At 37.7% G+C, this 144,179-nt stretch overlaps 1 long non-coding RNA gene across 2 annotated transcripts; it reads left to right on the forward strand.

Annotated features, from left to right (window-relative positions):
* The first annotated feature begins 19,573 nt into the window (after positions 1 to 19,573).
* On the forward strand, positions 19,574 to 96,582 carry LOC119157601. 2 transcript variants are annotated; one of them, XR_005107595.1, is made up of 5 exons: positions 19,574 to 19,823; positions 25,397 to 25,507; positions 85,589 to 85,712; positions 87,047 to 87,151; positions 91,805 to 96,582. It is a non-coding gene; the product is annotated as an uncharacterized LOC119157601 (long non-coding RNA). The 2 variants fall into 2 exon arrangements; XR_005107594.1 differs by lacking the exon at positions 91,805 to 96,582 and having other exon boundaries at positions 87,047 to 87,753.
* Positions 96,583 to 144,179: the final 47,597 nt, after the last annotated feature.

Consider the following 144,179-nt stretch of genomic DNA (forward strand, 5'->3'; position numbering starts at 1 on the left):
TGTTGTTAATTCTGTGCTAGGTCTGAAAAGAGATTGCACCGTTTGATTTCCTAATCCACATACACCATAATTATCGCTCATCTTCAATGATTGAAGATGCAATGTTGTAGTATCTCTGAAAAAGAATCCATTTTAATATGCGACGAGAGTGTACTTGAAGCAAAGACTGGGCTTTATTTTATTTTATTTCTATTGAAACAGAAGTCAGAAGCAATTGATCATTTTTGTTCAGGTAGGTTTTAATGTACTCCTTTAAAGGATGTTGCTGGTAATTTGTCTTAAATTACGGACATGAATGTCATAATTCTTTTAGTTTTTTTTTCTTTATTTTAGATTGTATAAATGACAGTCAACAGGCCTCAGATAGGATGCTCAAGTACCAAGCAAAGTAGCTAGATTGGCTATAATGCCCTGTGGACAATCATCCTTGTGTCTGAACTGCAGCAAGGAACTAGCATTTTCTTTACACAACCACCACTGACTTAGAGTAAGGTTGTTTTTTGTTGTTAAATTGTCCTTGATATACAACCTGCTTTTTTGAAGAGCACAGGAGTTCCACTGTTATCACAATCAGTAGTGTATTATTACCTAGGAGGGTCAACACTTTTCTGACACACTTTGTTCTTCATTCACATGGAAATGGCATTATGGAAATGGCAGCCGTAATCGAAGATGATAACATCTATGCAATACCCATTCAAATCATAATTACTTACACAATGCAAACCTGCTGACAGGTGCTGTGAGAAACTGTGCTGCTCTATTTCATGCTTTATTCTGAATGGTCTGCCTTGCTCTGTGAAGTTAATAATTTCCCTTAAAAGGGAAAAGAGTGTTTAAAGCAGGTGTGATTATGCCAGCTGATTAGCATTCATTTCTCATTGTCACATTCTGAGAGAGGGGAATTTTTACACTTCCTTTTCTCCAAACTTTTGCTTGCTTCATGTGGCGACGCTAGCAACACCCTTTCAGCATCATCTCTCTTTCTGTCTCTTTTTTGAACGAATGTTTGTCCATTATATCTACCTACGTGTATCATATCAGATTTCTTTTTTGTTTTGTTACATTTATATAGCTGTGTATATGCCTACAGCCAAATACTTGCATGCATGTATAAACACCTGGACAAGTAAGAAGTGTGAATGCCCTAAGAAGTATTGCAAGGAGACTCTGGAGTGGCACCTAACCCATTTGAAATACATGCAATGACTGTTGACAATTCTAGGGAAAGGCTGATGGGGAACATTCAAAGTTAATCAGAAGCAAAAGCAGAAACAAACAACTTGGAAGTGTGATCTTTGTGTGATAGATGCAGGAGATCTGGGGAAGAGGATCCTTACTGGCCATACTGCATCTTACTGCACTTTATATTGTCTTCTGTGACTATAAAAGACACACTGATGGTTACTAACATTTCTATATTCATTCATCAGTAAGTGTTTTAATAATTCTCCCCTAATTATGAAACTGCAGACCACTGTATTCCTAGTGATACTTTGCAAAGAGTGCCATTTTTATTCTGATTAAATTTTAATCTATGCAGTATGTACAGAAGGACCTTTTCCCCTTACAAGTAAACAAATATGTTATTTAGAGAGATCCTAAACCCTCAGTGCGTGAGTCAGATTTGGAAGCGGATTTATAGCATTATGATTGCCATTGTTTGTTTGCATTATAGCATCTTTTACCCATAGTGTCCTACAAAATAAAGTGTTCACTTGATAACAATAAAACTTCTGACAAATTAATTGCTGGAATCCTTTGAAGGATAAAGAACATACAAATGATGGCAGATGACTCTTTATCCCTCTCTTTAATTTGTTTTGGGCATTGATTATAGTGTTTGTAATCAGTGGAAGCACTGTTGAGAGTTGAATGGGCTGTGGGCAGGCGCTGTGGAAGAGTGATTTAACTGAATTCTATTGTGCAGGAGCCCAAATAGCCTGGTGTGGAGATTTTATGAGAATAATTGAAAGCTTGCAACAGATGACTTCATAATGTGGTTTTGAAATTAATTCACCTCAGTATTGGGTTTACCCTGAGCCCCACTCCCTCTTTTCTGGATGTAGTTCATGCTACATTTAAACTTGGATCTTTCCAAGTGAAATTGCTGTGCTGCAGTAAATGCCACTATAAACTATACAATTTTCCATATTGAACCATTGGTGAAGTGTATATAATAGCTTGACAATTGAATAGGAATTCTGAAGTTTATGACTAGCTAACAAGATTGAAGAAAATGAACAGGGCTCTAGAGCTTGAATGTATTTGCACGTCACAGATGTTTATTTTGAAATTGTTTTGATTTGCTCTGGGTGTTCATTGTTTATGAATGGAGGATGCCCTTTACATGCTCCTCATCAAAATGATGAAACCACTGGAGTCAAGGATGACAAATGGAATTGGAGGTGTATGAGTGAAGCTTTACGAGTGTAATGATAAAGGCCAGGCTGTGTGTGATATGAACCTTTCTTTTGCATGATTCACAGCACCACTCAGCACATGAGCTAGCCTGTTACTTCTCCTATTGACTTCATGATAGGGCATGACCTTATTCACGACCATAGCTTCCAAGCTTTCTATAACAAGTGAAGTTACAGGAAAAAAAAATCTTAACAGCCTGGACCCTGTAGCTCTTTGTAAATGTGATAATTATGATCAGAGGGAGCACACTGAAATATTACACCTGTACTAGGATTTAATTACCTGGAGTTTCAAATCAAAGGACAGCTAAAAATATTCCATGTGTGTTTTAGCTATACAGGAAAAAATAATTCTAGGTTCACTCATTTAGTTTTAGTGATGGGGGTTAAAGCTGCAATAATACATACAAGACTTGAGTGTAGCTTGCTGTGTGCTACAGCACGCGAAGTGTAACCACTGGTGTAGCTTCAGGCAGTTCCCCGGGCCTTCTGACTGAGCCATTGCACCAGCTGGCTTACCTTTATATATATGCACCCGTGTTCTGCTCTGTCTCATTCCTGTCATAAGTTCCTGAAATGCCTACCTCAACACACAGGCTCCCCAGGTAAAAAAACAGTCACAGACCTGATTTAAAATATATGTGAACAGCTACAGTTCAGATGGGAGCTATTTCTGGAGGCAGGACTCTGTTGAGTTACTACAGAGTTAACATGGAACTTTCCAAATGGATTTAAACTGTCTAGTAAGGCAGTTGCATCTGGGGAGTTGCTACTAATTCAAGTCTTCCTGGAGCCTTGAAAGTATAGATCCTGGCTTCTACTTTTGAAAATGCATAAAATTTGTAGTGAAAAAGTTTGGACATGTTGAAAAAGATGAGTGAATAAGATGGGCATATTTCCAAACAACCCAGGTCGCTTGGCAAAGTAGGTGAAAATGTTTTTCACTTCTGACCAGATGCATTTCAATATGCTTTCAGTATGAGAGACTTGCAGCTTAGAAAAAGTGGCTCTGAAAGTCTTGAAGATCAATGCTACAAAATCAGTGCAACACACGGGCATACAATGACCAGGGGATTCTTGATCAGGATAAATGATGCTGTAATGATGTTAGTTCTGTAAGACAGCACAGAAATACAAAACATAATGTAACTTAACTTCTTAGTGCCTCATTTTCTGGTAGAATCTTTTGTTCTAAGCTTGATACTTATTCCCCACAGTGTGCAGGTAGGTTGCTTTTCCAGAAAGAGATTCACTATTCAGACACTAAGTGGAGAGCTGTCTAATCTAGTCACTAGGAAATCATAAGGCTGAAGTAGGATTTATGTCTTTTTTTCCTTGCTGGTAAGATTTAAGTTTAATATTGGTGTATATATTTTGTAGAAGGTGGAAATGTGGTCTTGAAATCACTTAGGCTGACAAAGGGAACCTACATTTGCTGCTTCTCATGTATGTTCAGACAAATGAAGAGGGAACAGGAGCGTGTGCGCACACAGCCCCCACCCCCCACCCCAATCTCTGCTCCACATGTTATTTTAAAAGAATGGCAGCTGTCACTGCTTTCTCTGTGGGATTTCTCTTGGTTTTTTGGTAAGGAATGATTTACAAACTTTTCCAGAGCAAGACCCACTGGCAATCTAGGTGGAGTGCCTCGGTTTTGTGTCCAGATGGGGCTAATGAGTTAGCTAGGAATCAAATTCTTTAATTCTAGAAATACAGAGGTACACTCTGGGCATCAGTGAAAAGTAAATAGTTAAGGTTTCTGCAGAGTAAGGGATTTCTGTATTACTAGTAAGGTGCTTCCAGTATTTAGATGCCTAAATTTTATTTCATTCTGACTTCAGCAACTAAATATGAAATTTTCGCCCTATGTTACAATTTCTATCGTTGTACATTACTAGAATCCGTTGCTCTTCTCTGAGGTCTGAATTATTTTAATTTAATTAAATCAAGATATTAAGGGACTTGGTCATAGTCTATAAGTTAGCTAGAAAGGATAAGTTGGCTCCTTAGTCTAGGACACAAAAGGCACTAGATACAATGGATGTATGTTGAAGCTCAGTAAGTTTAGTTGAAAAACCAGGTGATTTTTTTCTTTCTTTTTTTTTTTTTTTTTATAAAGGTAACAAACGTTGGAGCAATGTGCCAATGGTTTCTTTTACTGTCTTTTTTTTTTTTTAATAGCTAAGATTGAGCTTTTTTAAGGATTTTGAAAATCCAAATTAAAACAGGGATTAATTGAAGGAATCCTATGGTCTGTCAATTGAATCTTACCACATCATGTCTGCGCTTTGTCATTCCTGAATTTATAAGTGCTGATCATTCTAATGGCTGAAGAACTGAGTTTTAAGGTCCCAGCCTTTGAAAGTATGTAGGTACATGGATTGAGAGGGACTTCAAAGCCTGGAATTAAGCTGTTTAGCTGTATGTATTTTTGTCAGTTAATAGTGTAGAGATGACAGTATTGATGAGGTATTGTTGTGTGTTGAGTGTGTCAGTATCAAGTTGGTGTAAATTAACTTGCAGTTGTTTATTAAAATGTTCTCCCTGAAGCATTATGTTGGTTGCTGTTGAGGGTGGAAGTCTGGACCTGATGGATTTTGGTTTGAGTATGATGGTACAGCATTCAGTTCAGCTTTGCAACATTCTGTCCAACACAACTGGCAGCGAACAGTGTCAAAAGAGGGCTTGCAGTATATGATTTATCTTTTGTTTTTCTGTCTATCCGCTTTGCTTTGGTAGTAACCCTTTTCCTTGTTAGGAAAAAGATCTTGTGTAAGAAATTGTCAGGTTAAAACAATATTTGTAAACAGCAATGCAGTAGTCTTGTTGCACACTCTTGGGAATGACTGGAATAATCGAAATCTTAATTTTGATTTAGGGCATAACGGGGCAAATACTGTTCCTGTAAGTTGTCACAGGTGTACCTGAATAGATACTGGTGCATTCTGGAATGACCAGCCTCTCTTTCTGGAGAATAGCTGTTGAACATTCTGTACCAGTGCTGTCTTCTAATATGGAAACCTGTTTTTTTCTTAATATCATTTCTTCTAACCCCATTTTATGATACTCAAAAATCTGCATTCAAATCAAACAATTTCCAGTGATGGCAGATCTCTTTTGTGTGTTATCTCCTGCACTAGACAGAAACGTTGGCAATAATAATTCTGGATCTCTTCTACAATCACCTGTGATTAGGCTTAACAGTGTGTCAAAAGTATAGGGTCAGTTTTGGTTTTTAGTATAAATCAAGCAGTTTTGTCTCTGCAACATTTTAGTAGTTCTAAAACAGTTTACAAGTTAGCTCCTACCTAGCTGAAGTGTGTTACTGGGCATCCCCCTTTACCCTAGGCAGTCGTGTCTGCCACGAGAGTAGCCACCACAGGAAAACCAGCTTCATATTAACGTTGCCACCACAGATTCCCAAGTGACCATTCAGCTGAATGGAGGTTGATAACTTAAGCTGGCAACAAGCTCAGTGGTTGGAATAAAACCAGCGTCAGCTTTTCAGATCTTACCCTTCACTAATGTAATTAAATTCTGAGTCAGACCTGGAGTGAGGCATGCTTCCAACTGATGCTGCATTTCCTGAAGGTCAGCTGAAGAGCAGTGTATTTCAGCAAGTGCAGTCTATGGAGTTGCAAGTTTCCTGATTAGGTTTGGAATTGAAGAGCTTCCCAAGGCCTAACTTACTTGAGAAATTGCCCATTTAAGCAATCAGACATAATAACATATGACACTGCTGCTTAATGCTATCACATATGGGAGTCTGCATGTGAGATAGATGCTGCTTAATGCTATCACATATGGGAGTGTGCATGTGAGATAGAAAGACAGACTGATTCAGATTCTCCTTTTGCCAAGTTCTGTGAAGTAGTAGCATTAGTTCTCTCGATTGTTGTATTGCTCTTCTAAGATAATAAGTTTGATGAATTGCGTTCAAAATATGTTTGATTCATCTCCCCATACTTGTAGTGTGGATTTACTGTTAGATCACACCAGGTTTTTTTTTTTTTTTCTTAGACTTCCTGAACATCACATTCCTACTTTTGTTACGTTTTATCATTCGTTCTTGTCTGATGCAGATGAGGTAATTCCCATCTCCACTACTGGGTGAGTTAACACAACTGTTCATCAGAAGATGAAGAAAGCAGAAGTCTGCTAGTCGTTCAAAGGAAACACTGTCTGATGTCCTCATTTGCTGTCCCATGATTATACATTGTATGACATGTTAGTTTGGAAAAGGCTGACAGGAAAGGAAAATTACATAAATTTGTGGTTAACTTAGCTGACCTTCCTGACTAACCAGTTTAAATTTCTTCCCTTTACTGAATATTTCAGGCATTTCCCTTCTAAGAGGGACTTTTATGATTTGATGAAGGAATGTCAACCTTGTCATCCTTATTTATGCTTGAGTACCATAGACAAAACCCCCATACTTAACCTTACCTGGTATCTCAATATTAATCATAGAAATAGTGTGCTATGTCTGATGGGAGGGCAGGGAAGTCTAATGCTGTCTGCAGGTGGAAAACTGAGATGTTCTGAATCGTGAAGTGTACCCCTCTCTTCTCTTTGTGGTCATGTGGAAAAGGTCCCCACCTCTATAGAAGGTCCTTCTTCTAAGTAATACTTACAATTGGCTACTTGCCCCCTTTTTTTTTTTTTTTTTTTTTTTTTAAGTCAGTGACTCAGCCTTTAATTTCTGTTCCTGAAATGAAGTTAGAATTTTCTTTCTCTCTTTTAAGAGAAAAAACTCCCAAAAATTCTCCGTCCAACTGGATGGAGAATTTTGTCATTAATATTATGAAGACAGAAACCTTGAAATATAGTGGATTGTCAGTGGGAAAACTCTTGTATCAGTCATGATCCATCATATCTTCATACAGTATCTTATTCTTTTCCATAAATGTCAGGTCCTTCAAAATAGGCTTATCCCTGCAGGCTATTTCCCATTTCTGATGTGTTCAAAATAATGAGAGTACAACCTGCCTCAAATTATGTGTCTCTGCATTTAGTATCCCTAGGAAAAAAAAAAATGGTGTCTTTTGGCGGTAATTAACTATTTGCAGATTTAAGACTTACAGTTCTCTGTGCCAAGACAAACAGTTGGTTAATTTCTATAGATACATATTTTGCACAGGGAGAAGCTTATGAGTTGTGACAACAGTCTCTTTCTGGATAGTGAGTAGCTAATAATAATAAAAAAACCCCACCAAAACTCCATCAAAACATTTGGTTTTGCCCTGAAACTGAAAGAAAAATGTTTATTTTCTGAGGTAGAAATATTCTGAAAGACGCAGTAGTAAATGTTATTTTGACACTTTAAAATCAAACATTTTGGGATCACTGAACTAGAAATCATTTCTTCACACTGAAATACTATGATTTTTAAAAATCAGTTCAATAGTATACTGATGTCCTGAAGTAGAAAAAATGGAGTTAATCTAAATAGCTGATTTCAGTGAGTCTTTAATATCTTCTCGAGTTTCCAGTGAATTGAAAGGTTTTCAAACCTAAAAACCAAAAGAAAAATATTTCTTAGAATTCTGGAGTGCTGTTGAAGTTGAAAGGACAGTTGTATCAGAGAAGGGGAGGCAGAGATAGAAGGAAAACATTGAGACTCAGGATGTAAAGGAGTTGGGTACACAGAGACACATACTCTGTGCTTAGAGATAAAATACCTATGGAAAAATAGGCAAAATGGTTTGATTCTTCAGTATTAGAATCAACAATGATGTTTCTTAAAAATTAGTAGATATTTTGGAGAGGAGACCTGACCTGAAATCTACTTAAAACTAAGCTGACAGATTTTCTATTCTGAAGACAGTAAATACTCTGAAACACCTCCAAGAATGTAAAGTGTCTACTCATCAATACCCATGGGCACATGGGTTTGGTCTGCCTGGGAAGTTCAAATGGAGGTAAACCTCAGAGTAAGATACCTGTTAATAAAGATTTCCTTTTTTAATAATTTAAGTACATTATCACTTTGAAGCAGGAAAGTTTTATGGAAGTAGTGCTTTAACTTGGGAGATCAGTGTGCACTGGTCAGAAAAAGAAAACTAAATTTTCTGAAGTTCTGTTTGTGGTACTCCCACACCACCACTCCATCCCTTTAAAAACAATGAGAACAACTAGGAAAGTGTGTTGGGAATTCAGTCAGATGCAAGGAGACATGTCAAATGATGCACTTTTTGAGATAATTATCTAATATACACCAAGAATAATCACATACAAAATCCACATAGTGCTAAAACTAAGCATATTATTAAGCATATATTAAGCTAAGCATATTTTTTTCCAGGGGAGGAGTAATTTTCCTTTGCCCCAAGTATAGAAATGTTTATTGTCTTACTATATCTTTAAACCCAATGTGATTATCTTAAAAGCCAATATGAGGAGTTTTAGAAGTTTCATTCAACTTCACAGACTCATTTACTTTAGTCAAGGGAAGAATAACTAGATTGGAGGAAAGAGAATTTTTCAGTAGCAGGCAGTGAATCTGCTGTCTTATTTGGGAAATATGGTGGCTAGGAGATACTTCCTTACTGATATTAAATACTTTAAAGACTCAGAATGTTAAGGACAATCTCCATCACTTTAAGGAAAGAAGTAGTTAACATAATGTTTTTCAAAATACTTAGTTTTACACCTACAAAATATTTCAATAATGAAGAGATACAGACTTGGTCACTTGAAGTACAAGGCACTTAGGTGTATCTGTTTTCAAGTTAGTATGCAAAGCCAATTAGAAAACATAAGAAATGAGATTTACACTCTCTGTAACACTTGTCAGGAAGACTTGATGTAGAAAGCAAGCTGGGAAGGCTGTGAACTCTCCTGGCCTGTACAGTCATTCAGTGATCACCGTGAGTAGCAGCTGTCCTTCCTTGAAGGTTTCCAGTAAAAGTGCAAGTGGCTTAAAAAAAATTCTAAGGGTAAGGATGTCAAAGGCATACAAATAAATGGAGATATTTTCAACAGTATTATTGAAGCTATTTTAGATGTCTGGGCCCTACTGAACTGTAACAAAATTTAGGAATCATTTGACATTTATAAAAATCTTATTTGGTTTCTAAATAAATGTGCTGATTTTTTCCTAAGTGTTGAGTAGTTGATAGCTCTTTGGGTAAGGCCTTAACAATGTGTGTCATAACTCAGCTATCATAAAAGTAGTAACTTCAGTATATGTATCATGGGGATTTCTGTAAAGTTAGATGGTCTGGGGGAATGTTCATGAACAACCTTAACAAAGATGTCTTGGATGTGACTGTCTTTGGGTAAAGATAAGACTGATACTTGTGTCACTTGCAGGCTGTTATTTATAGTTCAAAGAGAAAAAAAATTGTAATGTCTGAGGAAGTTTCAGTCAGTCATTAAGAGATAATTTCAAAACCTGATGGTGAAGACTTACTGTAATTTTTCAGAACTGTTTAACTCCCATATAAATAATCTGTTTACTTCTGACAATTGCCTGTTGTATCCTCAGACATTTTAAATTAAATTAGGCCTAGATCCTGATACTGTTATCAATTTTGCAAAGTTCACGTCAGCTTCCATTGATGTTGGGCCTTTATAGATGTAGCAGGCCATGAAAATACAAATTTTCATGCATAGCTCCAGTATGAACCTTTGGAAATCTCTACCAAAAGTTCCAATGTTTCCAGTGTGCTTACAGTCATTCTGTAGTACCTATACTCATGGTAACGTGGTGGTTCTTTTTCCCAGTTAACATCTCTAAGGAAGAGTTCACCAACTAACTTGTTCAGCATAGACTAACCAGCATGGTAGAAGTCTGCTGAGTACTTTAATTAATGTCCGTTAAAAGTGCAAAGCTGTTCTGCTATGATCAGACACCCTGCGATACACCTATAGAGGATCTTGATCCCATTAATTCACTTACCAAAATCCACTATGGATGCTGCTTCATAGGTAATGAAAAATTAAGCAAGCTTTGACCAAACCTTGGGAACATAACTCAGCAGTTAGCAAAGGAAACCCAATTAAAATACTTTCCATGTACTTGTTTTTAAATATTCATGCTATTGAACCATTCCCGCTTAATGCATAAATGACAACATAATATCCAACTGTAACAGTTGGTGGAAGCCATTTTAAGTAGCAGTTTAACAAACAGAGATGGATTTTAATTTGCAATGCCAGTTGAGCTGTAATAAAAACTAGTATTCCAGCTGTGAAAAAAAAATAAAGCACAGCTTGGTTTAGAGTTACTTACAGATGTGTAGGGATTTTTTTTTTTCTTAAGCCATACAATGGGACCATTTGGTCATTATTTCTTCCCAGAAACATTTGTATCTGATGTCCTTCCTACCCCTAATTTCTGGAGTCAAACTCCTAAGAAAATGCACACTAAAATATTATGGCAATTCTTCAGTGTTCATTGATTACAGAATTCAATTTCCTGTTGCAAATGTTAATATAGCTGTTTAGTTGTTCTTACAGACTATGATGAACTTATGTTGACTTTGAGATAAATCCTACACTGCTGTCTTTAAATGATTTCCACATGTTGGCGTAGTTGCTGTCTCCTGGAGTGTTACTAGGGTTCTTGCAATTTTGATTTCTGTTTGTTTGTCCTTCTCAAAATATCAACTGCTGGAATCATGACATTTGCTGAAATCATGGTATTTTGTGGAAGTTTTAGCACTTCTTTAATAATGAAATTCCCAGTTGCATGACAGAAAAGCCTGCAAATAAGGGCCAAGCACACCCTTAAAAACTCTTCAGAAAACCAAACACCCCCCCCAAATGCCAGCTTTTCCTGGCATTAGGATAGGGCAAGGAGAAGATAGGATCACATATTCAAAAGCAAGCCTGGAAGAATGGTTCTTGGTGCATTCCACTGAGTGGGAGACATTGTCACTAACTACCCCAATGACCTTTCTGTCCTGCTTTATGGCTTTATTTAATACATACGGTATTATGATCACTGAAGATTCACCTGTAACTAAACATAAGCTCCCTTAAACAAAATGTTTACTGCCCTGGGAAGGGTTAGATAAAATACGTTGATTTTTTGGATTAAGGAATTTGGCCAGTGAAAGTTTTCTTGCTTTTTCAGTTATTTTCGGGATGTTTTTTCTTTTTCTTCTTTGTTTGTATCAGCACGGTCTTAATAGAGACCAAAAAATGGTAAAATGGACTGTGTTGTAAGATGAGCTCTCAGGGACCTGAAAATCTGCAAGCAATAAGCATAACAGCAAAGTTCCCAGAGAAGACAATTTGTGGAACTCCTAAGCCTGAAGTGCTTTAGCTGAAGCAGTAAAGTTCAGAAAAGAATAGGACAACTTAAAAGACATTTAAGAAGTTGTGATTAGAAATTTGCAATAAACAAGGGGGAGGAAAAAACAGATATGGTGCCCTCATGCAGCAGAACTGGAAATAAACCTTTATTAGAGGATAGGAGAATGATGCATGTTAAGAAGAGGAAGCAGCAATTCTGACCTTATGTAGGAAATCACATTAATTGTGTCTACCTGAGATTCAGGCTTTCTTATTTTAGCTACAATTTATAGAACCGTCACAGGTTTCACTCTAAATAGCTCAAGTGACATGCAGGACTGTGGAAAATATTTCAGTGACAAATGGAGAAGCTGCAAGTAAATGTCTGAATTATAGCCTCCTTAATTGGTAATGACATCAGGAGAGTTTAACATGAGCTGCTGTCATCTGAACTGTGTGTGCATTAAACAGATGAAGAGCACAACAGTAACTTGGCACACTCATAATTTTTGGGGGAGGAATGAGAATTACGGGGAGAGGTTGAATTACAGTACAGTGTATGTAAAAACCAGAAATATTCTTGAACGCTTCAGCCTATTGCAGTAAAATTTACAGTGTATCTTGTGGTGGACAAAAAGATTTAAAAAAATCCCCTGAGAAAATAGTTTTGAAGAATGCAACTTTTATAAAGTGTGAAAGGATTTCAGTTCTACCTCACAAGTGACTGTAAAAAAGTATTTTGTTTTCTTAGGGGTATTTCCTGTATTTTAATTTCATTGCCTTTCAAAAAAAAAAAGGGGGGGGGGAAGGGTAACAAAGCATTTTGCATTAGTGCACATCAGGAAAGCAGACCCTTCAAATACACCAAAAGGTGTCAGAGAGTGTGCCCTAGTATACTGTGCAAGCCTGAAGCCATGTGGCTTTACCTGACCCCTTCAGTTCCCCAGCCCTGAACTGGTGGGAGCTGGAGGCTGGCACTGCATCTGAGGACTGATCGGAAGGTTCCTCATGTGTAAGCTGAACAGTCTGCTGTCCTGACGCTCTCTATTTGAAGTGCGTCTAAAGAGCACTTCGGCAGAAAGGCTAAAGAGTAATGGCTACTGTCTGCAACCAGAATGAGAACTTACTTGCCTCAGTTTCCTTTGCTTTCAAAGTAACACATGTCAGTGATGAGTGACCCTGTTGGGGAGAGACTAAGTGCAGTAGGAAGAACAGATCGGAGAGTACAACATGAAACCTTGACTTGCATGCCAAGAGAGATAGGAAAGATTAAGAAAACACGAGGCCTAATACCATTCCATCTTTCTGCTAGACTACAAAACTAAATAGCCATCTTCTGGGAAAGTACTTGCTGGTGTACATTCACTGAAAATACTAACCTACCATCCATCACTATCACCCCTCTCATTCCTGGCTTAAGCCTTTTGAGATTCCAGGAGAAACTTTGTAGGATTTAAAGCTGTTCGCTTTGCTGCCTTCAGGGCTGGATTTCTGTCATTCTTAGTTAGAAGCTGGTGGCGTGGCATTTTTGCAGAGGGCAACAGTGTTACTGCTATGCAGATCACTTAATTAATCCAGGTGTTATGACTGCAAGTCTCTGAAGATGACAGTGTAATGTAGGGAAAGCTGAAATGAGAGGTAATGAAAGGTAATGAAAAAGTCAGAGGTTGGCAAGATGATCCTGTGATGCGAGGTCAAACAAAACAAAACACTTAATAAAGGACTGTGGAGCTGGAATTAGCCAGTATTGCTGAATGGGCCACCAGTGTCGCAAAAGCAATATACTCACTGTGGGAGTGTGGGAATGTAGAATGTCAGTGCAGTACAGACCTGTCTCCTCGCACTCCCCAGAGGCTGCTTAGAAGCTAACATTGCACCTACTGAAAAAGATTTATCTTGTATTCAGCTGCTATGTGTAAAAGAAAAGATGAAGCTACTTGAGGGAAGTGGCAAAGCAAGCAAACACAGAAAGAGTTGCCTCAAAATTACAGGCTTCCCTGAATGAAGGATGCAGCCAGAGGCATGGTCCATGACGTCTTTTGCTCCAAGTGAAAATGTTACTAAAATTAAAAAAAAAAAACCAAAAAAACCAAACAACCCAAACCAACAATATTTTACAGAAAATAAGTAAAATTTACCTGATCGTTCAGAGCCAGGACCAAACTATTCATTATCAAAACTTCACTTAATGCCTGGGATTAGAATATTCAGTTTACACAGAAGAGACCGTAGGAAGCCCTACTACACTGCTTTCATTCTGCACCTCCTTGCCAGGGAACTTGTTATTGTAGATTATTGTATTTATTGGTTGAATTACAGTAGCTTTCTGGCTTGGACCACGACCCTCCTATGCTAGGTATTTTGCAAACAAAAACTAGCAAGACTTCCTGTCCTAAATCACTTTTAATCTTAAAACAAATAACAGATGGATACAGGCAGATGGCAGAGGAAAAAAAAAAAAGTGACAAGGTCTGATCAAGTATGTTTTGTCATCAAAACCATGGTGATTCATAAGCTCTCCTTTAGAAAATTTGGATTTGATTGTCTTGACAAAACTTTTGATGAAAAGGACAGAATTTCCAGTCAAGGTAAAGCGACCAACAGAGAATAATGAGGAGGTTGTCACTCCACTGGGCTATAGTGGATCGATGTTCAGGTGTTTTGTTAGAATTTGGTATGATTTAAATCAGACTTTCATACTTGCTGTGTGCATGCTGCCCCTTAATGTCATCAGGAAGAAAGCCCTACTTACTATGAATACACACACACAGAGATATACATGTGTATATGTACACAGGCACACACATACACTAATGAAAAAGTCGCAGATTTGTCTCAGTGTAGAAAAAGGCTCAAGTTTTCTTGAGGAAAGAACATTCATTTTACAAGTAACCAAAGCTAGTACAAGGAGAAGAAAGAAACAGAAAGGGAAAGTACAGAAATAAATTACCTGGAAGGGAAATATTTAAGTTTTAATCACTGGTTTAGCTTCAGCGTCTCAAAGTGGTATAGATTGTTGTAGCTTGTCCAGCTACAAAGGAGGTGTTCCAATTTAAATGCTCAGGTATATGGTCTTGGGTTCCACACTTAAATTTCTTTTAAAACATTGGACAAGAAGGTAGACTTGTAGTGAACCCTTAGAGAGGACTGAGTGGTGGACTGTGCCTGGGACTTTCTTATGGATCACTGTTATTAGAAGAGCCAAACTCTTCCTTCTGAGTTCTCTTTCTTCAATTGTTCATCTTAAAAGAACATTAAATTTCCTCTTCTGTAGAGGGGTTTTCAACAGTACCTCCTGAGTGTCCTCCATTCACACCATTACAGTGGAAATCTACTGAGAGTTTAAACCCAGATGGTGAGAGGATGGCTTCAAAATGAGAAAAACGTTGCACGCCATAGAATAAATTATCTTTCTATTTAAAATTGTGTAAGAAAGCTGTGCCTGTAACCTTCAGAGGGTGAAATCTCTGACCAACCAATATCAGACAGCCAGTAAAAATGTTTAGCTTAGTATGAAATTACATCAATAATAAATAAATAATAATAATGATAACAGTAGTGGTAGTTTACTTTTAGGATGTGTGCTGTACACTGCTAAACATGAGAAAAACAAACAGGGATCTCCCTTTCTCATCCCCTACAATTACCCCAAAAGTAATGTTATTTTAAGGCAAATTTTAAGAAGAGAATTTCATTTACATATAAATGTACATCTTATTCAGCACTAAACTGGCAATATCAAAGCTAATTGAGGGTAGGTACTAATTGGAAGTCTGATTTGCATAGTTTAACAGTGGAATAATGTAAATATACATTAAGATGCAATTGTCATGTGAGTCTTAATTCAGTACCAGTATCCCTTTCATTGACATAGGGATACAATCAATGGACATATCAGTGTCCATTCTCTTTTGACATATTGCAATATTTTGTGTAAAATTAGTTCATTGCAGCTCCCATAAAATAGTTTGATTCCTACTGATTGTGATGTTTTTTTGAATGAAATCAAACATTTCATGGCTTACATTGGCTATATTTCTTTATGTATTTACCATGTTCAATATTTTATTGCTTAAATTTATTTTGTGACCTAATGGGCCATTTCACCATGAACATTTATGCCCAAGCTTGTGGAAGTTTAATCCAAGCTTGGAATGATGGGCATTGTTTTGAACAGCAGTGTTTTCTTGCAAACCACATGTACTTCTATAAGGTAGAATAGAAATAAAATAGAAACAAGACTGAATCTCTTTGCTTTGGTTTATTATTTTTTTTTTACTCTTAACTGTAAGTAAACAATCAATAGTAGACATTGAAGCCTTCTCCCCTATCAGAGTACAAATTATTCATGAAGATGTTATGGTTGTGGTGTTTTGTTTTTTTTTTTGAGAAATCCATTTTTCCTGTTTTACAGGCTAAACATAGGTCAGAAAATGAGATTTACCTCATTCTACCTCCGCTTTTATTCAGTTTTTAAAGGGTTGTGTTTGATAAGAAACTTTTTTTAGTTCTTAAAATTCATGATACTGTTTTAAAGGTTATAAAAAAAAAAAAGTTGCAACTAAAAAAGAGCCCTTTCAGTCTTCAGCTGTATTTAATGATCCCAGTAAGAAAAGCTTTAATTTTAACATTTCCTTTTAAGGATGGGTGTTTGTTTCTGTAATTTAGAAGTGTATCTTGCAAAGTATATTAAAAACACTGTCAGTATACAGAAAGAGGCATGTAATGGGGAATTTAGATATTTTTTGTATAAATTTATTTTCTGAATTTTGAATTGCTACTGATTCCCTCCCTAAAAGATTGGAAACAGAATTAATATAGTATAATATTTTCTTCAGTGCAGTGATTTAAGTGTTTTTAGCAGGCTATGTCATGTTGAATTACTTAACAGAAAGTAGAAAGAAAACACTATGCTGACAAGAAGCAAAGATATTTAGTGATAGCATGAGAAAACACTTTAAAAGAGAAGTTTAACTCCTGAAAAATGTAGGGTTTGGATTTTTGTAAGGCTCTAATCATGGGAACTTCTCAAAAAAGCAACCTCAGTTTTTGAAGGAGGTCTTAATTGATCTGCTCCCTCTCTACATCGTGGAGTCTGTCTTTGTCCGTTCAGTTTCCATCTGGCCCTAAAGCATGCCTCTTCATTTATCCTGTCTGTATTTTTTTTTTTCGGTTGAGATCTCTATAAGTTATCCCAGGTAACATCTAACTTACAGAAAATGGTCAAAATCAGACAAAATTAATAAAACTAATTCTTAGTGTATAATATTTATTCTGCTTCTGGAGAAATTTCTTCACAAATTGTTCTTGGGCTGGACAGGTTTGCTTAGTGTTCAGCTGATTTTTTTCTCCTAATATCACCATCACAGATTGAGAGCCATGAAGTTTAATTACCCTCCATTGTCTTTGGTGTGGGACTTACATATAGCTAGTCCTACATACAGTGGCACATTTTTCTGGTACAAAATTTATGACTTGTACATAAAATTCCCTGAACTTTCACAGAAGCAATCCCTTTTCTATAGCAGTTAAAAAGAAAAAATAATAAAAATGCTTTTCTATTAAAGCTGAAGTCTTAGCTAGTATATTTGGAATAAAAACAAAATTGCTACGATAGTTTTCTTTTGACTTTATGGCGGTATAAGAAGGATTAATAATACACTGTATAAGCATACTGGATGATAGTAAAATAGAAGAATTAAAATCACTTCAGCACATTGTAGATAAACCTTTGAAAATAAGTAAAAATTCAGTCTTAGTATCAGAATAATTGGAAAATATGAGTAACTTTTCCGAAGAAGAACTGCATTTTAAAATGCTCATTATCAGGGTGTAACAGGAGTCAGCATTGCATTGCTAGAGATAACACGTACAGAGGGACAAGAAATTGAAAAGGTGGAGAAAGTCTACAGAAGGTTAAGGAGGAGGGGTGGAGAAGATGATCCGTCTATCATTTCTGCCACAATAAATCTTCCTCTTTTGAGAGAATAGTGTGACCCCAGAACAATGAGAACAAAATTGCTCTGATTTGCTATTTCCAGTGTCTTAGTATCACTTTGGAAGTCTTACTGATCAGGAGCAGACCATGGTTTTTTAAGTGTTTATTGGCACGAGAAACATGTTTCTTTTTTTTTTTTTACAGGGTGCTGAGCATTGCTATTTTGGGCAAATTCTAAATATTTAAAAAAAGGATTGTATTTAATAGAAAATTAAATACTAAAATAAAATAATAAAATTAAAGGTGCAGGATCATTGTTTCAGCCAGTAGGTCTCTGTTGTTCATCAAATCAGAAGTTAAGTCTTCTGTCATTTTTTCAAATCACAACAACAGAAGCTAACAGTAGAGAAACATACATGCACTTTAGTTGATGTAACCATGAAGATGGCAGTGCACTATGAAAAACAGTGTCCCATCTCAGTCTGGAAGTGACAGACTCTGAACGTGGAATGTATGAAAGAAAACGTGTTGTGGTGATAGTACTGATGTGGATAAATGGCATGTAAGGGGTTGTGTTTCTCTGAAGAACAGTTCAGAATAAAACACAATTTCTTTTAAAAAAAATATAGAAAACCTAAGAAACTGAGTGGCATCTTAGTTTGATAGAGAAAATATGTATACATGGCACATAGTGTATTAGAGGTCATAAATACCATCGCTGCTGATCATAATTCCTATCAAAAGACACAAACAGGTCTAAGAACTTGCATTAATCTCCTTTTCTATATGCTGGAAGTTGATCTGTGTTTAATTAAGGGTTAGGATAATCTTGTCTTTATGGCTAGGCTGAAAATGAGTAGGTGTTCGAGTCCTGATTCTGCCACACGCTTCCTTTCAGAATGCTTTATCTCTGTTTTTTTTATTTGAAAATTGGATGTAACCGTTCTTTTCCTTACAAGAGCAAATACTGTACTTTACGCTAATTTTATAGTGAACATTTATGGAGTAAAGCAATTTTATTTCCACTGTATGTTGAACTGGGGAGGCAAAGATTTTTGAATATTGGCCAATCTTAAAAAGAAAAAAAAGAGTTTGGAAAAGTTAAATAAAAAAGTGTAAGAGCTCAGCAAACAGTTGAAAGAGAAGCCTGTTCAGAAAACTCATAAAAAAAGATCATAGCAGAGAAGGCGAGAAAAGGCCAAATTGTTTCAACTTCTGAAAAAAGGAGACTTAGCTTTACCTTGTCTTGATGTCCAAGATATTTCTGATTGCCCTTTAATTTCTAAAAAAGAGATAAGCAGATACAGTGAGTGAAAGCCAAAAATGGACCTATTCGGAGTGGAAATAAAGGGAATGTTTTTAAAAGGCCAGAAAGGTAATCATTACAGACAGATTAGAATTTCTATCAACTGTAATCTTTTCGTGAAGGCTAAAGAATTTTCTGAAAGGTATTTTATAGCACAGCAGAAGCGACAGTCTTGATGCAAAAATTGTTGGTCTGCATCATGAACAAGGTCAGTCTAGACTGTCCCAATAGTTCGTTCTGGCCTTACAATCCATAGATCTATGAATTAATGTTTGTAAGTCATGCTGATACCATAATGATAGAGGCCATAGAAGCATGTTAGTCATGCTAACTTACTACAGGTCTTGGAAACAGAAAGGAAGAGAGACTGCTTCCAGAAAGCTCTCTATGAACAGATAATTGCAATATTTTTCACAAGTTAATTCTGTGAAGGGCATCTTATGTTCTGTAATGACAAGTTCTTGTGCATGACTGTGAATCCATCTGCTTTGTTCTGTGGGTTAGCTGATGAGAGAAAATTGGATTTGTTGATAGAGAGGGTTATGTCTTAGATGAGTGGTACAAAAATAGGTCACAAAACAGAACTAAGCTTGCTTTTTTTTTTAATTGCCCCAGATTATTTATTTGCAAAAAAATATACTAAGCTACGTAGGTTGTCTCCTCACAGATTTAGTCATATTTACTAAATAATTTCAAAGACAAGGAAAAATTGTCAGCGCTAGATGTCCTGGATGGAGACATGGGAAAATGGCCTTTTTTCCTAGTGTCCAGGAGCTCAACTGTTACAGAATTCATCTGGAACGTGGCAAGTCTGAGATCCTCCTGCCTGGAAGAATTTCATTTTAAGTTTCTAACCTTCCTAACCAGCAGGTACCGTGATATTATGGTAGTGCAGAGGCAGAATCGGCTCCAGGTGAGCTTTTGGGTTATTTGGTTCTCACTGTCTTGTTTTAGGTGGTAATGGATATTTAGGAAGAAGAACTGAAAATCTTTGCTGGGTATAGCTTTTGTGTAGGGACATTAGGAGGTTGGAGTAATGAATACCATTTTCTTCTAGTGGTAGGGATAAGTATGGTTTCCTGTGCTCCTGTGTGCTTTAGCCATGCAGTATTTTATATATATATATGTGTGTGTGTGTGTGTATATATATAGAGTTCTGTTGTTTTCTGGGTGTGATGAAGATGGAAATATTAAAATAGTTGCAGTTAAAATTCAAGAATGTGAACAGTCCTCTTGTCTGTACAGACAGTGACTACCAAAATCGATACCTTTTTCTGAGTTTGTCTCTGTTTCAAGCCCTTGAACAATGAAGGTCACATGCACCTTCATTCATCCCTTATCTTCTGACATTTTTCAAGTCATACCTTGTGTTCAGTGTTCATGCCTGGAGCATTGTATGTCCTTAGCACATCCTTCAGGACAATATATGACTCTCTTATCTTCCTCAATTCAGGGACACGCACTGCAGTTTGAGAGGATACTGGAAGCTCAGGAAAACAAATGGCCATACAATGTCAGATACCTTTCACATTGGTCTTTCCTCTTGACCTGGGCTGCACATTTTCTTTTCTTGTTTCTCATCTGTGCATTACACACCTGGAATTACTTTAAATCTTACTGTTTCTAGTATGCATAAAGCATATGCAGACATGTAAGCTAGAATGTGCTTTGCAAAAAGTTTGGGTGACTAATACTCATCTGTAGAGTAATACAAGTAACTGAGTGTTTGCATTCTAAAAAGGAAAAAAAATAATCAGGTCAAACAGAATGTGTTTGATTCACTCAGAGTACTTAGTAACATTAACATTAATAATTGAAGTCTAGTTGTAAAAACAACCTGATTTAAAACAAAATGGTGAAATAAGTAAATTTATTGAAAAGATGTAAAGTATTTTCAGAGAAGGACATATTTTCTTAAACATAAGTAAGTTCAAAAAAGTTAGTGTGAATCTGTATTTGCTTGGAAGGAAGATCGTGTTGCAGCAGGTCAAATCGATAACAAAAGTCACTTAAATTAATTTAAACAATATATCTCAAACTATGGAAACTGGAGACCCTACTATTTTTAGGAAATAAATTTTCCCTGCAACTCTTATGTGTTCTTTTATTTTCTAACATTCCGTCACTAACACATGCACAGAGATTGTTCATGTCCTTCTGTACTTCAGAATACGTTACTTTAAGGAGCCTGTAACAGATGTAAAATCTAGGCAAGACACTGCATTATTCATTCAAGTCAGTTCAAGTTATTGATTATGGCATTTTGAGGTATTCTTGCAGCTGCTTTTTTTTTATCTCTCTCCTAGACTGATAATCTAGAAAATGAAAATGAACAGGGGAAAAAAAAAGATTGTGGTATTGGTTCTGTTTTCATTTCTTTGTTAAATTCAGTAGCATGTTAATGAGGCCTTTGTTTTTCTTCCCAGCATCACCATTTCCATATCTTGTACATAGTCATCCCTCAGAGAAGCCTGGCTGCATGCATCGTGTCAGCCCTTGGCTTGATACAAAAGTGCAGAATTTTCATTCATAGAGGCACAGCATTTTTTTCCTTTATAAATGCCGAACTGAATGAAAAATACTCCTTAGGGAATTAGAAAATAATGAATGATTGGCATTTGGTGTACAATTTCTTATTCTAGTGAGATTTTGGCATGCCATTCACTAGGAAATTCAGAGTATTGAATGACATCCACATTTACCAGATGGGCTGTCAAGGCGTACTGTGTGTCAACACCTTTGCAGAATATTTGAAGTCTAATTCCTCTTATTTGTGCATATCCAATTTGGTGTTTCTGAATAAGATATTGTATTTATTTTTTCCAATTCTGAAGTTGTTGATGTTAGTACAGCTGTGGCGTGGTCTGTTCACCCACAAGGGTATCAGTATGTGGGGACAGGGGTTAGGGGAAATACTTGGGAGCACACATACCCTGAGTAAGTGGTAGAGTGTCCTAAAATCAATGTAGTTCTCTTGCGCTCTTTCATGTTGGTACCTTAAAGGCAGTTTGGATCCTATTGGCATCCAGTAACTAAGAGGAACTGGTTCAAAGACCAGCTGGTGGCCAGTTAACGGTTATGTTCCTTAGCAGTTGGTAATAATAAGAGGCTGCTGTTTAAGTATTCAGTAATGACCTTTGTTGGCATGAAATCCTTGGCAAGTCGGTGGATGATACCAAATGGGGTAGAATGGTTGATCTGCATAGCAGATCGTAGCTTCCACTCAAAAAGATACGAACAAGATGAATAAACAGGCTGAGAAAAACTTCCATGAGTTTCAGTGACGACAAAAGCGCTGGTCTGGGCCTGGGATGTAACAACTCTGAGATATGGTGGTACAGGAGGGGGGTGGTGTAGCTAGAGGACAGCTCTGCTTGGATTCTTTGACAACATAGTCCTGTGTGTGCACGTGGGTGTGTGTGTGTGTGAGAGAGTGAGTGAGAGAGAGAGATATGGGTACCGAGTTTCTACTACCTCTTACTTCGTGAGTATCAGTGATCACTGAGAGGTGATATTAAGTACAGGCTGGTGTTTGAAATACATAAATGGTGATTAAGGTTTCCTAATACCATTGCAGTTCTGGAAAGAACCACAAAATCAGGTGCAGCTATGTTATTCCAGGTATGCAGTGTCTTCTGTGTGTTCATTACAGCAGGATAGATCATAAATGAACCAGTTTGAACCCTCCACTGCTGTGCTTTCTGTTAAGTTTTCTTTGCTGTCTAGGCAATACTTTATTTGCTGCAATGTAATGCCTCTGCTTGTTGGCCTATTCACCACAGCCTGAAGAGCAGATTGAATTCTCCATTTGATTTTGTTTCACCCTTCTTGTCAGCTCTGTTTCTCTGTCTCTGATCTTGCTTTTTTTTTTTTTTTTCCCTCCTCACTTCTGGATTCTCTCAAATTTGTTCATGTCTTTCCAAGTGTGTTGCCCAAAAGTGGACTTAAATTAGCTGAGGACTTGTGAGTGCTGAGCTGAGCTGGGAGATTTCTTCCTGAATCCTGCAGGTCATAGTTTTTCTTACAATGCCAGTATGATGTTTCCCTCTGTGCAACACCTAAATAATGATTCATGTTCAGCTTGCAATGTGCTATAACTCCCAAATCTTTTTAGCTGCTATCCAACCACTTCATTATGTGGTGATTTATCTAGATTTGTGAATAATAGAGTAGTGGAGTGGTCAACAAGGTTGCCTGAAACTGGTTTCATTCTTGGCCACTGACCATCTAAATAAATATCTTCAGAAGATTGTACCAGCTGCTTGATAGAGCAAATAGCCAAGAGCCAGGAAAATTCTGAGATCAAATCCTAATTAAACTGCTGACTTGCTGCATGACCTTGGGTGGCTACATTCTTTGTGTGGCCATGAGCCCCAAATCAAAACCTCTCAGCTGAACTTTTCTCTGAAGACAAATTAAAAATAAATGTACAAAACAGAACCTGTGTACATCACCGACAGTAACATTCTGTTTGTATTGAACTTCTAACCTGACCCCTGACACTTAATGCAAAATATATCTGTATCTTCCTATATTCTTGTTCTTATTTGTTTATATGGGTTTGTGGTTGCATTGTGATTAACATAGATGCACACAGGATTATTGAAAAAAGGTTTTTGCAGATCTGATCACCTATTTTATCATACAGAAATGTGCAAGATTTTTTTCTGCAGATTGTGTAAGATGATGCATTTTTGTGAGAAAGTGTATTGGCTTTAGTGCTCTGCGTATGAGCTTCAATACGGAAGTTTACTGCCAGGCATTACACGAATAAAACTGAGTTATTAACTCATGCTGGATTTAGGCTATATGCAGAAGGCTAATGAGTTCAGGGACAACAGGGAAGAAAATGGGGTTGAATGACCAATGTACTAACTGCTTGTGAAACTTGAGCAGTAGTAGAAAAACAAGGGGAAGGATATGCAGTTAGACGTGAAAAATCAAAGTACACATCTCTGCATATAGTTTGCCAGGGGCCTTAGCTGGACTGTGTTTTAAATGCTAACCATTCAACCAAACAAAACTGTAATGTGCCAGTTTGTACAAGCAGCAGTTGATACATTTGGCAGCTGAATGGGTCTGAAAACTGTGAAGTTTGCAGGATTCCTGACCACAAGGGAGTACCAAATGGAGGCACACCTGCCTTACTGTAACTGTGGCCAACGGAAGCCCTGCAGTGTGACCCCGCTGATGAATGTATCTGGCGTGGTAGCACTGAACTTCCCAAGCTTGAAGGGAATATTTAATGTCATATGGGTTGAGAGCTCACAGAGTTGCCCCAGATGGTAACCAGATAATACAGTGTTACAGGGCAGACCATTCTCAAGAGCCAAATCCTACCATGCTGTCTTCACAGCATCGTTGCATGAATGGTACCCTCTCGTTGAGTGTAATGCAGGTAACTATGGAAGTAGGTGTGCACCACAGAAAAGGCACAAATTCAAGTTATTGTATACCACTCTAAGGATTAAGAGGTAAATGAACACATACAATGTGACACCTTAACAGGATTTCTCTAATAGTATAGAAACACAGAGAAGGACAATGAGAAGAAGAGAGGAAGGTCGGAGAAGGTAGATGGGTAGGAAGGCATGCACTGTTCTTTTCTTAGGTTTGCAGTTGCCTAGTGTTGGTGGGTTGGCTGGCTAGTTTTTCGCAGAAAGAACATTTTTCTTTTCATGTGTTGAATGGTACCTAATGTTTATTGTCATAATGCTGATTCAAGTAATGCTTGGTATGTCTTTACTACATACTGTGAGGAAGACTGGAAATACACAAGTTAGCTGTAAACAATCTATTTTTTTAATGATGACCAAGAGTCCACTAGGTTAATTTATTCTCCAATTTCAATATATTTAGACCTACCTGGGGAAATCTGTATACTGGGAGATTCTGTGCTATATAGATATTTTCCAGACTAGGTGGTTCAACAACAGAGTCATACAGGGGTTTTTTGACTGTTAAATATAGAAAGGAATGTCTGCTTGGTAATTCTGCCGTGGATAAAATGTTGTGCAAGTTTTTGTTCTAAGGTAGAAAGGAAGAATTAAATAATGAACTACAGTTGTGTATCCTGCTGATCACAAGCTGGAAAAGCATAAGCAAGATTTGTGTGAGAGCAGGACATCTGCTCAGGTGCTGATAGGAACGCTGTTATCCTGGAACTTCACAATTGAAATATAGTTTAGTTAAAAACATGAACTCAAGTTGCATACTACCTAGAGTGTTGCATAGTGTTGTTAAGTATTTGGAGATTAGTTTTTCAAAAACAGAAGAAATAAAAATAAAGTGCTTATATTGTTTAACACTAGGTGTGGCAGGTTTTGATCTGATTTCTCAGCTTGTGGATCCTTAGTAACTGCAGATGAGTTTCTCATTATCTCTGCAGGACCTTCAGTATCTTTTTTGTCCTCTTGTACCTGAAACTCTGCTACTTCCACAAGTCACAATCATGATCTTACAATTTCTCTTCATATTTCCCTACAGTTGTAAGAAGTTCTCTGTGTGCTGGAGAAAGGTGCCCCAGTTTGAGGATGCTCAGCCAATCTTCTATATAGGAGGTTACTAAGAGGTGGACGTGGCTCTTTGAACAGCAAGGTTTGTATAATGCTAAATGTTGCTTTCTACACTTGTTGTGTAACGTGGTTCATCAATAGCACTAGAAAATTATTAATTGCCCCTTATTCGAACAGTGGCATTTTGCTAGTGTTTCTGTGATTGTTCTCTCAAGTGATAAGGGTGTGGTCTAAAGAGAGCATATTCATACCTGGTTTGCTGATCAACTCAGAAATGTGGAACACAGCTTAGCTTTAATGTGGAAGAATAGCTCTTGCTCACAGAGCTTATTTTTTTACTTGCACTCCCTCTCTCTTTCAAAATCACATCTCTCTCTTTCAACTTACTATATACATGCATATCTACATGTATGTGTGGAGATGCTGGGGAGGGATTATGCATAGAATAGATATTCTTGGTGTTGAACAAAATCTTTCTTTGACTGATTCAGTGACCATTTTCATTAGCAAGCAAAAATCACAGTGACCCTAGATATTTTTGGACAGAGTTGCAACAAGCAAAAAATAACTGAGCATGAGCACCTAATAAAGGAGTTACTGAATGAGGAAAGGTCCCTAAACAATTTACAAAGCTCACTAATTCGAAAATAAGCTAATTTATCCATCAAGTAAGAAGGCCTTACAGAAGTCTACAGAAGCATGTGCTGTAGCTGATTTCAGCATAATTTTTATGACAGCAATTAAAGCTTGATGTTAAACTATATTTTTAATGCTTATAACACCAAATTCTACAACCGTGCTAATGAAAATTGAAGTTTTTCCTTTGTGTTGTATGAAATTTGTGAAAAATGAAAATTTCTCCTGAAAACCTTTTTCACCATCTCACAATGCTGATACTGTCATTCAGTTCAAGAATCAAGTGCTGAATTGCCCATGCTACTTAGCTGAAAACACGTACTTATCAAAATGTTGCTGTCATTGAATTCAATACTCAATTTATGGCAGTAAAATCTGAGACAGTTGCGAAGACTTCTACCATTCTTGGAGAATTTTATCCTGTCTCTTAAGAAAAGTATGGCAAGTCTCATGAATAGCTACTGGCATTGTTTATAACTATCATTTTCTTCAGTATGCACCATTTTACAGTTTTCACTAGTAGAGTCAGTTCCCTTACAAAGGCAGGACAAAGGCATCAAGGAACCATTCTGGTAAAAACACAACTCCTAAGGATAAATATAATATGAATCAAGATAAGAGCACATGATAATATATCTCAATGCAAAGGTATCACGCAAAATACTTTAATGACAGGTGAAGAGTTTAGAGATACCATGTAAATAATGCTGAGATTCTAGATGGGTAACAGCTAGGCATGCATGGGTATGAAATTATCTATGCCAAACTCTCAAAGACAGCCTGTCTGCAAATAATAGACCATTTCTGGGCAAAATGTGAACAAGACAATGTTTTCCCTCAGTACTTCATGCAGTATAAACAAGAATAGAGAAATACTGAGGCCTTCCCTGTCTCATCAGGAAAGCTGACTCTCCAAGAAAAGTTGCTAATGCACACTCTTGTAAAGAGTCCACTCTTTCAACGTAGTTTTCACATAGTTTGCTTGCTGCTCTTTTCAACTATTTACAAGTCAATCAGAACAAAAAGCATAGACTCCAGAGTCAGCAAACATCTAAACTCATTGAAGGATATGAAATGTGAAGGAAGTTGGAGTTTAGTATTTCATGCTTTCTGAATCCCAGGTTTCATGAATTACAGGCCATTCTACAATCTCATAGTTAATCTGAATCCAGGAACAACTGTAGGTCCTGGTTTTTGGCTCTTAGTAATTCACTTAGTAATTTTTAGAACAGAAGTCCTAGGTTTTCATCCCTGTCTGAAAAAATCGTAACATCCTCAAGTCTGTTTTCTGTGCTAGATATATGAGACTTAGTAGGTAAAAAATATGTTGACTATAGACAAATTCTTTTGCAGATTGAAGGAAGCAGAATGCTTTCCAATTTACGTACACAGTAGGAAATAGTATGTTATTTAAGGCAATTGCTTTTGCCTTGTTTCACGAAACTGGCAAAGAGGTTGATGTAAACAATGTAAAAGCAACTGAATCTTAAACGGAGGCAGGTTTTCTGAAACACCTGTTCAAGCCAGTATACATAGCAATCACTCTTCTCTCAGGATTTGATCCCCTATATGAACACTAAACCTATAAAATGCACAATATACATGCACAGAAAAGAGAAAACAGTAGGCCTCTTACAATGTAGAAAAAGATCTGCATTTTGCCAATGCAGATGAAAAGAAGAATGTGCTTTTACTCCAGCTTATCTGTCTGAAATAGCAGTACACCCAATGTTTTCACTGATTCATCTGAATAATATTAAATTCTGAACTCCAGTAAATGCTCATTGCTCATTGTTTTCCCAAATAGCCACATATTGTTCTCTTTCATCCAGCCCAAATGATCACAGATGTATTTTAGTTGAGATTTTCAAAACTGTTTCTGTTAGCAGCAGCTGATAACTGAATAAAATGTGTCAAATTGCTTTCAGGACCAACCACTTCACTCAAACACAAAGGCAAACATTTGAGTCTATTTACAGCTTCAAAATTTCCCCATAGAGCACAGCTGTCTCAAGTGCAATTATTTATATGTAGATTTAGTGGCACTGAGGAGTACCCCTCTTTCCCTACCCTCAAAAGGCATGAAAGCTGATGACCTAATTTTCTAATCTTTTCCCAGATATTTTATGTGCATCTGACCAAAGTCTGGCCCATTAAAGTAAAAAGGGCATTGCCCTTTAGTGGAATCAAGATTACTTGAAAATCATCTTCAAAACCATTGAGAGTAGCAGTTACTAACTATCTCTCAGCTTTTTGACTGAGTAAAAATTGGAAGAATATCAAATGGGTCTGTTTAGAGAATAAGTAGAGACTAAAGCCACACTTAGATGCCATAGGATCTCTAATCTGGGATACATAAATAGGACTTTTGTCCCTTTAATTCAGAATTCCTTCTTCAGGGCATCTTTTGAAGTAGGGTTCATGCTGCTTTGAGAGTTTAGTCCAGTGATATTAAATTAGGAATGGAGCTAAGAAGGAAACTTCTCTTTAAACAAGGTCAAAAGTATAGATAGACATTTAATTTCATTCTCCTGAAGTGCATGGCTCAGCTCCAAAGACAGAGATGCTTAGAGCCAAGCAGATGGGGCAGCTGCTTGGGTTTGGGTTTTTTTGGTTTTCGTATTACTAGAGGAAGTCAGTTTTGGGGTTTTTTTTAAGAATTAAACTTGTAATAAGTTTTGTATCAATACAATTATTAAAGCCTCTTTTCTTCCTTAGAAAATTATAAAGAATGTACTTTCTTGGACCTTTTGAATACAGATAGTCTCAGCCTGAATAGCAAGAGCAGCACATCAAGAGAGAAGATATATGTACAATAACTTTTGCTTACATTCAGCCATGGCGACACTCTGGAACTACATAGGACAGGCACTAATCATGACTGGTGAATTCAGAATTATTCTCATCTGAAGGATAGCCAACAAAAAGCAAACATACACGTCAAAGACTGGCTTTGGATTATAATATTTCAGAGGTGTCTTGTGTGCTGCTATAGCTGAAGTTAAAAAGGATTTAGTAATATGAACTCAGTTTTTTGTGGGGTTTATGAGTGAGATGACTTGAGTTGTTCTGGGTGGAAAAGTAGCCTGCCAGTTCTAGTCCTAGTCCAGAGTATGCTGTATATATTTCCTGTTTTAAAAACAAGAAGAATTGGTATGTATCATTGTCCTGGCTTCGGCTGAGATAGAATTAATTTTCAGCTTGGTGGCTAGTGCAGTGCTGTGTGTTGGATTTGGCATGGGAGCGGTGTGGTCAGGGACTTTTTTGTTTCTCAGGCCCTGCCAGTGGGAGGGCTGGAGGGACACAGGAAACTGGGAAGGGACACAGGAAACTGGGAAGGGACACGGCGGGGACAGCTTGACCCCAACTAGCCAGAGAGGTATTCCATACCATGGGACATCACGCTTGGTATATAATCAGGGGGTGGGGGGAGTTGCCTGGGGCTTCCTGATCGTTGCTTGGGGGCTGGCTGGGCCAGCGGGTGGTTGAGCAGCTGTGTTGTGTGTCACTAGTTTTCTAGCCTCCCATCCATTTGGATTTCATTCCTCTCCCCTTCTCCCTCCTTTTCATTATAACTGTTACTGTTATCATTACTATTGTTCTTTTGGTTTTATTCTGTTTCAGTTAGTAAATTGTTCTTATCTCAATCCTTGAGTTTTACATTCCTTTCTGATTCTCTTCCCCACCCCTCTGGGTGACGGAGGAGTGAGCAAGTGGCTGTGTGGCACCAGTTATCAGCTGGGGTTAAACCACGGCAATCATGCATATGCAGTTGCGTAAATATGAAGGATCAAACCTGCCGCTGCTTACTAAAAGCACAGGTATATGTTAGAAAGTGCCATTTGCCCTTATGGTTTCATGTGTGCAATGGCAAAGCCAACTGGAAGTGGGCATTAGGTTACTTCTGTGAGGGACTGTGTACACTTAATAGCCATTATCCTGACTCCCCTTTTTACTACAGTCCAAAAATTCCACATACAGCCTTTTCATCTGCTAACAGAGCTGCACATACCTACAGGTTCCCATCCTTAAGTAAGAGTATTTTACACGACCTATCTTTTTGACCCCTTATAGTCTTTTTCTACCCTGCTGTTCTAATGGGTGCCAAGTATTGGTGGCAAATGTTGAGTGTTTTCAAATCAAAGTGAATGGAAAGTAGTAAGTTTGGGCAAAGATCGGTGCATTGCAGACTGAGTCCAGGGCATGTTACTTGTCTTCTCCCAAAAGTTGGGGGCTTTGTGTTCATGCCTGTTTAATAGAAATGGTATACACTTTAAATATGTATCTGCACCAGAGCCTAGAGCTATTACACGTTGATGGTCTACAGTGTGTATTTTTAAAGCATTTATAATTAGGTATTTAGCTATCAGACTAAAATAGTTCCTTCAGAGACAGTCTACGTATAGTACACATTTGTAGAACTCTCATATTTAAATACATTATTTACCACAGGGAGACAGGAAATTGTTTCTTCATACAAATTCCAGTCTCTCAGGCAGGTATTGCACACTCTGAGAAATGTACAAACATATCATTTACCTTAAAAGGACCCCTAAAATATTACTCAGTTCTGCCTGAGCCATTTTACTCTTGTGATTAAACCACAGTCAGAAGCTAATCTGCATAAGCTCCTGTGTTGAAATATAAGTTTGGTGTCAACATTATCAGTGCATTTTCTTTGAAGCTGAATGAGCATATGTCAAAGATACAATAATAAAAAAAAATTATTAACTGAATGCTTACAAATGACTGATTTTAAGTTACCCATGACACTGGTTTTCTTAGATGTAAAATTCTAGCCAAACAGGAAAGCAGATTCATCCATGATACTGATATGCCTCAGTATTTTACAATCAACACTTTAAAATGTTTTGCACACTTTGTTGTGATTGCTGGTGTATCCACATTGTCTTTTTACAAATTGCTGAATCCAGCCCTTCTGTTGTTGCCATTTTGGCAAACACCAAGCAAGAAATTTGGTGTTCTTTTTCATACAGTTAAGACTCTCTCTTTCAAAACCACTGAGGGTTACTTTTTTAGGAGATAGAAAGTTTAACCTTTCCTATAATACTATATATGGTCTGTGAGTTACTGTTTTTCTGAATATATCATGTATGTGGAGATACTGTATATCAGAAATTTTTGACAAATGTTTTTCCTTCAGAAGATACCTGCTTGTCAAAAACAGAGCTTTGCTGGACAGTCATGATTTGAAAGAAGCTTTTTTGGATTGGAAAAGCATTTTCTGAATTTGTGTGCAAATCAGAGCAGGGATTTGAACCTCTCTCTTCCACGTTCCAGAGCAGTGCTGTGATAAGTAGACTACAAGTGGACAGTTTTCATGAGGTTTCCCATTTTTGTCCCTTTTTAATGTTTGTTGTGTTTTTTTTTTTTTCTCTTGGTTTCCTAAGATCATTGTTTCAGTGCAGAATGGGAGGATTTTGAAATCTCAGTGCTCTGTGGGACACTAAAATATATTTTCCCTTCAAATCTGATTTTAGTAATATTTCTTCACTTGAGTCACCCTCTGAGGTGCCTCAGATGTAAAACATTACAGTTCAGTTGAACTGAGGATGTGGCTCAGATCTGTGGGGTTTTTTAAATGCCCGCCATGGTTGGTGAGAGATAAACACTCTGGGAATGTGGAAAAAAGAAAGCGAGCTTTTTGACTTACGGAATTATCAGTATCTCATAGTAAAAGCCTAGCAAATTACTTTCAGCCAATTTGTGCTAATTAGCCCTTAATTATTTTCCGTGTGCAGCACCTCTTACTTCAGTTTGCATCTGTTCTGCATTCATAGTAAAACTTAGAAGTGTCCCATCTTGAGTATCACATTATCTTGCAAACTACTGAATTTTCCTTCTCCTTTGCCTGGTGGCATTTCTGCAGCCAAGCTGCTGAATTAGATGATTTGTTCACTAAAAATAACCAGCTTTTTAGTTATTGCATGAGGTACCCACAGTGGTTTCCTTTAGGTAGCTCCCTTTTATCCTGACATAAGAATTCTGGGATGGTGGCTGCAACCCTAAGGGTGTGAAGTGCTTGTCTTCAAAGGCAAGAGCTGGTGGTTTCACTGTAAAACACTGCCTCCCAGTAAAATCACTGCTAAATGTACATACTCTGCATACAAGTTGTACATAACATTTAGTTTCTGCATATTATTTTTCCCACTTCCAGTATTTACTGTCAAACTACTTTCCAGCCCTGACATATTTCAGCCCTCCCACCTTCCCTTTTTCTAGTTTTTTTTTTGTTTGTTTGTTTTTTGTTTTTTTTTTTTTTAATGGACCACAGCAATTGTACTCAGTTTAATGGGACTCTTAACCTGCTCTCAACTTTTTCCAGCCTTCTCCCCCCATCCTCCTCTGCCTGGCCTTTGTTCCTTTCTTACCTGCTCTATTTATCTGTTATTCCCATCTGCATCTTTGTCTCTTTTTTTCACTTCAGCTGTTGCTGTATGTCTGTCTGTTCTTGAACTAGTTCTCCTTCTCCTCTGTATTTGGACACTATACAGCAATTCCGGGAAAGATAACTCTTGCTGTAGTTGCTATCTAGGAGAAGAAATGCATCTACTTCTAAATGCAGGTGGACAGTTTGTTTTGACACCAGTAATTATCTGTAGTATTAATGTATAATAATTATTTGGTATTACTGAAATTAGGAATAAAACCAGTTCATTGCGGTTCAGACATGACTGTCATGTAAAAGTACTGCTATTAAATAGGTTTTCTGTATATTCCAGGAAAAAGGGGAAGCTTGGGGTTTTATTTTATACCAGCTGTTCCCCTTTTTCAATGACTGATTATCTGAAGATTCTGTTTTATTCCTGGAATATTTGGGATTAAAAAGACCTCAAAAAATGCCAAGAACCTTTAGCTTCTCACATAACTGAATTGAGTGTGTTTCAGCAGAGGGTTATACTATGTGGTCAATAATTGTATATAACCCATTTGCTGCTAAATAAAATACCCCATCAAGAGATAGAAGAGTAACTAAGACATTGGGATGTTTGAAAGCATATAAAGCAAGATAATATCTTATTCATCCAGTTGAGACAGATTTCACTCTATTCATCAGATTTATCTTTGCAAAAATCTCCTTTATTTGCAATTTAAATTTTGTGTCTTACATTCACAAAGATTCATGTTTCATGAGCATCTAGAGTAGTATTCCCAATATGAAAAAGTGTTTCATTCATTAATAAAGGATTGTTTTACAACTCATTTCTACAGTACAGGTATTACATGTAGTGTGAGTGTATCATCAAGAAAGTTTTTAATGTATTCCTATTAATATGTCTTTTTTTTCCACCTAACATTCTATCAAAAAGAGAAAATCCTATCAGCATCACTAAATCCTTCTTTAAGGTTTCATTGATCTTAGCCTTAGAACAAGATTATAAAAAGAGTCCTACACACAGATAATGTCTAGAGGATTTTGGCTAATCTTAGCACTCATTTTAGATTAGATCTAGTCATATTCAGACATGTAACTATTCTCGTAGATAACATATGCCTACCAGTGTTTACCCTTAATTAAGATGCAATAATTGCTTCTGTTACCTTCGGTCCTAAAAGAGTAATGCCAAATATATTCATAGACCTTTGATGATAAATGTCTTGTAGTCAATGTATAGCATTCCAGGCTCAGGATCAATTCTCCCTGATGAGGAATTCTTTCTAACGGTGAAAACTTGTGCAGGGAATAACGTAATCTTCATGCATCCTAATGTTTCAGACTGTACTTAGGTATTCAGCTCATTTCTTTATGCTTTAGTTTCCATTCTGCAGAAACTTGTATATATATATATATATATATATAAAAAGATTATTCAAATAGCTTTTTGTCAGTGAGTGAATTATTTTTGAAAGGACAGCACATAAGAAAAATGTGGAAATTACCATAAAAGTTGAAGAAAAGATTTCATTTTCACTGTACCAGTTTTCAGATGTCAGGCTGTAAATAGAGTCTTACAAAGACTAAGGTAGCAATATAAGGAAACAAGAATTTAGACTCCAGTTTTAAAATAATATGGGTAATACTCTGTACCTCAAATTTGTCATTTGGTTGCATAACTCTTCATGGACTTTCAGGATATCATCAGTTTTCAGGGTGTCTTTTTTTATCTCACATGTATGCGTATTTATCAGAACGTCTACATTTTCTCTTCCTTCTAAATAAAGTTGTATGCAGTGATATTTTGGGGTATCTTTTATTATAAATATATAATGTTATCTAATGCATTGCTTTTCATAAGGGAAAACATAAGTCTCCAAGGGTGTAACATTTGTTTACCGCTGGCTCTTTTTCTCTGTGAGAACATTTTGCTTTGCATTATTAGTTAATAGCAAGGAAAAATGGAGAGAAAAATTACTGCTGCATAAACAAGCCTGTTACACAGATACTAGAGATTGTATGATTTTTTTTTTTTTTCTTTTTCAGGGTAGTTTTTGAATATCACAAGGGTTGAGCTTACACAGTTTACCAGCCATAGTGATGGCAGAACTATTCAGGGCTGAGTTCTTAAACACATTAAAGTTGGTGATTAAAATCCCCTTGGCTTAAGCATTGGCACAATAAGTCTTAGACTGTCAAAGGGATTTGTGTTGTGTAGCTAAAATGCTACTTTTTTTTTTTTCCCCAGCAGCTAAAGAAGTGGTGTCTTCCAGTAGCAATTTTTGGTAGGAGACTGACAAAATATCCTTCTGAAAATGCTTTCAAGTATATGTTCCTTCTATGTCCTGACTGACAATAGGGCTCGATAACGTTATACACCTCCTTCTTACATGGATAACATGATATAAATAACATGACATAAATGAAAGCTGCAATAGCAACTGAAGCAGCTGCTGTCTTTTCATGTAAATGTTACAATTAAGTGTTGTTCTGATGAACGAGGTAAGGTCATGTCTTTATGTATTTCTGTTCAAATTACACAAGTTTCAATATAGTGTTTGTTATTTTGTATAATTACTTTATGTCTCAAAAGTCATTAATGCTTTGTTTTAAAGCACCTGTTCTAACTAACGGTGTGTGATGTTAGAAGACAGACAGGATGGGTTTTACTCTGTTTATGTTAAACAATTAATATACTGGAAATAGCACAGAGCCTAATACAGTTGTATTGTGCTATACTTAAATCTCAAATCACCGGGATTTTCTCACCTTTGCTTGATACCTTAGCTACTCTTCCCTTTTATTCTTACTCAGTGAAGCACATCGATCTGTGCAACTTTTTGTATCTACTTCAGACTCAGTGCCCAAGGATATCATTATAATTAAGCCTGTACTACATTCCTGTTTTGCATAAGCATGGCTGTGCATCAGTAGTTTTTCTTTTTTTTTTTTTGTTTGTTTGTTTGTGGTTTTTGTTTTGAGTCTAATACTGTGTTTGGTATTGTCTCCAAGAAAGTTATCTGTTTGTTTCTTACGAAAGATGGCTTATGTTCAGACTAAGTTGAGATGGTGGGCCTTACTGCATTGCTGTAATAATTAACAGTAAAACTTGTCACGGTCCACTCAGTGGACTCGTGATGGTTCGTTTACTATGATCTCAAAGTGCAAAAGTCAAGGTGACCACACCAAGGGGTTATGCTTCAATAAAACAGCACAATTTTATTGTCTGCCTGTAAAGTAGCATGCGATAGGTAGAATGACAGAAAGTGAAGAAAAGATAAAGCAAAAAGAAAAGAAAAGAGGATTATAGCCACCACCACGGGTCCAAGGTGTCCCTATGGTCCCAGATCCAGACAGCATCCCGCCAGTCCTTCCAATCGTCATGATCCTTGGTGGGGAAGATCTCCAAAGTTTGGTTGCTAAGGAGCCATCTTTTAAGTCAAACAATACACCTCGCTCCTCCTCTGGCCCATGGATTGTTGCCAGTCTCCACCTTCTCGAGCAAGGCTACCACGCACGTCCAAAGAGGAGTGCCCGAGGTGTGTAGCTTGAGACCAGGAGGTGTGTTTTTGTATTATAATGATATTATAATGAAGAAAGTTCACTTGAAGTTCATGTTTTCTGGTTTGTTTTTATGACAACGGTTGTGATCCATCTTCTGGACAACTGTTGTGTGGCCTTCTTGTAGTTGTTCCTTCCAGTGCCAGCTATCAGGGAGCGGCATAGTACTCCTCGTACCATGCAGTTCTCCTTCCCAGGGTCTCTGTGTCTCGGTGTCCATGAGGACCACATTCCATCTCCAGGTCTCTGTTAGCAATGTTGAGACAATATCGTTCTCTTTAAACCGACTCTTACAAAACTCCTAGTGACTTCACACAGGTTTCTACCACAATATCTGTTTTTTTCCGTTTCACATCCCTATCCATTTTTTTTACATTTTTGGAGTAACTTAATCACATTATCCTTTGGTAGGAATGGCTATCCTTTATTCATTTTAATACAGTTCATTTGAGGAATATAAAGATATTAATATTAAACAATCTACTGTGTTTTAAGCAGATCATAAATTTTATAGTCAACATATTGCTTATTTAGCCATGAAATATCCAATGTGTATTCTCCTAATCAGGCTTGTTATACTCCCTGAATTGTAGGGCAGTTTGCGATGTACTTATGACATCGGGGTTATCAGTTTTAGAAAGTCTGAGCCAATAGACCTTTCCAGTTTCTAAACCCTGTTCTGTCATGTATATGCTGTATAAGCTTGCACAAGTCCTTTAACCAGTGCTAAAACTGAGTAGCTGAAGTTAGGAACCTGGGTAAGTGGTCTTGGTATTGTGGAGCGTCTAAGAACCTAGCAGCCACAGCTAGCTAAGCCATCAAGTCTTTTGTCTCTATCTCCCCATCAATTAATTCCATTTAATAGTCAATGGTTAAGCCTGAATGTATTAGCACAAACTTGCTTCCCCTTTGCCATCTCTGGAATGGGGACAGTATCTGCACCTAACACTTGCCTGTAAAATGAGAAAACCAAAAGTAATTACATGATTAATATCTGGGTTGTTTTTTTGTGTTTGGTTGGTTTTGTTTTCAGGTTTTCTAAAAAGATCCTTTTAAATACATTTTTAAAAACTGATATCTACAAGGCACTGATGATGTTTTCCTACTCTGAAAGATGTGTTGTATATTACACATGCAGTAAGACAAAAGCTTTTGAGAAGCATGTGTCTGTGTATATACTGTGCAGCTGCTTTCTACCTGCACTGACTGATGCTTTTGGGACACACTGGATTCATTATACACTGCATGAAGTATAGTTCATATGTCTGTTTCTGCTTCTTGGAATTAGTGGCATAACTGTTCATACAGAAACCAGCCAGAAGCACTGGACTTGCTTCACAACCATGCATCAGCTATGTAAGATACGCACAATTTGTTCCTGAAGGTGAAGGGGATTGAGACTGAAATACTTTACATTCATTTTTTTTCGCTTTGTTTCTGGCATTTCTGGATATAGCACAGCAGGTTGAAGACATTAATCTTTTAATAAATTTGGAAATACCATTAATGTTTTCAAAATGCTACCAGTCCATATTTCTAAGCAAATATATGAATGCATAGGAGCACTCTTCAGAGTGCAGATGTAGCAAGTGCCTTGTAGTTTCTGTTGTAGCATGTAAAATACAAAAAAAAAATTGGACATAGGAGTGGTTAGAAAATAACATTACAGTTGTGAAGGCAACTAAAACTCCAGGATTTTCTGTGTTCCTAAATTGCAAAGTCAAGTTTAGATGCAGAAACCTTTCAATTAAATAATTAAGAAGTACTAAATGCTGAGCTGGCTAGCATATTTGATTTTTTTTTATCCTAGGATTTCTATGCATGCCCATTTGTGCATGCATTTGGATGCAATTGCACAAGGCTACACACTATTGGCACACAACTCCTCCTTTCCAGTGGTTTTTCATTTGATGATCCACTCTCTATATAGTTGTGAGCTGGTATATTCATGCCAGACATCATGCAAAGGAGATGAAAATTGGGATAGAAGTGTTAGCCTTATTTCCGGCAATACAGCCCAGCTACCAAAATAACCATCTGGAGTGGCACTTCAGGAAAAGGTATCCAGGGCCTGTCAGTGCTTATTGTGTTTGGAAAAGTTCAGAGTCTTTAGTAGCACATTGCTTAGTGATGTGTGCTACAATCTAAACATGTTATGTTTTTAGCACAAACTTAATTTATTGTTGACAGTGACAATCTCTTCATTAATTTCACTGTGTAATCTTTGTCTGATTTCAAGTGTGTCTGTAAATCCTTATGCTATTTTGGCAAACAAGTTACTAGCTTTTTCAAAGGTAAAGACATGAGAGCTCTTTGAAAGAGGTTAAGTCTTCTGGAGAGCAAAGTGCTTCGTGAAGGCAGGGGCCACTTTTTCTTTCCTTTGAAGATAATAAAAATATGGAGAGTAGCTGGTCATGAACAAAATGATCAGGGTGGCATAACTAAAGCTTATTGAATTTGTGTTGAGGATCCCAAAAATGGCAGTTCCATTTGTTCCACACAGCTTTATCCTCTAATTCCTAATCACAATGCTGTCTTATTGTGCACAATGAAAAGACTAATTTGACTAAATCCATTCATAAATGACAAAATCAATAGTTCTCCTTTTGAAAGTCACTCAGCATATAGAATATGAGAATTTATGGTTAGTTTACTGTTGTCATGGATGGGTGTCTCTCTCTGGTAGTAACTGATAAAGCAGCTTTTGAAGCCAGGCTGTCTCAATAAAGTACTTAAATCCATCTTAATGTACCCCGGGGAAGCAAGTCTGAATTAACCTAGTACCTTAGTTTTGCAACAATAATAAGGTGAAAGGGAGTATGCAGCAGAAACTGATTATAATAAGTGATACAAAAGGAGACAGCAACAATGAGGCAGCAGTAGAATAGGAACTGGGATTAAGGGATCTCTCACCCAGCCATGTGCAAAAATGTTGAAAATTAATGTTGTATTGTTTAGCTAACAGCTGTCAAGTCATTCAAGTCATTGTAATGTGTAGTATGCTTGCTTTCCTCTTCGTCTCACCAAGAGCATATTAGAAATCATATTCTCTTTCTTCTGAAGAGTGACAAAGTTAATCCTTCCTTGCATTGCTGTTAAGGCAAACTCATAGTAAAGGCTGTCTCTTAGATTTGTCAGTTAGGATATTTACGTAGCGTGAAACTTTGATGTTAAACTGGCATTTGATGAATAGGGGTAAAAATCACTTAGGGCGATATTCCTCCTAGCTGTTTTGTTTGTGTATAGCAGAAGACGCGAAGGATGCAAATACGCCCTAATGCATTTGTGGTGCTACTGTAATCAGAGAGAATGCTGCATTCCTGACATCAGCTAAATACTAAGATATGTTCTTCTGAGAACATATGACACCTAAAAGAGACCAAGGAGGAATCCAAGGTTCTTTCTGTTTCATTAAAATAATGTGTTCCCTATAATCATAATACAAGAGAAAATAGTAAGAAAAATGTCCTTATTAAACAGACTTGAAAACCAGTATTACCAGACGTTCTTAAAATCTGCTGTCAGGTAATGTCCATATAACTCTACTCTGACATCTGTTGTAGTTTCTCTTCTAGTTATCCTGGTTTGTTGGTCTCTTTTTACACACAGGTTATAGTATTAATAAGTTACGCTTGGAGTTGAAAGGATTTAGTACATTTATTTTCTAAAAAGCAATGTTTAATATTACAAATTAAAGCTAATCTTTTTTGTGGTAACTCGGCATTTCTAAAATTTTGCCCATGGTAAAAGAGAATCAGAAATCAGAATAGGTTGGTTGGGACATTTTTATTTGTGTTAGATTCAAACTTTGTCCTCGATAAGCAGAAGTTAGACATGATGTCTTTTAGCCCTTAGTGTTCTGTTACAGGTGGTGATAACAATAGATGTTTGGAGTGTTTGCTTAATGCTAGGGAGCAGTTGGCTTCATTCTTACGTATTCCTTTTGCTCTGATCATCGTGTTTCTGAGACAGGGCATCTGACCCAAATACTGTGTGAATAATAGGCAGATTTTATGGACATAAAACAGAACAAAGCTTTGCATAAGTTTCTTTGATTTTTACCATCTCTTAGACAGTGCTAAGGCTTTTTTACTTTTTTAGATGCCGCTTGACTCTTATGAGAAAGCAGATTGAAGGTATTCTCTCAACTGTTGTGGTGTTCTGGTGCTGATCAGCCAGGAAAACCACTGTGTTTGAACCACGCAGGTGGAAGGGGGTTTCTCTTTTAAAAAACCCCAAAATACATCCAGTATCAGTTGTGGTAGTTTTAATGTAGATGGAAAAAGAATAATAATTATTTGCATTAGAGTAATCTTAATTTGTAGCTTATAAGTGACTTATGCCAGAAGTAAGAAGCACGTGGAGCTTGCAACAAGTGAGGATGCACTCGTGCATAACAGTGTTGACATTTGTTAGCAAATACACTTCTGAGTCACTGCAAATAGATGCACTGTTGTCCCGGAGAAACTTGTATTCTCTGAGAACACTGTGCAGCAATGCATGCATAATGAAATACTCCCCTGCATTGGCACTTGATTTTAGAAGCATGCTTCCTCCATTTTGAGTGACTCCACTGAAAAAATGCTGCAAATACATTAACTGTTTGAAGGCTTCACCATTCCAGACTTCCAGCAATTAAGGAGAACTCACAACTGTGTAGCAACCATTTTTTAAAATAATGATCAAGTATTTCAGAAATAATTTTCTTAGTAATTTGTTGTTACTCTGGACAAAAGTAGGATTCAAGATGGTTATTACTTATAAAAGCAAATTGCATATTTTGTTTCTGAAGAGAAGGACATAGCATCCCTTTACAACTTTGAGCAGCCTGTGAATCATGTGGTAGCTCAGCCCCAGCGTTTGCTTCTTGGTGACCTAAGGATGTTTCCATGGTGATTTGCATTTGCTGTTTACCCCAATGCTCACCTTGGTATGACTAGCAATACTTGAGTGCTCTGAAATTAACCTCTTCAAAACTGATAGTCACACCTTGTAATCTCTTAACATTCTCGCCGCTACTACTCTTCTCCGCACTCTCATTTCAAATCCTCTGTGCTCTGTGCAGTATTCTAAAAATTTCTTTGTATGATTCAGTCTACAAATGAGCACTACTTTGTTACACATCATTTAGTTACGTTTTTCCTGTAATCATTATGTCACCCCTTGTGGATAGCGTTGCAAAATATCCAAGATACTTGATACAACACACTGGGGAATATAAAAATTAAGTGAAAAAAGTAAAATGAAGTGAAAGAAAATGTTTTCATACCCAAATATGATTGACATTTTACTGATTCTTTTTCCATTAAAGAAAATTATTTTTTAAACCCTCTGTTTATGATCATTTATCAATTCAGTTAAAAAAACCTACCAAGAGGAATGATACCACATAAAGAGTTGCTGCTGTGAATATATTGCATCTGAAGAGCAGGAACCATTTTGTCACTTCATGCTGTCAGCTGTGCCGTGAGCCTCTGCAGTACTGCTCCTGGAGGCTCACTAGGAGCGGTACTCCTGCTTTTCTTGGAGTCTTGTTACTATACGATGGATTTACAGTGAATCACTTCTCAATCCTAGTGGAAAGAACACAGGACTGTTCAGTTATTCCTTTTACTTTCATACTTACCTGAATTAAGAAAGTTCCTAGACCTTAATACTCCAGAAAACAAAGCGCCCAGTACATGATGAGGTTGAACAAGCTATCATTGCTAAGCCATATTCACCTGCACTGATACTGGTCACAGTCTTCATGTCAGCTGCCAGCTGGTCAGAGGCTAATCCACTGCAGTCTACCTATGATCCATTAAAATATTCTTTCCTCATCCAAACTGCCTTAACACTAGAACAGCCTATGATAGGCTGTTTCCATTAGTTTATAAACTGAAACCATCCTTGACTCAGGCTTTCCACTCACTCCACAGACCTTTTTTTCCCCATGCTTTTGGTCTACTAAAAAGTATTTTTCTAATATTTACAAGGGAAAGATCAACTACAAGAAACAGTACATGAGGTGCAGATTCTGTAAACAAATACTATTTTTCTCTAACAAGTGGTTTTCTCATCAATCTGTATTTTGTTCTTTCTTTTGGCTGAACCAGGGTCACTCACTCCCGTTGTATTGGTAGCTGTGATTTTTCAAGATTGTCATCTTTATGTAGCAGTAATCTGTGCAATTTTTATTTTTTTTTTTTCCTACGTGGCACTTTCATCTTTATCAGACACCATTTTCTTTCCTTAGCAATTTCTCACAAATAATATGCTTGCAGCTGTATTTTGGTGCAACTGTAGACATTTGGTGTGAAGTTGGTAGTTAAAGAGCCATATACTGAAGTCTGCACACTCCATTCATTTTAACAGGAGCAAATGTGCGAGTTTTCATTTTGTAGATAGAAATTCTGAGCTTTTTTTTTGTGTGTGGTTAAAATTTGTGACCCTTTTGGTTTTGTTTTTTTATTATTTATTTTTTTATTTTTTTCCTAAAAGCTTCCTCAGCTGAACACTTCAGCTGGTAGTTTAGGTTGACAGATTTGTTAGCAGACGGCAGAACAGGAGAAAGCCAGGCTGATGATGGGCCTGGAAGGTACACACAAAAAGCCTAAAATGCTGGTACAGTCAGTGAATGAGAAACGAATGCCAGTGATAGTAAGATAAGTATTGTTGCCAGAAAGGCATTTTTTTTAGCAACTGTTCAGTAGAAAGACTGAAAATGATCAGTGTTGGCTACTGAAGGCATTTTAAAGGTATCATAATACACTGAAAGTCCACATCGATTCTTTTAACATTGAAGACAAAGGTGCAGAACGGAGCTATTTAGACAATGACCTGGATACCAAAAGAAAATCTGAGAAGGAAGGTAAATAGCAGAGAACACAAATGTAAGCACTGAATATATGCAGGATTTTTCAGTGATGATAAGAGGGAGAAAGCTTTCAACAGTGTAGGTGCAAGAGCCCAGTTTATTCATTATCCAAGATTTTTAAAAATGAATAAACTTTTTCTCATGCCTCAGATTTAAAATCCACAGGTTGCAAGACGAATAGATGTTGGAGGGTGGCTATGCATTGATTTCTGAACTAGCTTTTTTATTTGAAAGCCTGTTAAAGAAATGCATTTCAAAATGTAGATGCTCTTTCTAAAAACTTTCAGCAAATGCTGGTTTTATGCCATCATCTCTATGAGATGTGAATTTTTACAGTAGTGCATATTGGTTGCACAGTCTGGACCTGTTGAATAGGATTGTTTACAACCACAGAAACAACAAAACCGCTTACTATTTAAAAGCATAGAAAAACTATGAGAGATATGAAGGCTAACTGGGCCAGCTTAGATAAGGTAGCCGAAAGGGGGGTTATGTTCTCAGAATAGAAAATGGTACATATTTGTATATAATCTGTGGGGGTTTGTAGTCTGAAATAGAGGTATGTGCCAAGTCTGATCTTCACTTTACGGACATTCAACAGGGCATCAACCTCCACCTACAATACATTAGATGTAAATGTTCTATTTCTAAGGCCAAATTCATTCAACTTACAGATTTCCACTTGTGTTGAAAATTGAATTTTACATGCATATCCTTTTGTGAAAAATAGCATCAATATAAAAGCTAGCTCAACCAAAAAGTAAATAATACATATTTTCCTTACTGTTTTCACTATGAATCAATGTTTAAATAGTGGAGAAAGTAATTTTAAAAGCTTCCTGGGATTATTTTTTGAAAGATGCAGTGTTTTAATTTATCATTTTAAATGTGCTGACAATAAGCATATTTTAAAACCTTATGGCACAATGCATCAGGTTACCTAATATTAATTTACTTTTTATAGTTTATTTAATATAGTATTGATTGCATTAGCATTTGGATTAATGACCTTTTAAATGCTCAAAGACTAAAGCAGTTGTCTAGTAAGATGAGAAGACAGTCATGAGACTGAAATAGTTGGCCAATCAGCTTTTTAAAAATAAATTAAAGATTGTGTAAACCAAAGCAATGTTGAAAATTAGGGCTTTCTAATGAGATCATCAGTTCTAAATCAATACCAACAGGGTACACACTTCTGTTTGATGTTCACTATGTACTTGAGAGAATTTCAGTAATCGATCCCTGGCATTCTGACTTGTGGATGCAAAGAAGTCCACCTCAGTGAAGTGTTTAGGACTGCAAAGCAGAGCTCTACAAGGAATGTAAATTGGACTGTTTCCAAAGGGAATAGCTGAACTTTCATAATCGTATGTTAAACTCAGTGAAAATCATACAGTGGATTGAATTTGAAGCTGATCCTTTGTAAAAATAAGGAGATGCATAATTTGCCTAATCTAAACCTACTCAGGAGAAGAATCTCGGCTGGCATTTTCTCTGCTGAGCTCAATAAGGGGATAAAAAATGCAGTTGTGATGATGGCAGTGAACTCAGGAGAGCACAAACAGTAAAACCTTCCCTACTCCCAAGTGTGCAGTCTGACACCGGTACTGCAGTCTTCAGTTGCTTTTGCCATATCTGCATATCCATTTCTTTTCATGGTTATTTCTCTCTCTTTCTTTTTTCTTTCCCTTCCTTTCCCTGTCACTGTGAAGACTTTCATGTACTGACTTACAAAAAACCGTGAGCAATTAAGAATATTAAATCAATAATGGGAAAATCACTGCCCTTTATTATTTCACTCTTTGTTTTCCAGGATGTTTGAATAACTGTTGGCACTTGTGCTCCTTAGAAATACATTACTTCTTTTTTTTTCTTTTTTTTTTTTTTTTCTTCAACACACACCCATCAAAGTACTGTTGTGGTTTAACCCCAGCCAGCAGCTAAGCCCCACGCAGCCGCTCACTCACTCCCCCACAGTGGGATGTGGGAGAGAAGCAGAAAAGTGAGAAAACTCGTTGAGTTGAGCACTGGGTTGAGGTAAGGACAGTTTAATAGGCAAAGCAAAAGCCACGCACGCAAGCAAGGCAAAACAAGGAATTCATTCACTGCGTCCCGTCGGCAGGCTATCCCCAGGAAAGCCGGTCTCCATCACACATAGCGGTTATGGGAGAATACAAACACCCTAATGGCGAATATCTCCCACTTCCTTCTTCTTCTCCCAGTTTATAAGCCCAGCATGATGTTCTGTGGTATGGTCTATTCCTTGGGCTGGTTGGGGTCAGCTGTCCTGGCTGTGTCCCCTTCCAGTTTCCTGTGCATCTCCAGCTCTTTTGCTGGCACAGCCTGAGAAACTGAAAACCCCTTAGTATAAACATTACCCAACAACAACCAAAGCCATCACTGTGTCACCAACATTGTTCTCACACCAAATCCAAACCACGACACTGCACCAGATACTAAGACAGAAAGTAACTGTATCACAGCTGAAACCAGGACAAGTACACTGTGCATCCCTTGAGTAACTTTATCAGTGAGGATGGTCCAGTTGTGACTACTGGATTCTCTGATTGTGTGAGACTGATGGATTCGCAGTCCATCCCTAAAAGAGAAACAGTGAGGAATCAGGCTATTGTGGCACCGTGCCTCATGTAAATCAAGTTAGTACAATCTGTGGGGTGTTTCTTTAGTTTTCTTGAAACAGAACTTGTCATTCTTCTGTTCTCTGTTGGATATCCTGAAGAGCTTTTTCAGTGGAGTTACTGTTGTTATACACAGGAAAATGGAAACTGTAATTTTTCCAAAGCACAAGAATTTGTACAAAGTTATTTCCTGTTCTTTTAAGCACTGTGAGTGGAAGGGAATTCTGTGCTGTACCTCCAGCTGGCAGCACACTGCACAGAGGACGAGGTAGCTTTAACCAACCGTTGCACTGCTTGGTCTGTGTGTACAAGCCTATATAGCTTAAGCAGCTATAGGAACTTATACTGAATGCATCAGATGTAGACAGAGCACAGATAAATGCTTTCTTCAGCTGATTAACCATTCCCTTATGAAGTTTCTGCTGTTTGTGAAATCATGGGAAAGTCTTCTGCTAAAGCACCATTAATTTTTAAGTATGGTTTCCAATATGAAATATTTTTATTTTGGCTATTCATTTTTAATGACTGCATAATGCAACTCAGCAAAACTATACAAAGCAAACCAAGGAAAAAAATATGAAGCTATTAACATCAAATATTTGCATAAAAGCCATGAAATACTGAAGGAAAGGCTTTGTAGATGACTGGCAGTTCATGCAGTGAAGACAAAATGTACAGAAACTGTCATTAAAACACGAATTTATCGAAACAAACTTACAGTGCTACATTTACTGCATAACCCCTTCTGGCAGAAAAGTTATTGTTGCCTTTAGTTTGGGGATATAATAACAGAGGGTGTTACTAATTTGTTGTGTCTTGGAGCCATGTTCATCAGTGTCCTTGCAAATTCAGTGGATAATCATACCTGGTATCTTACAGCACACTTTTGCCAGTAGCTATGGATGATAGCATTCAGGATGAGTTGGCTGTCCCATCAAGCCCATCAGCTTTGAGTTATCGAAAGCAAATCTCCCACATGCTCTCTTAGCCAGGAAATCTGTCTTCAAACCACAGATTTGTGCTTTTTGCCTATCCATTATACATGCAAATGACCAATTTCACTTTATAACTTCTAACTTGTCAGTAACAAAACACCATGAAAACTATAATTTTTACTTGTACTGTATGTACATCAAAGCAAATGCATGACCTTACAGAATACCTTTTCAGATGGTCAAAATATGTGGTCAAAAATCAGCCACCCTTGCATCTGTGGGAGCTGGATTATTTGAAGGGTAGAAGTGTTATATGGACAGATTTTGAAAACTGGTGAAAAAGCAGAGCATCTGTAGCCAAAGTATGAAAATAAGTTAGCAATCAATATAAGTGTGTTCTACTGCCTTGTTTTAGGATACAGTTCAACATTGGGAGTGGGGGTGGTGTTAAGTAGTTTCAATTATTTTTTAAAGATCTCTGAGATTTTGTTAATTTCCTTTTCACCTGCACCCAGGGCAACAGGACCCAGCAAGAAGAAGAGAACATAGCACAGAATTACGTTAGAAAAGACTTCCAATTGTTAACCCAACTAGTCAGGGAGGTCAGGAAACTTATATATATATGTGTGTGTGTGTGCATTATATACATATACACATTAATAGTAAAGTAACATTTGAAGATGCATTCATAGAAGAACACATTTAACCACATAAATGTGCAAATATGCAAATGTTTATTTTCCTTTACTAATGTACTGCAGTTGGCAGTTGTTCTGGCTGCCCTGAAGACCCCTAAAACGTAAGTGAAGACACTGGTGCAACATAACGTCAACTCCTAAGCTGCTAAATGAGGGATATATTCATAAATTGGTTTTGCATGTTTCAGACCTCTGAGTGAACTCTACAAGTCTCATATTATTTAATGATACTACTGGAAGTCAGCTTGATACTTCTCATGAACAGTACCATCAGAATGTATTCATTCCAGGACCACCGTTGATTCCTTTGATCTTCACATTTAACGTAGGAAGTTTAGCCTAAGAATTATGTTTTCCAGTTCTATTGTAAAAAGACAAAGAGTGCATGTACACTGACATAATAATAAGCACGTGTATGTGTTTCTGGGTGTGGATATGTGTGCATAAATATATATGTATGTAGATAGCGGATGTTTATTATTATCAGCTATTTACGGGTCCATGGATAATGGTCAAACTTAAGTCCTAATCTTTGATCTTTTTCTCCCCTCATTGACACCAAGTGCACAGCCCTTATTGCCTTCCGAGGGACCTGTGACAGGCTGATCCTAAGGGCTGGTGAAGTACAGACTTCCTAATGGTTCAAATGGGACTCTGTGCACTGATTAACATTTCATTTTACGGCAGCCCTTTCTTCTGTCCTATGCCTGTATGCTCCCTTAGTGGAGTGAACAGATGTAGTCACACATCTCTTGTGCTTGGCAGAAGACGGATGTCACTCTTTAGAATAAATGTACTTAGTCAACATCAACATCTGCCTGTATGGCTGCCTTCCATCTATGGAGTACGATAATGTTGTCGGGAGAGATTTCTGAATTAATCATTGCAGGACTTTGCTTACCTCTGTGTTGTCCAGGCAACAACTTTTTCTTATCTTTTCTTTGATCTTCATATTCTTTATTTAAATTTGGAATGTATAAAATATTTCAGCTTCCAGCTGTTAAAACATTTTTTTCAGAAAGTATAATGCAGGAACGTGGTGTGAGGGAATGGTACCAGAAGCTAAAATTTGCCCTATTGTAATAACTGAATTTTCTGATTTATGAAACTCAGTTATTTGGAAAAAGACTCAATATTTTGCTTTCAACATCTCGATCTTTGATGGTGTTATCTTCCTTAATTATAATACATCAGAGTTACTATGTTCACTTTTAAGTGACCTGAGAAGGTGCTGTGCACTTCCCATGATAGCTAGTTGGCAAGTTTTGTCACTATAGATGCATCTTCAGGAAAATATTGTGGGGGTTTTGTGTGAGTCAAGGACATCACTCAATTTCTCTTCAAATGCTTCAGATATATTTACTAAAGCTTTTGCATGATTAGTTGAAAATACTATCATATGCATTAGTAATGGGTCTGTGTCTTTATCAGGCTTTCTTTTCCCCCTACTATTAAAAAAGGGATAAAAGAGGCATTGGAGGAAACCCTTCTCGTGGTCCTGTGTCCTGGGGGCACACAATTTTTGCAGTTGTACCTTTAACTACTTTCAGCAGTTCTCTGCATGCTCAAACAGCTAATCTGTGCTGCATTCTGTCAAAGTTCTCTTTTGTTTTGTATCTTAAGTACACAGACACGCATGCCAACACATCTTCAGACAACCGCAGGTGACCTCAGACGACCACACGCCACACAGTTTTAATTCCCACCTTAACCATTCCGGAGGACCAAGGAGGCTTTTCCACTGAAAACTTTGCAGAAGGCATGTGTAATAAACAGGGAGAAAATCACAAGGAAGGAGACTGAGATCATCTAGTTTCTCCACAGAACAAGAGTACTAAGTGTTACTGGAAATTAAAATTCTCATGGAAGGTTTCCTGTGTGTGCCTCAGGGAGCAGTCCCCATACGGTCAAGAGTTGCATTCAGTTTCTGTGCCCATTAAATCTTTGTTATCTAATAAGCCTGTCAACATGTGTGTCAAAGAGTGACAGCTCTGACAGTATCCTTGTGATGTTGGCACCTAAACATGGGGAATTAGAGTGAAACCATCAACTTACTTCATGTAGGCCACAAAGTAACTTTCAGAATAGTAGAATTTTAACCTAACAGTTATGGAAAAGAAAGACAGTAATGATTTTTCACATGAGATCAGGGCCTGTACCTGTCTATGTTAAATTAAATTGCCTTTTCCACCTGCTTTTTGGAAAGAAACTAATTAATACTCTTTTCTTACATGGCTTCAGTCTGGTATTAAGAAGCTCAACATTCCCATTGATGACTAAAATTAAATAATCAGTCTCTCATAAAAAAGATATGATTAATTAATAAACTTAGAAGAAAATAATTAATTTTCACTTTTAGAAAGCATTTTACTGGTAGATAATATGAAGGCAAAGGACATGATGATATGTGCAATAAAATGCTGTTAAATTCCCCTTTCTCATTTATCTTTTTCTCTCTTTTGTTCTCTTTGTAGTAAATTCTTCAAAGATCATTTAATTTAATTAAAGTTAAGAGAAGTACATAATTCAGATAGGTAGGCTGGAGGTGCCTTCTCCACTGGTGAAATACCAGTGTGAATCCAGGGTCAGTTGCCACCTTTCACTTTCAGAAAAAGGAGGAATGACTTCTACCTGGAAATTGCAAACCTTGCATTTACATTTCCGTGTAACCAGGGTTTGTGTATGTACGCACATAGTGTAGATTGTATAGATCATTTGTACCATATATGGTTCTTTATTATTTCTTTATATTAGAAATAGAGTAGTGTTTGACCTGTACTGTTCTATTTGTTGGCGAATCTAGCAAACAAAATTGGCTTCTCTCTTAGGAAGAAAATACCTATTCTCCCACATTACAAATGGTCCCCTTAACTTCGAAATTGATGCAGTACGTAGTGCTGTAGTATATTTTGTACCAATTCTGTCACTCAGTAACATTTGGGCTTGTCGGTTGAGTACCATGTACAAATGCTAAGTATGATGGATTTGTTTTCAAATCATTTTTAAAAATAAGGAAAAGATAGAGTGTGCTCTTCACAGAAGCTTCCCTGTGAATTTTAACACACTATGATGTAAATGTAATAAGCTTTTGTATGAAGAGTCTAAATAAAACCTGATGTCCTCAGTATAAGTTATTTGCACTAAACAGTCGCATTTTCAAGTTCACTAAAGCTACGAATATAGAAAATTCTGAATTATGTGTATATTTAATGCATTTTACTGTTCAACTAGTGGCTTAGGAATCACTACAGGAATTTTTTTTTTTTTGGTTTATCTGTTTCCACATGGCATCAGTAGGTCCAGTACTCCACATAGGTTTTAATAGACATTCTTCTTACAGTATCTCTAATATTGGAAATAATAACGTTGTTTTTTTTTTTTTTAATCTAGACTGTTACCTAAATCACGTGACCACTTCAATCACAAATTTATGGATAGAATATCAATGGATAAGTTGCAGAAAAATATTACCAGATGCAAAGGATTGCAACACTTTTAAATTGCTGCTTATGTTTGCAACTTCAGGAACTGCTCTAATATTCAGTGTATATGCAATTACTTCTGACACTGAAGGGAGAAACTGCCCTTCATGAATTTTAATCCAATAGCATTTTGGATTCTTCTCTGCAGCTTTTTCCTGTCTTCTGCTGTTAAAGCAATGCAGACAGATTGAGAAGTACTTTTCACAATACATTTTAGAAGAATGTACTGCTTGAAAAGTCTACTGGAAAATTTAATTTACATTTTGAAAACTAAACAAAAAGCAGTTAAAAAAATTACTGTTGTGAATTTTACATGACATGAAAATGTCTCACTTTTGGTGGTAGGACTCGATCCACCATTGATGAATTTAAGTGAAACTATTGTAATAATGCTAGTAAAATCGAACAATAAAGCAGATTTTCATCAGGTTTTATGTCTATGGCTGAGGTCCTGGCAAGTAGAAAAGGGCTTGGTGCTGTGGGTAAGATACTGTGGCTGATGTGGCTGCTCATGTAGTCAAGCAAACAATACATCGCACATTCCACCACTAATTTCACCAGCTGAAAGCAGCAATTTCTAAGATTTGGGTTTTATCATCCTGTTCAGATCAAAGAGGCTTACCAAGAAATCCTCTGATCACCTGTGAACGTAAATGGCTGCTATAAGAAAAGCACTATGATCAGTGTGTTGATACTTTTATTTTAGGAAACAGGGAAGAAAACTTCCAGGTAGGTACTTTGAAGTGTTTAGCAGTCCAGAGGTCATCTTTTATTTATTGATATATATACACACACACACAAATATTTTGCTGTACTAAAATGAAGTTCACAATATACCATAAAAGCCTTTGATATATTTGTTAATGTAAAGGTAGTTTTAGGTAGTTTAGTGACCTTACCATTCTGTTCCTTACCAACTCATCAGAAAATGTTTTCCCAGGAGTTGGCACTGTATGTTTCATTTTCTGCAAAGCACCTCGTAGTGCCGTTTCCTGGCTCTGCAGGCAAGAGTACACAGGTCGTGTCTGCTCTCATAACTTCTCCCCAGCCTCGTCCTGCTAAAGGGCTGTGTTGTTGGAAATTCATAGCGGTGTCTCTCAGCCTTGCTCACTGTAATCCCTTCATCTCTCCTTGTTTGGCATTGGTAGAGAAGGCAGTGAAGTTATTTACAGTCCATGCATAATAGGCACATGTTTAAATCAGCGCATGATTTAAAGGGCACATTTTGGAAGATTCTTTTGTTACATCTTTGTAGCCTACATATATTTTTCTTCAGTGTGAACACAGATACCATGAGGCTGACATGTCCTATGTGAGTGTATTTTAAATGCTGTAAAACACCTGGCTGCCCCATCTTGACATTCTTGACAGAAACCTCAGGTTTTTCATGCAAATCTTGGAGCCTTTAGTGTAAAACTCATACTAAAAAGAAAGAACTTCATGTTCAGTAAAGACATTATCGTCAGTCTCCTAAAAGCCTAAGCTTTGTCAAGAAGATTCTTAATCCTCTTTTTCCTAGATTCCCCACCCCCACCCCCCTTTGGTAGTAGTGGTCAGTTGAGTTGATGAGTATAACTTCAAATTCTAAATAGACTGTTATGATCACCTGATGTTTAGTGTATCCTTTGAAGATACAGCCTAAATGTCATCACACATTTGGGCTCTAGCCTGTTTTTTTATGTAATAAAGATGAAGGTTAAATACCATAAAGTTTATTAAACCAGTCTATAACAAGTTTAGCAGACATAATCTCTCTTTTTTGCAAGTTTGAGCAAGCATGTTTTTCCTGCACAAATTCAGGAACAACCATTTAACTCCCACTGGCTTCAAAGCCATGGGAATTAAGCAGGTGCTTAAAGTTAATGAGGTACTTAATTGCTTTCTAGAACCAAGATGGACTGTTGCATTGCAGGTAGAATAAGAAATTGTCAGATTTCCTTTCTGAGTAGGGAGATTTTTAAGGATCAAGATCTCAGTTGCAGTCCTTCTTTTTACCATTTATGCACAATTTGATGGTTGAAAATTGTAATGTTCTGTTGCAATCTGGGTGGATTCCGTTACAGCATCACTAAAACCGTTCAAGCTTGATAAAAAGATTTTTTAAGTTTTCTAAATAGTATAACTGTAACCATGGACGGCTGAGTAATGCCTAAGCATTTTATACCACCACATTTTTAGCAAAATACAGCTCATGCCAAGTCACAGAGACCAAAAAGGTCTACAGCACTGAGGTGAATGGGTTGTCAGAACAGACTTTCATCTTGACAGATGGGGCATATTATGTTGGGGGAGTGGACCAGGGAGAAGGAAGAACACAGATGGCTAGAAACGTGAGTGTATTGTTATTGGAAGGAGGCATTTTTATCATAGAAGGTGACTTTAAATCTGGAAATGTTACACCAGATTTTAGTTCTCTACTATGTTCATGAAAATCCAGTCTGTTTCTTGGTACCCTGTGGTATAGTGAGGCATACACTGGCTGGCTGTTGTCATTCTGGTTGGAAGAGGGTTCAAGCAACCCTATCATTTATTTTTTTCTAGAGTTAATACGATCAGATACAAAGCAGGGGGTGTGTTTATTTCTGTCAGAAAATGTGGCTGTAGTTGTGGTTGGTCACTGTGAAAACAGTATAGCACTGAGAAGTAAAACGAAAATTCACCTTGAATCATTAATATTGCATTTATGCACTAAATCTTACCCTAATGGAAATCATTAACTATACACATATGCTTTTTAATTAGCATGGCCAACATCTGTTACATTTTCCCCATCTTTAAAGCACAGAGTAATATTTTACTCTTGCATCTAATGTTTGTTACAGCAACAAAGAACCCACTTCAAGAGAAAAGCTAATTTTTACATTTGTGTCTCAGACTAACTTTAAACCGTTTATGGTATTTCTATTTAGAATAACTCCAGAGGTGTGTCTATTTATCTTCTGCATTAAAATTCAAGTAAAAGGTTTAGCTTTTGGCTTGCCTTCTGGGCTAAGCTGTGCAGCAGACATGCTTCTCTGAGATAATTTGTTTTCTAATTGCCATTCGTTTGCTGAAATACAATTAAAGTTATTGCTCTAATATTAACATCAACATCTTGATTGCCTTATCAGAATATGAATATGTATTTTTCTTACTGTGCTTAGAGACATCTTTCACTAACTTTCTCTGAACATGTAGCTCTTAATTAAAGAGAATTTTTAATTCATCTGTAACAGCACTTTTCCAGCAACTGTTGCCAGTTTGTTGGAGGGTCGCACCTTACTTTCATGTCCAGGCTGACATCATATACTGCCATTACACCTGGCCACATGTTAATCCTGAATACCTGTGCTCATACCTGAATCGGCTCATACCAATCATCTGATCTTTGTGCAGTTGCCAAAATTAAGTTTGAAAGCAGGCAGATCTAAGTCAAACAGAGATTTCATTATGAACTGGAGTATGGCAAGCAGCTGTTTGAAAGCACTGACCAGCCAGTTTATCTGAAGTGCACCAAATGAAAAGGGGCGCTCAGGCCACAAGATGAAAAAGATGAAAATTACTCAGTTTACTTAAAAATAATGCTGGAATGTTACTTGGTAGTACAGCTCTGTGCTCCCCTTATTTTGTTTGTGGTTTACAGAACCATTTATTTACTGTAGTCGAAACAGAATTACCAAAAGAAAATGAGCAGAGTTTTATTTTTAAAATGGTCTTTATAAACTTTATTACTTCAGCTTTCTTTTTGACAGTACTTTACAAAGATGTTTAATGAACAGGATTCTTTCAGTCAGTAAAAGCAGAATGTTCCAAAATAGTTACATAAATGAACAGACCACTTGGGATGGCAAAGAGATATAGTGAAGAAGCTGTCCCATTTGGTGATGAAATTGTTCTTTTTACTCTAAGAGAACCTTTTAAAATCTTTTTTTCTCATTTAGTAATTTTCCTTTTATGATAGTGTATCTATTTCCCATACCTCATTAGTTTCTGAGCACATATGAATATCCCACTGAGTTACATAGAAAATTATTTTTTTTGAATATGATAGAAATGCAAAATTGAATCCTAGTTTTAAAAAAATAATAATGAAATTGACATTTATGCTCTGGTGAGTTGTTCTCTAAAATGAATTCAATGTATAATAATCAGCAAAAATTAATTTGTAATTTATATCATGAGGGGGTAATTGTTCCATGATACAGAATATTTTATTTTAAAGCTGAAATAGCAGCCTTTATCGACCTTTCAACAGACCTCAGGTAGCAGGGATCAAGCGTGTGTTTCTTTTCTCTGGGGGATAACATATTTATGTATTATTACAGGTTTTTGACAAAATGCTGAGATCTTTGCTTTCCAGTCCTTTTGTTAGCCTAAGTAAAATCCTTGGGTTCTGTGTGCCTCTTGGTGGTGATGGTGGGGCATCTGGCTTTTTTAGCCCTGATAATTCAGATTTTCTTCTGTCTTTGAGCATGTTGCTACAAACTATCTGGTACCTAATCTCTGGACAGTCATTCATGTCAGAACTGAAGATAATTATATGGTTGTGCTGTTGTGGTCACACAACACATAATAAATGCAAATGTGAGAACCTGCCATAGATTGGGGGTGGTGGGAGGTGGGATCTGTAAATGTCAGAGAAAAGGAAAAAATAAACAAAAAAAGGGATTGCTGTAGTTCATTATACTAAATGTGTGTCTGCAAAGGAGGATGAACAGTTGACTAGGACCAGCTATTTGTTTTTCCCCAAGGTATGAATTTCCTTGTTGATTTCAAACCTACACATACGTTTGAATTTAGTTTCACACTGTCTTTTACACCTTCATGAGACTTCTGTGCAGACCAGACCAGATTCACTCTGCAGATTAAGAGTGCCCAGAAATTCTTAATCTGTCTGTTAAATATAGTAACACACTTGCATATGATGTTTTATTCCATTAATAGATTATATTCAGGATTAATACAAGTCAAACTATCAGTGATTCTGCATTTTATTGAAGAGAGGCTTCAGGTGACACAGAAGAATCAATCAACCTATGGATAAAAAGCATGATGTTCAACAGATGTGCTTCCAGACCATACATTAATAGTGTGGTCTGGATTTGGATTTCTAAGCTTTAAATTTTGAGATGTAAGATTAATAATACTAGTCTATCATAGTAGGCTTCAGCTATGCCTTTATAAAAACAAGTCCATTTAGCAGTAGTTGCTGGCTTCAAAAAGAAATATGCTGGTAGTCCTTGGAGAGATTTTTCAATGAAAAAAATAGCAAAACTGCTAGAAATACTCTGCTGTGATGAAACTCCTAGGATCACTACATCTCCTTATTAGTGCAGCAGTTGTGGAAGTTTTTTATACGAGTCCCACTATGATAAAATGGATAACACTTATTTAGAAATTTACACAGGAGGAACTGCAAGCCTTGCAGAGTGTATAAGCTCTTTCATGTTTCAAGAAACTAGTGTTTCCTATTGCTATGCTATCTCATGTTTGGAATTGCCTAAAGTGCCTTTTTAGTGCATAGATGTTGCATAAAAATCAACTTGCCTCATTGATTTCAATGAGCATTTCCAAGGTCAAATGTTATTCAGCTGTAAAATTATCTATTAAATTTTTTTACGAAGGGAAACCATCTGAGTATTGAAGGACAAGATAACAGTCCATTTACAGAATACAAAAGAATGCATTTTGTTTGTTCAGCACATCATAACAATAGGGATGTGCTTTGCTTCTCAACTTCTGTTTATAGCATTACAAACCTTAGGATGATCACCAGTCATGAACAACGTACAGTTAGAAACAGAGGACTGTAGAAATATGGTTCTAGATATATCACAATTATATGAAGAATAATTAGACCTGGAAAAAGGGAGGAAAGCTTGAAGACTTCTTGAAAACAGCCTAAAACAAGAAATAAAATTGACCAACAAAACAAACAAACAAACAAAAAAGACCATTAAAAACAATGTGTGAACAGAAGATAATTTTGGAATTGTTTTGTAAAGCATTGGATAAGTGTGGGTGGGAGAGAGAGTAAACTCCTTCGATTCTGCCTAGAGATAAAAGACAGTTTCCAACAGATCTTCTTTTTCAGGGGGATGTCTGAGCTGTTGCATTTGTATTTTTGAAGTTATTTTTCAAAATAACTTTTGTATTTTGCTTGGAAGTAAAAAGAAAAGATCAGTTTTTTTCAAAATGTTTTAGCAAAAGGCTATTTTTGTTTGATTTTTTTTTTTGTTTTGTTTTAGTTTTATATTAGAATATTTTTGCTAGGAAGATTCAGTCAGTCCTACAAATAAAGCTGTGATCCTCCATGTATACAAGATGGGTTCGGGCAGTAAAACCTTAAGCAGAGTATGCTACCTCTAGAAGTCAAGTGCTGATAGTAACCATGTTTTGTTAACATGTAAGAAAAGAGTAAGTTAAGTCCTTCTGCTTCATAGCTGGGAGCCATAAGAAGACTGTTCAGAGAGTGAGACTGAGAGAGCAAAACCCTCCCAGGCAGATCAGCAGGAGGTAGAGAAAGCTCCTCAAAGTCTAAAAAGTGTTTGTCTGTATTGTACTATCCACTTTTTCCAGTCATGAATGATATCTTGGTTTCAACAGGAAAAACTCCTCTCCAGGTTTCCGTGCCTTCCCTTGTTAAGGATACTTAGCTTCTATCAGTCTCTCATTAAATCCCAGTCTTCATTAGAAGTTTATGGTAATTTAGATTACAAGCTCGAGAAATGTTGTTAAATTTGAAGAGTCCTGACTCTACAGTTAGTGTAGTCAGGCTGTAGTGGAGTCCAGCTGATACGAGGCTAAACCTGAATGGCTTCTGTCTCCCTTGTCTACAAAGCCACGGTCAACATCAGGTAATTGAACTAAATATCTCCGAATCAGCTGCTCACAGTGTTATTTCCTAGTGAAGACTTCCCTGCTTACCTCGAGTATGAACACTCGCATTTCCATTACTTATTTCATTTGGCTAGTTACTTAGCTAGATTTGCCAGAGAAGTTCAGTAGCAGTTACTGATACTCTCTGCGCACACAGTAATCTCCATCTTTGAGCTAATGCGTTGAGATAACCATTTTCATATGAGCAATTACTGGCTCACCTGGTGATTGTAAAAATGTTTCCAAACAAATTGTAACATATTCCTTTCCACTGCATGTGTGTTTCCCGTGGGACTGCACAGATAACACAGATGTGTCAGGATAACTAGCATTTTTTTATAATGTAGTAAAACAAATTGTGTTTTTATAGGATGGTCTTAATGTACAGTAACACAAAATTCTTTAGAGAGGCATCAACAATAAACTGAAGTTAAAAGGAAAATTTTACAGACGAGTTGCAAAGAGGTTGTTGAGTTTTCAGGGAATGATGAGGTGTGTGACTGAACTACTGATATGAGTTAGAACAAATGAAAGAGTAACTGATAATTATGAAGCATCTTAGCTAAACTGAATGATTTTCATGCCCTTATTTCTGTGATTAAGATTTTATCCATTAGCATACAATTTTTCAGCCTAGACAAACCTAATGGAATAATAGTTATAGCTCTGTATGTTCAGTTAGATGTGGAGAATGGATCATATCATTTATCTCGTTCTTTCTTGACAACAGCTTAACATTTATTACAGTGGTCTGCACTGCAATATTTCTGTCTGACATTAAAATTATGACTTCCGTAATTTTATCATAATTGTTCTTAACTCTTTCTGAGAAGTAATCAGCAGTACCAAATCAGAGCAGAGGTAGGGAGAGAGAACTTTTATTACCGTATCTGATTACTAGCAAGAATAAACTATTACATTTTTCCTGTTACTTTGTCATGCTTATATGCTTTGAGCAGTATGGCTACAGCAACTAACTGCAATTAGCAGTACAGCGGTCTCTAGGAGAGACAGAGAGATAAATAGGTGGTCTGTGTCCTCAGTATTTCCCTGTTAGGTAGTTTTAATCGGTTGTGTACTTTTGCTAGTGTGCTGGCTGAGTGTTATTATAACACTGTCTGAAAACTGGAATGTCAAAATAACATGGTCTAGTATCTGTGTCTCTTGTTGCTGTTGCAGAGCATTGTCACTCTGTCTATATAATTTGAGGCCTTTATGCGTAAAAGATCTTTGGTACTTAAAACACAGTTATTTACAGAATTCTGCTGTAATGAAGAGCTTAAGTCGGCTTTTAATATAGCTGTTATCTACTGCATTGCATGCAGTGTGTCACCTTAACCAGAGGAAGACATTCTCAGTCTGTGTACTGAAAAGCTGATCAGTAATTTTGCTCAGACTGCTAACCCCAAAGAATATTAAATTACAATTTCACAAAGGGAGCGTTTCATAGGCTTCACTGGAAACCTGGAAATTTGGTTTATGTTTATATTTTTCTTACCTGCTTCTGATAGTGCCTCTCAGGTGACATTAGAGCTCTGGAGTTCCCCATTTGTCTACAAGATAATTATACCAGTTATCAATGCCATTATCAGGGGCTGTTCTTGTTATTCATACCATTTTCCCAGCTCAGGGTGGAGCTGCGTGCCATCATAAGATGTAGTTTAGGCCTTTAGATGAAGAGCTGTCCTTCAAAACTTTCAGTTAATATCTTTACTATTATTATTTGAAGAAAGGAATGTTTTTACAGTTAAATCAATATGCCAGTAAGATCAGAACATAGTGAGGACTAATGGCTGCAAAAATTTGGAAGTGGTTTTAATGAATACTCAGCAGGCAAGAAAATATGCTTTTATGTTCACTCCAAACAAAAATATACAAGCTGAGGAGAAAAAAGAAAGGCTGCAACCAACCTTATTAAATGAGAAGTGGCTGTGAAATTATTTATTTCATCTAAACTAAATAAGGCCAATTATTGGATCTCCATACGAAACACAAGAGAAGTTTTCAGTGTGCTTATGGAACAAGGACCTAGTTTGTTAAGGAATTACACAGAGCCAGCTTGCAATTAAGTCATGCTTAAAAAAAAAACAACAAACCAACAGTTTTTTTTCCTGATAAGTAGATTAATTGAAAGCCATGCCCATAACCTTAGGGGCTGAGATCCTGTTCTATTTATATTTTAGTGTGTATTTCTATAATGCTATATAATAGATGTTATTTATTATATAATTTAATACTGTATTATATTTATTGGTATCTACCCAAGTGTAGAATATTAGTAAGTGTCTTTACACTGAAAAAAAATTTCTCCAGCTTGCATAGTGGATCAGGTCTCCTGGTTCCAGGAGACGCAGCTCAAAAAGTTCCACCATATTCCCAGGAATACTTTTTTTAGCATTGTTGAAGAGTCCAGAAAGAGTGGAAGAACATCTCTTTGACACTTCTAAAATTCATTTTTGGAATTTCAGGTTTTTCTTTCTAGTCTACCTTCCATGGACCCTCTGAGAGTCTGTGTCTTGCAGGCTGGTACGTCAGGAATAGCTGTGTGCGTAAAGTGCCTTCTTACATTTAACTTTCTGTGAAGTCCCAGGTTATTTAAATGATGTGGTTGGACACATGCCCAGAAGGAGGTGAGATCGAGTACATGATGGAGCGGAGTCTGTGGTGGTGGGTGAGTGGCAGTGGAAAGGGGGCACAGGGATGGCCAGGTAAGAGAAAGGATGTGCAGTACCTCAAGCAGAAGTTCAAGCTCTCTAATTTGGAAGGCGATTTTAAGTCCTTGTTCTGCTATACTCTCTGTGTGTACTTCAACAAATCACCTAGTCCCTATGTGCTTCAGCTCTGTGTCTGCAAAGTGGATATAATAGCATTTACCTACCCATGGGGTTACTGTGAGGACAGCTTTATTAAAAGGTTCAAGCAACTTGTAAACTATTGCAATAGATGCACATAAGAACAGCAGTGTAAAGCTGGGGTCACCCCTAGACTCCGCAAAACAAACACAAGCATTTAGGGTTTTTTTTCCTGGTAAAAATGTGAAACTTTTGAATAAAAATAAACACATCAATGTGGAAAAGAAGGTCTTAAACTATAGTCAGAAAAATAATTCCCAGACCAGTTTAAAAAGCCTGAACAAACACTACATCTGTTTCCCAAGTTATTGATGGAGTCTGTTATCAGGCTCATGTCTGCCTTTCAACATCTTCCAAAACTTTATTTCTTTCTAGGTGGTTTCAGAAGTCAGGAAAAAATTGGCTAGTTGTCATTCCGGAAAAAAAGACACCTTTTAACATGAACTTTGTAACGTAACTATAAAGCAAATAATAACAAATTTGCATTATACTGGTCAAACACTGCTAACCATGTGGTAAAATTACTTGTCTTATTTATTAGCACTAGCAGTACCCTTTCTGTACCTCTATTTACTGTAGTAGAAGAAAGATTTCAAACTACTGTTACTTTAAATGACTGAGACTGAAACTAAGCATTTAGCAACAGAGAAACATTCATTGCTTTCACTATTATTGCCTATAAGTAAGCAGGCACCAAGACTTACTACTTGTGGTCTGGTACAAACACATTAACTAACTAATTATGCTTCTCACTAAGATTTATTTTATTTACAGTGATCTTTATAATATCAGCCTATCACTTCCTAAAGCATGACTATCTCTGAGGTTGGCTGCAGCAGCCTGACTGCTAACATCATACCAGTAATATTAATTATCTGGAAATACTGCTGCATTATTGCTGAAACCAGACAGAGTTCCTTGAAGAGCAAAAAGGAAAAATGTAACCCTCATCTTTCTTTCTTTCTCTCCATAATCTGAGGTATGAGGGCTGGAGGATGGCGAACAGTGCTACTTTCTCCTCTAGAAACAGTCTGCTATTTTTAGAGTTGCTTTAACTGGCCAGTTCTGACAAAAATTCATTTGAACAGGGTGGTAAAATCAAATTGATCACTGGAAAAAAGATGCTGGAATTTGGAGATACGTGGATTTCAAACTCCCTGTTCAGTTCTTGATTTTCTGCAGGAATCAAGACAAATCAGTCAGGGCTAAATTCATGGAAGTCCATACTTTAGGTAGTCAAAAGTCTTAGCTAAAGCCGAAGTCTGGAAGCACCTAACATCCAGCGTGTCACATTCTAGCAGTGATGTTCTCTATGGACATTTAGATGTTTAAAATGTTTAGTAGGCAGGAGATGGTTGATGCATTCTCTTGGTATTGACAAACAAAGCAGTCTTTGTGAAATGGAAGCCAAAGCTTTCCTACCAGCTTAGGTCTCGGGCAAAATGTATCAGGAGGAGGAACATGATTTTATAAAAATAGGGCTTATATCTGGCGCTGTAGGGGTTAAAACATTCAACTGACATAGGAAAAAAAATCTCTGCTTCAGTAGATTTGATTCTCACCATCTACCCTTAAGCTCACCTTAGTAGAAGTTCTTCTGGTCTCTATTGAAGGTGCACTACTTCATATTCATAATGAAATAGTAATGCATGGGTGAGGAGGAGGGTGCGTGCCAGATTCACTGGTCATACAAAGGCAAGAACTGAACCTGTTGAAACCTCCCTCTTTTTTTTTTTTCTTCCTTTTTTTTTTAATTCCTAACAAACACAGCTGAGAATCTGGAAACACTTCCAAAAGGCTTATTTTGATATGAACCAAAGTTCTGAAAAAGCTGTGAAACACTGCTTTTTACTCCATGATAAAGATGTAATTTCAAAATATGTTCTAGTGTTTCTTTGTGTCTTAGTGGCTCCTTGTGTCAGATGCACAACCCAATCTGATTATATTGAATACTACTAATGTTAGCTGTCAGCTGCTTTATACCGCCTGAGTGCACTGAGCTTGGTGACAGGATAAAAAGATTTTCCTATAATGGCATAAGAGAGAATTGCAGTCATTTGGAAGCTGCAGTCTGTTCCTTCAGCAAAAGACTGGATACTTCCCTAGAAAAAATAGTGCACTCATTAAAACATCAAAACTCTAAGTTCCAAGATATCTGCTGCTTTTTTGAATTACAGCATGTGTAGAGTGTGAGATTTGATAATATTTCACCCTGATTATACTTTTGTAACCACAATTTATAATTTGCAGACAATCTGTGGGGACAGGGAAGCTCTGGGTATTATTGATTTACACTGTTGAGATCAATGTTATAAGCATATTCGCATTTGTAAAATAGATGGAATAGCTTTATTCTTCTCCCTGAAGTCCTAAATCAATGTGAAGCTTGTTTTCTTTGCTTCCTTTTTGCTCTTTATTACAAAAACTGAAAAACTCAAAATAAAATATTAAGATATGCATATAGCCTAGTCTGCCACTGCTCAAGCTGTACTGTGAGTAAGAAACACCATACAGGTATTGCATTTCAGCAATATATTTATAATCACATCCTCTGTGGGGCAATATCCCAGAGTGTTATATGAGAAATCATAAAATATTACAAAGACAATGATGGCAGAGGGGGAGGGAAGATTATTTAGGGAAGGAAAGACTTCATTTTGTTTTCGAAAGCATTCTGTTGTGCAGTAAATTAAACATCAGATGCAAGAGTTTCATATGGCAGTTGCAGTACCTTCCAGTGCCCTCACACACCAGAGAAGGTGAAGACAAGTGCTTATGTAGCATGGACACAAGCCAAGGAGCCATCACTGTAGTAAGCATATAGAGCTTTTTCATCATTAATTCTTCCTTTTCAAAATACAACCAATTTTAGTATTATGGATATCTTCAGTTTGCTCTCCCTTCTTAGATTTTATTAGCAACACCAACAGGCATTGTACGTGTGCAGTACTGCATTCAGCTTTAACAGAGACCTTTGCTTTGTCTTCCGAGGGCCCAGTCAGGCAGCTGTGAGGGTACAGATGTTTACACCCAAGCTGCATTTGCCTAATCACGTTTTCGGTACACTCTGCTGATGAACATTGTTCCCATGTCAGATTTGTTGGCTTCCAAGTACCTTGCCTTCTGATAGGCTTTTGAGCTTTAATTGGAAATCTGTTGTGTAATTACAGATCGGGTTTCGTGGTGTAGCATTCTAGCAGTTGTCTTGACTTACTGTGTCCTCACTGCTTTTTATGCTTGCTAATGATTTAGTTCCTCCTATTTGAGGAACTCTGAAGGCTATTTATAATGTTTAGAGAATGAAGAGTAAGAAACCAGTGAGATGGCTGATCTGACCAGATTTTTGTTTCTTCTCTGTCACCTTCTCCTCTTCCCTTTTTCCCTGCTTTCTAGCATGCAACTAGATATGAAATTCATCTGACCATGTCGTATTAATTTCATCACAAAATAATTTTGGAAGAAAGACTGGCAGTAATCACAAATACATGCATATACCTGACTACGTATCTTTACGGCTCTTTGGCCTCTCCTAATTTGCAGGAATTTGGAGAGATTGTAGAATTGTTCTCCCTCCTTTGTACTAAGGTTCCATTGAAGATTCAAAAAAATATTGAAGAGATTCTTTTTCCTCTTTATTGTAAGAAGTTAATTTAGAACTTAGCAGTGAGTAACAGATGCTTAAATAATTCTTTCCAATACTTTGTCATTGAACTTTGTCTTGTGTGATGTGCCTTCATTGAGCTTTGTGTAATCACCCTCCCTGAAATTGGCTTCTCACCTTGTACATTCTAAGAAATTGTGTCATCTCTGCAGATTTTATATCCTCACTGTTCATCTTATTTACCAGTTGTTCCAAGTTCTACTATGACAGTTAGGGAACTCTTTGATTGTTAAACTTGAAATTTTAAATACTGCCAGGAACTTGCAAAGATCCTCCATTCAGGAGTGAATTTCACCAGACTCTCTTAGAATATAGATGTTGGTTCCTTACAATAATTTCCTAAAGCAGTTTCATCTGTGCATCTCTCTGAGAGGCTTACCTGACTGACTGTCATTTTATTTGGAATTCTGGCACAGCTCTCAGCTCACTCTAAAGCTGTGTCAATCTTCAGGTACTGTTATTTCTTGATCCTCTTTTATATGAAACCGATTCCCTTTGATACCTATCTGGTATTTTAGATAGATAGATAGATAGATAGATAGATAGATAGATTTATTTTCTTTTGGTGTCACTTCATGGCAAAAAATATTTTATGTTCTGAATCTCTTTTCCCCACTGCAGTACTCCTTTCAGCCCTTACAAACGTTTCTTCTTTTCTTATGCATATTATACAAACAATTTCATATACAATTTCAGCATATCCCTTATAGTCTCTTAACTTCATTTACTCTTATATCACTGCGTTTGTGTTTTCACTCCATAACCTTTGATTACTTTTTGCAATTAGGCGTTTTGTTATAGTATTTGCTCTGCTGGATGTCGTGCTATGTACTACCCTCTAGGACAGAACGTTAATGTCCAGGAACAATTTTTTTCCTGTAACTTCTTCCTTCATTTTTATATCCCATTTCCTTTCACCCAAACTTACTTGACTTTCCTAAAGCTCCAGTTCAGTGTCCTCTCTTAGAAGTCTTCCACTTTGAAGACAGAAATTGAAAACCATGTGGCTGGTTTTGAACTAGAACTTCATCATGTCTGGCCTTTTTGCCAATTTCATTGATTGTCTTTTAGCTTTTTTCTTTTTTATTATGTTGTGTGCAAATTCAACTTATAATACTATGCCATACTTCAGTGATGCCTTCCTCTTCAGAATTTATATCTGAAAACTGAGAGCACTAGCTGTATTGGCACATCTGTGTTGTTTGGTTTTGATTAACGTTTGGTCAAATCATTGGTTCTTCCTGCCAGATTTTTCTTTCATTACCTTTAATGCTGTATTATAGATGTAGGTCCACAATGCACATAATGCTAGACCTTACCTGTTGTACATTTCAAACGTAAACCTTCCTCCTTGCATCTTACAGTATTCTCATGTAATATCTTAATATCTGTACAACGCTGTTTTCTTCAGAACATAGCAGCAGCGTCTTTATTCCAGGTACAAAGGCAACACTGCGTGAGGTAAGGTACAGTTTTGGTTGAAACTCAAAAAGCTGCAAGATTTTTTAAGGTCAGTAAAAGAAAAAAAATTTTGAAAAAAATTGGCCCGGTGACTTGAAAATTTAGTGTGCAAGTTCAAATGTCATTCAACTAATGCACATGCATTCAGTGCATGGTTAAAGGTCCTGTCATGTAGGGTTGAAATCATGGGCGTTAACTCTATGTTTTTGTTTCAGTAACTTAAAACTTTTAGGTGATGGTGTTCAGATTAAACTGGATTCCTTACGTGTTATATAAGAAATATTTTGTCAGCTCTGACTGCTGAATCTTGTCTTAAGGTCTTTGATCAAGATGGATTTAAAAAATCTAGGAAGGATTCTCTTGAAAATAATTTTTAACAAGTGGTAACTTTGTATGTGCGTTAATGAAGTCTTTGATGGCAGTTCAGCAATCTGGAAGTTAAGGTCTTCTAACAAGCACTTCTAAGCAAGCACCATATTTTGTATTTGGTAAGGAACTGGCTGACATCTCTTCTTGTGTACTGCTGTTGTTCTTCTAGTATATTTTTGCCACAACTTTAAAAAACAAGCAGACCAAGTGGTTAAGCAAAATTTGCAGAGTTTTTAAGAGATTATACCGGGTATAGATACGTATCTGCATGTTCCACACATTGACCCCCTAGGGAACTAGAGATTTACTTAACCTCTTGCCTTACTTAGCTTTCCAAACACAGCTAAAAAAAAACCCAATCAGCAGGTTACTGCGTGAAAGAGACTTACGTTACATTATTGTAAAGTCTGTTCAGGAGATTACAAATTCTGAAACAAAACCTCTTAATTTAAAAAATTCTCAGTGGGAAATTAATAGAGAATAAAGAACACTTTGTGAGAAAGAAAAATAAAGGCAAATTTAAATTTGTCATCCTAATTAAAAGCTGGGTGTGAAACAATCTCGAAAAAAGTTATCATTAACAATAAAATACACTTGAAAATTAAAATTATATTCATAGACTGCTGATAAATTAAAAAGAAAACCCTGTAGATCTACCTGCATTTTGTGTTTAGGTGAAATGATGTCCCATCAAGACCACGAGCAAAACATGCATTCATTTGAAATTCTCAAGGTTAATAAATATCTCAGCAGTATTATGTTCCTACTGACTTAGAACATAAACATTTACCTTTTATACATTAACTACTCTCAATTTCATTGACAAATTGATGCAGTTTTTCAGTGCAGTTCTAGTTACAGTGATTACGATTCAAAAAGTCAACATTGGCAAGATATGATGGTCAGTTACTAGTTAAATCCTGCATTTAAATACAGGAAAGAAACACCTACCTTGTTTCTTAGACTTAGATGCTTTGGAGTAATTGCAGTTGCAAATGAGCATTTTAGGGGATGACAATTGCTACTGCATAGAGAGGACATCTTGTGGTACCCTGTCTCTTGGTGAAGACTGCAAGAAATGATAGTAGGCATTTTACTGATACTTGCAAAGGCAGTAAGATGAGCTGCTGTCTGGGGGACTAGTCTTTTTCACCTAAAGATGAATTACAGGAGGTCTGCACGGGTCTGTCAGAGAGCCCGCTGGCATTGGTGCTATCAGACATGGGGAAGCTTCTGGCATCTTCTTATAGAAGTCAGCCCTGTAGCCCTGCCGGCCACCAAAAGCTTGCCACGCAAACCCGCTAGATTCAGAATGAGAGCAAGCAATCTGTGTGGGCTTTCTTCACTCTAACTACTCAGCAGCAACAGGTGCTTTGGCTTTGTGATGAGACCAAGTGCTGATGGTGGAGAGCTAGCAAATGGAGAAGAGGCAAAGAGCTGTCCAGTGTCTCATGGTAGTGGAACTCTACCCCCTCCAGATCCATTTAGCTCTTTATCAAATATACCAGGAAAGGAGAAGGTGGTTAATCAAAAGAGAAAAAACCTGCTCAGGCTACAGCCAATGCAGAGTGATCACTTCTCTTCATTTACGGCACAGGGAGTTCCTGCTTGTCCTGCCCACATTCTTATTTCATTTACAGTGAGTTTCAAACAGCCACTACAAATATCAGCATATAAACAGAGGGGGAGAGAGGGGAAAAAAAGAAGAGAGATCTTAACAGTGACAGAGGAGGCTGAGGAATGGAAGGGTAGTGGGTTCTAGGGAGCCATGGGGAGGTTGAAGAAGAGGTCCATTGCCCTTGCAGAAAAGTAGCACTGGCTGGAGCATTCTTTTGGCTTGCCATTGACAACAGAAAGAAACAGCAGCCCCAGTGATGTCAAATATCAGCAGTTCAAGTGTTGTTGCTATAGTAATATGCTAGAGGAAGCAACCTGATATGCATATTCAAGATTTGCTGTAGGGTACAAATCTATCAGTGTTGACCCATAAAAACAAACTGGCTGAAAATCCAGTCTTGCCTAAATCTGAGTCCACACAGACTGCTCTTTCTTGTCTGGTTGTGTATAACTTACTCTTCATCCACATTATCAGAGGAGATGTAAGAAAGTAGGAGGGACACAGACAGGGGCCTTGGGGAAACTCACTGCTCTCGGATTTGTAGCACCAGTAATATACTTTGTTTTCACCTTGTTCCTCTCTTGTCATCCTCCCTGTTGTGCATTCTCACTGCTATCAGCCTGGTATTCTCCAGTCTACCTTCTAACCCTCTGATTCATTGAGTGTTCTTTACCTTTTGATAGTAGTGATGTCCCTATTTGCTACAAAGTCACTTTTATTGCACCCTTTATCCTAATCAACTCCTCAATTTTTCAAAGTCTATCTCACATTTTCTAAATTTCATTTTTCCTACTGATTGACTCCCTCTTTCCCCTCTAACTAATCTTACTTCATTTTTTTCTTCGCTGTGAAGAAGGCATTGCCAAAATGTCACCTCTAATCTTGTTTCCCATTTCTAGCATGTAATTTATTAATCCTCTCCCTCCCTTTTTTCCCTTTTATTGAGCAACCTACATGCTAATACAGCTCAAGTTTTATTTTCAGATTGTCAAATAAATAATTTCACAAGTCTTAAGAGTAGGGGAAAAAATAAAAAAGAGCTTTGAAATAGTGATCACCCCTGTCTTTCCGCCAAGGCATTTGCTTTTAGTTCTATACAAATGACTTTATTCAGGGATGATATAGCTGTCCCATATCAGTTAAATTAATTATTGGATAGGGTATTTAGGGAGGTAGGGGGAAAAGCCAGCCTTTGTCTGATTTATAAAGAACCACTACATAAAACCTTCGTATTACTGTAACTCCGATCTTTCAAAAATAATATTCCTTCCCCCACCCCTTAAATCTGTATTCTTGTTAGATGGGATTTTTGCTTTGCCCAGCTTCTCACTTCGGTTTTAATAAGAGTTTTGATTGGCATTTTGCATTGGTGAGCTGATAGCCTTTTTCTGGCTCTAGTAGACACTTTCACTGGATCTCTAAGTCAAAAGGAAAAAGAAAACTATCAATTCTTTCTGAGCAGAGATGGATGACCATAAAATACAAGCACAGTTTTCTTTTGGTGCCAGGCCTGCTTTAAGGTGTAATATTATTTATACTGATAGATTTTTTTTAACCACTGCTGTGTTCAGCGGGAAAAGAATCATTACTGCCCAAATTATCAGCTACACTGTTCTCGCAGAGCCTAAAACACTGTGTATGCCCTTCTAATTTTTGGCATGTTTCTTGTGACGTTTAGTCTTTTTGTCAGAGGTGCTAACTTTGCTATAAGGAGATCAAGAAGTATGTGGAGCAGATGCACTGTGACCTTTTTCAAATTAGATATCTAGTGTATCCTTCTATGACTGCAAAGTAGTTTCTTATACTGCACCAGTCTGGTAGCACAAATGCAAACATTTAGTCAAATATTTAATGTCATTTTCAATAACGAATGCAGGTCCATACAGAGATCTTCTAAACATCATATATCCCTAAACCTGGTTCCTTGCCTGACAGCACAGTTTTTATCTCCAAAAATAGGCATCCATGTTCCCCAAAAACGTATGGACTCATAATGAACAGGGAAGGCCTGTTGAGGAGATCGTTTGGCTTCTCTGCTAGCCTAGCACATAATGAGGAGACAGGTAGGCAGCGTTGCAGCTCTGCGGTCAGAGATGAATGCCATCTTGTGTCCTCAGATTATCAGTGCTAAACCGTGCCACGGAGTTCAGCACTCGGTCAGGATTAGCTGCTTTTGTAACCCAGATTGTGTTAGTTTCCATGGAATGAATGAGTTTAGAAAGCAAATGGTGTAAATATGACTCGATCACTGAGACAGTTAAGCAGCTACAGACATTTAGTATCTGTTACTGTCCAGCTTTGCAGAAGTGTTGATATCACTGATGGACAGCTGAGCATCTGCTTGCACAGTAGATACAGGAAAATACTACGCTGGGCAGGTAAATCCAGTACTTCAGTACTTTTGACACTGTAAAGTCCTTGGTTGCTGATTAACTCAGTAGGCACTTAAATTCTTGAGATGTTCGTGCATGATCCTTTGCACACAGATTGAGCTTGCTCTGCCTTCATTCAGGACAGCCCTTGCAGCTTCAGTTAGCGCAGCACCAAGGTGAGCTGCTAGGCTTGAGAAAGGGTTTACTGGCTCAGACTCAATGCAACATGAATGCGAGTGTCTGCATTACATCTGGTAACCTTCGAGTAAGGGCAGAGCAGGCTCATCTCTGCAAGGAAGTTACTGTATAGATAGTCTCCCTCCACCCATTACACTCTCCAGGTATCTACTTCTGCGTTTGGACACATCCAAAGGCAGTTAATTTTTGACTGCTAAATTTCTGGGTGTTTTGCTCTTGTTTAATCTTGTTAACAGTTTACATTGCCTGATTTACCTTCACTTGGGCGGGCGTCACTGGAGAGTGGGTCTTGGAAGGAACCTTCAGCATCAGTGTATTGGCCTGATGCAAAAGAGACAGGCTGGCTGATGGGTGGGAGAAGCAACTTCTGCCATCCAGCCAACAACAATTGTTGTTTTGGAGACAGAGTTTCTGGGACTGGGATTAGGGGAGGAGTAAATTAGCTTTGTGTCACCTGCAAGAATGCCTGAAACATCAGATACAGCACATTTTGGGGCAGGACTTCATCCCAAACTGTCTACACTGTATTACATTGACCATATTTACCATACTACATTTACGTAAGCTACAAAGTTTACATTTAAAAATGAAGCGGTGCAGCAAATGTGAACTAACATTTCCCTTATGTTAGTGCTCTGCTTGTTAGAGTCAGTCACTTGTTTGTGCCCTTACCTTCAGTGATCAGGTAAGTATTTCCTACAAAATGAAACAGCTTCAACAGTAGCCGGAGGTGCAGTTTGGTGCTCTAGTCAGTGCTCAGGAGAAGAGCAAGGGAGGCAAGGGAAGCTTCATGGTTTATGTACGACCTGATACAGCAGGCATGGTCTTAGAATGGTGCCTCCCTTGGTCCTGCATGTGAGAGTCAAAATACCCAACTTGTACATCCCAGCACAGTGAGATGTGAGCTGTGAGCCTAATTAACGTGATGTTGGCAATATTTAGGCAAACATTTTCAAAAACAGTCAGTTTGTTAAGGACTTGGTAAAAACCTAAAGGATTTAGATTCTTCCCAGTAATTCAGATTTTAGTTTACAGTTTTGTGGCTAAAATGCCAAGGTTTTTTTGTAGCTCTGCTGCAGGTGTTTAACAAGGGTGCAGTTCAGGCCACGTTTTGCTCCTTGGGATTTCCAAGTGCCAGTGCCAGTTCTCACCAAGTCTGATGACTTAGATATGACATACCTTTTTCATTCCAGTGGGCTGGAAGCCTAAGTGCCCTACTCAGTACTGTAGTTTGCACTAGACAGGAGGTCACTTGGGAATTAAGTACTAATTATTAAAATCCCTCTGCCTTCCTAAAGTAATTTGTTTTTTCATCCCACATGTGGGTGGAGATCCAGTGTGAAATTTTCAGACTGCCCAGATTCTAAAGTAATCCCTCCTGGAGTACGACAGGTCACATGGAGGTGGGAAATGGCTACAGATCATAGACATATGACATATATATGACATATTTAAATGTGAGCAATTAGAAATTCACGGGCACTGCTGTAGTTGTTCTGCCTTTGGGAACAACAACAGTAAGGAAGGCTGCTACTTAAAGGAAATGGAAGGGTTCTCCAGTGCCAGAAAAGTAAAAATCAACAAACATCACAACCTGGTGTATCTATTTGCTGCACTGCTGACATCTACAAATAACAAAGAGCTCAAATGCTCACTACCAATATCTGTTACCTGCTTGCAAATATGACATTTTCTCTGCCAGCATTTGTCAAGCTACCATGAGTTGCATTCATATTCCATATGGATATGTATTTTTTTTTCTTTGTTTTCTTTTGACATTAATGCTCTGGCATAGCTTTCTAAGTCGTAAAGTAAGGAAATTAACTTACATTTGCTGGCTTGCTAAAGTAAATTAGCTACACTTTTGACTTTCTGTGGTTTTACTCTGAATGGGAGAAGCAATAAAAATGAAATAAGGCTAATCACTGTTGTTCTATGGTTTTCTCTGTGGTGTGTTAAGAGGAGAAGAACCCATAACAAAGACTCATGAGTTCATATCTGCTTAAAACAGGTCTCTAATTAGCTTCTATAATCGATCTCTCTGCTCTAGCAGGTGAACCAGGTAATTATCTTGTTTATGGTGTAGGTGAGTCACAAAATGCTAGATAGCTTTCTCTGTATCTTTAAAAGATAATGCATTGTAACAAGTGCTCCCAATATGAATGAACTACTGTCATAACCCATACCATCTGTTTCACACGCAGTGATGTGAGATCTCATTTTATTCTTTGTTACAAAGAGTTCCAGACATCAAAGAACTGTCCCTTTGACCGCTGTCTCAATCAAAAGATTTTACCTAGACAAATCTTTACTTCCCATTATGGTTTCAGTGCTGCAGAATATCAGGTGTTTCCTGGTATCAAGAGGAGGAATCCAGTCATCGGTGCTTTTTTTAAGGGCCAAATCTTGTCACTGTTCACTTCCCATGGGCCTTTTGAGTAGCACAGAAACTCCAAACTCAGCAGTTAATTAGGGGTTAGTTACTTAGGGCCTGAGGCTTTAGAGACAGACTGTGGTGCGCTATACAATGTATGCCTTTTATTCAACATGATGTGTCTATCTGTTACCTTCCAGAAGGTAGAGATATGTTGGCTAAATGCGTGGTTAGGATTAAGTTGATGTATAGAAAGCAGTATCTTGGTATGCTTAATTGCTCATAGAAAAATCCCTAAATCTGACATATTTTTGAGTCTTCTGCATACTCATGTTCAATCTGTGCTTTATTTACATAATACAGATATTTCTCTTTCCTGCAGATTGTCTCATAGTAAGCTCTACAAAGGAATAATCCCTTTTGACAACCTTTAAAGGGTCGCAGTCGTATTTGAAGCCTGTGACCAGTAGCACTAATAATAGTGTATTTGTAAAGAGAGGACGTACAGTGCAGCTCTTCCTAGTATAATGTGGAAGTGTTTCATCTCTTTTGTACTAGCAAAGAGGCTTCGTGCTTGTGATGAATGGCTGAAATATGAGACTACATGTTTTCCATAATCATTAAAACAATAGTGTACCAGCTTCTCCCCGAGCTAAAAATAATCCGGTCGTGGACATGCCCCTTTTCCTCTTCTCCTTGATAACTGAATTCAAAATTCCCATAAATAATGTCTTTTTTTTCTTCATTTTTCATAGATTTGTCCCTAGCAAATTTAGTTTCAAGGTCTTTTATTTCTGTTTCTAAAGTAATTATCCTCTGGGCCTCTTCCTTTCTTCCTGGTATGATGCTAGACTAATTATTCTTCTCCTAATGAATGCCTGAAATGGATCCCATATGGTGTCATATGTGCCTTCAGATGGAAGCTTCGTTTGAATAAAATAAGAAAATTCTTCTCTTGGGGCTTTCTTAAATTTTTCATTCTGTAACAATGATGAGTGAAATCTCTGTCTTGGGGATAGAGGCAGCCAGCTTCCTTTCTATTACATTTCAAGCTTTCTCTGAACTGGAGATTTCCATGTCTCTCTCAATTGCTATGGCCATCTGCAACTCTTACTCCACATTGTCACAAGACTACTTGAATGAGTCAGAGCATCATTACATTTGATGTGAAAGCCATTTTTGTTTCCTTAAAAAATATACCATTATTTCTCTTACAGTTCTTTGTCACCTTTCTCTAGACCTACCCCACAGCACGCAGTGCCCTTTTTTATTGCCTTTAGGGCTCAATCCACATAGTGATTTTTTAATACAATTACCTAATAAGAAACTAATCCCAGTTTATTTCTTTGCGCGCAGTGACTCAAACCCACAGTTCCCAGCAGGATGCTTTCTCTACCAGATTACTGAGTATTCATGGCACATGTCAGTCTTTGTATAAGTACAAGTACATTAAATGTGTAAACGTAAAACGAAGGTCTTCAGGTCTCAGCGTTCTGAGCACTGCACTGGCAGTGACAGCACCAGAAGGAATGGTTGCTACCTGTTTTCGGCAGTGCAGTGTAAATTTACACTGCACTTGGTTCCCAATCACCTTTAAGGAGTATTGGTAAAGCATCTAATGGAACCTTGTGCTGCCTCTTTACCTTTATCTCACATGACAGAAAAGTTATAATTGCAAGTTATTACTTGTATTGTGATAGATGATAGAAGTCCTGGTCGTGAATATGTACAACCTTGTGTTGCGAGCTGTGCAATGGAGAGTATTTTCATTGTTTCTAAAGTCAGGTTAAAGTGGGGTCATTGAGACTATATTTTGCAACCATATATAAGTAAAGCAAGTCACACTGATACATTAAGCTTACACCAAACAAATGAAAATATGTGAAACACTCCAACTCTGCATTCCAATCTGTTAACAAATTCAGGCTTTTTATTGCTTAAGATCCATAATTCTATAGATTTAAGTTTAATTCTGTTGTTTTTTCTGTATGACACAATGTTTTATTTATGGAAATCCCCGATATGTCATTTTGTTCTTAATCAAAAATCCTTTTTCTACTTACTAATCAACTAAGTAGGCATGGGGAAAATTGTGTTCTGAACTTCCATCTACCACAACGTACTGTGCTTGAGTCTACTAAGCAGTACTGTTGTGAATGAGTAAGATTGCATCTTATAATTGTGGAGGTGGTGCTAATGGCATGGATCAGTCTGAAGCAGGGTTGTGATTTGATACTGCTGCATAAAAGATAATGCTAAAATGGAAATGTTTGTAGACACATGAAAGAGAAAGTGAAATGGTGTTTTGAAAAGCACTGATTCTGCATAAAGTTGATTTTAGTGGTGTATCACTTGAATCATACTAATTACTTGTGAAAACATAGTAATTTTATCTGATGTATGTACTTGTTCTTGCTGTCAGAGACACAGGGGGGAAATACTCTATTGATTGTCATTGCAGCATTTGATCCCAAGTTGATAAAGGACAGTAACTAACTGAGCCACTATTAATATCGAGCTCTGCTTGAATTTAGACCTTCAGCAATGTGTGAATCTGCAATCAGGGAGAATGTTAAAATAGGAAAAAAAATGCCTAATCTTAAGAAGTGCTATGAGGCCTAACTTCCTGTTTAAATGGAGAGTGTTTGCCGTTGGGTGGTCTCAGCCTGAGAATATCAAGCCAATAGCTTTGCAAAGTAAGTAATGTACTTTTGTGAATAAGCTTATTTCTTTACTTGGAGGAAATTTCTTGGTATGTTTTCTCTTCTATGAATGAATAATTCTTAGCATTCCAATAACCGAGCTCAGGCTTTAAACTAACAATCCACCAAACAGATTTTAGCTTCTCTAACGATCTTTAAGCTTACACATTCTTGTAGGGTATAATTCTTGTTTTGGATTTGTTCTGTTTCGCTCCATTTAGTCCTGTTCTGATATACTTGTGAAGATTTTTAACAGTCCAAACCTGGAAGAGTCCCCCATGATCTGTTCAATAGCTTGTGTCCTCTACCTGACTTTCAGTCACTTGCTACAAATAACCAAGGGAACATAAACCATTTTAAGGGATAATAATTTATCTTTTGCAGAACAGTTGGTTTCTTTTCTTTCACTGACTCAATGCAGTGACCATACAGAATGCTTAATTCATGGTTCAGACAGCAGTTTCTTGTTCTTCTTTCTTATTAAAGTCACAGTGTCAGTTTTCTGACAGAGCAGTATTTGCATATTTAAGCTTGATGAAAGACCAGTAACCAACAGGACTAAGGGAAGGGGTAATTTCTTATCCATATTTCAGTATTGGTTGTTTTCCCTGCTGGAAGTTGGCTCTGAGCAGCCTCTTTAACAAGATACATTGCTGAAGGTAATAACTAACTCTGGGAATCTGCGCAGCAGTAGCTTTTCTTAGAAAACTAAAGCTTTCAATGTTGGCTACTTACAGTTAGGTCCCTAAATTCATTGTTAAGTACCCAAAACAAATTGCTGTGATGATGAAAAATTCCACTTAGCCACAAATCTAATTTTGACAACGTGAGCTGTGAGTACTCAGAGCTTTGTAGAAGCAGACCGCTTTGATCTACGTAATCAGATTTGGCATTTTCTCTCTACTTAGATCTATCTAGGAGCGATGTTTCAGGAATATTGTTTAGGCAATATCATTCAGGCAATATCAAGTGCAGGACATTGTCATTTTCTTGACGAGATTAGAAACTTTCTGTTCTCTTCACAAGTCACAATTTTTTTCATTCATTGAGCCCTACAGCCAGGAATTTCAGTAGTTCACTGTGTCAAGAAGACAGGTGCAAACTCAGCAATAACCACATTCATGGCACCAGGTCTGACCCAACATTTTGGGGACAGAATGAGGGAACTGTGACAGCATTCAGAGCGCATGCAGATGTCTGGTGTGATCTACAGAATTACATGAGCAGAATGTGAACTGGGGAGGGGGATTCAGTTCAGCAGGAGTGAATTGCCTAGTCTGCGCTGTCCATTTTGGAAATGGTGTGGGGGCAGGAATTGCAAGAGAATCTGATTCTTGTATCTTTGATACATCTAATATTGCAGGAGTAATTTTCAAAAACCAATCAAGTCGTCTTGAAAACTAGGTATCAGTTTTACCCACTATCAGGAACCTACATTAGTTAGTTAAATTAATTTCTTCCTGTTGAATTGGAATAACCTTACTGCTTGATACAAACTTTCTACCATCCAGCCTAAATTTATTTCTTAGCAATTAAGGAGGGTGTATCTGTATCATTATGTACCTAAATCCCTTCAGGAATCTTGATTTTTGTGCTTTCTATCATAAAAACCCCAACAGACTACATACTGGAGTTGCTTTGCCCGCTGAGGTGTGGCAGGTCACTGGGGGTCAATGTAATCACCTGCATCAAATAAAACTCCCAACATTATATGATAAAGGGAAAAAACCCAGCTGTTGATGTGCTGGGTGTTACAAGCCCAGGGAGACAGCAAGATGGAGAGGGTCCTACTATTTACCAATCCCACTTCATTTAATAGCAATCTAATGTAGTGACATAATTATACCATACTAATAAGTCTGCAAAGGCATGAGCTCTGTAACTACAATAGTGTCTTCTAAATTCTACTGTTTATCGACCATAACTGGTCATCTGCTGTGTTCTGACCTGTAAGAAGCATAACATGACAGTAAATAATAAGAAGCAAAGACATTAGGGAAGGTCCAGGCAATACTCCCAAGGAACCTTGCAGATTTTCTTTGTCTGACACTTTATATGTAAAAATTAATCCAGAGCACCCCTACAAAAAAAATCTATTTTACTTGTTTAACAAAATGGAGTATTGATTTGCCAAAGCTTAAGCAAAGAAGCCTACATGAGTCATTGATCAAGAATTTGGGCTCAGTCCATGTGATCATTAACTTCTTTGTCAGGTGCATTCATTTATTCATAAGCTTTGTTTATGGCAGACCCTTCTCACTGTCTCATTTCAAAATAACAAAACCCAAATGCCTTCTCTATCTTCCATTTCACTTAATACAGAAGACAGCACAGGAAGTGCTATCAACTTCAAAGATTTTATGAGCCTTTTGAAGAATTTAGGAACTCTGGAGGCTTTCATATATGGCCAGGGTTCAGTATTATTTCAGAACTGTACATCATGAGTGTAAAATTCTCCAGAGTAAGCAACCCCTTGTGCTGCCATGTGGGGAACCTAAGCAAATTTGAGAAAGTTAGTAGTTAAACCATTAGGAGCTCCATATACCTTTGCACCATTGCTCAGGAAATGCTGGTTGCATGATATAAAGTCATTCTTTTGATGGACCGTTGTTGCAATAAAATAACGTATGTTAGAAACGTCTGATGCACTAGTTAAAGGTTTATAAAACAGGATCTGGTTAAAACCCATGGCTTAATCACAAATCAAAACCACATTCTCTGTGGTTTAAAGTAAGCAAAGTAACAGGAAGCAAAAGAGTTCTGAATTCTGTTTTTTTGAACATGGTACTATTCTAAATTCCAGGCTTTACTGTGCTGTAAGCTTAATAGTAGGCAGGAGATACTAACAATGAAAAATGAGGCCTTATAATCAATATCTCGGTATTTGCTGCACTCCATTAATCCTGTATCAAAAAGTAACATCACAGTCATGAAGAAGTTATTATAGGGCGAAGTAGGGTATGATCTTACACTGAGTTAAACAGCCCGTGGTGACAGGGTTCAGCATCTTCCCTGGCACACAGGCGGGTGAGGGAACCCCTCCGCAGCAGCTGGGTGAGTTCTGCTGCCTTCCCTGAGGTGCCTGGGTTAAGGGCGCACGGAGAGACAGGCGCCTCCGAAGAGCTGCTGTGTTCGCTGCCGCTTACCTGCTTGTAATTTCCCTGTAAGCCTATCTCCTTAGCGTGCAGCTGTCAACCTTTTAACATCAAAAATGAAAACAGTGGGGAAAAAGAAGATGAAACAGTTTGTGATTTTTTTTTTTTGGTCTTGTTTAAAGAAAAAATACCGTAGTCTCACTCTTAATTTATACGACTGATGTCTAATTAGCATGCTGGATGGGCTGTAGTGCAGACTGCGCAATACAGTCTGACTCTGGGAGCCTGGATATCTCTCAGGATGTGAAATTACATCTTTCTGTGTATCTAGTAATTCTTGCAAGACAGTAATGGAAATCCCTCTGTGTGAGTCAGGAAATTGCCAAATAAACAGCCTGACGTACTACCGCAGTAGGAAGTACAGGCCTCATCCAGAACTGTGAGGAAGATGGAAGTTTTTCCGTAAGTTGTATGCAGTGAGTTTTGCATTAGACACCAGTTCTGTAGTTGGTACATAGTTGTGATATGGACAGACAATTTAGTAGCTCATTTTTTATCTATTTGTGTGTGAGAAAGGAACTTTATCCTGACCAAACTTAGTGTGGGTAACTTGGTCAGAAATCCTGAAGGAGTTGTTAGTTGAGTGTATCTCCCACGCTGGGTAGCCATTTGAAACCTCAGTGAGACATCCTCAGAAAATTTTGGGGCCCACTCCTAAAAATGGTGAACTTGTAGGCATCCTGTGCTGAATTCAAGCATTCTTTGTCAGAGAGAGGCTGCTTTAGACTTTGGTGTAACTGCTGATTTTGTGCAAACAGTGGAACAGAAAACAGGATCACACTTCGCCCGAGGCAAAGTTCTCGCAGTCTGTTCTGTTACAAGTCACAAAACGTTTCTGCAGTGAGATTAATTTGATTTAACTTTTCTTCTTAGATTCAAACTATTTACATTTGGACACAGTCATGTATTATAAACAATAAAAAATAAGACAACATCAATATGTGCAGTGTATTCTGTGCATATATAAAATGCATACACATACATACACATATGAACTGCTCAAGCAGACTCAGAGAACAAAAAAAATAAATGAAAGAAAAGTGTAATACTAATGCTGCATATGTATGTATACATTTTTCTGTTAGCAACATATTTGCACTATGCTTCCTTTCAGTTAAAGATTGACTATGTGCCTGAAGAAATAGACTTGAAGTGGATGCACAATAGCTGGCTACAATGCGTAATTTTATTTAGGCACAGAATTACAAAGTAGCCATTTTTAACTTAAGCTAGATTGCACATTTACCAAACCTTCCATAAATTCATCATTTGGCTTAGTCACATTGAGAATTGTTTTAAATAAATCTATGTGAAAATTAAATTTAAGTTGAAAACCAGCAGGAAAAAGATGTATAGTGAGTACTTCATTTGTTGTAATAGGACTATTTGGAAGGAATACAAATGCACTTCAAATTGTAAAGAGCATAATTATTTTTCTCCAGAAGCTGAATGAAATAGAGCAGCTTCTGCCTATATAATATTTGATATGAATTATCCTCATAAAATTCAAGCTGTATTTTTAAAATTAAGTCTTTTCAATTTCCAAAGTTCTCCTTTTCTTTAATTAAAATGGGCAAAAAGAACACAGGAATTGTCTCAGCCAGTTGGACCAGTAGTACAGCTTCTGTGTTATACTACCTTTGGCAGTGGACACTAACAGTTGCTTCACTGAAATTTCAAAAAAACATTCATTATAGAAATCAGAGTGGGGACGATGGGGACAGGTGGGACATGAAGGGCATGGGCAAAACCCTAAGCCTGAAAGGACCTTGAAGAGGTCACCTAGTCCATCACCCTGCTTCGATAATCCACTGAGAAGGGAAATTTCATTGTAAACCCTGACAGTAAATATTGGTTTCAGGGTCTCTTTCTCTCATATCTGACAAAACTTCAAATCTGCATATTATCCATACAATATCTATTCCTTTTCTTATGCTATATGGGGTTAGTGTATTGTAGGTGACTGCAAAAATCAGGAGTAATTTATTGCTAATAGGCAATTGCTGGGATTCTGAGACGTTTTGTATCACTTGGGTTTGGTCAGGAGTATCAGCAGGAGGGAGGGTATCATTCCAGACAGCTATCCATCAAATGACACTTAGGAACTGTTTAAGAAACAGTGTCAGAACTATTAAATTTAATGACTCTACCTCCTTTTCCAGGCAGCCTACAAACTTGTTCTGACAAGAAATTATTAAGGACCCCGCCTCCAAAAAGCCAGACAAACAACAACAACAAAAAAAAAGCCAAAACAAAAAAGAGTGGCAAGATTTAAAGCAGGACTTTTTTAACAAAAGAGAACACCAGTCTTTGCTGCACAGTAGAGCACTGAGCAACTATGCAGGAGCTGCTTCCAGAACTTAAAGCGGTATGTTTACATCAACATGGTGCTGGGCCGCCTAATGTGTGCTGCTGAGAGGCAGATGGTCTTAGCTCAGAGCTAGCGCTGTTCTACCACAGCAATAAGCTGTTTGGAGTTTGAACTAGTATCCTCTGCAGTGCTGTATGAAAGTACCAGCTCAGGTTCATGTTTCTTCATCTGCCTGTTGGCTCTCCTTGTGAAGTCTGCTGTAGGGAAATGAGAATAATGAATTTAGGGTGTCTGAAAGTTACCCCTACTTGTCTACCTAATCCCTACCAAGGCTTAAGCCAGTGTTTAAAAAACTCCCCTCCAATTTTCTGTCCTCCCCCCCCCCCCCCTTTTTTTTTTTTCTTTTTGCCTGTAAAGACATGCCCACAGCCAGATGCCAAATAAAGAACACTTTTCTTCTAAAAATGTTATTCTGGCATTGACCCTCCTCCATGCATAGACTACTTTGTGGAGTTTAACCTCCAGGGTAAGAATGATTGATATCCTGTGTATCGTAGCTCAGGGCCTGGTCTAGAAACGAAATACTGTAAAATCCCCTGGAAGGAGCCCTAAAAGCCAGGATATGCACTGGGCAAGGGAGACACAGATGTAGCTGTTTACCCAAGACTTATGAATGGCAATAGACAGTGATACTGTGTTGTCAAACTGTTGGCTGTTGTGGGTTTTGAAGTGCACTGCCTTTTTGATTTACCATGTTTGCGTCACCCATAATTTTGTATACTTCCATCATCTTCGCTCTCCTTTATCACAGTCATGTTATTTACCCTTTTTGAAACAGTTCTGATCTCTGCTCTGTGTGTGGATGATGCCATTTCTCTGGTTTGATACAGTATTAATTAAATAATATTCAAGTTCTTTTCATAAGAGAGACAAACTATTTAGAGACTTTGGCTTCAAAATAAAATTGTGCCAAAGAAACCAAATGCATTAAATGCCTACTTTATAAAATAAGTGACTGCCTTTGGAAAAGAAACAAATGCAAATTCTAGTTACTGTGCTTGAAAGAGGTGACAAGATGAAGTGCCAGCATCTTGGCTCCTGTTCCTGCTTTATTGTCACAAGTTGTTAGTTACATTTGAAAATATGGATCTCTCTCGTTGTGGAAGTTGCGCTTGCCAGTTGGTCCCTGTACACTAGAGTGGCTTTACCCAATTAGCACAGTTTCCCATGCAGGACCCGGAATAGCTGTGCATGCTTCCTGAACGTCCCCACAGCTGAGGCTCATCCTCAGGCTCCAGTGGTCTATACCCGGCTGCTTTACCAGGCGAGCTGGGTGCAGCAGCAGTAACAGCGTGCCTCGCTGGAAGTCAGCCTTGGCACAGCCAGTCTCGCTGGGTTTGTCTGTAGTTCTCTCTGACAGGTATAGTCTGCCCCGATCTCAAACACACTATGCGGCAGATGGAACAGCATTTTTAACCCCAGTGCACTCGTGAAATGAAACAGGTCATGGAAACAATGACATTTAAGTGCTACTTGTAATCTTCATCATGGGCCATCTCAAGCTATTTGCATCCCTCTTCTGGCACAAGTGAAATTCACCCTGTGCAGAGCGGCGTGCTAGTCAAGCTACATATAAGGCTCATACTATGATGATGGGAGTGCCATTAGGTAACTGCTTTATGGGAAAAACATCTGAAGGACTTAAGAGATTGGTTTCATGATGCATGAGTGGAGAAATAGCAGTCCTGAGAAAACATGAGCTTAACTGCAGTTCATCATCTGCCGGTGGACTGAATTGCATGACCCCTATTTTAGGTTTCTTTAAGCAATGGAAACCTAGTATTGCAAAGTATCCCATCAATAATGCAGCGTTGTAGACCTTTCCCTATCTTTTTTCCTTGTTGCTATCTATAGATTTTTGCACTTTTCTAGCCACAGGTAAGTAGGTATGCCACATTTCTGATTGAGTCACAACCTAGAGATTACACTGGACTTCAGCTAAAAGCTATTATGATAGAACACATTATAAAATGATACGTAATGATGGATTACAACCAAACCATGAAGTATCTGCCACTTTTATAAGTAGACAGACAGAATGTCATCATTGAAAAAAAAACCAAACCCAAACTTCCTCTTAACTGTAGTTAGCAATTCATGTATTTTCCCTTCCTTTAAATAGTAAGCAGGGTTTGTAGGTAATTTTTTGTTTCTGTGGTAGGCAGTGGAAATGATCACTTCTTTATACAGAGAAACAAAGTCACTGTAACCCTCCTAATCATTTTTTTGATGATCTACAGATCATGGCAGGCACTGCTTTACTAATTGGTCACAAGTTAACAAAACCAGCTTTCCTCACACCCTCATTCCAATTCTAAGTGATGGGAAAATGCTAAATTTATCAATAGCCATCACTCGTATTTTAATGGCTTGAGGAGCATCCAGATATATCTACATTACTTTGAAAAAATGTGATTAATTTTATTTTAGTTGATCATAACCACTACAAAGCAGTTATGTTCTAAATATTTAATAACTCTGGTGGTTTAATATTTTGTCTTTCATTAAAATTAATTTCTGATTTTTCAATGGATATAGTATGATGTAAGTACTTGCCTGTAATGGTCATCTTTGCACTAAGCTGTATAAAATGTTAACATAGTCTACTTAGAAATAATGTATTTTATATTGTGCATCTCTTAAAAATTCCTTTTTTTTCAAAAACATATCTAGCTCAATCTGATATTTGTGTTCCTAAAAACTGCTAAGTACCATTTTTCCTTTAAAAACAGGCACAACAGGAAAACTGTTTTAATGGGGATAAATATAAAATAGGATACAAAACATTTTGATTGAACAATATGACATACAATGTAATGAATATATAATTTTTTAAAGGTATTTTGGGAGAAAAGGTTTTTCTGCTCAAAACATTTCTCTGTCATACTTCCCTAAACTGCGTTTTAATTTTTCTCTTCTGTGTTTTTGTTGTGAAGATACCAAACCAAGGCATTCATTATTCACCCACAGCTAGATGCAGATGCTCTGGATGCAGGCTGGGACCCCCAGTTCAAACAGATCTTAATTGTTTTATACTTTTCATTATTGATCAGTTGCATTTGTTATGTTTTGAAGAGTCACTGTTAACTTCCTTATGCCTATAGCTCATTTTGTCTAGTTAAACGTTGGCTCTAAATGAGCACTTCCATTTGTGGCATCTGTTGTGTTTCCCTCTTCAGCCACCCTGTATGGCCCTCCTGCTGGGAGAACCTGAGCTGACACAGTTGCTGCTGGCAGTGTCACTGTCTGCTTTTCATCCAGAAAAATGAGTTCTGTGTCTTAAACACCCTGAAGGAGGCTGAATTGGATGCTTTATGTCATTTTGCATTTTACTTAAGCAGCAAAGGTTACTCCTCTGTCCCCTTCATACTAGCAAGCGTGTTACTCAACAGCAGTATTTCAGAAAGGCTCTCATGGGAAACAGGGTGAACGAGATCAATGCAGAATTGTAAAACCCTGGGATCCAGCATTCTAGAAGCATTGATTTTACTAGAAAAACTGTAAGCTGAGTTACATGTCATTTTCAGAATCAAGGATCCTCTTTCCTGTTGTAAACTTTCTCATTTTCAAGGATGTAAGATAAAAGGGGCTTCTGGATGCACTTCATTTGGGTACATAAGAAAAGAAGGCATATTTAAGCATAGATCTCAGCAAAACAATGATTACTGCATTTGTTGGAGACATGCAAACCTTTATTGGGGTCAGACAATGCTAACAAAAAACAGAGTATCAGAGATTTTTTGTTGTGTTCCTTCATGCACAGCCTGAATCTGAGGATCCATGGATCCCCTTGAATTTTAAAAGCATCTTTGCATTATATAAGAAATCAGTGAGCTGTCTGACTATGATTCGTTCAACGGTATGTGCTCTGGTTGGGTGTTCTTCCCGCCTTCTTTGAGTCTGTGAAGGGACAGCAATGACCAGTGTTTTAGCCACTTGCTAATAGAAGCTTAATTACTTCCAGTCAGCTGAGCTGCCGTGATAGACCAGTTAGTGTGCACTCTAGCCTGCCTCCATCCCCAAGTGAAATGCAACAGTCTGGTACTCTGAGCTTTTCCCCAAGTTGTTTTAGCTCACAAGCAGGGCAGGCTGTTAGTGAGCACACGAGCCATTACCAACAGCTACGAGATGCAGTTGGTGCACAGTAACTTCTCAGACTGATGTTGTTCAGTTAAATGTCTGAGCTCCGTGTCTCGTTTTGGAAATCTATGTCTTACTTATTTTAGAAACCTGCTCTCCCCTCAGCAACTCTTAACAACCCAAAACAGATTGAAGGAACTTTCAGGTTTCTCAAACCTATTAAATGCCGTTGTTCTCAGTTTATTCAAATTAATGTGAGGCAGCTTGGTGCATTTAAAGGGAATAAAATGAGGTTGGAGGTTTGAGCTCTGATACGCTTGACATACTTTGCTATGGTAGGGAGGTTTTGCTTCACAGAAGTTTAATTGCCCCTCATGCAACAGTGAGGATAGACTTTCTAGGTCAAGGTTAAGATTCATAGGTGGCAAATAAAAGAGCCTTTCTCTGAATTAGTTCTTGCCCTAAAGACAATGAAATACATTTCTGGAGCCCACATGGGAATCCACATGTTGCAAAGAACAGATTCTATTTTCTCCATTACTGCTAAAGAACAAAACTGTTCCAGCACAAAATTCTTGGGTTTAATTTCCTGAGAACTTTAAAATTTTGTAAGAACTTTAGAATGTGGTACTAGAAGAATACAATAGTGATTATCAGTGGTAACTCTTGATATCCATTTTCAGAAGGCAGCAGAGTGCAGATCTGTTTTGAATTACTTCTCATGTTTTACAGAATCTGAACCAACATTTTTCCTCATCACAGGAGAGTGTCCTAACCATGAGATTAGACTGTAAAGAAGTGCATCTGCTCCCTAATTAGTGTGTCATGCAAAATAAATTGCTTCCCTAAAAATACTGAGAAGAATGCTCTTTCTCTTACTTACAGATACATACATGCTGCAACATACAGTGGTGATGAAGCACTCTCCAGAAAGACAGATAAGGATTTAAATTTAAATTTCAATTCCCTGGATGGAAGAAACTGTGAACTGAAGTACCCTTCCTCTTCAGTGAGTAGTTTATCTACTGAGATAAATAAGGGTAAAAGAGGAAACATATACTTTTTGCCATCTGTCTAAAAGAAGGAAATTTTCCTTATTTTTTCAAAAGAAACCCTCAATGAAGGTTTCCCTTCCCTTCCTTTTCCCCCTACCTTAACTACACAGAAGGAGGTGTTATTTAAGACATACCTGATCCTTCAAATTTCCAAATGGGTACTTTAAATGGCCCTCTGTCCATGCTTGGTTTTGGACTCCAGTTCTTTATTCCCACCGTAAGAGCTAGACTGAAAAGCAAAAAGCAAAAGCAAAAAAAAATCTTAAGATTTCTTTGTGCTGAATTCTTCATGGAAAAAGTTTTGTTTCAACCAGTACTAATATGGAATATGGTTAGGTACCTGGAAAGAAGGTGGCTCAAAGTCCTTTGAGCATTATATACTAGCTACCACCAGTGAAAGTACAGGCATGCTGGCTGATTCAGGAAGAAAGCTCCTTTTCCATATTAGGGTCTAAATTCTAAAACTGCATAAATTTTGCTGTTGCCCTGTACCTGCACAGAACCCCGGTTCCAGGGTTACTAGGCATGTGGGATTACCCACGTAAGACGATGTAGTATATTTATTCGTATTTCCTCTTGCACAGCAATTTTGTATGACACTAAAGACCAAATAAGACTTTTTTCTTCTCTCGGTACAATTCCTTAAATAATCAGCACTCACAATATTCATAATTATATTTGTGTAAAATATTGTATCGTTATTGTCACAGAACAGAAATACCAACTGAAGTAATTGCATAACCTTTGAATAAACACAAGGCTTGCTGTTTTCTCGTATCAGTTAGTATTATTAACTGTTCATTCTCCATAGCTAGAGGCAGAAGGTAAATGCTTACGGGGCCCCAGTACAACGTTACTGAAAAAAAAGCACTTCTCAGGTTGATACAGTGTTATTTTTCCCTAAAAATGTAAAGTAAGTATATAAAAAGAGCTTGTATTTTGGCTGGATTTGCCAAAAGTGTTTTACTGAAAAGTTTAAGAGAATGTCTCCTTTGTAAGTATCTGTAGTGCTCATGCAAAGGCAGTGGGGCGTATGGAGCTGGAAGTCATCCATCATGTCTGGAAGGTCATGGCATTCCTACTGACCTCAGCGCTTGTGACTCTCGGTTCCAAACTGAAACCCGAAGGGTGAGAGACAAATGCATTCTCTCACTGTCAGTTGAACTAGTTACTTGCCCAAAAAACCACCCCCACGCCCCAAAAAATCACACTACCTTTAGGTTTTTTTAAAAGCACCATGTAAATATGATTCAGAAGTATTACTAACAACCGTATTCCTTCATTACAGGTGGAGAATCCTAGGCATTTTATGGAAATAGCAGAGCTGTGACTTACCAGCAGTTCAACCAGCAGTCAAGCAAGGGATGGAGCTCAGTTCTTCAATGTTTATCCAGTAATGTATCTGCTAGATGGCTTTTCTTGGTAATACTTGGTCTGAGACCAGCTAGCATCTGCAGCAGTTTTCAGCAGACAATTTTTTGGCCAAATTAGAGTCAATGACTTACGAGTGAGAACTTTTTTATTCCATAGTAGAGCAGAAGGCATTATTTCCTGGGAACTGCAGCCTGCCCATTTATTTAGTGTGTTTACTTGGATTTTGTATTGAGGTAGAAGAGGCATTTCAATTTGGTGGTATATCTGTGGTATCTTATGTTGAACTCTTGAAAATTGTTTAATCATTTACTAGTCATGCTTTGTGTCTTGTTAAAGATGACAAGTTTTAATAGCTCATAATCAAAAGACAAAAATTAAGTTAATATTGATAGTTTCTTGGCATCATAAGGTCTCTACCTAATTGAAGAAACATTTTGAATATTCAGTGGAATCTTAATAACTTGCCTAAATGGTTGGAAGATTCAGAGAAAATTTGAGTCCTAGATGTTACTGAGAAAAAGTTTATTTGGGAATAAATTTTCTGCAATAAAATTGGGAGACTGCTCTCTCTTTTCCGCTTCTCTTTTCCATTATTTTCAGGGACAGATAATCTAAAGTGGACTTTTTTATGATAACATTTCAACTCCAGTGATTAATACTTGACATATGCCATGAAATTAACTGTCTCTACTGTTTTGGTTTTTTTTTTTATTTTGCTGAGAGATGGGTAAGCACAGACTTTTGGTGTGCATGTTCACAGGGATTATGCAAAAATAATATTAGCAGGCTTCATTTCCGTGTTTTAGTAAATACTGTACAGCAGCTACTGGAATACTCAAATTAGACCAGATGTCATAATGCCAAATTCTCATCCCAGCAGAGTACAGCATTTAAAAAAAATCATTACTTTTGTTTTTAATTTACTACTCTATGGATGAGAGAAGTCCCATCTGCCTACTTTATTTTTAAATGAAAACATAAATGTTGTCCTGTGGTGACATTAGGCTAGATGCTTCATAGAGACAGGGACCCCAAGCAGCTAAAATTTACATCTAACAAATATGTTTTCTTACATACAACCATCTGCATGATAAAAGCAATGAATAAGTTTGTGAAGTTAGTGTGTAAACAGGATTCAAAGGGTGACCCATTTTTGTGCCACTGTGGGTAATAAGAATGATGGAATTTTAGGAAAGTTGGAACCATAATTTCTCCTGTGGGAGAAGTCTGGTCACACAGGATAAAGGGAAAATCAGCTGCTGGAAAGATTAGATCTGGAGACAGTAGCAATTCAGCACGGCTAAAAGCATACAGCTTGTGAAGGATTTCTCAGGACTTCAGAACCACCTCTAAAATCTTAAGCCTGTCTCTGATCCTGTGTCAGTGGAAGCTCTGGTTTCACAACCCACTGTTGTAAAAGAGTAGCTGCACACAACAGAGAAATGAAGAGATACTCTTTTCAGTTTGAAAGGAAATGGGAACAGATGATGGGGATATTAGAATGTTCTTTACCTCACAAGCACAGTTCTTTGTTGGAAGAAAATAAAAATGAGTGGTTTTCTGGGATTACTGTTAATGAAAGCACCGTTTTTTCTGTCGGGAGGTAGTCCAGCATAGACATGTTTGATGATAACTTCCTAATCACTTGTTTAACTTTTCAAAAGAATGTGTTTGAATGTGTTCATGACTTAAAGAGTAAAATTTCAGATGACAATTTGATTTTTGCTTTCTCCCCCTCCACAGAAGCTACCTTTCTAATACTGAACTTTGTGGCTTCAAGCCTACAACTTCCTTCAAGTCAAGCCTGATGAGATCTGGTGTAAGAACTGGTATTAGTAGCAAATTCTGCCTGAATAGGAGCTTCAGGTGCTGAATTGCTCTGTCTCCCCTTACAGAAACATGGAGAGTGTTTCAGTGGTTTATTTCCCAGTCATACTTGACCAGCTTGCCAGGATGATCAGTGGCTTTTTTATGGTCTAAGATTTTTGGATGCTGGTATTTTCTTCTGTTTAGATTAACTGCCAGACTCAACTGAAGGTTTTCAATAATACTGTTTCTTTCCCAACATACGATTACATTCAAATCAACTCATACTTTCTAAGTGTCTCATGTCATAGAATCATAGAACCATTTAGATTGGAAAAGCTGTTTAAGATCATTGATTCCAAAGATCTAACAACTGCTAAACCATGTCCCTAGGCACAGTGTCTACACATCTTTTAAATACCTCCAGGGACAATGTCAGGTCTGTAGAGACCCTGTGTGTGAAATATTTCTGGGTTTGCATTCATATACAAACTTAATCATGCATGTATGTCAAGAGCCTAAGTTTTTTACTCCTCATTGGTTCCAGATTTTTTATCCTAACTGGCAGGAACTGTCTGCATTCCAAGCATTCGGCTCTAGGTAGGCACCCTCAGAGGTCATGTGGGAGGCCTGAGATATGGAAGCTGTGGCAGTTAACCTGAACCAGGCGCTGGCACGAGCTGTCCTGCCTCTTGTCAGCCTCTGTACAGCCAAACAGCCAGGGAGACCGATAAAGAGCAGAGTAAGGTTCATCACCTGCTGAACTGGTGCTTGGCTATCATGGAAATGTTATAAAGGTAGAAAAAAAAAAAAAGCTATAGTATAAAATACTGGATTAAGCACGGCCTGATTGTCTAGTGAAGTCAAGTGGATTTTGACACATTTCATTCAGGACTGCAGACAAGAATTCAGGTATAAACCCCCCTTTTAATTTGCCTTTAGAACCAAGTATTAAATTAATGACTTGAGAAAGGACTGACCGCTGCCATATTTGAAGATACCATGCGTTTGGGCTGAAAACTAACAACTGATACACCAAACTATTTTGTAAAATCTTATATTTTATATGTGAAATGGAAAACAAAGGCAAGATCAACAGTCAGATCCCAGGAAGAGGAGGGACCTGTTGCAAAAGGAGGATGATTTCCTGAAAGTAGAGCTCTCTAAATTACATTCTACTGCTCAGGCATTGTGGCCAGGCTAGAACAAGCCATATAGGGAGACTGGGAATTCAGGAGACTTAGTGCAGTTCCAGAGCATTCAGATGATACCTGACTAAGGAATAAATTAACAAGTCATTCCTTCAAACCATCAGTACTTTTATAACTTTCCCCCCATGTATGAAACAGCAAATTACATAAAGAGGCACAGAAAAGCAAAAAAAGCATACCTAATGAACTCTACTTTTACAGTTTAGGGGGAAGAAAAAGAGAATTATTACCTTTCTTCACATAGTTAAGTAAAAGGAATTGGTTGATGCCTTTGTGAGATATTTTCAATTATATTTATCCTTAAAAAGTGCTTGATGGGTCCTAGGTTTCTGCTTTTGGTGAGTGACCGTACTCTTTAAAACACTTCTGAAATGCAGGCTTCCCATTTGAAAAGGTCCTTCAAGGTTTCTACTGTAGAGAAAAATAAGAAAATATAATTATTTTCTTCCATGATTTTAGATTATTTTTAAAGCATTCTGACTTTCCAGAGTGTGAGATCACAACTGCCATTCACACTATTTTTATGAGCCCTGATCTGAAAGGCAGCCTTTCTGTCTTCAGTGAGTTTATAGCTCATGCCCAGAGAGTAGGAATCAGGAATTTGCAGCATATAATCTGGCTGAGACTAGTTCCAGCTGTGGTTTAAGAGGTCTTCTCAACTCTGATTCAGTAGGATTAACAGAGATTCTGCTATTACCTTCTGGGCATGTTGTTAAAATTAGTTCTTCGGTGCCCCTTGTAGACAGACAGAACTGTAACTGCTGGTTATTAATACTCTTAGATTCAGCAAATATTCAGAGACTCCCTTTCATGGAGCTATAGATTTCAAGGCCAGGAGGGCCTTGCTCTTGTCGCTGATTAGCTCAATTAGTCTACTTTCTTTTATATCCTTTTTAGACCTTTTAATTACAGTTATAAACTATAGTAAAACACAGCAATTAGAGACGCTTATTATAAAATCATGTACATTAGTGTACATGCATACATTTTCATATATATGTATGTATATATGGGTAAATGAGTGAAATCACCAGCGATTTAGCAATAAAGTAGTGAAATCACCAGTATTTTTGTGACTGGTAGTCTGCATTGCAAAACAAAAATTAAAAGACTTGGCAGAAGTCTTGCTCTGTAATACCCTTTCACTTTCCATTTCCTTTGTCCTTGGAGATTGTCTTAATGCAGCTCTGTGCGTTTTCAGCTAGACTTTGCCAGATGTCTACTTCTTGCATATATTTGGAAGAAGTTAAGCTTAATTTAATTGTGCCCCAATTCAAGAGAGTATCCCTATGCTGGCAAGTTGATTAAGCATGGTGGTAATTTTAATTATCTTCTTATCTCTCACTGGAGTGCAGTTAGTGGAGCTGACGAAGTTAACCTCATAGATAAATACCTTTTCTAAACTGGGGCCTCACACAAGGAAGATAAAGCTTTCTTTTCAACATCAAAAATTAGCCTTCACCTGTTTTCTTCTCCACTTCTCTACCCATGTGCATGCTGTCTCCTCGAGAGAGCCTGACATTACAGTTGAATCACCTTCATTACTGGCTCTTCTCCTGATGGTTTTGCAGTTGCCTGTGATTCATTGCTGTCTTTTACCTGTGACAATGCTAAGTTAGCTGCTCATGCCTTATCTTTTTTGTTTCTTTTGCCAGCGGTTGCCCTCTCCACATGACTAATTCTGTTGTGTGGGTTCAACAGGAATTGTCACAAGGCCAGCATTTAAAGGATGCAAGTTAGCGCACTGAAGATTTGATGAGATGTACTGTCAGTTTTACATGTCACATTCATGGTAAAATCATATGCACACACAGAGCTAACATTTCATTTAGGAATCAAACACATTAAGATACCACTTTTAAGTTTTGCCTTTAAGTGCCTTGTAACCCATTTAATTTTCTTACTGAAAACACCCTGTCAGAAGCCTGTAGGAGAAACAGCAGCATAATTTAAATGTCACTTTGTAACTGGAGTAGAATGACTGAGTATGAAATTCATTATTGGGAAGCAAAGTTTGTAACTCCATTAGCCTGTTTCTGGTCATTTGGCTCTGTTTTCAGCTGGATGTGCACAGAAGCTCGAGTGTACTTTTATATACTTAATTGTCTGCGTTTTAATTAACACAGAATAACAATAGCTTAGAGAAAAAAGCAGAAGGCCCTTACAGTAACGGAATTGTAACAACCCAGTATGCAGCATCTGAACTTTTCTTAAGGTTTTATGAATATCAAGCCATTTGCAGACTTTCTGTGTATCTCCAATTATTAATAAATACAACTGGATTCCTGCTTGCCTTATAAATATACACACTCAGCATTCAGCTGCAGATTCAACTTGCCCTGGATCTCCAACCTGGCAAAACACCTGAGAACCGTTCAATTTAGGGTGGTACAAAAAATACCCCCTTTTATACATATATATATATATATATACAGACATAGTTCCTCATGCCCTGAGAGACAAGACAGCTGACTATGGTGGTCCAGCAGCATAATCTTGACTCATTTTTTTAATAAAGCTATCAAGTGGACACAAAGCTCATCTTGTTCACATCCAAGAACAGTGTGGGAGAGAGCAAAATGCTCTGCCTACATTTGTAGGACTTGAAAATGCTCATTTAACCCCCAAACACTGTATAAACATCACTCGCTTTAATCGAAACTGTAATTCAGGTGTACCTATGGTGACATGCAGCCTCTGCTTAAACAATAAAAGGGAACAATGTGTACCAGCTATGAAGGGTGAGAAAAGGAGAGCATTTCCTCCAATGGCAATTTATGCAGGAAGAATATTACTACTGACAGCACAGTCTCACCTCTGGGATAAAACTTACAGTCCTGCCCAGCACTGAAACTGCCACATGACTTTCCTGAGTTCCTCCATTTTGCATCGCATCTGCAGAAAACTATGTCCAGTCATACAAAGACACACACTCTGAGAGGCTTCATCCAGCTCGTGAGAGATTTGTTCTGGTTATTGATTCCTCATTACAATTTCTGCAGCCCCTGAGATATCCTTTGAGATCTAACATTAGAGTACTGGCCAGGCCAAATCTTGCTTCACTTATAAAAACTGAGGCATTTACATCTTAGGGGAATATTGATCTACTCCAAATAATCTTTTTTTTATGTTTCAAGCAAGCTGAAACTCCAGAGGAAAGAGACAGGATAGTAAACCCCTTTGCCAGTGCTTATGAAAAACATCAGAATAGACTAGCATTGCTTTGAAAACTCACCAAAACTTGATGGCAAATGCAATGTCGAGGGGAAGCTCACACGTGAAGAATGCAATTTATATATGGCACCTCTTCTTAGGTGAGCTTGAACAATGTCTAGCACAACTAAGCCTTAAAAATACCATTGCTGTTTGTTTGCTTACAATGTGCTTAAGACACTGGAAAAGAAAGGGGAGATGCTAAAGGACAAACCCACTGAAAAGCGTCTTCTCTTGCTGGTAAAGAATTTAGAACAGGTGTTGTCAGCTTGTTCCTGTTGCTATCAGCCAATACCAAAAGCAGTTGGCAGTGCTCCCATCATGCGAAAAAGCCAGTCAGATTTCTCAGTATATTCTAATTACTGTAGTGACACTCATGGGCCTAATGGCTACCTTATCATGGCAGACAGGTCTGCCTTCCATTTAGGGTTTATTGACTCAAATTTCTGCTTCCTCTAAATGCACATCTGGCTTACCAAACAAATTTAGAAATTCACGTTTATGCTTACCCACCTCATGCTTTAATCCTCTGCACATTAAAGGCTGTACTATCATCCCTCACCTACATTGTGATTATGTCCACCCTAGCTTCACCCCAAGAAAGCAAACTTGCTTGTCCTTTCTCCATAGGTTATCACTTTGCCAAGGGATTCATCCAAATAACGGTGTGTTCTGCTGCTGGCTATGCTTGAGTGTACCATATACACATACTTAGAGCTCTAGCACAGAAATGTCACTTCTAACACCCTGTTTCTTTGCTATTGTGCCTCGTATGACAAAGAAGTTTTTTCATATAAAACAGCTAAGGATTGTACATGCCTTTCCACCCTGAAGGTCTTAATTTCATTCATATGAAAAGCGACTGGCAATCACTTTGCAAAGACGCTGCCAGGAACTAACTGTGGCACAGTTAATTGACGCATGTTACTTCGCTCAGAAACGCTGAACGTATCACTTATTTTCCTGATCTGGACCTATTTCAAATAAGCTGGAGAGCAATGCAGACTTAGCTTTTGATTTCAGTAGCTATTGGATCATATCCCTAAATACATACTATAACCACTGAGAAATAAGCATTTAGATACAGCAAGGTATGCATAAAAGCAAACTACATTTTGCTTTCATAAGCACAGTGGTCAAGATGAGTAAATGGATAAATGAATAAACTATAAAAAGTGGGAGTATATTGCTGTAATTTCCATTCCTCATTTTGCTGTGCCCAAGTAGAATTTTATTCCAAATATTTTAATCTTTTGCTGATCAGGCCATGGATTACCTTTCCAAATTGATCCCCATGTACCTAAGTGCTCTCAAGGTCCAATCAATGCAGAACTGCTCTCTGCAACAGCACCTAACTTAACACAAACATCCTTATTACACCATGAAACTTAAATCTGGGAGTTTTTCCTAATGCATGGTCATGATAGAAATCTGATGCTCTGGTAGACATTGTATTTCAAGCTTTAGCTAATCTCAGCTTCAAGAAGTTGTTAACCATGCATACTGATTTTGGCAAGTACAAATTCAGTTAAATTCTATTAGCATGCAACTGAGTTTCAGGATGCCTTGAAAGTTACCATAAAGACACTATGAAATTATGGGAGTTCCGGAACCGCAGCTGTGCATCAAGAAAAAACACACACAAAAAAACCTTTTGAAAAATCTGAGCAACAGGAGCATTGGTTTTTGCCCTCCATAAATAAGGGACTCTTCCAGAGTATGAAACCTCTAGCTGTGAATTCCAGTAACTTAAACATGAGATTGACTATAGGCAAACATAAAGGTTGAATGATCAGCTGAGAAAACTGAAAAAAACTGAGAAAACAGTGTGAGGGGTTTATAAATTTATCTCACAAATATACTCTACATTATTAATTGTGCTTATAGGGAAAAAAAAAATTGTTCCCACTCTGATTTTAAAGCTTACCTTACTCCTTCAGTCAGTTTTCTGTTACATCATTGAACATGTGTTAAACTGGTAAGTTGCACATCCTTTCTTGTTCCTAGAGAGAAAAGTAAATCTACAATCATAATGTATAATCGCTTCTGAAGGAGAACTTACATTTTAGACCAGAGATGGAGAAAACATTAATTGCTTAATGATCATTTTCAGAATTAGAAGATTGTGTCCCTTTTCTATTTTCAAAACGATTCTGTCACAATATTTATTATAAATATTTTTAGTATATGATACTCATTTGTGCCATTGAGTGGTCTGTTTGTATGAATACTTTTCTATATGCTCAGCTACTCTTTTTTTCATCTCATGCTGACTTGATGGCAGTCCCAGCACTTATAGTACAGTTGAGCTCACTGACCAGTGATGTTACTATGAATTATGGTATGGCAACACAAGTAGATGATGCAGGCTGCATCCTGTGTACCACCAGATCTGCGCAGTAAAATGATACATAAATATATGAGGTATCGTGTATCTTCTGTGTTCTGGGATCATGTAACCATGAGTTCAAAAGGGAGTAGTAATTCATATCATATTACTACTTTTTGAGATAGGGAAGCAGAGGAAAACAAACTGCAGATTCTTTAAAACACATGTGGTAATTTACAGTTGAGTCACTAGATATAGGCTTGAAACTTCTCAGTTAGTAATATCAGCGCAGATCTCTCCAGTTGCTCTTATTTTGGATTGTTACGGTTTTTCCCCCGTGTCAATTTTTAATTTATTGGTTGTGATGGCCAAGCAACTGCTGTTCCAGTTGTGGGAAGTGCAATGTGTACACTTAAATTGGGGGACCTAAGGCTGCTTTCCAGAACAAAGTTAACCAGCACTGGCTGCATTCTGACGGCGATGCAGTCGGACCCAGGGCGCATCGCTGTCAGCAAGCCTCAGGCGGGTGAGCAGGAGCGCTAGCAGGGCCCTTTGTTTGCATGACTGGTAGCCAGAATCATAAGACAGATTTTGAATCACACTTTCCTGCAATTTAGGCACACACAAAAAAGAGCCAAATAGAATTTTACATCAGTCCTCTGCCAATTAAGAATAAGATTAAGTTCAGAAATGAGTGCTACCATACAGTTTGGAAGAAAGACAGTTTTCCATGGCAGAAGTAAGCCTACACTTCTGTCTGTTATCAACTTTATTTTTAGATGTCCAGACTGAATTTAATTGAAGCTATCTAAGCTCTCAAAGTAAAGAATTCAGAGGAGATTTTTTTTATAGATTCATACACAAAAGTACAATTGCTCCTCTGCAGCAGGATTCCCCCCCCCCCCCTTTTTTTTTTTTTTTTTCATCTTTAGGCTTACCCAGCTCTTCAAATCATTCCAGGCTGGTTTCTCTTCAATTGTCACTCATTTTGACTTTGCTTCTGAATTGAACACAGGATTCCGACGATCATCAGCATGGAGTGTTATTGTAATACACTGGGACAGAGACTGGACTTCCTGCAGGAGGAATGGCCATGGCAGTTACACATGCTGATCCAAAACATACTCACATGCACATACAACACACAATAGGCAAAGGAGAAAAAAAGAAAAAAAAAGGCCTCTTTAGGCACATAAAGAAATGATGTCTATAAAATTACCATGTTACAAAAGAGGCCAGCTGTTTAAATGATTGCATTGTACAGGGAACAAACAGGGGTATATCTTGCGTACAAGCACTTTTCATTTGCAGCTTTACCAGTACTTTTTTTTTTTTTTTTAATGCTGCTTTGGCCACTTAAGCAGCTTCTTTTTTGTTTGTTTTTTTTTTTTTTAAAAAAGTTGTCTAGGTTTTATACACACCACAGCTTTTATATGATTGTATAGTGCTTTTTCTTTATAATTTATTTTGTTAGCTATGTGGGTGAAATTAATAGTGAATGCTGACTTATTTCATAAACTTTATTAAGCCTTCAGGAAAACTTCAATGTGCTCATATGGAGAGGCAATATAGAATGTATCCACTGTATCATGACACAGAAATTACAATTCTAAGCTAGAAATAAATGACATTCCAGAAAAAGCAGAAGGAACAACATTTAAGGAGTTAATAATGAAACACTTGTCTTCATTTTCAGATCCTTTAATCCTGCTATTGTGCAGTTTTCACACAGTGCTAAATTGAATTACTGCATCATTTTTTACAATTTCTTCCTACAGTTGACCCAGTTTATAGCAGGTTTGAAAGCATTATCATTGCTTAAGGTTCAAAGATGCTGCAGTGTATTGCATTACAAGTCAATCAGTGCAGAAGTATTTTGATGTAATTTTGCTTTTGGATATAGAAGAACAGATATCCAAATGAAGGATGGTATTTCATTTTGTCATAACAATGTCACATAATGCAGCATGCCTTTTTTATATGATATGTATTGTCTCATTTTATTATATTTCTTTCTCTGTGTTCCTGGTCCTAATAAAATGAATCCTCAGTTTATGCCTTCCAATGTTTTTATTAACTTTTGCAAGGAGAAATTTGACAAAGTTGTAGTGTGTAGCTTTTTACTATTATGTAGCAGATACATTTAGTTGGATACTGCTAAAAAAACCTAAAAGTGAATGCAGTGTTTCTAAACATTATCCCACTTCTAAAATGCTCAGTGAGAAATTTTTAATCAGAAATTTTCCTGTTCTGAAGGGCAGTGCTTTCTACAGCTTTTTGAACACATAAACATGGTGCTCAGTTTAAATACATTTTAAGCAATGTGTTTTAGGTAAAGCATATCATTCTCTCAAGGTCATTCTTTATGCTTCAGGTGTTAATTTGTGTTGTTCTTGAAGTATTCTTATTATTGATAGTAGAGCCCTTGGTATTTGTTATATTGAAATATTGCTAATATATGAACTGTAACATTAAATTTTTAATCTAATCAATCAAATGGCATGCATATGCAGTAGATGCTTGGGTTTTACTAAGATTAATTACCATGTGCTGTGAAAACGAACTCTGTAAGGTGAAATATTGCATGCACACAGACATACGTAATGAGAAGAAAAGAAAAGAAAGCAAATTGTGCAAAGGGATGAGCACTGTAATAAGTTAATGACTACTTCTGTCATTCAAAACATATGCATAGCCTTTAAGACAACACAAAACAAAGATTAAACGCATGTTAAATCAACTATCTATTAAAGCATTTAGAGCTTTTCTCCAGATTTTACATGAAAATTATGCAATCTGTTGCAAAACTAAACACTTGTCTCCCAGATGGTGCTCAGAGTCTGTCTGAGCAAACACTCCTTCCATGCTCTGTGTAATAAATTGTGCGTATTTTTTGTTGACTGTGCTTCATTTTATGCATTTGAGGACATCTACACTGAACACGCTATGTAGAGATGACTAATTTGCATTGTAAAACCCAGTGATGCTGTATTTATATACCTGATTGCAGTCATGAAGTAGAAGATACTTCATCATGGAAAATGGCAGTATCTCCCGTTTCACTGGCTGGAAGTTACAAACTTACTATGCTTGCTGCTGCTACTGATCCAGGTTGTAATTCTCACAGGTCACTGATAGTTGTCCATTAAATAATAAGTAGCTAATTGCTTTTCTTGAACAGTACTGCAAAGTTAAGCTTCTATGACAGTGTTTTGAGGAGTGTTTTGCCATGCCAAATAATAGCTATGATTGAAATGGGAATAAGATTAAAGCCACACTAATACTTTCATAATGTTATTAAAAGGTACATTATTCATGTGCTAGAAACACAGGGATTACCCTTCTGGCTGAGACTGCGGTCTAGCTAGAAACCTATGACAAGATACTAAAGCGTGAGAAAGTCATCTGCAACTGATGAGGCTGCTGTTCAGCTTTTTCTTGCTGTATTTTTTTTAGTATTTCCTCTGCCATGGTTTCTGCTTGTAAAATGGAGATGAGAGTAGTTCCTTGTTTCACAAGAGTGAAGATGTACTAATGTACCCTGCTGTTAGTGAATTGCTCAATTAGGTGGTAGGGGACTAAATATATACCTGGGATTAGCAGACATTCCTTTTGTGGAAAAGCTTAGTCTGATTACAATTTCTAAACAGTTTCTCCAGCCTTACCCTGCAGACACAGCAAAGTTCTCCTTTAGAGATTTACTCGGCTATCTATCTGGTTTACTGGAAAAAAAAAAAAAAAAAGAAAGGAATGTTCATTTAGTCTTAATATTATTACATGTCACCTCTAGGTCTCCATGTTTGAAAAGGCATAGACACTCGTATGCATAAACTGAACATAAAGCTTTATCAATGAGGGAACTTGAAATGTATTTCTGTGATGAAGTACTCTGCAATATGTCTTTCCTTTGCCTTGTTCATTATTTTAGCACCTGTCATAGAAGAAGCACGTATATCAAATGAAAGGAAAACTAAAAATTTAAAGTAAAATAATGTTAATTTCTGTAACTTTTTAATAGAGAAGTAATTGTCTCCGTTAATCAACATAATTTTAGTTAAATCCATGGGGCTTTAGAGACATTTTTTAATGTAAAAGCCATATTTTGGCAGGATGAAACTAATCAAGTTGCAGTTACATGCATGGAATTAGCTATATAATCCAGCAACTTTGCAGGGGAAGAATGTAGCTGGCAGGTCCTCCAAAGCATAATTTTTTGTGTCTTCAAAATGCCAAGGGAGACAACCAGCATGTCAGATAATAAAACTCCATAAGATGCATCAGAGCAAGGTCAACTTGAATGTTAGATCAGGGCTTTGTCCACTCGGTTCAAAGTATCGTCAAGGATATTGCACAGTCTCTCTGTACTATTGTCTATTGGATATAGAATTGTCTATAGCCTATTGGAATATATCGTCCTGCTTTAACCACCTGCACTGTGAGGAAACTTTCCTTTTATCTGTGGAATTTCTTCTGTTAGATCTGGTATCTGTTGCTTGCCCGCTTACTGTACATTTTGAGAAGAATCCAGCTCCCCTTTTGGTAGCTGAAGACAGCAGGTAGATCCGCCCTTGGCCGTCTTTTCTCCACAGTGAGCAAAGTACTTCCCTTCAGCCTGGCCTTAAATGTCAGGTGCCCCGGTTCCCAAACCACGCTGCAGCTTTCGCCTGCATTTGCTGCAGTGTTCTCTCTCTCGTCCCTGGGGTGCAAGAGTGGGCATGTTCTCCCAGCACTGAGCTGAGGAGCACGGCCCGTTCTGTGGCTCAGTTCTCAGCAGCACCACGGGGCTCCTAATAGCAGCCCCGTTCGCAGTCAGCTGTTGCTGCCACAGCAAAGCAATGCTGACTTGTGGTCGCCCTTTTGTCCAGCAGGACCACAATTCCCTGTCTGCAGAGCTGCTCTCTAGCTAGTCAGCCTCTTGCCTCTGTCACCGATTGTTCTGTTCCAAGCTCGGAGTTACGCTTCTGTTCACTTGGGTTTTTTTCAACTCTGTAGTCTGGTAAAATCTCTGAATGACAGCTCTGCCCCCCAGGTAGCCTATGAACTGGTCCATCCCGTTTGGTGTTACCCGTGAACTTGCTGAGGATGTATGCCATGCCGTTGCCCAGGTTGCTTACAAAAATAGTGAACGAGCATCAGCCCCTGTATCAGCCTCCCCCATATATCCCTTGTAACTGGCTGGTATATGAACTTCCAGCCGCTGGCACAGCCACTTAGAACCAGTCTCTTTGAAGGCAGCGGTGCTGTCAGCTTTCACCCCTGTTGCTGGCCTATCCAGTTCATACCTCCCCAGTTTGGCTACAAAGATACTTAAAGGACACTTCTGAACACCTGGCTGAAGTCCAGGTTATGAGACAGCTACTGCTTTACCCCAGCCACAAAGCCAGTCGTTTCATTACGGGAAGCAATCAGGTCGGTCGTGCACAGTTTGGCCCTGGTAAATCCCTACTGGCTCTACTGGCTGATACTGTCACCTTGCCCTTTGTGTGCCTGGAACTGCTTTCCAGGAGTCCTGGCTCAGGGCTGAATTGAGTCTTGAGGGCCAGCAGTTCCCGAGACCCTCTTCATCTTTTCTGAAGATGGGCATAACATTTGCTTTTTCTAGTCCCTGATTGTCATGACTTTTCAAAGATGACAGCAACCTTCCAATGGCATCAGCATCTTGGGATGGCTCTTGTCCAGCACCACAGACTTGGAGGCTTTTAAAATGGGAGTGGACGAGGCCCTGAGCAACCTGCTCGTGTTGGCCCTGCTTTGAGGGAGGGAGGCCAGGCTAGAAGCTCCAGAGGCTCCCTTCAGCCTCGGCTATCCTGCGAGTCTGTGTAGCTGTCCAGCTTATTTAAGTAGTCCCTAACTTTCTGTTAAATCCACACTGCGCTTGTATAAGCACATTTCACATTGCAAAGCAGACTGTCCAGTTTCCTGAACGGAGCAGTCTAACACTTCATAATCTGTGCAATATGATACGCCCGTTTGAAATTTATGAAGCTGTAAACCAATTTCCTGTACTAATAAACACATCTTTTTTTTCATTCCTGTTTATCCTCCTGTTAAAATTGCTGCACTGTCTTGCTCTCTTTCTCTCGTCCTTGTCTTCTAAGATGGAAAAAGAGATGGGAGTGGGGGTGGGGGGAACGGATGGACACCACCACAACAAAAAGCTGGCAGCTCATAGAAAATAAGTGATACTTGGGAAAAATCCAAGATCAACAGACCAGCAAGCCCACTCATTGTTCTTTATCGTTTTGGCTTTCCTCCAGCCCCGCTAGGTTTCTCTCTCTTTCCAAACTGCTTTCTGCATTCTCACATATGTTATAGAAAGCACTGTGATTTCAGAGAAGTGCTTTAATTTTATAACCGCTTGATCTGCAGAAGTTGTCCAGTTTTGAAAGAAAATGAGGGGAGCTTGTTGCTCTGTCTCTGCTGTCCTTAGTGTGTTTGTGTAAACTTGATTATTCTTAGCAGAAGATTCATGTGTACATAGTATCACTGAAGGAGAAATGGATGCCTTTTGCATATAATTAGTGGGCATAATTCTCTGTAAAACTGGTTTTGAATTGCTCTGGCAGTACAATAGGTATTTCAAATCCAGCACACATCAAACCTGCCAACATCTTTACAGTGAGAAGCACAATAGTTCAGCTTTGCATTTTGTCACAAAAATGAACCATTTTTCTAATGCAGCAGAAAGACAGTAGGGTAGTGGTTGAAAAAGGTACTGATGAGAATGATTTTATCTGTATTTTTAATAGATTCTATCCAAATGTAATAAATTTTGAAAACAACTGATAGGATCTACACAGTTACTAGAATACTTCAAACCTTCTGATCTATGGGGCTACAGGTTAAAAACAAGTTCATAACTTAAGAGCTTAAACCGTAAAACATTAATTAATGTAATCATTATTAGAACAGTTCTCCAAGTTTTAAAACAAAAAGGCCAGGCTCTTACCTTTGACACGATAGCCATGCAAGCATCGACCTAACGTACCCCCTTGCACAGCACCGCTTGCGGTGTACCCGGTGGAAACAAGGAGCTGCACCGTTTGGCACGGATGGCACCCTGCCAGGGTCGCTTCCACACCACTGGGTGGTGGGAACACACAAGGACATTGTCAAGGGGAAGCTGCAACCAGCCTGCAGCTACTCAGGTCCGCTAGTCAACCTGGAGTGATGGGGACATCACAGAAAACATGAGCACAGTTGTGAGAACAGCGCGAGAGCATCCTCATCCCACTTAGGGGCAACCTGAAAGGTGCTGATTCTTGTTGCTGCTGCATTGCCTGCCCGTGGCCGATACCTACAGAATTCCCAGAATTTCAGTGTGGTTCTGCAGAAATCACACTTCAGATCTGGAAAAGGGCCTGGGCATCAGTTAGACCCGAGTGTCTCTCATCATCAGAGAACCATAAGCAACCAATGAATGCAAGTCAGGACCTGCGGGGAACTGGGTACCGTTTCATACATGTTTTTTTTTTTTTCTTACAAAATGTGAGACTGACAGCAAACTCGGTGGTGACGGTGGTGGTGGGGTAGCAGCCTTACTGTAACACTGCCTGGGAAAGCCTGCTATGTTTGGATTATTTAGGGACATGCCTTGAACTTTCAAGCTCTAAGAGAATGCAGACATGGCAGGAATATATAGAATCATGGTTTTTCCAAGACTGTTTTCCTTTTTGCTGTCATAATTAAGCTGAAGGAAACCAGTCTTTGAAATGAAAACTGCATAGTCCAAGAGATTACTTAAGTGTTTAAAGATAAACAGGTATGTATATTTTCAAAAATATTTGGAGAAATCTGAATCTTCAAACTTCCCTGGATGTTGTACTTCAAATTCTTAAACATTTTTTTCTTCTTCTTGATAACATTGTTCACACATGTAAATGTGAGGGATGAGCCCTGGTTATTTTTCAGTGTCTTGCAAGACATGCGTGTTAAAGTGAAGAGGGAAAGTTGTTAGCAAACCCTGTGTTCTGCAAATCCAGCACTGTATTCCAGGGACTATGAACGGGGGGGAAAATAGTCATACTGAGACTGGCTGATCTAGACCAGCTTCAAGCAGAGATAAACCAACTCAACTGAGCATATCACTGCAACAGCTAAATAAATAAGTAATGTTTAATGCTGCTGTATATCCCAGCTACTGCCATGCTCGGTGTTTTAGGAGTTTTCCATCTGTAGATGCAAGAAGCTTTCATAGAGACATATTTAAATTCTCACTTTGACTCCTGCCTTTCATTGCTTTTACTGCATCCCTAATAACAACAACAGTCTGATGAAGTTGCTCATTTGACTTTCAGAGTCAGTGCTCAGTAGGGCTGGAAATGTGCAGGTTTTGGATGCAGCCTGCCTTTCAGTGCCAGAAAGTGCCTGTCACCATTATTAATTAAGTATGACATTTACTCTCTTCATTGGTTTTAACCGTGCCCACCATGATCTCTGTGGCATATAAATATTGGAATTTACAGAGGGGTGAAGAGAAGATTTGCAGTTTTAAGATTTGTTGGTTGCGGTTGCTCAGAAAAAAAAAAACCCAAAACCAAAAAAACCACAAAACTACATCCTGGCTTTTAGGGGGCTTATTTGGGGATTGCTTATTTGTTCAGTGGAAAAAAAAAAATACCTGCCTGCTGACCATTTCTGATACACAGTTACAGAGCTGTGCAAGTAAGTCTAGCAAAACCAGGAATGTTGACCTGGCACATTCTGCAAGCTCTGGTCAGGTGTTTCTGTAGTGGGTGACTAAAGAAAACGTCCTCTGTTCTGAGTCTTTGTCTCTTGCTAATGCTGTAATAATTTGGTTACACAAATCTATGAACTTACATACGTACATATATAAAATACAGTGGAAGGAAAGAGATACATGTAAAAGCAAACCAGCAAAAAAACCCAACAGAAAAACAAAACCCAAAACCTGTCTTGCTAGCTTGCTAGTTAACCAAGGGATCATTAATTGCTATGCATCGTGGGAGTGGTGGAAATTACAGAGACCAGAGTGTGCTTGGAATTCTGCTGGCAGTTCAGTACCTAGAGTCCAAGAGGGGGAAAAAAAAAAAAAAAAGTAAAAAAAAAAAAAAGTGAAGCAAGTAGCTTGAGGGACTTTCAAAAGGGAGGGATTTGTAAAGCCTGATTGCTAGTACAGATAGCTACATCTGATAAGTCTAGTTTTATGTCTCTACTTACATATTAATTGTAGTTCATCTATGGCATAATTAACGAGGCTCAATACAGGTTTTTTATCCAAACAGTTGCATCAACAATAAGCTGATGATTTGAGCACTGGCACTGAGTTCACTTTAAATGCTGCGATGGCACTAATTGCTTGGGGGTTTTGACAGGTAACTGTCTTATTTAAGGACTTACTAAAGCTTTTCAGAGATTCATTTACGGAGATTTATTAAATAGAAATGCCAATTTAAATGAGCATAAAATGAACAACCTTGAATACCACATTATTACTATTCTTACTACTTCTGCAATTACTATCAAGCATATGTAATGCAACAAATATTTCTCCTGAAGAACTAGCTGTATAAAAGAAGACGAACATAAAGGAAAGGGTGGCAAAGAGAGACAGACCATCACCTATAAAAGTTGTTAGTTATATGTTGTATTTCAAGCATTTAAGTAATTTCATTGGCCTCAGTCAGATTTCTGGAGTAGATCCACAGAGCAAAACTATATAACTACTATTTCTTACCAAGCCATTGGTAGTCACAGGAGAAATGGCTGAGATTTGAAGTACAACAAAAGGAAAGTATGTGAATAGGATACCAGAGAAGGCAAAAAAGGCATTTAAGGGAGAAGTGTCAGTGGGACGGACAATGTGGTATGTCAGGCAGAAAGGGCATGCTAAGACACCAAAGAGGACAAAAAAAAGATTGACCTCTACTATAGCAACATCATGCATATCACAAATGATAGCCATCAGGTCCGTGATACACGGAACCTGTCAGAACCTAACGGTGCATGCACATTTGCACATGCACATGCCCTTTTACATTACATATGGAATTTATTACAGCTATTTCTAATATGACCCTTAAAAAAATCATGGGTCTGTTCTTGGCCAAATGTCTAACTTCTTTCTGTAGTCCATCTGCTTCAGACATTTATCTGGAATAGAATAGATCAGATCATTCTGTGATCTATGATCTATTTATCTTAGCAATAGATGAAGGCATCTTTTCATTGCATTGATTTAAGCGGCTACTGTCGTTTATGATAGTCAGTATGAGTCCCCTTAGTTAGCATTCCGAAAATATATTTAGAATCATTTCTGCATGCAAAATCGAACCTGAATGCTCTGGGGAGGGATAAGGTTAGCAGAACTAGAGTATCCATGAACTACTATGCCCTTTGCCTGCTATCAACTCACTCCATATTTCAAGAGTACAATCTGGGACACTATATTTCAGACTCTTTTTTTTTTATCTCCTGCTCTCATGTCATTATCTTTCTCTAGATGTACACATTTTGATCTTTGTCTTGATCCTTTAGTCAATGAGACACTGTTTCTAAACCTTAGCCTTTTCCTCACACTTACACACTGTTGCAATCTAATAACCCAAATTTTGTCGTCAGTTCCTGGTTCAGCAGTAACAAATGTGAAATATAAAATTAATTATTATTTACAAAATCAGCAATATATATACAAGACTCTGTGTGTATGAACGGACAGATACATTTTATATCCCGAGGTGGCAAAAATTCAAAGCTTCCTTATCTGTGGGCTTTTTCTTTTTTTTTTTTAAAGTAAAAAAGATTTAACTACTTATAATAGAATACTGGTACAGTAACAGAGGTTCAGTAATTAATATAAAAAATCTATTCAGAAGCATACAATGATTTACATTCAAACCCTGAATATTTAAAATTAATAGAAAATATTAGCATGTTAATAATTGAAATCACAGGAATGTATAATGAGGTTGCACTTACTGTAGTGTATTAACCATTGTCTGCAGCTTGATAGGAAAACGTTTAACCTCAGAAAAATAGGATGCACATTCTATAAGCCCCTAAGGCTTTGTTACTATTAAGCCAATGTGATCCTTGAAAACACGTACATGTGTACATCTTGTGGAATCAGAAGTACAACATGTACTCCCACAGCATTTTTCTTTGTCTGAGAAGAGTCCTTTTATCCGTAAATCTGGGAGGGAAAAAATGAAAGCACTGAAGAATGACTTCACTACAAAAGAACGCAATAAAATTAGCACTACATTAATGTCATTTTTCTGAATTTTTCATTGTTTCACATATTGTTACCTTTATCTTTCAATAAATTTGGGTGTATTAGCTCAGCAAGCTGGCAGCAGAAAAAACATAATGATCTTTTTTGGTCAAATGGTTTATGACTTCACACCTATACTGAGAGTTTTAACCTCCATCCATATTTATATTTGTCCTCTATGTCTTCAATTCAAAAGTCCTTTCAGAGAAGATTGGTTTCATGCAGAGAGAAGATAAAAATCAGAACCTTTACCTCCCATGCAATAAATTCATCATATTTATTCGTCCCAGATACTGGTGAGTTGGAGAAAAAAATCTTAGATTCTAGTACCTAACACTTAATACTTCTTCTTAGAGGTAAAACTACAAAAAGGAGCTGGGGGGAAGAAGAGGATGCATTTTTTTTCCTTCCAGTCTGTATGTTATTCAGAGCTGCAAATATTGAAATACTCACATTAGAAAGGTTACTAAATTGCTGTGGGCCAGCATCCTGAGAAGATGTCTGACAGCATGATTATAAAGGGTCTGTTGTGACTGTGCAGCAGACAGCTGGTGCTAGTATTGCTTAAACAGGGAATCTAGCAGAAAAATAAAGTAACCCTCATTTTTAGGTATAGACACTGTCCAGTCATGAAGGCAGTGGGTTTGGAGCTTCTGTTTATTGCTGCAAACTGAAATGAGGCGAGGTGGACTGCAGCAAAGCCTTGTGAACAATTGGTAAAGATGCATAAATTACTGTGAAATGCAAGTCAGAAGAAATCGGCATTCAGGAAGGGCAGACAGCACAGACAGTCCATTATCCCTTTAACCACATAACTGACTCAGACACAACTGCTGGATCAATCTGGAGGCAGATGCTATAGCCAGAAAACTATTTTAACAGCTTGGCATCTGGGTGCCGTGATTGCTGAAAGAAAGAGGACGGGTGCAATCTGATGAGGTGAATTGCTGCCCGCTGTGGACTTCAGGTTATGATTAAATATGCTTTCTTCATAGAAAAAAAGCAGGTAAAGGAACAAATATGATTAGAAAATGCAGCTTATGTCTTTCAATTAAAGATAAGTCATGTGGCATAGAACGCTAATAGTGTAGTGAGTTTTGCCCATTAACCCCTAGTAGAAGTTCCAACAGAAAGGCTGCATCACTAACAGTTTATCAGTGTTTAGCACTAAGCCCTGATTCAGCCAAGAATTTCTCAAGAATAATGAGCTCAAAGAAGTCCTACAGCCAAAGACAACACTCCTGTGCTTTGTTGAATCAGAGACTGTAACTGTACCTCACATTGAAAATATTAAGTAATAATAATGCCATGTTATCCGGCTTATTTTAGTAATTTGTTCCCATCCTTCCCATGCATAGCAATATCTGCAGAGGTTTTTCAAACGATGAGCAAACTACATATGGGAAAATACGGGGCAAAATCGGTCTGTAGACCACAAGTGGTATCAATCCTTCATGGGTTCACAGAATGGATTTATTCTAGTTGAAGGTCTGACCCTGTTATGAAAGGTATACCTGGAGAAGTCAGTCAAGTATAATAATTTTCAATGATTTGGAATTACATAGCCTACGTAAAATACTTGTTTATTGCTTTGCTGATGTTTATGTGAGAAAATAATAGATTTTTCTTGAAATATGAACCTGAAACAATAGAGGGATGAAAACATACCTCTTTCATGGTGTTATATGTTAAAATTAAATGCTGCATAAAATGCCAGTGTCAGTGTTGGAAACAAACCACCTCTGCTCTTTATCCCCCCCGCCCCCATCTCAGCAGCACTGTGGGTTTTGGTGTAACGTAAGGTCACTGTGGTATGCAGCTCAGTATCTTGGCTTCTGAAATGACAGTTCTTGGTGTTACAGAGCCTCTGATTCCTGCTGTACATGAATCCCTCTTAATTTGTGATAAACATTGCTAAAATTAACATACTCTTCTAAATTCTGATGACTGCTGTATTTGTCTGTGGTGCCAATCCCATTTTTCTGCTTATAGATGAAAGCAGACTGGATTGTGCTGTCATTAGACATCAGTGGCATTACTTAAGACTTGGAGACTTTTCTTTTATCCTGTTACACCTAATGTGCTTCAGTGTGTATGTGACCAGAGGAAAAACACCACAAGCTGAAGCTGTCTAAAGAACCTGCCAGTGTAAGAAAAAGAGTAACTGATGTTCTGCAGCCCCTGCACTTCAGTCAAGGTGTCATGCTGTTAAATCATAAAATGGCTGAGCTGGGCCATTTAGTTTACTGAAGGTGCATATTCTCTTTTCCTTCTCCTCTGTCAATTGGCTAAAGCAACCTACAATTGTAAGTACTTTTTCTGTTACTAATCTCTGGGTTTCCTCTTTTCAATGTTTTTTATTTGTTGAGGTGGTTTTCCTGAAAATTGGAGAGCATAAGGATTCATGCTTTCCTCTCATTGACATCCTCACTGCCTGAGGATACATACTTACTAGAACCCTTGTTCCATCTAAAAATGAATCATTAGCCTAAATAGTGTTTAAAATAAACCTTTAAATGAAAGGGTAAAATTAAACCAGTTATAGGTTCAAGATGTAAGGATAAAAATACTAATATAGAGGAAATGCACAACATCCCCTGCACCTGCCCACAGGACCGAAGAGTCATATGAGGTGGCTGGAAACCCTCCGGATGGATGTGGGGGAACAGGGAGAGAGATGTGAATACTGGGAGTAGTGGAACGTGGAAACAGCATGCTGCATGGGTAACTGAAGGCAGGTACTAAAGGTCCCCTGTGCTTCGGCGTACGCTAACCAAAGCGAAGACTGAAGATAACTGGATGTGTGAGACTGTAGTTATTCAGATATGATCAGATCAGATATATCATCTGAAGTATTTTCAAATGGCACAGCATAAGCGCAAGGACATTAGATTCTTAGAAAGCCAGATATTCAAGGATTTAGAACTTAAAAACAATTGACTGGAATCAGCTATTATGCAGGAAAACTATTGTAGAGATTTAAATGATATTTAAAGGGCAGATGGTAAAGAAATATCACTAAAGTGCTGTCGTTAGACATCAGCGGCATTATTACTGAACTCCAGTAATAAACCTGAAACTACTGTGATTATTAATAATCAGAAAAATAAGAAAGAACAGGTATATGAACAATTGGAAAGGTAGGTTGGTGGCTATGTGATTTTTGTAAGTTAAATCATGTAGAAAAAATTATTAGGGAAGATAGCATCAGATAGCCAAGCTGTGTCACACATCCGTAGCAAGAGTAAGGGTTGTATAAAACGTTCCCACACAGTAGGACTATACGATGGGAAAAAAAGGTCAGGAAAAATTAGTCATGATTCTATAATACAAAAGGCTACATTTTATTGTACGAGCTGGTTGTAAGAGCTCGTCTTGAAGCAGAAACCTAAATTAATCACTACCTGAACTTTAAAGCAAAGATTATTGTTTGGGTTTTTTTAGGACAGGGACTGCCATTACAAACACACATGGGCACAATAATGATGCTTTTTTTCTTTTACTGAATGCATAAGGCTAAGTAAATTAAATTTCAGCTCAGATATAATTCTGAATTTTGCAAGAAAACAAAAATGTGCGATGTAGCCATCCAAATGGTGGTGTTCATAACCGAGGTCCAAATGCTGCATTTATTTACTGGTAAGTTAATAATGGAAAAGGGGTTGGTGTACACCAATCAAGTTATATATATTTGTACTTTCAAAACCACAAAATCAGCCTACCCATTTAATTGCACTGTTTTAAATAAAACCAGCATATAAACATGTACTTCTGTGCAAATCCCTATAAAAACACCCTTAGATTTAATTGCTTATCTTCTATCAGATTATTGGCAGGCTTTTCTAAGTTGGTATGAATGGATCTGGGAGCATTTGCAGAGAGATTGTAGTGATTCAGTTAATGCAGCCGAGCCAGTGTATGCTTACTTACACAGGTATGTACTTAATCAGTGTATGTATGGATATGTAATGTATAGTGACCTTACTGTATGAGACACTTCATAGTGTTAGTTATGATTTTACTATGAAATACTCCCTATCATAACTTTTCAGTGTTCAGATTTTTTTTGTTTGAAAAAAACAGCCAAGAAAGAGACAAAGATTTTGGTCAACAATTCATTGTGATATTCCATTACCTATCAAATACTTTCTATTTCAACTATTTCATCACATTTCTCAATTATAAAAAGTAGCATTAAAACATTCCTTAGAATTTTCCTTATTTTGTTTCTTTCAGGCAGAGCTTAACTACAGGTTTTCAAGGCAAAGACGGCTCACATATGAGAGAATTCTATTCCAAATGTTTCAGATAGCAACATGACCACCTTTCAGTCTGGTGATTCAGAATCTTTAGTTCTATTCCAATCTCATCATCACAATTATATTGAATTACAGACATAATATCCTTAATGCAGGTATGCTCCAAGTACCTTGGTCATCCAGCCCTCCTCATCTGGAAAAGGACTAGATCAATTATAAGAAGCCACGGGCTTAGTTTTAGTCACTTACCTAGATCAGTGAAGACCTGAATTATGGAAAATTCCAAACCTCGGCGTGCCGAAAATTAACTTCTCTTCAAGTGCCTACATCAAAATTACAGAAATTGAAGCATCCATGAGAATTAGTTACTTTTGAAATGGCAGCCTTCCTCCTGCGTCTGAAAAAGCTGCGGGTATTTCTACTGATAATCACAGACATTAGCCAACCAGCACATATGCCAGCAATAACAGTTCAGTATTAATGAAGTGTCTTTTTTTCTGCTGGTAATGAAATTCATTCTTGGCATTAGAACTCTGCCTTACATTGTGAAAGTAAATAGAAGATGAACAGAAGTGGCATTTATTCATTAAAATTGCAAAATAGCAATTAAATCTTCTCCTCCTCTCTTTCTGAATAATCTGTTCCCAAAGTATCTAATAACAGGTAGTGGGAAACAGTTGTGGGTAGGGCTGATCAGATAGCAACTCCATTTTCTATCAGCCTCCGAGTTTTTGAAGCTTATTTAATTTTGAGCATGTTCATTTTCAAAATACAGAACCCTTCCAACCAATCCATACCGAATAATAATCTGGAGAAGGCAGGAAGTCACACCATGGGCAGGTGAGGCCTGTGCATCTTAGCAGCCAAACTGGGAGCCTACAGCATTCGACACAGGTTTAAATGATTATTCGGTCAGAGAAGAAGGGGCTCATCATCTCAGTCATTACAAATCAAGACAGACACTGAGCTAGTGATCTGCCTGCCTGGTAGGGATCTCTGTTCCAAACCCAAACTATTCCTCAGTAGAAATTTTAAGGAAACTGGGAGGTCTCCAGGAAGCATTCCAACCTCTCAGAAGTCAGCATGTGCTCTGAGCAGCTGTGGGCTGATAAAGTAGAATAGTTTACTAACAGTCCTCATACACCTAATATTTAATGTTACTATACCTAGTCATCTAAAAGTGCTTGTCAATGGGAGTTAAGTCTCATCCTCCTCCTAACACAGTGCATAACACAAGTGCAAAAAAGTAAAGGCATTTTTAAAATCACTCAGCTCTTATAAAGCTCTGTCAGAACACAGACTTGTTGGATTGAATGTTTCATTAGCAACATCTGTGCTTTTTGACATGCTATTCTCTGCACTTCCACTTCTCTTTTAGTGACATGGATCTGGTACAGCCACTTTAGCCTGCACTTTAAACCTTCCCTGTACTAAGGAATGTCTTTTTTATTCCCTAATAGATGCTCAGATGGTAAAAGGGGCATAACAGGACAACAGCAAAAAATTGGCTCCATAAGTAACTGCTGCTATCCTGCAGTGATTCTGTCTGAGCTGGATGAATTAAAAAGTCCAAGGTGATATTCCTCTATCTCTTCCCCCATCATCATTTGCTATCATTCCATATATTCCATCCTCCTCAGAAAAGGTAAATGCCAGCCTAAAATAATTAAGAATTTATCTCCTTTCTGGGAAAGGCAAACACACCTGAAGAAGATGAGGTGCTCACAATGCGGTAAGGATTATTTATCTCATTACTCATGTATCAATCATACAACAGGTTAAAGCAAAGGCACAAATGACTGATCACAGGTGAGGAGTTAAGTGGAACACAGAGAGAATTAAATATATTACCTGTTAACACAAAGCCAGCTTCCAGTGCAGCTGCATGAGCAACAATGTTAAAAAAAACCCACAAACCAACCAAACAGCAGCACTGGATAATATTGCTGTTGCCCAGTAAATCACTATAAGCTAGGCTAGTCATAACATCCTGAAGTCCTTCTGCCATGTGATATTTTACCTGAATAATAACTCTGAGGTTGGTTTAATAGTTTATTTCTCAGATACTAATTCAATGAAAATATTCTAGGAGCTCTACAGCAGTAGTGCAGTGTGGATTTATATCTACATTCTGCCTGGGGTCTCGGTGAAATTGCATCAGGCTTACCATGTGTGTGGCAATCTAAATCTACACATTTAAATGCTGGATAAGAAATGCTGGAGCTACTTGCTTCACCAATTTTTCATCACATCAATCAAAATACCGCATGATAGCATCAGCCTTTGAAATGGAGGATCTGAAAACTTCAATTTTGTTTTTTTAAACAAGAAATTTGTTAAGAGCCACTGCTCCTCAGACAACGCTTTGATTTTGATTTCTTCCTTTTGTTTCCTTCTTTTTCTAGTTAAACAAATTTTACTGAAAAATTCCCAGTTAGGGATGGACCAATGTCTGCTATCTCTAATGTCCACTTTCTCAGTGTTGAAGCATACAGAAAAGCACTGCAGATGTGTATTGAAGGCATATGAAGTCAGGGAATTAGTAGTTTCAATGAAGAGCACTGCAACATCAGAGGAAGCCATTATAATGCTTACATGGGGGCCAGGGCACTGTTTTTCTGAAGACACAGCTGCACGCTGAGCACAGAATTCAGAAGACATGCCTATGAGCAGCTACCTGAAAACCTTGACTCCGTGTCGTATTTATTAGTGGGTGTTAAATGATGGTAGTCAAGGAAGAGCTATCTTTGCCTTTCTTGGCACCCGGAGAGGCTCAGCAGCAGCACTCGCCTGTATTGATGGCCATTACGAAACCTCCTGAATTACGCAGAGGCTTTGGATCAGGCCCTGGTATTAAAAGTGCTTTATATTTTTGAAATTGCTAGTTAATAAATAAGGGGCCAGCAGATGCTACAAGAAAACAAAGCAGTATAGTTCCTGGGATTTATTGACCAATAAAACTTGTTGTTACTGTGAACTGCAAATGGTTTCCTCTGTGCAGCTCTTTACATCAGTTTTAACAGCTCCTATAGAGGGGAAATTCTTTTTCATTACATTATTAGTGTACCTGGGCCCAGATAAGTGGACAGAGAAATGTGGTACAATCAGGGAACATTTAAAACAATAAGCCCCAGAGACCAAAAGAAAGAGTGCATGAGGAAGTGCAAACAAACAAAGACAACAGTCTGATCAGAATAGAAAATTTAGGATTTGTTACAGAAACAAATCTCTAAAGCTTTTTCAGCCTCATATTTGGCTGCTAGTGAATAAGATAAACAGGCTGGTGGGAGGTGAGCTGGGGGAATACAATGTGAATCAAAGCAGGTGGTGTTACTGCTTTGCAAGGCAATGGTTAGACTTCACGTAGAGTAGCATGCCTAGCATTTGTCATTGTTACATAGGTAAGATACACTTTCTTTTGAAGGAATGTAGAACCGAGTATCTTAACGATGCCAGACTTCAAAGATTTAAAATGTGAAGTAGGACTGAGAAAAGTTAATGCATAGTCAGCCTGATAAAGATGATACATTGCTCTTCAGATTGCAAGAGATTTAGGAATTAAGAGTTACATCTCAGTCATTTTTCCTACTTTGCTTTTCTCATTCCTCTTATTATCGTATTAAATAATGCCACTCTGGGCAAATGGCACAGTGGCAAAAGTTCTGGAGGGGTGATCTTGCGTAGTAAAATTGTATACAAAACAATCATCACACAGTCACGGGCACTTTTGATGTGTAAAATATCTTTACCCAAAATTGGATTAAAATGTATAATTAGATTCCCAGAAATATGAAAAAAAGACAAAGGATGAAAACGGAAACATTTTTTCAATTATTTCAATAATGTATTGGGTTGTTTTGTCTTTTAAATATTGCACCTGTATGTTGTTTATATTTCAAAACAGTGCATTTTGTTTTCATTAGAAAAAGCTGACACATCAGCAGCCTGATGCCATTTTTTCAGTATTTTTCCTGAAGCAAGAAGTTCACAAACAGTGTTTTTTCCTAAGCGCTAACATTTTCCAGGGGAGAAAAAAATTCTCAAAAGGTCTATTTCAGATCCATCCTATGCAGCCTGACACAGCTTGATCCAAAGGCCACTGAAGTTAATGAAATGACTTTTGTTGTTTTCAGTAGGCTTTGGGTCAAGCCATTTAATGACCAGAAAGGGACTGAAAGTCCTAATGTAGTACCCTACACTGAAAACTACTAGCAAAAAAGGAGTAGAGATGCTCCATAACTCAGAACATCACTGATCTGTTAGCACAGTGAAAAAGCAGGTTTGCAAAATTAAAGCATGGATGAAAGGAGTTCAGCAATTGCTTCTGAGCTACATGTTCCAATCTAAAAAAAAACCCATATAAAAAGAGAGCCATTGCAGTTCCACTGATGCGCAGGGGCAGCCGTTCACAGCCTCTGGGCAGAATAAGACTGTGCTGCTGCTGAAGGGTACCCAAGCTTTAAAAGGGGGGTGGGGTGGGGGTGCGGAATGGATGACAGGGCCTAAAAGAATAAGGGTTATGATTAGAATATACGTGAATGAGAAGACCTAGGAATCTTGAGTAATTAAGTACTTAGCATCTCTTGAGAGCCACTTTTAAATTATGGCATGGAAATGTTTTGAGAAAATTTGTCTCTTCGTACCTGAAAACATGAGGAACGCTCAAAGAGCTGAACATCTGGTTTCATGTCCCTGCATATCCTGAGACAAAAATCACGCTGAACAAGCTTAGCAAATACACAACTACTAGTCAATTACCCTAGAACTGCAGCTGTCTGAAAATTCACTAGTAAGAATCTGGTATCTGGTGAAAACTGCCTGGTTTCTAATTTAGTCATAAGTCTGACACTCAGGCCAGACTTGTCAGTGAAGCTTAGATCAATATTCAGCTTTGCATGGAAATCAGATAAAGTCAGGAAAAATTATTTTGGTGATTTTGGGAACTTTGTTCTGTGTAATTCCATGTATTAGACTATCAGCTTCTAGAAAACTGTATAGCTTCACTAGGCCTGGTGAAATGCTACCAGGTTATACCAGGTGAAAACCAGGCCTGGAATGTATAAGCTTCCATGAGCAAAACCAGAAGTGTTTTATAATCCAGAGTCTGCAAAACAAAGCCCTCCTGTCCCACACAAAGAACTTTAGATTTGAATTGTCACATGCCAAGTAAATATAGTTGGTTGCACAGCAACTGAAGCCTGTAATTCTGGCTTGCCAGACTTGGAAGGCTTAAAGACCTGTGAAAGGAATCTCTCCTAATAATTTGTAGAATAGGTCCAACTCATATTTAGAATAAAAGTAGCACTGGGAGAAAGGCAAGCAAAACCTGGCTGTGGCTCGTTCATTGCTTGTATTCATAGAATTATTAAAGCATAAAAAGGGGGGAAAAAGCATTCAGCCATCAACAGACCAATGGGGAGTTGTTATCATCTTACTAGAGGCCAATACCTCCAGAATAGCGGGATTTAGGGAATAATGAGGACTTTTTAAAATTGAAAATTGCATGTCTGGTAAGCAGACAGTTTTCAAGACAATGAATAAAGGCAGCTGGAGGATGTTACAATCTATGCTACAGTGCTCAGATTGAAAAAAGCAAAAAATAATAAAATGAAAGATGATAGCCAAATTAGCGTATGTGAGGGCCAATTACATCTAGCTGGTGCCTATACACAGGGCCAGAAAAAGGCACAAAGGTGTTTCATCCTTTTTGTTCTCTGCATCTTCCAAATCTAATTGATTTCAGAATGCTTTACTGCCAATTTTGTTTGACACGCTATTTTCCAAAGAGAGAGGAAAGAATCTTTCCAGTCACAAAAAGCAGGAGCCCAGCTATGTCATCCTCAGTGGGAAATTGTAACGCTTGCTTTCTCCCCACGTGCTCAGGGAGAGGAGACGTCCTGCCCTTCTCAGAGTATCCCTCTGGCTGCTACTTCTCCACACTGTTCCTAGCACAAACGTCACCTCTCGTGGAACAGTATGACTTAAACTGAGAATTTCAGAATGTATGCTGGAAATTGACTCAGCTGACTTTGAAGTTTCCATGTTAGTAAAATTCATGCACAAAACTGTTTTGTGTTAGACCCACAGTCACAGAATGCATAAGATGATTTTCATGCATGCGCCTGCATGGGAAAATGCTTGTATTATAAAAATCAAAGCCCCAGGTGGCAGATTCTCAAAGCTCTGTGCAATGAGTGAAATGCATAAAAAATACATGTAATAGGGACTATGTGTATCAGTATGAAATGCCGAATATATAGGCCTTTTGAGAACCCAGTTTCATGTGTCGAAATTCATTCTCTTTTAATCTACCTTTAAAAAATGGTTGGATTCCTGAAATGAGACTTAGAAGCCTGTGATTTCTGGCTGGAGAGGCAGCAGTATTCTACCAGCAATTCAGTCAATTCTCATTAAGAGTCGTGACTGTTTGCATAAACAGAAATGACAGTTTATAGGTAAATCCTACCCAGTGTGGAGTCCGTTCATTTTAAATGTTACACTCAAAAGGCCACAGCAGCATAATAATGTGAAGGCAGGCATGAAGCCTCCAATAAAACTGCACCCACTGGGTCAGTGCCATTGCATAGCATGCTCTGGATATTTACAGAATGATTAGACACTGGGTGGTCAATCAAAGCTCAGTCTGTTTGTCATAAATATTAGACATAAAGGCCACAGGTGTGGATTTTACAGAACTGTTTCTTCCCTCCACTTTCACAGGATATAATAGTTATGTACCTTTACAGAGAATTTGTTCTCATTCATTCAAGCCTTTCTTAAACTGACTTTCCTGCACGCTGCATCTAGTATGTTAGTTTATTAAGGATACTCCCCTGGTGCCCATACCTCCTGGCAGAACTGTATTGTTATTTTTTTCATCCCTCCTGTGGTCATGCAGACAATGAACTAGGAAGTCTGTTGCTTACATTTTTCCAATTACACCGTCTTATCAGTTGATGGCAGATGGTTTGGAGGAATCTTAGGGAGAAAAGAGCCACTGCTAATGTCACCACCATATCTTGAACTTTAGTCTACCCCACTGCGTGTTATTTGTTAAAAAAACATGGACACCAGAGCAACAGAGTAGCCTGTCTGAACACTGAGAGCAGCTTTTCTCACTGAGACAAACTACAAATAACTCTATTCTGTACATCAGATGGAAAAACCCCACAACCAGCACCCAACAACCCAGAAACACTCCATTAGAGTAGTTCTGCACATGTCAGGCTTTAAATGCTTTGTGGTAGACAAAACGCAACAACAGAATTTAAATATATAATAATGGTTTTACAGAAAGGGGGTCCAAAAGAAAAAAAAAAAAAAAAAAAGGAAGAGCAGAAAAGTTATGGGATAAAGAAATAAGGTGAGCAGAAAATACACAGGGTCTTCACAGAACGGGCAGCACTCCTAGGGGTAAAACAAGACTAAGAGGTGAAACTATAACACAGCATATCTGCAAAGATGGAGAGTACAGAGAATCATTAGCAAGCATCAGCCTGTGCTGGTCCATCTATGTTTTGCCTGCACAGCAGAACAGTGTACTGAGTCTGTCTTGAGCCTTGGAAACCACTCAGCTGCGTTAGTGTAGAGCTGTCAGATTAAACATCAGATACATTGAACAACACAGGTATGGTAGCAGACGGGTGCTGTTGAGGTCTCCCAGGGCATGAGTGGTACCCCCTACATATGATGAAGCCCACTGCCATACAGCCATACTAGTTCAGTTCTAGGTAGGAGATTATGGTAATGCAGCTTTGCAGTTTATGGACATGCCTAGGTTTTCCCTGCATGGGTAGTGGGTTTTTTTGGTTTTGTTTTTGTTTTTTTGGTTGGTTGGTTGGGTTTTTGACACACAGCAACATCTTAAGCAAAACACATTAATGGCAAAGAACTGCCTCAAACAATCTATCTCAGCTATGCTACAAAAACCTCTGAACTTAATTACAGTATTTTTATGTTCCCCCGTGATTTAAATTCCATCTTAATGGTTTAAGAATGATGCTGAAGGCTTCACAAACCTAGGGTTTTTGCATAATTCTTGAGCATATTTAGACCACATCTCTAAAGCAAGCAAAGTCTCACTTAAATATGTAGGAGTACAACAGAATTGCAGTGGTCTCCCAGCAGAGTACTTTAAGGAGACACAAGCAACATTACCATTAAGCTATAGAACTCTGCTTTGTATTCAATCCAAATGTATAAACTCGGACGGCTCCTCTCAGAATTATTTTAGCCCTGACAACCAACATTATTCACAATTACAACTCACGGTTTCATATATGCAGATATCATGCTACTTTTGTCATTACTCTACATTACGTAAGGCTTTGAATTCTTCCCTGTGGATCTTGGGGGAATTTGTCCTGATCGGAGGTAGATGAACTGCATTAGCCTCTGTCCTAAGCAGAAAGTGGTTGTGCAGGAAAATAATGGCTTTTAGTTTGTAAATTCTCTTGGCCCAGCCACTGCCAAAAACCTGCAGTTTGTGTTTTAGGCAGGACTGGATTTAGCAAGGTTTGGACTCACTGAGCAGCCTGCCCAAAAAAGGCATCTGGGCAATCCAAACCATTTCCTAAGTATCACTGGAGGCCTGCAGGGATTCTTTGCAGCATTGTGGCAGGACACCAGCACTGATCCTATATGCTCATTTTCCTATTTGAGCACTGCAGCTGAGTTTTCCTTGTGACATTCAGGAACCAAATCATAGTCTATGTGGTTTTGTATGGGAATAAAAGACGCTTTTCATATAGAATTAGCCAATTGTCAAGTTTTAGCTAGAGGCTAAAGGAGATTTTAGCAAGGCTCAGAGGAGATTTTTTACATGACCAGGAGAAAATTATTATTGCAGTCAATTTTTTCATGAAATTGTGAAACATGCATCATCAATATTTAATGTGAATAAAAATATACCTGTTTTATACTAAAATTCACATATACAAATTAGCACTAAAGGAGACTCTTGTCTCCTGAAGGATTTTAAAAACACAGTATCAGAATACTAGTCACTTCTGCTAAGGGGTTTAAAATGGGAAGTAAATATTTATTGCAGAATAGTAATAATCTGTTTACACACACTAAATGTTTCAAAGAACTGTCAGATATCTCTCTTTCTCTCCAGAAAAGATGCATTTTCCATCCATAAATACAGATGCAAAAGGTATGCCAAGAATTGGGCGTGCATTTCTATGACTTAAGATTAGACATATTACTGTTAAATATTGGGGCAAATCTTGCATTCCTTACCAAATGAAAAAAAATCTCATGGAAGTGAACGCATGCCCATTTATGAGATCTGAGGTATTATCCAGGATGCAAGAGGTAGTGGAACCAGCAGTGGAGACAAGCATAAGCTTATAGTACCCACTGACAATCAGCTGGACAGGACACTGACAACTGCGTGAAAGACTGTTAAAGCCAGAGGTGATATGAAATTAATTCAGAGTGTTTGGAATATTCTAGATTCAGAAAGTTCACAGCTGGTCAAAACTACAAGGCGTCAACTATTTCATTCCAGAGAAGGAAAGAAAGAATGACATTCTGAAGTTGTTTCTGTGACAAGATCAGTGTATGCTCTTCTCTTCCTTCTCCTGCTTGTCCATTAGTTCAGGAGATAGTGAGGAAGATAAAACAACGCTGGAGCAAAAATGATTTTAATTTTTCTGGTGCAGCCAAGACAACATGGTACAAAGCCCTACATCAACTGTCAAAGACAACGTGTAGGATGCTACCACTCTTATTAGATCTTTTGCCTCAGCAGCAAGGAAAGGTTCTTTATCCAGCTGCTATCTGACTTCACCTGTCAGTATGGGTTACAGATTTTTCAATAGAAATGGAAAAATCTATCATGGCCATTCTCCTAGGGACTTTGCCTTAAGAACTTCCCAGATCTCTAGTTTTTACTATAAACTCATGTGCATTGTCATTTTTATCACAGTGAAATGAAGCACATATGCAAAACCTGCTTTCTCCTTTTCCATTATATATATTGTAGCCTCTTTCAGTTAACCCCCAAATTAAAAGACTAGTCCCAAAATTAAAACAATAGTTCACGTTGTCGTATTGATATTCGGCAGCTATTGATACGTTTGCAAAGGAAAAATTTTAGCAGAAAGAAAATGCTACTTTTTTAACTGGCTGACACTGATGATGAAGCTTAGAGCTCAGAAAAGGTTTTTGTCAGTGTATTTATGAACACACAGACAGGCAGAGGATCTCTCTAACACTTTACAATGCATTCGTTTAATGGCAATTTTAACTTCTATTAGTTAACTTTTAGTGGAGTTATTCTTACAACCTATACACAGGAGCAAGGTAAGAATCAGATCCTAAACATCAAACAAATAATTTACAAATAGGACTCAGCTGGAGACAAAGCTCATAACTGAAGTTTTGACAGTTAGTGTTTGCCATAGTTTGATGATGATGAATTGCAGGTTGAGGGAGGTGACTATTGGGCACTAGTGAGACCACATCTGTGGTGTTACAGCCAGTTCTTGGCTTTCCAGTAAAAGAAAGATACAGACATACTTGAGTGAGTCCAGTAAAGGTCCACAAAGATGATTAAGGGCTTGGAGCATCTGACATACAAGAAGAGGCTGGCAGGGCTTGAACTGCTTAGCCTGGAGAAGAGACAATTCAGGGAGATCCTATCAAATGTGTCGCGATTCCTGATGGGAGGGAGTAAGGAAGATGGAACCAGACTCTTCCCAGCAGTGCCCAGTGACAGTACAAGATGCATAGGGCACAAGCTGGAACAGGAAAGGCTATTTCAACATATGAAAAACCATTCCTCTAAAGATGGTCAGACACTGGGACGTTTTGTGTCTTGGTGGTGTTCAGAATCCCACTGGGCATGGCCCGAGCAACCCACTTTGAGCAGGGCATGGCAAATTGCCCCTAGAGCTCCCTACCAACTTCAACTATTCTGTGGTTTTGTGATTATGAGGAAACGAGAGTCTTTTCTATTCTCTCAGGTAACTCAAGATAATTCTACACCACGTGCTCATAATGTTTGGGGTTTTTTTCATTGTCTCAAAATAAAAACTAAGTTATGAAATATTTCATTTTGATCATCAAAATGTTTCAGACTAACAAAATATCTTGCATAATACTCTTACAGAACATGACATGTTGATCTTATGAAATATTTCAATACATTCTCACTGAAAACTCAGATGAAAGTAGCATGTCCCATGCAACATTTTTATTTATTGTCTTCCTACATAATCTTTCAGTTTGAAATTGTTCAACCTGTTCTCAAAGCCTGGTTTAGGCTACTCAGTTTTCAACCCTAGACTCACGGCATGTCACTGATATTACTGAATATTTTTTGTCTATAAATGTCTTATAACTAATGACATTTATCATTAATATACAAAATACCTGTAACATGCACAAAAGGCTCAATCTGAAGCATAAGAAATTTGCTAACACAGCAATGTGCTAAAGCTTAAAAACATCCCCACAGTTTGCAGGTAGCTTTATTTGTTTTATCTTTTTGCTGTTGCTTTGGTTTTTTGTGGTGATTTTTTTTTTTTTTTTGAGATACTAAGATATTTTCTCTCTTTCAAAAAAAGAAACAATAAAAGAAAGGAGAAATTGCTAGCAGAAGCAAAATGATGTGGGTAGCAGAGCACATAGCATAGGTCTCCTAGGTAAGTACGCTTTCTTAACTAAATCTTTTTTCTCTGCAGCTTCCAGTACTAAAGGAAAGAACCATGGGACAGTTTTGCCACAGCATTTCTGAGTATTGTCTGACTGCAGCATTATGATGGAAAGGTTTGTTGCAAGCTGCCAAATTAGGGAGCATGATAATTACCTGAACCAAAGGCTTTGAAGAATAGCTTCTGGGTAATGGAATTTGATAATACATGCTGTTCCTTTCATGCTGTGTGATACAGTATTATCCTAGAACTGTTGGAACAGTGGTAACAATTCCATGAAGCCTTCCATCCATGTGCAGATCAGCCATGTTGACATGCACAGCAATGCCCATTCAGTGCATACTTTCCTTGTCTGTTATAGAATTTCTTGCTTCAAATAGCCTGCAGTAAAGCTTGATTTTATTTGTCTTTCTTAATTATCATAGACCACTGTATGCAATAATCCTTTTATATATTCTTTTAATTAGGTTGTAAAATGTGATCAGTTCCTTTCTGAAATGTATATTTATCCAATTAAGAAATATATAACTACTAGAATTTATCATTGCTTATTATTTCACAGATACAAAGTAGACCTTTTTATTACATGTCATCAGTAAATCAAGAAAATGCAGAAAGTGCCTCTCCCTGCAATTACTAAAGTTGCATCTAGCCAAAATTTGATTCACGGTAGGCACCCACAATTGAATAGATGTATGTTAAACGGTACTAGCTAAGTGCTTGACAAGTTCTTCAGCACATGTTTAGACTGGCAGACTGCTACAGGAAAATATCATCCAATGCATCACACATAATGTTATTGTGACACTGGTGACCATGTACAGCTCTGCTCATTTTTGCACTTCAATCTGTATCTAAAATGTGATCTCATCTTTCAAAGATCATAGGTAGACTAAAGCTGGATATATACATTTTCCATTGAACAATGTCAGCTAAGAGTATTTTTGTAGTAGCAAATCCCTGGGGTAGACACAGTCACACTGAGAAAAAACATAGCTTATTTCATTCAGGGAAGTGGAATAAGCAATTCTGACAAAAGCACTCTTTTACTGTTATAAGTTGCACCCAGACCAGGAGGATTTTAAGGCAGAGTAGCCTGTCTTTTTGGTGAATGCCTGAATGACTGGGATTCAGTGAATTCCATCTGCTGGTTTAATCATCAATTTTCCCAGTAAAGACCAGGTACTGACAGGAAACATGATAAGAACACTGATTTATTGCTCTACTCTACAGCTCTACCAATATATATATAGAGGGAGCAGCAAACATTGCTCTAAGGACTAGCTAAAAGGACTGAATAAAGCCAGTGTTACTTAGTTAAGGCCTTGTCTATACACAACAGTTCAATTTCTTTAATTATATCATAAACCATATTGGTAAAAATTTTCTTTGCTGCCGTAATATACTCTCAAATATTTAATGCACTCAGCTGCTCTGAGGCACCTTCACAGTCATATAACCAAAAATACACTAAATGAAAAATTATATAATTACATTATATAAGTGAACCACACTAAATTAAGGTCTTGCAGTGAAAGTTTATCAGTTAAAGAGGGAAGAGAGATTCTCCTGCAGAAGATAGTGCAAATAGACAAAAAGTAATTTTTCATATCCAAGAAGGAGAGACAGATAGGAGACCATGTACACGTAGAAACTAACTTAGTTTTTAATTCCTAAACAACAGAGCACCATGCACATTCTCTTTGGCAGACAGACAAACCCACAGCAGCACTGGAAGATTTGCATCTTGGTCCTTGGAAAGGAAAGAAACCATCCAGCAGTATAATTTTTAGGCTCAGATCCTAGGCAGTGACAGTCAGAGCTGTCTGAAACTCAGCTTCTTAACAGAGATAGACAAGAAGAGAAAAAGAGGATTGGCAGGGTAAACTACGGCTGCTGTAGGTTACAAGATAATATAGTAAAAACATGGAATATATGACATGACACTCTTCTCTCACTGTAATTTAGCAAAACAGGCTATGCAGCTTGTGTGAGAACTCAGTCAAGTGCCAGCTGATGATAATAAATTTGTAACACAATTTCAAAATCTTTTCTCTCTTTTCAAATTGTTAATTAAAAGTACTGCATGTTAAGAATGAGGTTGATGCCTCTTTCAGAAAAAAATACATTCAAAACCAAAGGGCGCACAGACTGTCATGAAACATGAGGATGTATATGCCAGTCTGGACACAGTCTTATCACACATAGGCGGGGCTCTAAAGAAAAAGAATTTAGTTGATGTACTTGTCCTGATTTATAGTGGATAACAGTCTACACATCAGATGTTTACTCTTACAGGGGTATTAAAAGTGCTCTTGCAAAATAAAGCAATACACAAGACTATTTGATAATGCGCTCCTAGAGAATGTAACATGACAAAATTCTTGGACAGCAACTCAGCCGGCAGAACCCCATTGGAGTCCTGCCATTTACACCAGCCGAGGATATAGCTGATTACCAAATTTTTATCCTAGGCAATGAAAAGTGTGTTTTTCAATGTGTCAACTACACTTCACATACAAGCAGAGATCCATAATCATTAACAAATGGCAGTTAATTCTCCTTGTACACGCTGGCAGAAATGATTAGCGACTAAACTAATGAATGGAGCTTTACACCAGTATTCAGACAAGTGTGGTGGGATCTCATCTTGTTAGTGAACTTCTGACTTCAATGGTAGTTTAGCAATGTTCGTAATTAGTAATAACTCCCAGAGTTGATTTACCACAGGAGCCCTTTGCACTAGTGAACAATATTCATAGATTATTCAGTATCATGATGTTTTCAAATAGATTATTGGATGCTTAACTTTTATTGTTTACCCAGTGCTACTAATATCACCACAATTTGGCACTAGATCTAATGTTTAACAACAGGGATTCAATAAAAGAATTGTATTTAATTTGGATTCTGAAGTTGACAAGTTAAATCAATGTAGTTCTAAGAAAAGACATCCCAATAACAATACAATGATTATAACTGAATATAACCAAAGGACTTTGGGAAGATAAATGAATCTTAAAAGGCTACTGAACTAACAGAAGGGAATGGCAGGATTTGGGATTTGGTTAGAGATGGAAAAATAGTACAAATATTTGAAAAATGCCCCACCTAAATAAAATAAGTATTATATTGTCTGAAAACTTTGGAAAATGTGGTTTAGCAGTTAATGATGATAAATGCAGAACAGAATGCTAAAAAGGAGACATTTGCTTTGCTGGCCTATAAGAACAATAACATCAGTACTTGTAATTTACATCTAAAAGGTGTTTTCCAACCGCTTTCCACTTAAGCCAGAGTTTTCCTCTTGCCTGTAACAGACCAAGTTTAGGCCTCTTTGCAAAAGTTCTAATTATCTACTTTGGGCTCCTTTCTTATTAAAAGAAGCCAAAAATCACACAACTCTCTCTGAGGGAATACTGTAGGAAAATAAATATTACCATGACTATACCTCCATACACCTTCCCCCCTCCAGTAAATTGTGACAACGTATGTGTCTCAGGAAAGTAAAGGGAATTGATCCCTTCCTCTTTCCCCCCTGAACAGTAAGGAAGTTACTGTCTCCTGAAAGACAGCATCAGGCTTCAGGTGTGTGTTTGAGGTTCAGACTCCTTCCATGACTCCTGCAATGGGAGACAGGAAGAATTTAGACACCTGTGTCAAAAAAGAATCAGCAGGATTAGCAGCAGCCACCTGAACCTAGAGGATATCTAAAACACAGTAGATAGCCCAAACCTTTGGGCTGGAACATGTACAGACCAAAATGTCTCTCTATGGGAAAGAGAGTGCCTAACTCAGCCTAAGCAACCTTGTGAATCATACATTCATTTCTACCTGTGATTTTGGAAACCCCAATTAATTAAGCATAGTATACTTACAATAATAATAAGCATATGTACACTTAGCATGCAGACTGTACTTCCTGAAGAAGGGAGCCACCAAGGAGCCAGAACTGAAAAAAACACAAAAGCATTACTACAGTGTTTATTGACCAAGGTACTGAAAAATGTTCGTATTCTGTTTTTCAGACTGTTTTATTCATTATAATATATTCAAATACTCCATACTATGGAGTAGGTTAGTAACCTTTGGCTTTCCAGCTGCACAGTGGTCCAGTTTCAAAAAGAATATTTTAGGCTGTGGTAGTTAGTGTCTCCCAGGTATCTGGTACTTCCTTTGTTCTTTCACTCCCTCCTTCCCCCATCTCCCTATTGCAACCTTTCCCCAGAGCTCCTTAATGCACGACTGAGTCTCAGGACCTTAGAGCTAGATCTTCAAAGGGTAAGATCAAGGGTTAGAAAGAGTGCACAGGAGAAGCAGGTTGAGAGTAACACCCCTCTCCTCAGCTGTTTCAGCTGATTTTCAGAACTTGCCCTTGTCTCAGTGTGCAATATGTCTGAAACACATTCCCCAGCATCAGACCTTTATCTCCTGATACAGAACTTAATCACCTGAATTTATCTATGAATTCTGCTCCTAAACTATAGGTGATCTAGCCTGTGTATCACAGTGAAGTCTTTTTTTTGGTCAGACCATTGGTGCCTAAAACATAAACCTTACAGTGTGTAAGTTGTGGGGTCTATCTTTCATGCAATTCGTGCAATCCTCAGATGTTCTGGCTCATGGTTGATAATGTTCCTAATGGCAACAAAATAAAAAATAAGTATCAATAAAGCTCTCTAAAGATTTGGATCTTGGACTAGTCAATGGTAAATAAAGCCTATCAAAACCCATTGACTTCAGCAATGTGAGTCTCTGTTCCACATTCCCACCCCATGTAACACTGCCTACCTCACCATCAGTCATAAGGATGCGTAAAGAAATGGTGAAAGACTGTGAAGTGCTTAGATACATCTCAAAGCAAATGTTGAGAGTTTATGCTCTATGGAGATATTTATTTTCTCTTTCTTCACCATTTTAATAAGAACACAGCTGTTTGTTAATATTTGTCTCTTTTTCTGTATCTGAGGTAAAAAATTACCATTGCCTTTCTCTAACTTCCATTAGATTTTCAGTATTAGTTTTTAACTATGATAGCTGTAGCTAGTGACAAAGTTTCCATAAAGAAATGATGGTGCAGACTGAGATGCTGACACATCTCTGATGAGAATAGCAATGCCAAACACTCTATAAACTAAATACTTGCATGGTTTTCTATTCTCAAGTTGATCCCACAACTACTGCTCTATATTTCACCATTCACACTGAATTTAATTCTGTTCCACTTTGAGCTAAGACTTTTCATTAAGTTTTAATGCCCCATCAGTACTTATTACCAATGAAGTAAAAATCAGAATATTGGGCACAAAAATAAGGACTACACAGAGGAAAACATGCTAAAACCTATGAAGAGTATTCTTGCATACAGTCATCCAAGAACTGAGGACCACGACCCTACTTGACAAATCAGCAAAAACTTAGGTCTGTTTGTGCTTAGATGAGAGATCTCTGGTATTACCCTCTGAGGTTCTGAAAAGCATGAAGTTGCTGGTACACTAAATGGTGCTCTTCCTTTTCATTTATATCTAAATCAGTTACATTGGTCTTAACACAGGTATCAGAAGCAAAGTGGTTTAGTGAAGTGATCCTTTGACTGAGAGCCAAAAAATTCTAAGTGCTATTCTTAGAAATGCATTATATCAACGTGCGCTTTTAGGCAAATCACTAATCCAAACCACATCACTCTCCTTACTTGCAAAACTGGGAAATAAAGACACTTTCATATTTTTGCAGAATTCTTTGAAGTCCATGCCTTGAAAGGTTCAGAAGAGCATTTGATATTAATGCTTACTATTGTTACTTAAGTTGTAGGAAAACTGAGAACAGCCACTAGTTAATATTTAAAAGGCAGTATGAATGTGTTTATCTCACGGGCATGAGTTAAAGGGTGTCGTTGACCTGCTCTCATCACTTGTTGTGGAAAGAATGTTTCAAATAAAATGTGGCAGATAATAGTTTTGGTTTGGCCATTTTCCAGTATAAACACTTGCATTTTGCTTGTTTAAAATTCAGTGAATCGTGTATGTTATTTTTCAGTACATGCTATGTATTATTGTGGGATGATATTGAAAAATGCCTACAATTGCTATTCTTAATATTTGTTATTTACATTTGAAAGTAGCGTATGGGGAAATTCTAAGCTCAGCGCCCATGTAAACCCAGGAACGTTATGCAAGCACAGGAAAGTCAGTGGAGTTTCCTGGTTGTAAGCAGAGTCACAATTTGTGAAACTGAAATTGAGCTCTATGATCTTCCCAGATGAAAAAATGGTATAAAAGGGAGAAGGGAACACAGTCTAGAAAGGTGACCAATACATGTGCTATAGGCTAAGCTGTTACTATGAGGCCCCTTTGATGTGCCTCTAGTACAACACTGCAAAACAGAAAACTTCAGCTGGGACTTTATTCCAAGCCAATACTGGACTTAGCTGTGGACAGACAGAGAAAGCAGAAATTCACCAAGTGACCATACAGTAGCCTCAGTTTTATGACAACAGTCATACATCAAACACAACCCCCACATAGATAGTGGGTGCTAGTTATGGAGCTGCCACAGAGATACGCTTTTTGTTCTGACTCACTGTGACTAGCTTACAGACATTTGTAGTTACGTACTGGACCAGCGTTACTATAGCCTAAGAAACAGCCTTGTTAAACTAGCCTGCAACATGCTGACAGTTTAGCTTACGTTGGCAGGGGCAATAGGCAGTACTTGCGAGGGTATCATTATATAATGACACTTCTTAAAAAAATAAGTATTGTCTGATCATCTTTGAATACTATGATTTTAGTAATAACATCATTTGCTATCTTTAGAAGGGAATGTTCAGAGTGAAGCAGGTTTTACCTGTTTATTTCACCTTCACAGTGCGGAGGATGAAATGGAAGCAATATAAGCTGCAGAGAGATGTGTTTTATCACAAGGGAAGCTGTCAAGAAGCTCTTCTAGAAGAAGAGAGCATATGTGGACTACAACAGCATGATGTATGAGTCACATTGCTGAAATCAACTCTTGGATTCAACAGTGCCATTTGAAGGGACAAAACCATTACTTTCTTCAGCTATTCAAGGAAGGGAAACACTAACTCAATTGCCAGCACAGCTATCAGAAGGAAATTACGTATTCCTTTTAGTATGCAAGACATTGCTCTATTACCTTATTCATATGAAATTCAGCATCTCTTTTGAAAACAGCAAAACAATGACTTTGTCTCCATTTTAATTTGGAAGGAGTCCAAATTAAGATATTATGAGAGATAAATGATATAATGAGAGCTGCATGCAATTTACTGTAAAAAATGAACAAGCAAAATGACCTTTCAAATGTTTGCATTTTTCTTTTTTGAACTTACTGAAATTTTAATGTTCTAGGTAGTGAAGTCAAGTTTCATATTCAGCTTTTCTGTTAATGCCAACATGCACATGACAGGTTCCAACTAAGCAGAAAAAAAAGGACATTAGGATGCCAACCTAGTGTTCCGTTATTATCAAGAATAAATGAACTCAACTTACACAGAGGTTCTATATTATCTGTTTTCAGAATACACTCCTATGTACAATACTGTCTCATAGGAATTTTTCTGAGTGGCAAACATTAGATGTTACGGCTGTGAAAAGAAACTCTGAGAACCTTTATTATTCTGAGGTTATAGTTGTGAACAGAAATATATAGGAAGGATTGGTGAAAACATGGCCTCCTGGGCTGTATGATCACAAAACTTTTGAGTAGTAAAGTCTGCCAGCTCATAGCAAAGGCCAACCTCAGTTTTGCAGCTTCAAGCTTTTAATCCTAAGTAAGCCAATCAGATCCATATTAAGTGATTAGCATATTATGTTAACAAGCATAATTATGCTAATAAACATTCCTTCAAGGAATCTTTATTCTTGATTCCTTGGTTAGATAGCATCATCTGAAACAAATGGAAAATGTTTTGAAAAACTCAATTAACCCCTTTGGGGCGATCACAGACCTCAACAAACTGGCTTTCAATACTACCTCTCCTGTTAATTTCCAGACTTGCGTCTGCCTATGGTCATCATTTCACTGGGAGTTCTCTGCCTTTTTCAAAATCTTACTTTTCTTTTTGCAGGACTTCAGCCCTGTCTGACAAAAAAAACCCAAACAAACAAACAAACAAACACACACAAGAAAACCAAACCAAAATCCAACCACCCACAGAAAAAAATCTATAATCATGTTTTATTTCTGAAGCTCTCTGTATTTGTTTGCAAGATTCAGTGGCTGGTGTTGTTGGTTCTGCAGACTATCCCAGTGGTATCATCTGCTGAACAAAAATGGGAAAACACTACAAGAGCAGAAAAGTTGTCGAAGTCTGCTGGCACAGGACTGAAGTAGAGTGACTAGCCAGGCACTAGCCTAGGACTGGCACTACCCAGGCCAGTATGTATGCTGTGTTCTGTAGTAAAAGGAGTACTTGCTACAGATGGTACTTAACTCTTTTCTATCCTTCAGCTCCTGTTTCACATTCCTGCTCCGACATGTTTACATGCATTTTTAAGGTTACACTTACACTCCAATGTGCTAAGGCATACCCAGTATCATGCACAAAACGCAAGTTTTTAAAGGCCAGCAAACTATTTAGCCAGATGCATTTAAATATTATTCCATCCACATGCTGTTATCAATAGCATTTACCTGTGTAAAATTTACATCAGTGGATATAAAACATCATCACTCCAGTGAACTGAAGGCCACGGTATTTCAGCTCAGCAGCTGGAAATACAGGATTTTAAAAGATACACTTAAGATACACTTTTCTAATGGTGAAATACAGGAATAGGTCTGTTGATGGCTGTATGTTCTTCACAATAAATCTCCGTGTGCCATAAGGTTAAGCTAGTTTACATTCTGTAATCAGCAGTGCCCCACCAGTGGGTTTTTAATATGCTTTATTAGCTTAATATGCCTGAATATTGCACTTGCGTGTAGAAAGGCCAGGGGATTGTCAGCCCTGGATCCAGCTGCAGCGAGAGCAGAGCTTTGCAGCCCAGAAGCCTGGACTGTATGAGGGAGTGCACACACGGCGTCTGACTAGGCTAACGGGCCTGAGAAGTTACAAGTCTTTTAAGTCTCCTCTCACCATTGTGTCATTGCTTCACTCCATCAAAACTGAAAAATAAAACAACCGAAGCACTCTGGAGTGACCGGCGTAATCCCACAGAGGTCACAGCAGAGACTAATTTATGATGATTGACAACTGCCAGTGTTTACGAAAATTGGTAGCCAGTATAGCATCTATTACTCATGCCTGCAGAACAGGGCACAGAGAAGTAGTTTTCCCTTTTAGTATTCCTAAAGGTTTACTGTTCTTAGCTTTATTCAAAGAAACTTAAGGCCCCAGGAAAACAGTGCAGCATATATAAACCAGGCAAGCATTATGTCAAGCTATTTTAAAAATGTCAGCCTGTTAGTTGATGTAAGGTTCTGACTTAATATGTAGGAGAAAATGAATGAGTCTGAAAATCTCTGTTTAGTAGTTTAGAAAATGGGATCTGAGATTGCTTTAAACAAGGTCATAAAGACCTCTGAACCTTTCCTTTTATTTATTTCTTTGCAAATATATTGACTGGCTTGATGGTGCACCACAGACAAATATCTACATGCTTCACATAATGAAAGAGTGTCATTACTCTATCTGGACAAACTCCCAGTGTAATTGCAACCAAAGTAAAACATCTCTGAGACTGCAAAGAAGTGTCAAAACAAGAAATAGAATAGCATAGACCTGAGATGTTTTCCATTTGCAGACCTTCATATAGGTGTCTTTTTTCATACTTTTAGCTGTATATTGCAAAGCATAATTTGATGATAGACGTGAAACTGTGTATTAGTTTTTATTTTGACAAATTCATTAAACATCACATAGCTTGAAAAATGAACCAGGAGGCACTAAGCCAGCCTGGGAAGATTGTACTTCATAAACAGAATTGCTCACATGGGCAACATTTTGGTGGAAGTTATAGATTTTCTAGCATATCCCTGATAGATAGCACTAATATAACTTCAATAAAAACTCCGGATATGTCAATATAAAATTTTTTCTAGCTTCAAAAGATGTAAGATACTTCAGCTAATAAATTGGAAGACTCCCTGTTCCTCACGGTACGCTAACTTACACATCGGATTATAGCAAGTATTGAAACCATCTAAGGTGCAGCAGGCAGCTGTAGGTATGCTGCTTATTAAAGTTACACTAAATTAAGTTATCAATGTACTATAGGCAATAATTGGAATTTAAGATCTAGAACAAGTATTTCTGTAAAATGGTAGCATTCTTCTATTTTTAACTGTTAGATAACATATGATTTTTCAAAGCTGACAGATGAATGAAAAAGATAAGTAGTATTTGCTGCATACAATTGATGTTCTTTCTCTTTGTTCCCAACATATGACCTTTCACTTACCTCCCTAAGATTTACTGACTTTTTAAAATTGCTACCACTTCCAAATTGATTTGATACAAGGAGTGCAAACAGTTATCTTGTTCTGAAAGAAAAACAGATAAAGGACTTTGAAAGCTGCTGGTGCATGAGGACAGGATAGAGTGTATTTATACGCACACATATATACACACATATATGTGCATATGTGTGTGCATACAAATATAAACATACAGCATTAGATATAGTCAAAGTTCAAATTATGCATATACTTTTGCATCTTATAAACAATGACAATCCAAAAAAATGTGACTGGAAATAGCTGCCCAGGTGGTTTTACACATTCAGTTACCAGGGACTGGAAATAGGAAGACGACAGGGAAATTCACGAATATTTGAGTGATAAAAGTTTTTAAAACTGAAAGAAGATACCATGGAAGAAGGTTACTAACTCAGATGTAGGATGCTGACAGGAATTTGAGACGCTACCAGGGCTTGGCCAAGAAAATTCTTCAGGTTTTGGTACAAAAAATTATTTTGTACTCAGCAGCATGTGCCATACTTAGATGGCCATAGACAGCTTCCTCAGGCATACTGACCATTTGATACTTTTGCAAGGTTCAAGAGAGACTTCCTAGCCAATGTTACAAATAGATTGTACAGATTTTGTGATTATGTGGTACTTTCAAAGTAATTACTGCATTATAAACCAAAAACTATGTTCAAATGTGTCTAAATAAGTTATGTTAATGCACTTCTAATGCTACAGAGGTAGGTATTCAAAAGTCAGTGCATCTGAACAAGGCATGAGCAGTGTGATGGACTTCCTTAATTGTATGCCTTCAGGTTAATAAAAAACACTTTAAATGCCCAAAATACAATACAATGCATCTGACTGCAAGAAAACAGTGTCCATTGCTAGCATTCATATTGAGTCACAGATTCCTATATTTAAATATTAGCACCAATACTTGTATTGTTTTTTCTATCACAAGCACTTCTTTGTACTTCTACCTCATGTTTGCCTCTATGCCACACAGTAAAATGATAATATATTATGAAATATTTTTTTCATTTCAATTAAAACCCAAAGATAATACATTAAATCTCTTCAGCTGGTGAAATCACCTAATTTTCAGTGATCTGCAGACAGCTTTTTGGGTTTCAGTGAACGTAGATTCTCTGTATTCACATCAGAAATGTTTCTTAGAATACTGTTTGTCCTTACTCGGGAACTTTAATATTCAGGTTTCTGAATTCTAATAGATAACATTAAACTGGTCGATAATAGGATCTGAAGACACATCAACACCTATTATGGATGTACAGTTCTGCCATACTTGTATGCAACCTCTGGCATAAAACACTGCTCTCTAAGACAGATGTACAGTTGTCAGTGTTGAGCTTCAGCTAATTACCTCCAAGTACACAGTACTAGGAAGAAAGAGATGCAGCTTCAGAGTGGTCTGACTCCCAGGGAAAGCAAGATACATCTTCAGCACTGTTTCTTTAAAAGAGTGTACTGTGAGTCCCTGCACAGTCACACTGCAGCACGAAGCGTGGAAGCTTTCTTTACCTATGGCTCCGGGCCTCTGGCAAAGAAATTGCTTTCCTTTTGCCTGAATTTATGCAGGCTGTGCTGTTTCCAGAGTACCAAAGAGATCCATTACATAATCCACAGCAGTCTTCCCTAATATCTAATTCCCATTTAACTAGTAAAAAACAAAATCAAGGCAATAAATTTGGATGCTTGTTAAAGATCAGTATATTGACATAACTCAAAATTCAATTTTTTTACCCTCGAACGCTACATTGGAAGCTTTGGAAAAACTATTTATTCTTTCAGTTAAGACAATGGATGATTTTATTCTTCCCAGCAAAATATTCACAAACTGCCCCTCTTTTTGCTGTCTGAGCCAAAGAAATGAAGAGGTATAGAAAACCTTTTGGTTTTGTGGTTCATCAAGTACAACAGAAGGGGAAGAGGGCGTTACATCCACAAGATGGTTGAATACAGTACTGATAAATACCTGAGCAAGATTTTATTTTCTGTGAACGAATGCAATGATTTCCATAATTTATTCATTAAGTGTAAAAATTTAGAGGGCATAAATTCTTTTAAGTTTTTTTTCTCTTAACAAATATGTAAATAATTACTCTAATATCCACACCACATTCTTCCAGAATGATTATTTCACTTCTGAAAAGAGATGAGCTCAGAAGACAAAAATCAGCAGGTGATGCTATCACTATGTGGTTTCCAGAGAAATATCTGGTTAGAGCAGAATACCCACACTGTGGATCAAAAGCAGACTGAAATTGAATTACTGAAGTACCTATAAAAATTTCCTCTGTAAGAGGGTTAGACTGGAGGAAATGACATCTTGTACAGAAATACTAACTTGCACACTAAGTCAGTACTATAGACTTCTCACCAGAAGTTGGAAAATCAAAATCATTTTAGTCCTAAAATCTTTAGTCCATAGCACATGATTTTATGTGCTTTGTATGTTTACTGTTTGTTTGCAAGAAAAGACATCATTCTGAAGCTAAAAGCTCTTTTGAAGGTAAACTATTTGTCAAAATCAGGGGCTACGGCCACAAAAGGTTAGATGGAAATTTTGGTAGCAAAGTTTCTAAGGTCACGCAGCAGTTTGCCTTGGTTTGTCCTCCTGACTGGACAAGACAGCCAGATCCCTCTTTTCTTAGGTCAGTACTGTTTCTAACAGCAAAGCCAGTTATCGATGATCCACCCAAATTGCTTGCAAGCCATAATGCACTTGAATACTAAATAAGATAATAGTAGAGGTTAATAAAATTTGAAATGCTTAGAGATTTGGCTAGGAAGAGAAAAGCTTTTCAAGTTCATGAATCTCCTTACATTACGGTTACATTCCAACAGAGCATTGCTCACCTGTTAAAGCAGACGCAATTATGATAGGTGAACAGACTGCACGTATGACCTGAACATTGTTCACAACATGAAAAAATATAACACGTTGCTCAAATGTCTGAAAGATTTCTACAGCTAGTAAAGAGAAAATGTCAATGAAAGTGGGAAGAATGAATGCTGGGCTGGGGGCAAGTCTATGAGACCACGTAAGCACCAAGAGTAGGACTTAATGTATAGACATACTTGAAATGACATTCCATAAGAACAGCAATTTTAAATTAAATATACCTTTTAAAATAAACGTGTGTGTGTGTGTGTCTATATAATATATGTATCTTATATCATAGAATGGTTTGGGTTGGAAGGGACCTTAAAGATCATCTAGTTCCAGCCCCCCTGCCATGGGCAGGGACACCTGCCACCAGACCAGGCTGCTCCGAGCCCCATCCAGCTTGGCCTGGGACACTGCCAGGGATGGGGCACCCACAGCTGCTCCGGGCAGCCTGGGCCAATGCCTCACCACCCTCACAGTAAAGAATATCTTATTTCTAAACTAAATCTACCTTCTTTCAGCTTAAAGCCATTCCCCCTTGTCCTGTCACTACGTGCCCTTGTAAAAAGTCCCTCTCCAGCTTTCCTGTAGGCCCCTTTAGGTACAGGAATGTTCCTACAAGGTCTCCCCAGAGCCTTCTCTTCTCCAGGCTGAACAACCCCAACTCTTTCAGCCTGTCTGCACAGGAGAGGTGCTCCAGCCCTCTGCTCATCTTTGTGGCCCTCCCCTGGACTTGCTCCAACAGGTCCATGTCCTTCTTATGCTGGGGGCCCCAGAGCTGAATGTGGTACTGCAGGTGGGGTGCCACAAGTGTAATGGGGCAGAATCACCTCCCTCAGCCTGCTGGTCATGCTTCTTTTGATGCAGCCCAGGATTCGGTTGGCTTTCTGGGCTGCAAGTGCACATTGTTGGGCCATTTGGAGCTTCTCGTCAGCTAACCCCCCCAGGTCTTTCTCCTCAGGGCTGCTCTCAATTCATTCTCTGACCAGCCTGCATTTGTGCTTGGGATTGCCCCAACCCACGTGCTGGACCTTGCATTTGTAGAACTTCATGAGGTTAGCGCAGGCCCAGCTCTCAAGCCTGTCAGGGTCCCTCCAAGATGGCATCCTTTCCCTCCAGTACATCGACCACACCACACAGCTTGGCCTTGTTGGCAAACTGCTGAGGGTGCACTCAATCCCACTGTCCAAGCAGCTGACAAAGATGTTAAACAGTGCGTCTCATCCGTGGTGACAGACAAAGTAGGTACTCGTGTATATGAGCATATGCATGCTTGCAAAGCTGTATCTGACCTAACAGGCACAAGTTTTCTGGGATAACTTTTAGTAGGCTAAAACTTAGCCTCTTGTAATGGGAAGGAAGTAGGCACCAATTTAAAATTTAATTTTAAATTGATTCAAAAATAGTCCAATTAAGACTTTAAGGGCAGTACTCAGAAATTAAATTTATTGGACTGACTGGCAAAGGCAAATTATGATTGAACATATGTCCTAGCTTTAGAACTTATACAAATTATTTTGGACACAGCAACTGTTAAAAATTTATGCAGACATAGAAAAGGAATAATGTTGCTGAATGTTTAATGCTATTCATTTCCCAGCACTGCCTATGAGTAAACAGGAATGACATGTTCCTTTCTGATTATGGGCTGTGAGTAAGGTCACGCTGATTTCTCTGTTCTGTGTGCTTCTCTCATAAACCTTTGCATCAGCCTTAATCTCGCTGCTCGCTAGCATATGGTGCACTTGTGTGTGAAGGTACTTGCGCAAAACAAGATTGAAGTGGGGTTTTATTTGATACGTTTCCTTGACCATAAATGGAAGCTATTCCTTTCATGTTGTACTCGACAGTTAATGATCTCTAAACACAATAATTGCCTTAAATTTTTCCTTCTTGGTTTTAGCTGTGCTGTGATTTCTTTTTTATCCCATCTTCTCATCACAACAAAAATATCTAAGAACAATATATAAAAAAGGAGTATCAGTTTTCATCTACACAGAAATTACTTTTTGGGCATTCTGAAACAACCTTGGATTGCTTTACCATTGTATCTTTACTTACACAGTTATGTGATTGTTATTAGAACTTAATTAGTAATTTCTATTAGATTAAACTTAATCATATTATTATCTATTTTAGATTCATAGAAAACAGAGGCTGAATATATGAATAGGGCTTCAATGATGTGTTTTAAAGCTCATTCAGGCATTCTTCAAAACTATGGTCAACATGTTGATTCTGACTAAATGAAGCTGAAAATCAAATCATATTTTCTCAATATATCACATCATCATACACATCTGCTGATCAGTGTTAATTAGTCCTATATTTTCCAGTTTGTAATATGTGTATGTTTTATGGGGATGTAAGTAGTAACACATTAGCATATATAATCTCTCTTTGGAAAGCTGCTGAGCAAGTGACCAGTAATAGCTGTTAATGTAAACATTAATCAAATTGAATGCCAGTATGGAAAAGGTCTCAAGTTCAGAAAGAAAATCACCTTTCTACCAGGTATATTACTGTTGAGCTGTAATTAAGTAAGACCATGATATTTTCTATTTAATGACAAATAAATATATTTGGTTTGGCATCTTTTATGCCACCTTGAAGAGCTAATCACTTCACCTTCATAATGAATGCACACCAGTCAGTCTACAATGGTGAATTTAATTTCCGTCCATTGGATAAAGAATAAAAAGAAGCAAGAAACAAAAAACTTGCATAAATTAGAATGAAATTATTTAGTCTGAGAAAGAAGAGGTCCACATATACTGCCTCAAAGTGATGAATACTTCATAGAAATGTAATGACCTACATTTGGCCTAAATAAGATATTGTATGACCATAAACGTACTGTTACTGTGAAAAATGAAGGATTGCAGTTATAGTATGTAAACAGTAATAAATATATAAAATACAATCTGTTGTCATGATCAGAGAAACCATTTAAATTATAGTGCTGCTGTGCACTTTCATAACACTTTTTAAGTTATTCACCCTTCAAAATAGCTTTTGTTCTTACAGGACTTGTCTTTCCTAATAAAAAACCCCCCCCAAGCACTGAAAGAAGCAAAGCTAAACCAGAGCTTTTCCCAAGGTATGACTATGCACATAGACAAACCAGACTGAACATTTCTACAGAAGGAATGTTTAAGTTTGGCCAAGAAAAAGAAGAATTTGCGAATAGTTCACAGAAAGGCCAATTGCAACACTGCAATTTCTCAGATTCAGTGCAAATACAGATAAAATAAGTTATCTAAAATAAGAAAAAGCATTAAGTCAAAAAAGGCCAAGGAAATGAGATGACTTCAAACTTAGTTATCTAAGAATCTTACGTATGTTTCTTCTTTTAACTATGATGAGATGTATTCAGAAATCTACTCACTCAAAACCATTCTCCTCCTAAAATTAACTAAAATAGAAATAACTTCATTTGCATGCTTCTACATAATAATTAGAGGGACACAGATCACAAAATAGAAGTGATCATCCTGAGGAAACCTAGGGGACCGTGATGATGTGCCAAGGGATACAGGAAGCTAATGGATGAAATCAAGAAAGGCAGGAGGGATTTCTTGACAAGATGTGATAGGGAGTGCGTTAGTTGTTGAGGGGACAAACTCTGGCACTCTGCTGCTAAGTGCTGACAACCACCAAGACTCACTCACATCAACAGAAACAGAAAAGGCACGATGTTTTATAGCATCGTGACTTTGGAGAACAAGACTGAGAAGGTAAAAAAGGATGGAAATAGCATGTGAATTTACTCAAACTTTACGAAGAGCTGAGGCATTAAAAAAAAAGTAGGTTATTTGCCAGAGCCTGGAAGTCTCAGCCTACCAGTCTGAGGTAGTCAACAAAAGGAATGTAAAATGTGAGGTCAGGGGTTTGATTTTCTTCCTTTTCCTTTGTTTGCCTTCTAGATACTGAAAGCTGAGGAGACTGGGTAGTGAGAATTATTTGTGGTGTTACATCTGTTTTCTTTATTAAAAAGTACCATTGTTCAAGCAGATCCTATACTACAGAAAACATGCAAAGTTTTTGCAAGAACATGCAAAGGTATGTGGCACTTTTTCTCACTGCTAAGGAGCGAAGGAAATGCTTTAAGAGGGAGATGAACACTAATAAAGGATGACTGGCTTTTGTAAGAAAAGAGGTGGTTTATTTCTTGACTGAGTTTCTAAGTAGGTTGGTCTCCTGATCAGAATAGCCTTTTGTTTTTTATACTATTTCTTACTACTTCCTTTTAACCTTTTTTGTAAACTTTATTTTGACTGATACTGGTTTAATTGCAGTAATAACTACCACAAGAAAACTAAAATGCAGTGATCTTTTAAATTAGCATTATTTTTTGAAAATAAAGAGGAACCAGTAAAAGCTCAGGAGTTCTTGCACTGTTTTTAGTAAAATTGCAAAGAATTCATGGGAAGGTAACTATAATTACCATCAAGTACAGCTCTGACCTTAACACATACCTCAAAGGACAATTAGATTCAGCTCTAAAGGGTTTTATCTTTAAGCCTCTTGCTGAATAAAACCACTTTCTTTCTATAGTCTGGACTTCATTACATGCCAAACATAGTATTTGTGGCTGTGATGGAGCATCAGATATTTAATGGCTTGGCTGTTACAGTATATGCATAGTAATATACAGATTATGCAACCTCCTAAAGTTTTCCTCTGCTGACTCCCTTCTAATATACACTCACACACATATCTTTCTTTAAAGACATCTGTGTTATCATTCGTTATTTCTTTTATGTTGTCCTTGTGCCTATTATGGATAAATAAAACTTCTGGAGGTTATGAGAGCAGCTATCTCATAGAGATTCAGTTTGTTTTCAATAATATACACAATACACTTGCTGCCAAACATTATAATCATGGAACTCTGATGAAGTAAAATTAGGCCTGAGCAGCAAATACCCCTTTTTTACAGAAACTATATCATGGCTATTTTTTAAACAACAACAAAAAAAATCTCATTGTACTGTTAACACTTGACCCATGTAACTTTCTTCATGACTATGAAAAGCTCCAATTCTCCTTATGCACAAAATGTGCTGGTTTCTTTATGATGTTTTTTGAATCTGCCACAACACAAGTCTTGTTATTACTTGTGTTCCCTTGATCCATTTGGAAGATTTAATATGTACAGAAATTTGGGATCTGCCAAAAACCAAAAATCAATCAACCTGAAATCTTGATAGAAAGACTTTTCTCAATGGACTTTGTGAAACATTTGTTGTTTCAGGAAAGTAAAGCACTATTTTATTAACCAAAAGTCAAGGCACATAGGTATCTAATTCGCTTCCGAAGCAATGAGATTTAAGTGCCTAAACATTTCTGTGAACCTAGGCCTTAGACAAAGATGAATGATCACATGTGAATTGAGGTGTATTTTTTTCTTATAATTTAATTTTCCCCTCATTATTCCTTATGCTTTCCTTCCCTTATTCCCTCCACTATTTTTACAATTCCTTTGCTAGTAAACAAACAGTTCACTCTAATTCCTTGACTTCAGTGAGCTACAAATCAGCCTAAAGACTATAGAGTTTTAAATACGTTAGAGAGAATAAGTGGCATAAACAGGATGAAGCAAACACATGCTGACTAGATGGGTTCAGGAAGCTAACTGCCACTGCATGAGGCGCCTTAAAAGACACCCATGCACAATGCAGAGAGTAGCGTGGCACACTATTGCTATATCTGTGTTAGGAGACAGTGGGGGATGGGGTGACAGAACCAGGTGTTACGGAGGGCTTGATGCCCATGCCACACATGTTTAGGATTTATTCTGGACTAATTTTAGGCGGGTTCATTAGGGTTTGGAAGAGATCAGCTGGTTTAAGTTATACCGTTAAACTGAATGGAATCCAGTTAATGTGCTCTGAGATTACACATGATGTGAAACAAAGCACAGTGACTGAAAATGGTCAGATGAGCTTAAAAGTGCCCCCCTGCTCCAAACCTGAACACTTAGGTAAGTGCATCCTACGTCTTTTAAAATTTTCTTGATTTCACAAGAATCATATGTAATTTTTCCAATCAGTTTTAGGAAAATGAATCTAAATGGAAATTGACTTTTAAATAGGAAGTGATCTTCTCCTGATGAGAGAAAATAGTAATTTGCATTGTAATAGGAAGTTTATGTGTCTTGTTCTAGACTGTCTGGATGAACATGAACTCTATGAATGGAAGAGACATTACAGTCTAGGATACCTATAAATGTAAAGGTTAAAAAAGTCTACAAAAATACCTCTTGAAATTTAAAATGAATGTTTTTAAACTTTTTTTCAAGCAACCACTAGTGACATTTTATCCTTTAAAGATGTGAAAAATGGTCTGAAACATAAAAATAATGAGGGTTGAGTTTTTTTCCCCACTTCAAATGTGAAGCACAGTCAGGTGAAGCTGAAACCAAACTCCCAGCTAGAACTCTGCTGTGGTTTGCAAAGCTACCGAAATCAAAGTGACAGTTCAACCAGGAACTTAGAAATATGTCACAACAAATTCTTCTAATATAAAAAATAATTTCACAGGCTCTCCAGACCATTACCATTTTGTAATTGGAAAAATAGATGAAGATTACACAAGGATATTTCAGGTGTCCTTTACTCTTATCCATCTCCACATTCTTAGTGATTGCAACTTTCCTATTCTATTACTAAGTTTATTAAAAAGATGCTTCATGTAGAACATCCTCTAGGCCCATAATCTTAAAGAAATCTTTCTTTACATTGTGTCATTTGCATTTTTTCATTATTTTTTAATGCGAGTAGCCTGTGTAATTCATTCCATTACAATATTTTTTTCTTTAAAGAAATTAGACCTACTTTTTGGATCATTAAGTAGTGCATAATCTTCAAATGGGACATTAAAAACTGTAATCAGTGACATCACCATGACAACCGATTAAGAAATATCTAGAGAAGCTTCTGAAAATGTAATTTTTTAATATAATACATTTAAACGAGTTCATCAGAACAAAGCACCCTAAGTAGATTTATTGTGAACTGAATATCTAGAAATAATTTGGCTATATAACAACACTAAAAATCTTCTCAATGTGACTTCAGTAGATTGAGAGGGGGCATCCAAATTCTCCCTGTGACTTCAACAGATTAAGTGGGGTGGAAGCATCAAAAGAAAAAATTCCTTTTCTTGCACTAGCAAAAAAAACTTCACTCCAGTACATGAGTTACAGAAGTACAGGTACTGACGCTGCCACCACTTTGTGCAGCAGCACTGCTTTTGTTCAGATGGCAGCTTTAGCAGAGAAAGGTGCTACCTCTGAGCACAGAAGGCAAACGTGGTCTTTATGACAAATATCACTAAACACATTATGTGATTCCTGGTTTAAGTACATAAAGGTTCAAAAGCTAATTCTTCAGAACCCGGGCACAGAAGCTACCTGACTTTAAAAAGCTCTAAAGTTCCTTGGTTCATAGGTTTGTATCCTTTAAGAATGAATATACTTCGGCTGGAGGCATTAAACAAATTAGCTCCTTAAAGAAGAACGGGAGTTACAGACCCATTTTTGATCTTGCTATATCACATATTGCATTCCATTAATTGTTTTTCAGTGCATACTTCTTCCTACATCATTTACAAAATGTACTAACTTGTATTACACCAGGTGAGGGACTCTAAGAATTAGGCATTGCTGAACACTATTTGCTTTAGCTCCCGGTTAATACAAGGTGCTTTGCCCATTGTTCTGCCTGCTCTAATAAGTGGAACTGGAAGCTGCAGAAACATTGTTTTTGCACACAACAGCAGCAAAACATAAACAAAACATGTAATAAAATGCCTAGCTGCAATACATTGTGTTGCAAAGTTATATAAATTACATGCTCAGTAGTTGAGGAAAAAGCACTTGTGAGAGTAAAAATCCATTGAAAGATGTATTTAAATGTATCACAAATATTTATACAGAGAAAAAAACCCCTTAATTTTACAGATAATCTGTTGGAAGAGATTAT

Source organism: Falco rusticolus, chromosome 15, assembly GCF_015220075.1.
Source record: "Falco rusticolus isolate bFalRus1 chromosome 15, bFalRus1.pri, whole genome shotgun sequence".
NCBI classification, from domain to species: domain Eukaryota; kingdom Metazoa; phylum Chordata; class Aves; order Falconiformes; family Falconidae; genus Falco; species Falco rusticolus.